The 135,287-nt window shown below is 40.4% G+C and overlaps 1 protein-coding gene across 1 annotated transcript; it reads left to right on the forward strand.

Moving 5' to 3' along the window:
- Positions 1-74,715: 74,715 nt before the first annotated feature.
- brinp3a.1 (bone morphogenetic protein/retinoic acid inducible neural-specific 3a, tandem duplicate 1) lies at positions 74,716-118,859 on the forward strand. Its single transcript, XM_076088691.1, has 8 exons — positions 74,716-75,230; positions 75,551-75,858; positions 91,356-91,546; positions 93,155-93,339; positions 107,624-107,729; positions 108,166-108,402; positions 111,721-111,943; positions 116,898-118,859. Exons 2-8 carry the CDS (start codon positions 75,605-75,607, stop codon positions 118,012-118,014), a joined length of 2,313 nt encoding a protein of 770 aa, XP_075944806.1. The 5' UTR covers positions 74,716-75,230; positions 75,551-75,604; the 3' UTR covers positions 118,015-118,859.
- Positions 118,860-135,287: the final 16,428 nt, after the last annotated feature.

A 135,287-nucleotide genomic window follows, 5' to 3' on the forward strand; every position in this document is an offset into this window, starting at 1 on the left:
GACAGCAACCTGTCAATCACAAGGTAGCCACGCACTAAAACACACTCTGCTTTATGGACTATTTTTCTCTTAAGAGGACCATAATTTACTAAATGAACATTATATTGTATTGAACTTGAAACTAGTGATTTAGACCATAATCTCATGTTTAAAATATTTGTACTGGGGTAATAAATCAAGAGAGGTCCAGGGTCGATTTCTTAGAGACTTCTATACAATCAGACTTATTTTTGCAACCAGAGGAGTCGGCCCATGCTTGCCAGTAGGGAGATTTCAACTTTAAGACACTTTGGCATTAGCTTCACTTTTCGGAACCGGAGGTTGACTTGATGCCTGATGACAACACAGCGGAGCTTAATGGTTGCCTGCCCTACAGCTGCACTTTTTGAGAAACCAATACCACTGGTCAACAGAATTGTAAAATCCTACCATTTCCCTGGAGTCACCGGTTTGGCAACATTTTGCCGTCCCTGTGAGTTAGGTAAAAAACGCATGTGTTTGTAGGCTGCAGAAGATTTAGAGACTGCAGCAACCAGTCTCTAATTCTTATCTAATATTGTTATTACATATTAAATTAATCATTTAAATTTGACCATGTGGAAGCGTCATAGTCTGAAAATTACATAGCTGTCAGTGCTGAAAAGAAATAAGTTGAAATCTAAAATCGAATGGATTGGTGACCTTAAAATCGAGACTCACGATTGAGTACAAACAGTATAAACTGTATAGAAACAAACACTTTAACGTAGTTGAAAGCAGGTGCACAGTGCATTATAAGTGCTTGTCAATGTACAGTGTTTGTCATACTTGATGAATTTATTGCAGTTTCAAGAATCTGACCTTCTTAAAATAAATGTAATTGTCCTGGAATTACAATACAACATGCTCAAGAGTAGAAAGTTGCAGCTTATTCTCTTACACATTCACTGTATGATTGAGTCTCATCACTCTCATCAACCTCATTTCTCTAACGACCCCTGCAAACTCATAGTATTTTTCTATATCGGTTCTGTTTTCAAGCAATATCACCAACTCTCCTGTTGTTTCATATCATCTCGCCTTGAAATCATCTCATTCCCTTCACCTGAGCTTCCCTACCCATCTCCACACCTGCACCTCATTCCCTTATCAGCCCCTCTGTATATAGCAGTCTGGATCCATTGTTCCTCTTCAGGATTGTCTACTGTGCATTGCTTAATTTTTCAGTGTTATTGATCCTTGTTTTGCGTGATTCTTGGATTTAGGATTGCCCTGCTTGCCTGCCCCTTGAAGGATTTTGTTTGGGCGATTTTTACCCTTTCCTTGAACTAAGTAAAGCTGAACATTGAGATTACTCCTGTGACTTCTGTGTCGTGCTTTTGGGTTCTAGTCTGCCACTCATCTGGAGTCATTGCAATTTCAAGTTGCGGGTTCCGGGTAGAGGCAGATATTTTTAGCAAACAAGCTCTCAAAAATCGACAAGCTCTGAAAAATTCACATGCTACCTGCCTGGAACCAAACGACAGACAAAGTTAGCGACTACTATGTGAATACAGTGAAGCATTTAGCAGCCAAGGAGTCAGATATTTCCCTCAATAGTATGTGGAGGGTTAAGTTACATTTGCCACATCACATCTCTAAATCAATGCTAATGTTTTTTAGTTTCTGCTGAATGCGCTAGTAGGCTATTCTTTGCTAACAAGCTTAGCATATCAATTGGTGCTGATTTGCTTGCCTCTTGCCCATAAAATTATTCGTGGCTTTAAGGCTACGAATAAAATGACATAGCTAATATATTTTCTAAAGACTATTTTATCAACACTTGCTTTTAGCCAAGTTTATAGTAGATTTGTGTACCGTCAAACTGTAAAATTTCCTTTGATATATTCCATGTGATCAAAGCTCTTCAAAGCCAGTAAGAGCTGCACTTTTGATTCATCTTAAGAACGGAAGTGATGATAGCTTTTATATGTAGTTTAAATGTGGGGATTGATCATAACTCTACCAAACAGCATTTGAGAACTTGCTGACAGTTGTTAAAGTCATTGCCTGCGGGTGCTGGGAAAAAAAGGAATATATTACTCCAAATTAATTCATGCTTTGTTCACGCGTCAGTGATGGATTATAGCTCTAGATTCATTAGGATGTCTGACAATGGAATAATCAATAAAGTTTTACACTGAAATGGATCATGTTATACTTTTTAATCCTGGACTTTTTTTTAGACTACAAAGAAATGGCATTACTTGTAGTACAGAGAGAAAACAAAGACGAACAATTAAAGATAATCTCTTCTAAAACTAAAGTATAAGCAAACTATGGATTTAAAAAGGACAGTTTTAAATAATCTTGCATTCACTGATTTAATGTCAATTGACATTTTAGCTGCAATGCATTGTCTGGAGATGGTTTCACGTTGCCTTACTCGAGTACATTTGCAGTTAGTTGCAACAATACATCAAAAAAACAAAACTAATCTCTCAACAAAGGTCAATCGTTATGGGCTATTTCATAGTTTCCTTTAACAAGCATTAATTATCCCACTCTTTAAATCACGGTTTAAAAAGTAATATTCTCACTGCTGCTGACATTCAGGTCAACTCAGGTCTAATTTTAATTTGGAAAAGAAAATTGAGTCACACATTCAAATTAAGTCTCTCAGTGTTGGTGATAGTTCAGAGTGGTTGCTGGAGGGCTTATTTTTTTTATTTCTTTGACCAGACAGGAGCGTGTTAGCAGCAGACTCTGTGTGACCACTAAACTCTGAACAGCTCACACGACTCCCCTACACCTGATTAAACGGTGCAGGTGACCAGTTCCTGTGGCTCACAAAAAAGATAAATCCTCTGGCTCTTCAGCTATGCACGGTTCTATTGTAGATCTGTTAAGGCGGCGCTTGGCAGGCTAATTGTTTTGGCGTTTGAAAACAGGGGTTCACATCAGCGGCTATCTTTGAACTAAGAGGAGGGAGTTTGCTATGAACGCTTTCAAATGGGAAAACTGCCATCACAATTTTTCATATCATGCCCATTAAAATACCAAAATGTTAAAGCCATCTGTGGTGTCAACATTGCTGGCACCCAGCAGGGGGAAGCTAACTAAAACTGATTAGCAATTCCAATGAGCACTCCCTTTGGCCAGAACATTTTTTAATTCGATCTAGAATGACAGAAATAAAAGTCCACAGGCACGTTATGCATCTACCATATCCTGAAATGTCTTAGAAATGATCAAAAACAGAATGTTTATTAAAATACCTCTCAGTACAGAGACAATGTTTGGGCTGACACAGTACCAACTGCTTTTAAATAAGTATAGGAATTATTTTCCCTGGGTTTTCAGATCTGCTTTGTTTAATTTCAACCAGTAAGTCAAACCATTCACAATCCTGTTTATTAAATTAATCATCCAAGATATGAATAATCATCCTTTTAAGTTGAAGACTGTCTACAGAAACAGAACAAACGCAGGGGAACAATACACACCGCCCGTGCACACCGCACAAACAGAAGCATTTGTGTTATCCTTCACAGAGAAGGCTGTGGCAATGGGAGTTATGTGTTGAGTGAAGAGAGACGTGCAAGGCTCTACTGTCTCTTCTTTCCAAAAAAGAAAGGGGTGGATTGACTGGCAGCTGAACAGAGTCTGAAGGAGGGGTTTCAATGGACTGGTAGAGCCTTGGATATCAATGGTGCGTTTCGATCCAAGCTCACCTGGAGGTCAGGCAATCAGTGCACTACATAAAGGGGAGAGGCAGAAAGAGATTCATTTTCACAGATGGAGACTGGGTTCAATTCAGTGTTCATGGTATCTAGACATTTTTACTCACCCAAAGCCTGCTGGGAAAGGCAAATGCTGGAGCACATTCTTTGGAGAACTGACTCTGGGTCCCGCTTTCGCATAGACAATTGTCAGGACATTTGTGGGTCTAAGGGGCATGTGGGAAATGGGCAGGAGAGGCCGAGAGCATGCTGACTTTACCTAAAATAGTACCTCCATTCAACCGTGTTAAAACACATCCATGTTTACACATTGTGTGCAAATAAATATGAATAATGACCTAATAATATTGCGGCTGAGCCATAGGGGATGAAGTCAGAATTAAATTGAGGGTGGAAATGAAAGTCATCTCTCCTCTCATGATGAATTGCATCTAGTGTAGATAATAATAATATACATTTTCTAACGGAGTAGAATGATTGACTGATAGCTCAAAGGGAAAGAACAGGAGTTGGAAAAAGAGAACCATGCAAAATAGAAATTGCCAGATAAAGCAAAAGGGGCTTGCAAGGAGTTGCATTAGGGGGTCACTGATCGGTCAAGCAACAAATTCACAGAATTAGATGGGATTACAAGAAGACAATGAACAGAGAAATGTCTTTGCAACTAAGCAGCTAACCATTGCAGGCATCTTTTTTCTTTTAGAATGCTTAAAAAAAAAAAAGAGAACAAACATCTCCATAGATTTACCCCAAATGTCAATCTTTCCTTCACTTATTCAAATTATTCTAGGTGAAACACTTATATCCAGCATATCTGGCAGTAGAATATATAAATGCTTGTCATAAAGCCAGGCATGGTATCACGTTGGACGTTTTTTTTCTGTCTTCTTTGGAGAGCAAATTGACATCAGCTGAAATTCAAGTTTATGCTGACTTCGGTGGTATAACTGCAGTGTTCTCGAGGGTGTGTCAGTACACCGTGATGTTACACACACACACACACACAGCAGTGTGGATTGAGGGGTAATAGATTATGTTCAATGGCACTACTAGTCTATGCTATGTTTATGTGCTGATTATACTCTGGCAAAATTTCATCAATGACAAATGTCATATAAATATGATTGTCACACTGCCGCTACGTATGTGTGCATCAGGCGCTGTGGGTAGGGCAGCAACAGCTGGAGGGGTACGAACAAAGCGGGGCCATAACACTGCTGTGACAATTTCAGAAAGAATGACTCCAAAAATGCAGCAGGAGTTAGGGACAGATGAGAGAAAAGAGATGGAACTTTTGGATGACTCTTGTACATCGAATGCAGGTATGTTTAAAAGGTTAGATTCTTTTAGGCATATACTGGCCGTTGGGCAAACCGGGTAAAATCGTAGTCACCACGGATGAGGCAGTGGGTTGCCTCATCCGTGGGTCCGTCGATTCGAGGCCTATATATAAATTTAGATTAATTTTGATCAAGCTAATCCCCGTATATCTTACGGTGACAGGCAAAGCTCTTTGTTGCAGTTGATAACTTCTCCAAAACCTCTAAAATAACCTATGGGGTTCCCCAAGGATCGACTTTAGGTCCACTTCTTTTTAATCTACGTTCCACCTTGGTGATGTCTACATGAAACATTGTATCTCTTTCCATAGATTCATAGCAGATGACACACCACTGTATGTGGCCTTGTTTTCTGGTGACACAGGACACATTACATTACAGTCATTTAGTAGACGCTTTTATCCAAAGCGACTTACAATTCAGAGTCTATCACATTTCTACACCGTAGGCACAGCTACGGGAGCAATTTTTGGGGTTAAGTGTCTTGCTCAAGGACACATCGACATGCGACTAGCGGAGCCGGAGCTCGAACCGCCGACCCTCTGATTGAAAGACGGCCCTGCTATCCACAATCGCCCACATTGATTTCCTTGTTAGAACTCAATGTCTGGATGTTGCTTTACAGATCAGTCAGGATACAATTGAAATTGTAGTCACTAATCGTTAAGCTCAGAGAAAGCTAAATACCCCACGCCAACAAGTCAGAAGCCTTACTGTGCTCTTGACTTAGACTGCATTGTCTTATGCGTTTTGGTTCTGTAATTGTCAAATTGCTGAATTGTTTGATTTTCTTTTGTTTTAACAGTCCACACTTATTTTCTGCTCATCAGTCGTCTGTGAAGCACTTTGAACTGCACTAAGCTTTATGGAAAGTGCTTTACAAATAAAGTTTGATTGATTTATCGCTTGATTGATAAGACTGTCTAGTGGAGAAATATTTGGAAAGTACATTTGTTTTATAGCCGACTGTAAATAGAAATATACTTCAAGCTTTATTGTAATGGATACTTACCTAGTAACACAGTAGCACTTTTCAAACACTCATTTTTCTGCATCATTTGAGTGAGAATAAATAACTGATTTGGAAGTGTCAAGTCTCTCATGAAAACTCAGTCAAAACTGCCTCCCACCAGCTACTGTCAGTCACATCCCTCTCCGACTTTGTCAAACTCTCTGTCAGCTGTCATTGCTGCTTTAAGTGCTGTTGATAATTTCTCACAAGTTAAGACTATTAGTTGCATACTTCCTCACAGACTTACTTCAACTCTCGTGAGTATAAGATGCATCGTTTCTCTCCGACAACGTTTTTCTGCTGAAAAATGAATCCTTTCAGACACGAAATGGGAGCAAATAATAAAATCTGACTGATAAAATTCAAGCAAACAGTGAAGAATATCAATTAGGCCTGTTTGGGAGAGCTGTCTTTTATTATATCACAATTCTGGCTGAGATTCCCAAAGCTACTCTTTACAGTTATACAAATACTGGCTTAGTTAAGATTTGTTTTCAAATAAAACATGGAGATATTTTGCGGCTTGCAATCTATCACCAAGCTGGATAATGTATATCCATTGAATAATACGTTTTTTAAAAACTTAGCAGGAAACAGAAAGGACATCGCTACAGATGTTTTGAAAGGGTGTAAATAATGGGGGCAAGGCAAAAAAACTCAGGTGTTTGGGCTTTTTAGAAGCCAGGACATGTTAATCACAGGATGTTAAATAGAAATACATGGTATTTAGGAACAGCATCTATCATTACCCTGGTGCAGTTGTCTATCGGGAGTTGATTTATTTATTTTTTTTTTTCAGATTACCACTGGTAATTGGATTATATATTCTTGCATGCATTTAGACTTTTCTTTTCACTTTTTTGAGATCGAAAAGCTATCCGCCCAAGAAACATGAAATGAGTGTAAATGGTGTGACACTTTGTTCCTTACCCAGATAATGATCTCACGTTAATTCTAGGTGTACATGGTGGATTGGAGTCCTTTGAAGTATCCAGCCTCTAATTTGGCTGTGTTAACAATACTAGCTTTGCTGAGGGTGCTCTCTTGCAGCAATGCCCTGATTACAAAAATAATCAAATAATAAATAAACTTAACATGACTGAATATCAGGCAGAACAAAAATTGCCAGGCCACTGAACACCCAGATAACTTCAAATCACAGTTTATAGATACAGTATGAAACAAGGGTAAATACTTTCTATCTTTTTATTTGATATGGATCAGTGGATCTGAAGGTTGTGTCTAGGGATGCAGGGTCCCTGGAGAAGTTCACATGGGAATAATGTGCTGTAATCACACTACAGATAATCATTATGAAACTGTAACTGTGGTTTTAAAACAGTTTTACGTGATCTTTTTAGGGGGGGGAATATTTATACTCAAAGTAAAAGAGGAGAAGCCTTAAATTATTCATGCACAAATACAATTTTTGTCAAAACAAGCTTCTAAACAAAGGTTCCCCATGAGGTTCAATTCCATATTATTTCTAACTTCATACTAAATCGTAATTATCTTTGGGTTGTCTTACACTACCAGTATATCCTATAGTCTACTTATTGTGCTTTGCAGATTGCTAATCATAAAATGGAATCTCCAAAGCTCTAAATTGACAGATTGTGGGTAATGTATGTGGGCCGTGACATGAAAATAGGAGAGAAGACTTGGTAAAGTCTATTGTTTAGATTTTCAACCTAGAAAAAAAAAACAGCCTCCTACCACCTTGTAAATAAAGCCCCTATGTTGTGTGTTCAATATGCACCTCATTTCCTCACATATATTTTGAATTATAGTGCCAGGACACACTGTACCATAACAATTTAATGAAGGTTAAGTAGAAGGAAACCGAGGATGAAACCTCAACAATAAAACATTGCCTCATGCTGCATTTAATGAGGTCTAACAGTGTGAGATCAACAACTTACTGAGAGCCATTTGCTTCTTGTGGCATTTTGACCTCTTTCTTTTTGTTTACGTTGTTGTTTTGAACGGTGGATTAAAGGAAAAAAATAGCTGAGGATATGACGTTTGCACCACCTACATTAAATGATTTCTGAAAAAAAACTGTTGAGAGAACAGACATTTATGTTGTTTGCTTCTACACAACTATGGTCCATCCACACAGCTGTTTTCACTTTGCTGCTGCTGATGAGAAATTATCTTGGGCTCAACAAAAGAGCGGAGTGTCATGCTCCTCTCTCTATGCCCACAGTGGCTGATAAAAATGCTACAAAGTACACATGAGTCATAGGACACATTTCTCATATAATATCCGAGGTGGGAATCATCAGTGACATGATGCAATACAGTTACTGCTGTTCTATTAATAATCTAGTCGCATCCTCTTGAATATATCCACAAAACAGCTACATGTTTAATTTGACTGACTTTCAGTTAAAACCTGCTCAACATTTTAATGGAATCATAATTGCTGATGCTAGGGTGAACTTTTCTTCAGCAACCTGAGCAGAGCTCTAATCATATGCAATTTTTGGAAACACCTGTGTGGGGACGCAAGACCCATTGACATTGGGAGTTGCCTTGGCAGCTCAAGTTCCGGTTGGCTTTGTAAGAAGCGTGCCACCATCGATTGATAACCTGTATCAGTATTGTTGCTTAGAGATTATGCATGCCAAAAAACCTGTTCTTTCTAAAAGTCAAAATTGCAGATGAAACCAAAGTACATAAAGTTATTTGAAACAGGTTTTCAGGATTAAACACAAATTAGGGAAAAGGGTTTTGTATCAGTTCAAATGCCATATGTGAAGAAGATCTGGCATTAAAGGGCAAGTAGCAGAATCTACTACATATGCTGCATTATTTTGATGATTTAAATTGTTGGGAACGAAAAGGAGCGTGTTTGAGTTCGAGCAACAATCACATATCCAGCTATTATCACAATACACATACACAAAGTAATCAGACAGCTGCTCTCTAAAGTATAACAGTTTATTAAGTTAAAATAATAATGATCTTGTCAAATATCTAAAACTAACGAATACTATACATTCATGAGCACGCCATCTAAAATCAACAAACTGTGGTAAGAGGGAGAGTGTGTGTGCATGCATGTAGTGTGTGTGGAGGGGAGGGAGAACAGCTCAGACAACGTATGATGTAATCTAAAACGTGGCTACGTCACGTGGGGCTACACGTTGAAGATAGGCCGAACTATCAAAATGGAGTTTGCACGTGACCACGCCTCGCGAGACTAAAATAGCGACAGACAATAGAGAGATCGCGTTATCTACATGTGTCTGAAGCAGTTAGCTCACGCCGTAGCTACATTATCTTAACGCTGTGTGTGGGTTAGTAAAAGAAGAGAGAAAGCAAACAAAACAAAATCAGATCCTCCCCGCCGCGGTGGAGTACGGAAGATTGCTCTCTCATCTACAGAAACCCGACTGACAATCTTTGATCCGCCATGGGGAGTGTACTCGGCTGTTTACCTAGGGTTTCTTCTAAAAACAGCAACGTTGTGTTTGCCTCCTTATTTGCGAACTGAATCGCATGGACTGGCGATGCGTTTAGGGGGTCTCTCAACCAAACTACCTCAGAATTTCACAGGTAGTTGTGTAATTGTTTTATTGGGGGTTTGGCCCTTAACCCCAAATCAGGCTCCAGATTGCTCTGCAAAATAGGAAGGCCAAATCTCTTTGTCTCAGAGCATATGGTCCCAACAAAATGATGGCAGCTATGACTTTTAAATAGTAAACCTGATCTTATAGATTTCAGTATGACCTTTTGTGTAAAACAAAGCATATTAAGATCGTTGCAACTGTGTGTTTCAGCCATTAAGGGCCTTTTCATTGTCACAAGTTCCATATCCGATTATGTCTGATAAGTTTAGTCAAGAAGTACAAAAACAGTAATTTACTGCTTTTGCCCCACACCCTTTTATTCTCCTTCATTCATACTTCCCTATAGAGACTTATACAGCAGGCGTCTTCAGAAATATGCATGTGCATGTTGTCAGCTCAAGTGGCGTTTTGCCCCAGCCATCCAGACGATTTAGTAAGCTTTAAACATTGAATTAAAAACTGTCACCACCATTCAAAATGTGCAGTTGTTGCATGTTTGGTTGTCAGAAGCGGTATTCCAACAGAAGACTAAGAGAATTCCAACAGGATCGTGACCATTTCAGAGCAGCGGGTGTCTTAGTTTTTACATGTAGCACCCATTTAAAAACTCATTCAACTCAAACCTCTGTCTATTTCATGGTATTTTAGATCCTCTACATGACCACAGAAAACGTTTTATATATATATATATATATATATTTATAAGCTTATGCACATAATTTCTCACTGGTGCAATGTTACACCAAATACATGTATATCTGGCCACTTAATATTGAGGCACTTGCTGATCTATTCTACCCACTTACGACTAGAACACATGTCTTGAAAGTAAATTTGTTTAGGTTGCATTACTGATTGTTGGTGGTCAATACCCTTGCATAGTTAAACAATCTATTACACTCCACCGTGCATCCGTTCCAAAATATATGTGCGTCGTCCAAACTGTGAAAAGGTCTGTAGTGTAAATGTCACTTCTAACTCACACAGTAGCCGGGAGCCACTAATTAGTGCAGTCTGTATTGCACCTGTAGCATCAGGTGCAGCTCATTACTCCAATGCCAACATGCTTGTATGAAGCTGATGTGTGCTTTCCATTCCTGTCCCGACATGTGGCGTGTTGCTGTCAATTGCTGGACAACTATTAGAGCTCTGTCATTTTGAAAATAACTTTAGATTCTATTCCTCTTGAAACCGCAGCATTGCACTCGCTGCTGCTTTTCACCCACTTCAAGACATGTATTTGTTATATGTGGTCAGATTAGAAGGGGAAATTTAGCTCGAGGTAGCTTCTGGTCAAGGTTTTTTTTAAACTAATATACTAATACTTATATGTGCTGGCTTTGGATATCTAAACTATGACTAAGCGAGTCATGAGCATGGGTACTTTTTACACAATACAACTCATCCTCATTCTCAACATCCTTTACAACAGCATTTTCCACATTACATGCTGCAGTTTGATCATGATATAGATTAAGCAACATAACTACAGCATCACATGTCTGCAGCATTTACTTTAACACTGCTAACACATCAGCGACTGTTGGTTTTCACTGATTAACTTGCAGCGTCTTCAAAGAACAAAGGCTGCAAACAATCAGTTAAATCACCTGGTGTCTTGATTGTTTGGAAGGAAACTCTCTCAGCCCTCAGTACATGCTTGGAATCCACTGTGCTGTAACAAACGCCAATGGAGAGCACCAAAACAGTCATTCATTTAAGTACTGCATATTGGTACCTTTCAAAGACTTATAGATACGGTCGGATGTTATTTTGTCAACAAAGTACTTATGTTACCTGAATTTGGTTAAGAAGTAGCATATTTTGCTCTTAATGTGTGTCATCAGTCAAACAAAAGCTTGAATAATTTACTTTTTAATTTACATAAATTGGAAATCATTTTGCCGTCTACTGTTGTGCACAACAACTAGGGACATTTGATGACAAGCATCTCCTCAACAGTCATTTTCCTGAAGTGCAAATGGGCCTATTGAGCACCTGTTGGGCATCTTTTTCTGGGTGGATAAGCAGGCATAAACACTTTCATTCATTGTGCCCTGAAACGATTGTATCCCATGTATTCTACCAGAGTATCTGCTAACATTCACATTTTGTATACATACTGTGTAACTTATTGCACTGCAGCTTTGAGAGGATTTCATCCTTGTTCATCATGTTTTAGCACTTTAGAACACAAAATGCCACTGACGCAACTTGCATTTATACAGTACAAATTATATATTTGTATTTGAAAAACAGTATCTCAAACACAGTCCTTATCCATGATACTAAATGCAACAGATATCAGAGCAAGACTGCCATAAGGTGTCCACCTCCACTATTTAATAATTCAGAAATGCCATGGCAAATAAATAATACAATTTTTAAAAAAGCAAGTAGAGCAGACCTTCTTGCAACACTCTTCATTTAAATGGAGAAATAATTGTGTTTTCCCTCTTTCCGTGTGGGATGTGTGATGTCACTGGCACTTAGAGTCAGTATAATTAGATGCCAGAGATATATGCCTCACCTGGGGCGTCTTCCTCCTCTCCTTCGACGTCGGCCTGCTGCACACAGGCGTTGGGAGTAGAAGGCTCGGCTGGGTGATTTATGCCGTTCCTCAGTCCATTAATGTCTCCTTTTTATGTGTCCATTTGGCATAGTGGCCACTCCGCTCACCTCGTTTAGACCGGATGCTGTTATGAAAGTGCGAGAGTCGTGTGCTGATTCATGTAGACCAATGAAAAGGGAGTGTGGAGGCTGGTTTTTGTTATGTTAGGCAAAATGCGTTCTCTCACAGCATTCCTTTAGCATACATCAGCAGCATAAGATGCTGTAGTTAACCCTGCTAGTCCTCCTTTCTGCGTGCTATTGAATAACACATGCAGGAGGTTATGTGTTTTTCTATGCATATTGTATATATCTTTGAGCATGCATAAGAGTGCGGATGCAGGCAACTGTGCAAACAGCCATGTATTTTGGACTAATGCTATACAAGCTAATTTCACACATTGGCAGTGACAGGAGATGTTCTCATTTTGTGGACTTTAATAATAATCAGAAATCCTGTAATATGCCGTCAATATTATGCAAAAGCAGTTCAGCTTTCCAATGTTTTCCTGTCATGTCCCCTTTCTAAAGCAGGCAAAACTTACTGCCCCCACTCTCTGTAAATTCAATTTTTATCAAGCGTTATCAATTTTTTTTATGGCAACAAAATGAGCCAAATGAAGGCTATTTTATTTAAAACATGCTACCAAAAACACAAACTGCATGAATGATTTTTAGACACTATAGACGCAAGGCTCTTCTGCTACATTGACAGTGAAGTCCAAACTGGGATTGGCTTTGTCATAATGTCCTTACTTGAAGCTAAAACTAACTTTTTAAACATTGTCCAGATTTCTATTAATCAGTCCATCTGTGTCCATGTTTTATACTCTGACGATCTCAAACTAACCTCGTTGTTTTGCTGGCTGAATGTATCTTGCCAACCTGAATCTTGATTTCTCCACCACTGCACCAATAAATGGACTGCACTTTACAAAGCACTTTCTTACCGAAGCAGGACAAAGCACTTCACAATGATTCTCAGTCACGCACACACCGAAAGTGGAAGTTGGGAGCAATTTGAGTTTCAGTGTTTTGCTGAAGGACACTTGGATGTGTAACCAGTAGAAGCCAGAATCGAATCGCCAATGGACGAGCCACTCTACTTCCTGAGCCACAGCTGCACCACAGTGATGCCTCTATGCCACGTTAACGGGGGGGGGGGCTGCTCCACAGTTTCTAGTATCGATGTTGCAAAGGATACAAGAGAAGAACAAGCAAAAAGTGTTGCCTTCATGAGTTCAGCTTTCTGTCCTGTTGATTATTTGGTCAAAAGTTTCACTTTTGCTTACAGGTCCCCTAATGGCAATTTCAAATAGGAAAGGTTTAAAATAGGAACTGTTCAGAAGGGTGGATTTTGACGTGCAAATCCTGCCTTCAGCTTTTTCTCAGGTTTTTGACTCTCTGCTTTTCCTTCGTTTTATGGGGGATGTCATGATGTGACATGATGCTTCTGTGCAGTTCAGCAGGCTCCCTTCCCCCCACTAACTCATCAAACACTCTTGTCAAGTCAACACGCCTCCTACCCCACCTCCAGATGGGACGATCTACTACCGGCTTCACTCTGAAGACGGAGTACAAGCAGTTATTTTTATAGACTGCTCTCTTTCTTTACTTTGTTTCTTCGTAATAGTCCGATGCCATTTCAAAAGAATTGTCAACATTGCTTGTTCTGTAATTGTCATCATTGTACATATTGTTGCAGCCATGCAGTAAAATGCCATGATGAATCCCATAGGCAGAGCTATAATCAATGTAGGTATTCTTTTAAAATGCACATTTTACCTTTCCAACCTGTCATTTGCACTGCAATGTTGACGGCGATGCATTTTTATATTTACCTCGGCAAGGAGGGTGTGACAAACTGTCATTATTTTGTGTAAGTGGGGTCCTTTGGCAGCAAACACATCAGCGAGCAGAAAAGGTGCAGCACAAACAAGCGAGAAGTGTCACTGAATGGCTAATGGGTGAAGCACCCAAGCTCAAAAACAACTCACAGAGCAGGAACAGCTCCAAGTAAAAAGGCGGAACTGCCATCTGTGGTAAAAATACAATATCTCTGTATTCTAAAAGAGCCCTGGCACATGGACAGTTTCATAAGAGGAAAATGATAGACATCCTTAGCATAATTGCTTTTCAGGAGGGCAGTTGGCAGTAGTAGTTTTGGAAGGAAGGAAGGAGAAGTACAATAATGATGAAATATCAATGAGATGATGAAAAAGTAATCATTTTGCCGCAGTAGCACAGAGCTCAAAAGATCCGAGTGCCAACACTCAGAAATCAATAAGTCTGATCCAATGTGGGACAATTTACACACGACACATCACTCATCACTCCTTATTGGAAAGCCCACTGCCAGATTGCCATTTGGGGGGAGCTCGGCGCTGTTTGACAAGAGAAATGTAGCACGATGTAGAGCAGCCAAACTAAATGAAAGATATATATATATATATATTATAAAACTCCAACTTTTATTATGAACTTTGATAATTCACAGTGCCAGGAGTGAGGTAGCCTGGACATGAGTAGGTGTTTCATGTATTGATTCTGCAACCTCCATTAATTTAAACAATCCTGTATTTAATCCAAGTTTATTTCACCTCTACACAGCCCATTCCCCATCATCTGGTGCGCAATAAGCACAGCATTATTGCTTTTTGCATCATTCTTTGCTATGTAGCCTGTAATGTAAACACATACGCATAAATATGCTATGCTCAGAGCAAGCCGCATAGTAAAGGAAGTGAAAAAGATAATATTATTATGTTTGTGACATTTGTTCTGTACTTGTTAGGTTGTTTGCATTTAACCTAGTTTGAGGGACTTATTTAAAGTCAGACTAATATGTTTTTCCCAAACTTAACTAAGTGATATTGTTTCCTAAACTTAACTGCAGGCGTTGCACAGTAACATCGTGGCATACAATGACGCGTGTAAAGCCAAAAATGTGTAATCGGGAGACAAGGAATGTCCTTTAAAGATCGTGCTACTTGAGACCACTTCCCATGAGACCAGGTTGATTATTCCATCCGAAGGAGAAAAATACAAAGAGAAGCATTATTATTCCTTATAGCAAATCATTCAAAAATGCCTTTTACAAACCTTACACTTTAAAATGCATCTGCTTAACAGGTAATTTGGATGTTCTGTCATGGGAAATTGAGCACAGCCCAAGTTTACGGCTCTCAGAAGCTGAATACTAAAGGACTTAAAACCTCAACATCATGTTTGTGGTGGTGCCAGACTTCTTGCAATCAAGACATCTGTATTGAAACTGAACCAAATGAGTGAAGCAGGGATCAATTATCTTGGAAAAAGTACTGAGGCCTTTTAAGCTTTGGAAATGTGTACTACATAAGCACATTTGGGGGGGAAAGTACCTTTTTTTTTTTTTAATTTCTTTTGCCAGAGCTTTTAACCCCATCTCACAGTCTTCATCAACACGCTTTAAGTTGTTTATTTTTTCTTTAGTGAGATAATAGTAAGGGTGGGTGTTATCACTGGCAGCTGTTTATTTCTGCTTTCTAGATAATTCCAGCATTGCACATTAAATTAATACGTCATAGAAGGCACTACCCAGCATAATATTTTTTTAAGGAAGTATCCTGGAGGGCATGCATAATCTCCATAGTCCACCCAACAAGTGGGGGAGAAAAACACAAAAAGCCCAAAAAGTAACCCATTGATTGCCTTTGAAAATGTGCCATCTTAGTCTTTTGTTCCACGCAGAACTGCATTAAAGTACTCTGTGCACATATCTGCAGTGTCAAAGTATTCCATTGTGAATACTCAACAGAGCACTTAAAGAGTCTAAAAAGCATAGTGGCAAAGACGGGCTGTTCTCATGAGTGAGAAATCAACACTGTGGCTTGCCTGCAAACTCAAGTCGTGGGGGTGTAGAAGACATGTGATATGCTTTTTTTCCTCAGAGTAGAAGCCAATTCATGTATATAATTTGCGACACAAATCTAAACAGCAGAAGCTCTGAGACGGTGGTCCTCCCCTAGTGACTACGTTTATCCTGTTTCATCGTCTGTAGCACTCAGATGTGCATCTCGCACAAATGCACACTTACACATAAGTACAGACTCTTCTTCTGCTGAGCTCCCAACTACAGTGAGAGTGTCGGGGCTAGATAGCAATGCCGGTAACCAGGCCTGACAGTTATTCCGCTGTGGCCAGTACAGAGAGTGGGCAACGAGCCCGAAGCACCTGCTAGCAGGCTGCTACGTCACAGCAGTTGTCAACGGCAATCACATTTCTTGGCTGAAACAAAATGTATGTGTGAAGGTGTGTGCTTACGTTCGCCTTCTTAGCAAACTATATCGAACAAAATTGGCTAAATAGCACCTTCCCATGGAGCCCCGGCAATTGTATCGCAGATCTCCCTGCAACCCCAGCTGCTAAAATAGCAGACGTCATTTAGAGAATTAGCTGCACAAATAATGGTTGACTGTGATACTCTTTGTCTCGCTGGAGTATAGGAGACATCTGGAAAACATGGTGTAATGTATATGCATATGGTATTGCACTGCTACAAACTTAAAGGGTCAGTTCACCAAAATCACAAAAAAATATAATGTATCCATAGTAAGCCATGTAGATAAATACGGTTTTATAGGGTGAAGACGCTCTCAGTTAAGATTCCAAATTCATAAACAACCTTGGAAACAGCCATTTAGATGCAATCAATTCTCACAATGTCACAAGTAACAATCGCAGGAGCACATATATATACCCATCTTGTCGGGCTTTAAGTTATGCGTTTATATCTGGTAAGCCAGAGCGTGAGTTTCAATATTTTTTTGAAAGTGCCTGCCCTTTTTCAAACAGTTTCCAATGACAACCTCTCGGATGGCTCTGCGGGTCAGGTTAGCTCAGTGGCGCATAAAGCCCAAAAGAGCTCGACTACTGAGTGAAGAAATTTAGTTGAATTGGCAGCAAAAATCTCAACAGTTAGTTTCTCAAACTTAACAAAGCTGATAAACACTCAATTTATATCCAGATTTAGGTTACATAAATCATTTGACCACTAATTGCAGGTTGAGCAGAGTCATTTATCCTGAAATCAGGTGTTTGGCTTTTTAGCTAGCTGACTAAGCAGCCAGTATCAGCGGTTGATGGTAACTAGGTTAGATGAACTGACAGTTTCACTGTACCGTATTTTCCGCACTATAAGGCGCACTTAAAAGCCTTTAATTTTCTCAAAAAACGACAGTGCGCCTTGTAATCCGGAGCGCCTTATATATGGATCAATTGGTTAATTGGTTGATCCATACTGGTTGTACACGGCGCTCTGTCAAAATGTTTCAGTACGACTGGTAAACTACAAAGCCGCACCGCGGTAAACACCGGTACTGTGCTTACTCCTAGTCCAACACCACTTGTGTGTATAAAGACCCCAAAATGGCACCTTTCAAGAGACACGCTTACGACGCTATTCTATTCTATGCGCCTTATAATCCGGTGCGCCCTATATATAAAAACAGTTCTAAAATAGGCCATTCATTGAAGGTGCGCCTTATAATCCGGTGCGCTTTATAGTGCGGAAAATACGGTAGTTCAGAGAATTACCTATTTTTGTAAGGTTTCATGTTTTCGTTTCATGTTTTCGTTTTATTCATTTAAAGGGTTTGATCAACTAACGCACAGTATTTAATGCAACAAACAATAGTGATGCCATGTGGTTCTCCCTAAAGGAGACAGATTGGAGTGGGGTAGCGAGAGGAAAGAAATCCAAACTTCATACTGCTGAGCCAACTTGGAGAGAACTTTTAAATGAAATGAAGAATGAAAGGAATTGAGGCCCCGGCACACATTACCCCCACACGCCACCTCATCACACTGGCCGGATGATTGCTAATGGAGCCGCTCTAGAGTGATGCGGAGGACCCTCCGCAGTCCATACCCGAGATTCTATATGATTTCAATGTCACTCAACTTTTACCACACTGCTTAAAGTTTTGACTTGGTTATTTTGACTGAAAGGGACGGTGTGCACAGTAGCACTCTGCTTCCACAAATAACATCCATTTTGGGCCACTGGAGAGTCAATTACATTAGATTCAAAGAGCAGGGGGCTGTACAACTCAACCACACAACTAGCCTTATTTCAACTTGTAATTTTGGACACATGTTGGTATAAATTAATTAATTTTGAAGAGAAAGATGAAGATTGAAATGGAATTTGCATACTGACTTTGCGTTTTAACATTTTAATAACTGTGTTCATGGTAGGAAACAAACCAGTGAATAAATAGCTTTTGCCTCCTCCTTTACAACTTTAGAGGAGAGGTGGAATGGTCAAACGAAAACTAGTCTTTCACCCGGGAGACCATTGTTTGTGCCCCGTCTGAAGGGAGAAGTCAACACTGATTTATTTGTCACGTAACTGCAATACTTAAGCAAAGCCACTTCTATACTTATTTTAACCCAAACCACAATCATTTCCTAAAGTAGGTTTGTTGCCTAAACCTGACTAAGTTGTTTCCCGTGAAGACGGAGAAGACTGTTTGCAAGTAACTAGCTGAAATGGTGATGTGTTGCTGGCTTTTGTAGGAAAGCATCATACGAACCGTTGTGTGAGGAAGGATACATTGTTAGGGTTACTCACTGAATCATTGAGGTCAAACACACCTGTTGAATGTATTCAATTCCTTATAAAACATTTCCATTTGTGGCAAGTCCAAACACATGAATCCTGCAATGTTTACTTGCTAGCAGTCTTCTTCACTGCTGTTATTGGTGTATTTGTGTCTCTTAGCACATTATATTTCAGTGGAATAGTGTGAAACCATTAGGTGCACGCACAAATGCATTTGTGTCCTCGTGTGTGTGTGTGTGTGCACGAGACATACTTACTCACTCCAAAAAGAAACTGACACATAGTGCTACTAGAGGTGAAAGACTCCACAGAGTCCCTTTTTTAATTACTATTATTTCAGGTCAGTTTCCATTATTTGGCAACTGAAAGTGGCTTTCTATCACATAAAGTGATACTATCTCACAAAGCAAACATCTTAATAGTATAAAACACTAAGCCCCAAGAGGCAGCAGTATCAACTTGAAATCATATCGGTTGGAATGAATTCCAAAGGGGACAAGTTTTCACAGAAAAGGGCAAAAAGAAATGTGTCAAAACTTCTCAAATAACTCCCGCTGCAAAAATCTGCTGCGGGAGTAGTTTGGAATCAAATTTTAAAGGAAGGCTGGATTGCTTTGAAAGAAAACAAGAATAAAAACACTGTCGGGTAACCAGGCATACCAGGGACCACTTAAAAACTCCTGTTCCATGCATCCAAACAGATGTGTCTACTTTTGCTTGCCTTGAGAACAGGGCCCCCACTTCCACAGCAACTGTAAAGGAGGGAGACAATTATGGAGATTCATCACTGCAGTTTGTCTTCAGGGCACAATTCATCACTGGAGGGAGAGAGAGATATAACTCTGCAATGTGTCAGATGACTTGCAGATGTTATGTTTCACACAGCGCAGAGAAACTGCTTTTCAATAGACCCACTCACTGCAGTCTCGGCACTGTTGTAAAGGTGTGCTATGTGTGTATTCTAGGAAGTTTGCAAGCTCCAGATGTTCAGTTTAGCACAATGAGGTGATCTGATCATAGCTACTGGAAACCTGTACATTTGCGCGCTGGTTCAGTGATTCAGGAAGACATGGATAAGATCTTTGCATTTCACGGGTCAAGTTCTGTGATGTCAAGTATGACTTCCAGTCATCGAGGCTAAAAGGAACATCTTGTATATCTCTCTCTTTAAAATAAAAATAATTTGCAGCGTCGGATCCAGTTGTAGAGAAGGCTGTTTTGAAATGTTTTATGTAGAAATCTGTGCGAAGAAAAGGCTCAAACCCGGACATGTAGCCATTTACAGTACTTGTTGTTGTTGTTGTCAGTGTGTTCATGTTTAACCAAGCAAAAATGCTTCAGTGGAAGACACAAATTTAAATGAGCAAGTCAACAAATTATTTAGATTGCTGAAAGCAAAAGAAAGAGAAAAGTTGGAGACAGGCACCACTAATGCACCGACGCTGCAGAATTTGGCCAGACAGAAGTGCAGCGTCATAGCCAGGCGCCTGCCTAAACTCAAACGTGTTGTTGGAATCCCACACTCACTGGCCAGTTCAGAGACGGGGCAAGCAGTTTCTGAATCAACAGAGTAGCAGATATGGAAATTCTCTCTGGCAAAGATTAGGGTTTTTCAATTTGAAAAAAAAAAATCCCTGCTGTACTGCTTTAGAAGCTTTGTGGAATATTGAGCTGATGAGATCATTCAATGATAAAAGACAACCAACTGGACTCAGTGATGTGTTAAAACCTCAGCCAGAAAAGACAAGTACATTATAAGCCTGTGAACTAATTAGAATTGCACAGGCTGCTCTATTGTTGGGATATAGCTTCCCTTAGTGGATGCACTGCTCGTAAGGAATTATTAACACATTATATGCGTGTTACAATCAGAACACGATAATGATGTGGCATGCTATAACATTTGCAATCTGCTAAACCTCTGAGAGTTGATCTTTTGTACTAGTAATGTCATATTTAAACAGCATTTCCATGAACAGTCACAACAGATTCTGATATTTTTTGACAAGAATACGATACCAATTAAGTTGGCTTACTGCATGTGCAAGATTCTTATTTCGGTTAAAGTGTAAAATGCAGTAAAATCATGTGACCTGCGTTGACCAAGGTCCAATTTTGAGCTATTAAAATCAACTTCAAATGGCACACCTCTTAAGACATGCTGGATCCCACATATCTCACCAGTCTGAACTCCTTAAGGTCCACTTTGATTCTACTATCAAAACACAGATTAATTCAACACCAATACTTGATGAAATAACTCCAGCAGTCGATAACGCGCCTGAAGCGCCATTTCGATCAAATATAATCCTCAACAAGAGGCAGTGTGAGAGATTCCAGTGCAGTCACTCCTTCCAATAAACCCCCACATATGACAGAATAGGATATATGAGATCAGTAAATAAGACAGAAGCTCCAATATATTGGACTAATGTTTCAGCTGCACAAAACTAAGCCAATGGTGCAATTGGGAATTGCCCCTCTAGTCATAAAGCCTCATTGCTCAGTCTGTGCGTTTACTTATATATATATATTTTTTTTTTAAGACAAAAGTTCCTAACTAGGCACATTATATTTGGGAATTATAATTAACTTTGAAACACTTAGATGTGCAATTAATTAATTTGAATGTAATTTAGGCACATTTGAACCATTGAGATGAGGATAATGTTGACTCCTAATAGTTGGTGAGTGAAGTTGCAAGATCCTACATTTTTCTTTACTGAAAGCAAACTTTTCCCAGACAGGAAAAAAAAGCCAATATGTGGAGCAGTCTGCAGTAGGTCGCTCTGACATATAACAGTACATTATAGTAATCATTTCCTCAGCTTTGAAACATTTTCTGTGGGCAGCACACCTTGGCCCACTTTCAATATGGTACTCATGAAATGTACTCATTTTTGATTGAATAACTTCACGATGGGCTGGGTCAGCTTTGAGTTCCGCTGCGCTCAGTCTTGCAGCACATCCTGTCCACTTTTATAAATACCCACTGTGCACGAGCCTGTGCAGGCAGGCTCGGGTATGAATCATCTTGCCGCTTTTATCGACTGGAAAAAAATATTTAATCTTCATTTAAATCTATTCATTAACCTCCTTCCAATGCTGTATGCAGTGCGCTGACATATGTCATCACCTTGGTTGCTTTGCTGGCTGGAATTGCAGATGTAAAGAAAATATTTCATGTACCATCTCTTTACCACAGCAGGAGGGGCAAAATGACTCAAGGAGCATCAACGAGGATGGGGTGATAACAGCTGTGCTGCTGCTCCTCTCCCACCTCTTTTCTTACCTCCCTGGCCCAACAGCATCCATTATTCCCTATGTAAATGTCACTATGTTGCCTTATAGACCCCACAACATCCATCTCCTTGTGGAAATGCCACAGCCTCAGCACCGCTGTGAATCGATCCAACGCCGAGAAACTCCCAAAAAAAAGGGGGGGGGGGTCAAGAGGCAAGGCGGTATTTTCTCTGTTGCGCTGCTTAAAAGAGCTGTACACAAAAAACATGTCAAATTGAAATGGGAGCAGCAAGACAAGGCTGTTGATGAGAATAAGGTGCACGGAGAGACGGACGGAGACAATGGGATATCTATTTTTCATTCTCTGTGTGAGGGTGCCTGTCGCTCTGCGCGATAAGGAGTGGTCCTGGTTTAGATTAATGGCATGCTTACAGTGCTGCACAAAATCAGCGCAGAAAAGATGACTTTGCTGACAAGCAGTGTGTCCTTTCTGTCAACAGGAGAGAATCCCAGCCCCTACCATTACCCCGACACCCCCACTGAGCTGTATCATGCTGATGAAAATCTCACACCTCCTGAATTTAATCAAGGTATTTCCAGTTATTTCTCGCTCAAACTAGCTGTCCTCTCCTCTGTTGGATTGTCCCCTCGTCCCCCCACAGAGCTGCACAAGATGATTTCATCAGCCATCTCAAAGGGATACCGTGACATTTTGAGCGATAGTCTTGTTATTAGTTAGCATTAGTTCTTTTCACACTGTTTGTGTGTGTGGGGGGGGGGGGAGGAGGAGTGGTGTAAGAGTATTGGCAGCTCAATCACCCAAATGACAGGATGTTTGAATCTGGGCAGTAGGCAGAGCCAGATGCAAGCCAGTTTTGGATATAATGAAGGACAAATGTTGAAACTTCCCACATAATGTAACAAGTGCCTGCTGTGTACATAGAGTGCTGTTGGAAGAGTTTTTTCTGTTGTGTGCATCTTCAACTGAGCTCTGCTTTAGATCTTATCACTATGGTATAATTCTGAAATCTGTCACATCCCCCATGTCTCTTTGTCTTATGAAGATTCAGTTTTTCACAAATTATAATAAGAATCAGCTATTTTAACATCTTTGATGGAAGGCGTGGTGGGATATCTATATAAAGCTAATTGGTATTTGCATTATATGAGGATTCAAATTGCATCTGGCACTGGTGCGGTTTCAGTGTTGGGTTTGATTAAAACGCTGGACCTCCTGTTAGACACAGTTGGGCTGTCTCTGCTTACTGGCGCCTCTCCTGCGCAGCTCGTCCCTCTCCCATCTGGCACCACCATCACTGCCAGTAAGCTTCTCGCACCGTTTCGCTCGTCTGTCGACCCCCCCACTATGAACTTTCTTACTAAGGACTGCCTTTATACATTGTTTCACCCTGTGACGGAGAGTGTGACGCATGGCGGCACAGTGTTGCTTCCGTTAACTGTATTTTTAAAGCATTTTTCCTATGCGTTCTATACGTTTGAGTCATTTCTTTGCGTAGATGCTCAGGCAGTTTCTAGTCCTCCTGGAGCGCTGGAGGTGTCTTTTCTGTACTTTTCTCTGTTCCCCGAGAAGATGAGGGTCACTCATGCTGAGACTTGAAGGTATTTCCCACAGTCAGAAATTCAAAGAGACATCCGGATGCTCGTGGGAAAGGACACCTATTGTCACTGGTAAGAGTCACAACGACAGTGGGTGTGGGTGCACTGAGGTGAGAAACGAGAAAGGACTGCATGCACAAAAAGGAAAAAAATGGAAGAACATGAATAAAAGCAACCGTGGTCCAGCTGTGTATCTCATTTGTTTCGCTTGTAAATGAAGCGAGATGTATAGCTTATGGAGTTATTCATGTTCCTCCAGCAGCACTGTTGGCAGCTATATTATTACTTCATGTTCTCTCAGCCTAAATGGTTTTACTGAGACTGGAGAAATAGACCTGCTTTCTGGATATGCTGCTGGATATGACTGTTTCCGGCTCTTTATTCATTACCAATAGTATGCAATTATCTGGGCTGATTCAAAGGGTCAGTTCAATCAAATTGCATTTTTCCGCCTGTGTCCTTAGTTGTAGCTATCCGTGCAGAAAGCTTTCCATAGAAATACATTTCTGGGCATGATGCATAACCATAAATTATGTTGGAAACCACTCATGAATAATGTTAAAAGAAAATGCACAAACATGTCTCAGTTGTATGTACGTGTGGTTTTGAATGTGCATATATATATTCAGTTTTATAGAATCTATATGAAGATCCCAAGTAAGAAAACATTGGTGAATGTCAGAATCCTCGAACTGCTTAACAGCATTTTAGGAAGATATTTGTTCGCACGGTTGGTGAATGAGGTTTTTAAATGTAAATTGACTGCCTTTTTAGCAGCACAAACTAAATTCCTTTTATTTCCGTTGAAGCGGGGTGGAAGCAGAAGTTAAAGAGGCAAATATCCTAGAACCCAAAGCATGTAACATGGAAACTATTTGCATGGCAAGACACCACCAAGATTGGGTGATGAAATGTAGTTCTTGTAATTTGGATAAATTGAGTGTTATGCTGGCCACGCAGCAGCTGGACTTTAGAAGCAGGAGGACTGACACAGAGATTATGTGCAAACCAACCAGGTGTTTATTTCACCGACAAAAAAGAACAAAGACATGGCACAGCTCTTTACATGTTGGACCACGGGCAGCATGTGGTCCTGGCAGCAACAGAATAGATTGAATATGGCAGCCTTATATAGCCTGCCACTAACGAGGCCCTCAACCCCACTACAAGATGGGTAACTATGCCCGTTACCTGACGACACAATTACCTAAACTATCACAATTACATTAAATGGATCCCTAACATCCCAATGTCAATCATTCATATGATCTCTATTGTGGTTACACATCACAATAGAGATCATATACGGCCCGAACAGGCCATTCAATTTCGCTACCACCCCTCTACGAATTACCACATGGTACCTCCCGGAACTATAAAATGGGGCTCATGTACCCTGGGGTCTCTTTTAGGATGAACACCCTGGAGAGGAGACACAGCAGAGGTAAGTGCTTTGAATATGCATGTTATTTGACAGCAATATTAAATCGTTTATGTTCAAACATTTTAGTAAAGATAACCAAACCAATAATATGTTTATCTCCAGGCCCGACCTTCGACCACTATACCTGAGAACATATCAGAACCACAACAGTACAATAACACATTCAACCCTCAGTGTGTGTGTGTGTGTCTCTTATTGTCTTGAAACAGTCCGCAATGCTTGTAATGGAGAGGGTCTTCATTACAAAGAGCATTGCTGACAGACTTTGCTGGTTTTATTCAGTACAATTAGCCGTCCAAGACAAGTTTGTGATATTAGGTATTAATATCTTGTTTTCTATGTCATTGCACACATCATGTCATCAAAACGTATTAATTCAGAGAAGACCAGAGAGGCAGTCTGACCAGACATCTGGAGGTTTGTAGATGAATCTAATTTTGCCAGCACACACGTGTTCTCGCCTTATGTTGTGAAATACTAAAGATAAGTTTTGAGAATGATTAATGATTTGTTCTACCCATGCTGTCGAAGATCTCTTCAAACTTCTCCAACTTCAATGTAAGTCAGCTGCTGCACAAATGAGTGCACACACAATAAGTGCTGCAAGCTGCTCTTCCCTCTCAAGTTCCACTTTGGCACAATAATGGTGGGAAACAAAGTATGTTTCCCTTTCTGTGCCACGAGATCCCTCATGGCTGACTCCAAAGAGAATTGCTCCCTTTATTTTATGTGTGGTGACTCTGTGCCACATCATTTGGTGTTGCCACCACTACGTTTGCTGGACAAGAACCCACTGGAGAGAAGGTAGTTTTGCTTTGAGAGCGACAGACAAAATGACAGTTGTGACATTTGCCTATAGCTTTAGCTGCCGAGAATGACTAAAAAGTGACTGGCGGCATTTTGCAACAAAGTAACCTATTTGATTGCTTGCTACAGAACCAGGAAGCTATTCAAGCAGTCTGAAGAGACAGATGACAGAACACTGGGTGCTACAAAGAGACGAGTCTAAATGTTGAACTGTAGCAGGTGTAAAGAGGGCGACATGTTTTAAAAATATAAATAATAGCAGGGTTGCAAAAAATGCTGCATGGTTTTGTACAAAAAATACAGTACAAGCTACCTAACATTCAAATGGGGCTGTTACAACTTTTCTAATTGTGCAGAAGTTTCAAGAGTGTAATGTTTATCACAAACTAGTACTAAACAACGCAGTTCACAAATTATCTTGAAATGAACTTTGCATGGAACTTATGGAATTAGAGTTGGATTGACATTGTACATTAGACAGCAATAATGAAGTAATTCTGTTTGGGTACAAATTTAAATGGATGTTAGCCATCAGGAACAAGTAATGGGATAGCTCTGAAGTCTTTGCAGCACTGCAATAATGAAGAAAGAGATGTTCCTTGAATTGTAAAGCGTATGCAGTAATGGTTGAAATTTCAAGTTGTGCAATTACTCATGGCCACCTTTTGGCCTGGGTTCAAATGTTCCCTTGGCCACTCATTACGTGAATTTCCTACGCAAATTAAGTCAGCCGGAATCTATTCAATTAGAATAGATGTTCTGTTTTCCTTGCATTCCTAGAGCAACAGAGTCCTTTGCTGATATTTTCTTTGAGTTCAGATGTGGCAGCACTGAACCATTTCCCATTATGACTCGGTAATACAAGACTACTCCCAGGAGGAGACGTTCTGGAGACAAAAGACTGCCTGTATTTACCGATAAAGTTGCGTCGAATGCTTGCCGCACATTTGTCGTTTTGGCTGTCAGCAGCACTTTGCCTCCATCAAAAACTGAGAAGTGACTCTGCACACAGCACAACAATCAGAACTTAAGATGAGTGCCAATCATGTCAGCTTTCACGTGTGCAAGGGGGATAAAAAAAATAAATACTCTGATAAAAAAAAAAACTCTGCTCCAGCCTATCAGAACAGAGAAAGCTGACAGGCAGACATAATCTCCCCTGGAGTCTGAGCCCTTTGCTGCGTATGAAGGATAAGGGGAAATGGAGGGGGGGGGGGGGGGGGGGATGATGGAGTGCTTGTGGTGGATGGCTGGAAAGATGGATGGATAGAAGGGAGGGCTGACAGGGGGAGGGGAGGAGTAGTGGAGGGAACTCTAATGCCCTCATGCTTTTGATTTTAGATAACTAGTGTCTGTGTAGCTATTCAGAGAGATGAACACAAACCCCCAATACACACGGAAAAAAAATACACTAACGTATACACTCTCACACACTTGTCAGATAAGACAGCTTTGCATCAGGGATCACTGCTCACAAGCCTGAGACCAGTGAAATCCCGTTTGAAAATCCTGCTGCTATTGATGCCAGCGGGGGAGCCCTGTGAAAGGCACAGCGTGCTCCTACAGTATGTGTGTGATAGAACAAGCGACAACTGTCATGACCGATAAGGAAAGGAAGTTCATCTGTGGATCAAGCTTTATCCTGATTAAAACCAGACATCTACGAGGGCACACTGGTATTTTATAGGCAGTGGCTCTACTGCACACCGTGGGACATACGCCATTTCATTTTTGACATTCTTTCTGATGACAGCAAATGATCCCTGGAGAGCTGTTTGATATGCACATTTCAAACTTTTTTTTTTTTTTTTGTTATCTTCTACTCAAGGAAATGTACTTGTTTGAATCCAGCTCAAAACCGTAACACTGTGACAACAACTTCTACTTCTGACCCTTGTTGTACTGGACAGTGCATGTCATGCCCCCTAATATAAAGTAGAAATGTCAAGGAAGGAAATTAAAGGTTACTCAGCTTTAGGTTCATTTCATTACATAACGCCACTGCATACATATTATGTGGCCTTTCTGTATCATACCCCAAGTATTTGCAATACTAAGCATGACACCAGTGTGAGACAGTTAATCAACACATCTATTTTACTAATTCCAGTATTTCAACTGCCTCTTTGTCACAAGCTGGTAGGGGAATTCTATATATTTCTGTTCAACGATTTCCGTGGTGTATTGTACAACAGCATGTAAGAATTCTGCTTGTAAGTGTACACCTATTCCTAACTCAAAGACTTCAATTTAAAGACTGAAAGTGTGTTGTGGGATCCGAGAGGTGGATATTGATAGACCATTGAGTGGACAAAGGGTGAGCCTCGGGCACCTCGGCTTCAGCCGATCATAAAGTGACAATAGGGATACGTGTTTCAATGATAAAAGCTGCCATAAGTCCTTCATGGGGTGGTTGTTTATTATTTAGATGAAACTTTTGATTCATATTTGTAAGAAGCTTTTACTAAGGGGTTTTAGGTGGAGCACTAATGTAAAGTATGGGGATTAAAAGAAAGCAAGAGGATGAGCTTCCATTGGTTACAAATGGAAGCATATTTGGGATGTCAGATATACACTGAACGGACAACTGAAAAAATGTCTGAAACACATCCAGCATAGTCCCTGTCGGTGGCTTCTCTTGTGTGTCGTCACACCACCAACAACAATGGAACGGAAAACAAAAAAGCAGCAGCGCTTTACACAAGGGCTTTTAGACGTTGGGTCTGTTAATTCCAACACCTCTGGATCAATTTCAAGGCTCATCAATATGAGTGACAAGTGGTGAGACAGTAATTTGATTGACTGAGGGAATGAGGTATGCACAGGCAAAAACTGTACTCCTGAGAGTTGTAGAATTGTATCTGTAACCACATTGCAAGACTGTAGCTTAGACACAGTCATTTTGAGCGGAACTTGCAGATATAATCTAGTGCTTTTTTTTTGTTAGAGGTTCAATTTATTTCCAAATCCACACAGGGGTGTGGAAATCCACACCCAGGAGTCAGGTTTGCAGAGAGGAATGCTCTCGACCCGTCGCCTTCAGACCCTCGACCCAGCACCAAGCACAGCTGTGGCAGTCAGGAGAGTTTAAAAATGTAATTCATGGAAATAATGAACCAATTAAAATGAAATGCCACCCATAAACACAGACTAATCTTCTCCTTATTTGCATTTTGTAATTTATTATTTGAAAGCATTCATCTTAGCATGACTGAGTGATTCCTGCAATTACTAATAAAGAGCACCACATGCACCATCCAACCTTCTCACCCACTACTCCACCTTTACAAACAGGGTCACCAACTATCAGATATGGATTAATTGTACTCTTGACAATTTTGGCTACACCATCCAAGCAACCTCATACAATCTGTTTTAAAAAAACAAGACGTTGCTCTCTAGTAATGGCACGCTGGTAGTCCTTTGCTTTGACGGGAACTGTATTCCAAAGTGCACCATAGTGGCATCACTCAAAAACCTCACCATCAGGAAAACCACGAAGAATAAAGAAACCGTTCAATGAACATGAGATCTAAAAGTTAATTTCCTCTCTTCTGTTGTCCTTGAATGGGCAAATTACTGTTTTTATGTGAATGTGTTATGATGACAAGGCCACAGTAGACCATCAATCCATTGCACAGACCATAAATCTGTTAAATGGCTGAGGTGCACTTAAATGTAATGGCATTCACTCCGTTAATCCAGTCTGTCAAACAGACTAAATAAACAGAAAATGGGATAAATATTAAATAAATTATGCTTAATCAATGTGCATGGCATTTCACATTTGACATCCTTTTAGTCTCAATCAAATAAAAACGGCTTAATTTAAGCTAATTGACTGTTCTCGCCCCCCTTGGTTACCGTTGCTAGGTCAGACATCCATCCATTCATTCTCTATCATTTATCTGGGGCCGGGTCGCGAGGACAGCAGGGTGATGTAGATTTCCTTCTCCCCAGCAACTATTTCAGCTCTTCCTGGGGGACCCACGAAGTGTTACCAGGCCAGATAAGATATATGATCTCTCCAGCGCTTTCTGGGTCTTCCCAGAAAACGTTCCGGATGACTGAGCTCCTCACCATATCTCTAAGTCTTAGCCCAGCCCCCCCCTTAGAAGGAAGCTTGTATCTGCAATCGAACTGGTCACTACCCAAAGCTCATGATTGTAGGTGAGGGTCGGAACATAGATAGACTGGTTGTCACGACCCGGCTCATGAGCCATGACAAAACGGAAGACACACGGGTGGTTAGACGGAAAAGTTTGCATTTATTCTCAACAAAACAAAGACATGGTGCTGCAGGAACAGAGAGCTCCCGACTGCGGCAGATATACGTTACACATTGGAGACTCAACACTGCCTTCATCCTGGACTATGACATCTACACGGTCCATGCACTTTTGTTTCCATATACTTTGCCACACTGCAGTTGTAAATCATGGCCACTGTAGCCATTACCTTCGGTCATCATCCAGTGTTCTTCGATACTGAGATGAAAGCCAAGATTGCTTTTTAGGGGATTTAAATTATTAAGTAGCAACATGAAATCTAATTCAGAGTGATAAATGAAATTACATTAAATTACTGTCCGAGTCAATGCAACCCAGTCGTTGCTTGGAGGGTATAGAAGTAATGGTGTGTGGGAGTAAGTGAATGTGTGTGGGGGAGTGTTTTGATGAATGTGTGCCTCTCTCCAGCTGTTACTGTAGGCCTGAATGTGCTCCAGAACATCGCAAACTCCCCATCATTGACTCTCCCCGGGCAACAAAGGCCAGCACTTTGTCCTTTTAAGGGATGATAACAAATAGGTTTCTTGACGGATGTTTATACCACAAAGGCACAAAGGTGGGCTCTGTTAAAATTGGGCTTGCAGGTGTTCAGTGATATCTATTAATTGCAGAAATTCTGAATTTAAACCTGTGTAGAACTGTCAGATCTCTAATCTGTAAACTAGTAATGTTCTAATTTAGCTACCACATTTGAGAAATAACAGGGCCATCTGTCAAGTGTGAAACATACTCTGTAATTTTAGCTGTACATTGTATTTATCCTTTACTTCCTCTTAGATGTGCTGTTATACTTTCCTCCTGTTAAAGGAAATGACGAGAGTTGGGGGTGGATTTGCCAATTTTAGAGAAGCAGGAGTTTTCTCTGTGCGACGGTTAACATGTGAGATTAGCAACAGCGAAGAGATTTAAAAAAATACATACCACACTGTTTGATTCGCGGTTAGGCAGACTGGTTGCCTCCATACAGGTGTGGTCAAATGAATCATCTCCGAGGTGTCGGACTGTGTTCCTCCACCCACTGTATTCGGTACGTTCTGTCTTTTGCACACTGAGCTGACAATGACTGTGCTGTGCATATAGTGTGACTGAGCCAAAGTAACAGACTAGCATTATGCTGCATTTAGGTGAAAAATACTTTGGCAGCAATTACTTTGCAGAAGAGTCTTGACTTTATTCAACCAAAACATTTTGATAAAGGATTCATCAGAGCGTTTATTTGAAAGAACATGGCTACAAGCTGAACACACAAACTATATGAGAGAGGAAACCAGACCTAATCAGAGTCCAACAGGCCTCGATAGGCCTGACAAATCTTTATTTTGATAATCATTTTCTGGGTTCAGGGTAGGTTATGGTTAGTATGAATAGTAAATTTGTATTTCCATGCATACAGTTCGTCAGTTTGTTCTTGTGTGTGAAATTTAGAAGCACGCCTGTGCATTAGCAGAGAACCCTGGTGGTAGAAAAGGCATACAGCTATTGTCGAGGGAACATGTGTCCAAGAAGCATCGTTGAGGGCACTATAGAATTGCTGAAGGGCCACTGGCTGCGTTTGTCCTTAAGAGCGGGCACTCTGCAATACCGGTCAACAATATCTGGTTGATGTCAGCAGTTGCCTTGATAAATCCGACTTGTTCTCCGTCTCAGTTTCAGAGTATCCATAGCTTGCACTCTGCATATCTCTGATATCCTGGAGGAAATCAAGAGTAAAAAAAACGTCTTCCTTCTGTGAATGTGGAAAAACCACAACAACCCCTCTGTGGTATGTAGATATGACCTGGGGCACCTAGTATCCACCATCAGGTATGATTTCCCTCAGGGATGTATCAAGTTTTAGTGGCAATTTTGTTCATCAACAACCAAAGTTGAAGAGGTGGTTTGCCCTCCGTGTGTGACACTTGTTTTGTTATTTTTGTTGGGCTTTTTTAAATTCCAACACCGTTCTAATTCTCAGCAAAACAGCAGTTGCATGTGACCAAGCCCTTCTTTTTGACAATCTGCCTGTAAACAAGCCAAATAATAACTCTCTTTGTTTGCGGTGCTTCACTCATTAGCACCTCCACCTCTGCAGAGAATTTATTCCACTTTGCCTTTTTTTTTGGCCGCGTTGTCCGAGACAAGTGTGCCACCAGGACCATTTGAAGGGGAGTTGTTTACCATAAGTGCTTGATGATGGGTGTTTTATGTAAATGAAGCTGATCATGATGGCAATTATTTTCATCTGTCAGTATGACCGGCAGGCTCACAGTGGAAATATCGCTATCACGTTAAAGTAATCTACGAGGAATGTGTGGTTGCACATATTTAATTGGCCAATGCAGTGCCTTGCTACATGCTGTTGCCTTTTGTTGCTGATTGCTGAAGTTCTTGCAGCGAGCTAACTGCTGCTGTTTTTTTTTTTTTTTTTAACTATTTCAGAAAGAAAAGAAAATGTCAAATAACAACATGTTCACCTGCTTGTGTTTTCTGCAGATTTTGCCATTTGGTGAAGAGGGAGAACATTTGTGAATTTCCTTATTTTCATCTCTTTGCAAACAAAATCTTGTTGAATCCCCATCCGTGCCGTTTTTGTCTTCATATTTACCGTTGATTCACTTGATCCTTGATCAAGATGGCTGGGTGATGAGAGCTAGATGGAGACTAGTCTGTGAGCAGTGTACTGTATGTGTGTTGCGTTATGTTTTTGAAAGAGAAAGAGTTTGGATTTTAAATATTGGCTACATATAGGCTACACACACACACACACACACACACACAGTATATATATTTTATTCAGTTGTCATCGACATATGTGATGTGATGACAACTTGAGTATGGAACTGGAACAGGTGGTCATGTATGGAAAGATGGTTACTCCTGTCTCTGCTCACAAATGGTCTTTGGCAGCTGATGTGAATGGCTCTCTCAACCTTTCTCCGGCGGTCTATTGACTCCTTTTTGATTACTTTGATCTCCTCCCATTGCTGCTGTGACCGATTTTGGTCTTGTGTCCTTAGACTGCAGCTGATGCCGTCTGTTTCCGATGTTCATCGAGTCAGTTGTCCCGAGTCCTTGGTGATCTCTACAGTTCCTGTGATTTGGTATGATTTGTTTGGTCTTAAACTGCACTTCATTGTTGGCGACCAAATAGTTCTACAGCTTTAATCTGGCACCCCTGAATATACTTTCAGTTGGAGCTGGTCTGCGGTGCCATGTGATTGCCTGCATACGGTCTCCTGTGCATGTGTTCTGTCAGCTGTGTTTCCAGTTTTACCATCACAATCCTCTTCCGCTGTGACTCACAAGCTGCTCCATCTGCTGTGGATCCATCAAACTAACAGACGATATTAAACGCATAGATTCAACAGCAATTTGACTTCTCTTGAGAACACGCCACATTTGATTTCCTTTTGGATTACATCACCAGTCAAACACACGCATACTGTTATCTATATTTGGCTTCTAGAGGGCAGGTGATTCAGTCAGCCTGCCACTGTCTGCATGTATGTGTATTTCTTTGTCTGTGTCTATGCCCTTTCTCCTCAACCTTCATATGCCCACCTGAGGGAAGAGGCCTTACAACTGGGTAGGGATCAATGAACTGCTGTGTTGTGCTCAGCCAGCGTAGGATCTTATTTAGAAGCCCTCCAGGTGGGTAGGATCAGTGGCGCACAGAGGGGGAGAGGCAAAGCCAGCATCCATTATTTATTTCCTCATTTAACACTGGCAGCAGGCTCCTCACCCACTTTTATTTGTTCAAAGGAGTAGTGGTGTGCGGGGTTAATTCTCTGCAGGGGTTAATATTGGGAACTTAATTGGATTCCTGCACCGGGACAGATAGGAGTTTGAAAGATAAGGAATGTGTTGTAAACACACTAAGCCCTGTCGCTGATAAAAGATATATTCGTGCCGCCTGGTCTTTTGCTATAATGTCAGTGCTTGCCAGAACAGGGTGGCCTGGTGAAGCTTATTGATCTACCTTTTACTTCTTCAATTAGAGGAATGAAGAATTAGTTCTTGCCAATAAAACATAACTTATTGTCTCCGCCGGTGCCCAACCCACTTGTCCATTCATCGCTCTTCTTCACCGTTTATCTGGCCAAAAACCAGGCGCTGTTCTAATGAGAGTTTAAGAGCACGCTGCTTTGTGCTGTTGGAGATAAAACTCATCAGAAGAAAAATAGGACTTTGTGAAGGTAAAATGTCGGATTTTATTGACAGCGTCATCTGTATGAATGTTCTATGTGCATAACTTTATGCAGCCTGATTGTTTATCGAGAAAGGTATTTGAGGCAAAACTGTTTAAAAAGGAAACTTCCGTTTCCCCATTTAATTTTCTGACATTCAAAGTGAGAGGAAATCATTTTGCTACATTCTCACCTCTCTAGTGACACTGAGTTTCAATGCATCGTTTACACTCTCATTATAACAAATCCATGCAAGATAATGGGTTCATTCAGCAGCTGATCAAAACATAAATGTGGCGTGATTATACCAGCTTCTAGCATCACATTAACTGTGCATTAACCTTGCAAATAGCCTACACTAACTGCAGAGCGGATCGTCAAATGTGCAAGATAGACCTAAACTTAAATAACAAAGTGGAGAGAAACTCCAAACCAAAATGTTTCTGATGTTAAAAAAAGACATCGGGGAAAAGTCAACAGCAAAGTATCAATCATTTGTTTTAGAATCATTTTAGGCATATTTGCTTTTGTATAAAGAGCACAAATGCATTACTTTATATTAAGTTTAGTCATAGGAAGATATGCATGGCTTCCGCATAATTGTATCTATAAATATGAAAGGGAATTGCTCTAAACAGGCACATTGTTATACACTGCCTAAAGGGCCAGTGCTCACCAACTCCCTTTACTGGGATCATCATGCAACTAAAAATGCTAAATGATCTGTTATTAAAATACTTTGCCCACAATAATTACCAGCATTGACCCAAATGGTGGAGCAGTTACTGTTAAACTTTTAAGCTCTAATTAAAAAAATAGAAAAGAAGAATCGGAAGGAATGCGCTCACCCGCTGCGCCCCCAGGGATGAAATCTGTCTTCTATTCTGTTGTAAATTGAGCACACCTAACAGCTCACTGCAGAATAATCAGGAATTAGGGGATAAATGCAACAACTGTGAAGAGTAATGGCCTGCGTTGCTCCTGCACCCTGAGTTTCTAAAGCTCTCTCCCCCCAAGCTTGTGGCTGTGCTACTCTGTATGAATGCAGGATTTAAAAGTCTCTGGAGAAGCACAGTGGGTGAGTAAGAGGTGTTTTCATGTCATGCTATAAGCTTCCACTCAAGATATGTTCTACTTTTTTTCTTCTATCTCTGAATGCATATGAATTGTGCTTTGAAATAGCACAGAGGGAGGGGGAAGTTCTGATTGCTGATATGAGAGAGAGAGAAACACTTGCCACATGCTTTCACAAGTAATTAAGGGCAACTGTGCCACAGCAGACAATGAATGGTGGCAAAATATTACAAATTCAGGCGCAAGACATTCTGAAACATATTTGCAGCAACTGCTGCTTGTTTCTTTCTGTTTATGAATAACAATTCACAGTCTGTTATCAAGAGGGCAAATGATGTACTGTAGACGACAGTATTTCCCTCATTGTATCCATTGTCACTCTTGTCATATTGGATATCAGCACAATTTACAGCCCCTATCTGTAATCTGCAGCATTCCATAGGCGGCATTAGGATCTGGTGTGAAGGTGAGGGACACGGAAGAGGCCATGGCCACCTAATCACCCTCATGTCCTTCAGCAGATGGAGTCAACCCCCTGGTGCTGACTACAGCCGTCATAGCAGCTCTGGACGGCCTTGCTGAAAATTGAGTGTCAGGTATTTACTTCAGCGGATTAAGCAGTGGCCCAAAGATTGCACGGGTTATTTCTTTAATCCTTGCAATTCTGCTACAGTGCTACTGTCCTTCACTGCCATGTAAACATGGCCACGATCTGTCTGGACCACGTACTGTTTGTATTGTGGTTGTGTTTTCTTCATAGGAGCAGACAAACACAGTCTCACAGCAGTTCATGAAATATTGTATCTAGTGATTTGTGTATCAAAAGACTTTTTGTCGGGACAACATTATGCAGCAAAACTAATGTTAGGTAAACAAAACCACTTATTTAGATGTAAGAAAACCGTCTCGAACGCCTCACTTGATAACACTTTGGGACACGGGGTTGACGGTCTGGTTTTTATTTGGAAGTCATGTCATTTTCTATCTTTTTCTTTCACAGTACTATTTGTGTATTTTCGAATGAAACTTAATATCTGTGGGGCTTTTCTCGTGGCAAGCGGTAGCAAGCCAACAGTTTTTGAACACCGTGAAAATGTCGATTTTGAAAGGCAAAACTCTAAGAAATGTGGATTGAAGCCCATTATTTCCTCAGATTAAAACATGTTGTGAATTGTGAAAGTCCTTACTTCATTTTTTCAAACTACAATCTACTGTTGTAGATCTGTGGTTAGTGCTCAGAGGTTATGTAGCATGCAGATTTAGAAATTGAAAATCATAAATAAAGATTAAATATAATTGGAACTGTGGTGCCAAACAAATTAGCCCCAAATAAGACAAATAAAACAAATGCAGAACAACAATTATGTGCAATTATGATATTATCTATATTTTGGAATACTTTACATTCATAATACTTTACATTCATAAACAGATTTTCTATATGATGAAAACATTTGGAGATGCCATTATTGTTGCTTTTATTACCAATATAAAAATTATTAGATCTCTTTTAATTTTAAATCTTTTGGTTTATTTGGTTAGGGACAGAGCACATTAATAAAACATTCCTGTAAATGCACCAGAGTTAGCCAAGAGGCTATTTTTCATCTGTAGTCAATATAACTACTGTGTATGATATTACTTAAATGAACTTGCCATGACATATTGTTTTGATCTTTTTTTTACCCCAGGATTGGAAACATGGTAACAATGCCATAAGCCTGTAAATAAAAGGAATGGAAACCAAGCAACAACACCCCAAAATTCACAAGGTTAATTATTGTTATCCACTTGTTTTAGGGTGCTGTGGACCCCAAAATAATTTCCAGGATTTACCTGAATCCTGTAGTTGTCTTTTTCATCATATTCTGAATATCAGCTATCTGCTCTTTGAGAGAGAGGAATAACATCAGCCTTCCAAATTCTATATACCAATCTATACCTGGTTTGGAAATATGAAGATTCTTTAACTATGTTCAAGTAAAATACACCTTGAAGCACCCAATCTGGCATGCTGTTTTTTTTTGTTTTTTTTTTCTTGCCAAGTTATCATAAGCACAGGGAGGAAAGCAGAGTCATCCATGAGGGTGGTGTTGCGGTGGAGGCTGGCAGAACAGTGATGTGCTTTCATAATATGACAGTCCTGCTGACCAACAGTGTGTGGGTGCAACCTCATTAATCCGTAAAAATGTATTTTTTCTTCACATCATAGTGTTATTTACATCAACAGTTGTACCGTGTATTTGATGGATTTGCCAGTTTAGTCTCTGTAAGAACAAACCTACTTCTACATTCCATCACAGCTAAACAATTTGCAAACTATGCTGGTGTAATTTAGATTTTTGGATGTATTTTACCAAAAGTTCCAGCCAGCCATATTCATTGTGGTACTGTAGTCAAATTGATTACCAGGCTTGAAACTTGCTTGAGGCCTGAAATCCCAGCGAACATAAAGTCTGCATTAATATGAAATGTTAAATAATACAGTGCAGACTTTTCCGATCAGTCAATCAATTCAACAGCATTACACAGTCCTGCATGGAACAGCAGAAAAAAAGTACACCCCATATTCTACTGTGCTTTTCAAGATGGTGCACTTTTACGACTCACTGTCGAACAACAATCATTTGCTTATCAGCCCTTTTAAACGAATGTGGTGATGATGTTTGTGTGTGTGTGTATAGTTACTGTACGTTGCGAACACCACAGACGTCCTCAGCAGGTTCTCAGCTTGTCTTGAAGATGTGGAGCCAGTGAGGCACCGTGTGCATCTCGACCACAGCAGGGGGCCCACAACACAGCACAGCACTTCTCATTTCATAAATCTGGCTGCAGTGACAAACTTCAATTCAACCCCTCGCAACAGGAAATGGCAAGTAAATATCGAGTGACTTCAAACACTGTGACAGCTTGTTCTCTGAGTACCATTCTCATAAACAACACATCCACACTGAAGGTTTAGGAAGGCATGAAGTAAAAATAAAACATTTGGCAGCTCATAAATAAGCTTGGTTTTCTGTGTTGTTACTGCTTTCTGAAATGCATACACATTCTTTGGGGCATGACGAATAACTCAGAACTGTGTAAACTTTCATTCCTGCGTTGCACATTAACAAGAAGGATGGCAGCTGATGCATTTGAAAAGAAACGTAATTGAGACTGGGTCCAGTGGACACTCAGATATTAATTTCTCAGAGGGCAGGGCCTGCTGCGGGGCATCAGATAAAATGTAATTAGGCCCACATTTCATTTGAGAGCTTCCGTACTGCAAACATAGACCTGAGGTGAACTCGGGTCGCTGCTTTCAGGATAAGTAATATTGGATGCCGAACGATGCATCAATCATGCCGCAAGTTTCTTAGTTAGAATTCATAATTCGTATTACCTGCTGTGGACTGTATAGAGCAAGAATAACATGCTTTGACACCTTATAGACATGATGCTTTACTTTCAGCACCATTTAAGCATATACCATCATGACAAGTGAAACACAGAGGATTATTGTCCAATAACTGACGGTCTTTATTCAGCTCTACGAAGTGTCTTAACAGCAGAAGCAGCTATAGTGGTATATATTACCAAATAAGTAGTCTAAAGTTAACCGAGCAATCTCAACATAAAGTTCACTTACATGCTTGTCCTGGAGCTATTGTCTAACATATGACCTTCAACAGTAACTGCACCAGTTTTTTTTTTAACTTTACATTATTCTGAACCAACCTCGGACTCTCTGTCCTTGTCTTAAAACTTGAGCCTGGCGGTTCATTGTTGACCTTGGAAACAGCAGTTGGCGAAAACAATCTAAAGTCCACTCACTCACTCCTATCGAACAAGTCCTTCAAATTAAATGAGAACATGTATATAGCAAAGGTTAGGGAAACATTATGGCGGTAATGTTAGGGGATTTTCATTGTCATGGTTACTATATCCACTCGATTATGGTTTTAGAACAATTGTGCTCACGGTTAAAATAAATTCACGTTGCCTTGTGGTTGGAAACGAGAAATAAACAGCGGCCTGTGTTAAAGTCTGACATTTTGTTGACCCAATCATCCACCCGGTCGCTCCCTATACGCTGACATCGTGCCTCTACAATAACGTCGCTTGACCTGCTTTGCTCCAGAAGGACAAGAGTTATAATTCATACAGCTGCTAGAGGGCTCTGCCACTAAATTGCAATCATGTCCTTTGGGGCATTTGCTGAAACAACTGATTCTGTTTTTTTTTTTTGTGGGAGGTCCGTCTCCTTGTATCACATGATCTTCAACAGCAGATGGAGTTTGCGTAGTTGTTAGGTTCTCAGACAAATAAAGTTTGTTCATTTGTCATGTACAGTAGCTGCAGATTTTCAAACTCCATATTATTTCATATTTGTAGAAGCAGGGCATCACTGCGGCCGGTGGCTAACCATGTTCACCGCAACATCCGCACTTCAGAGTCTCTCCGGACTATTCCTGTCTGCCTCATACTATGAGTGGGGAACTCTGGAAAGAGTGATTTTGAGTTGAGGTTGAGTCTATTTTTTCAATGGCTGTTTTCAAGGTCAAGCATGAATATACTCTGCTACATTTTGTACAATCCCAATAAGTATTTGTTTAAATGACAGTGAAATTAAGGCAGTTTTCACTCTTATTTGCAACCTCATTGTATTCATCTATTTGCAATATATAATTTTTTTTACAGGAAAAACACAAGTCTGGTTAAGTTAATCAAGCATTTGGGAACATTTATTTTGGACTAGCAAGTGCAACCATGGTTCTATATGTCTTTAATTTGATATCCCTTATCATTGGTTCCACATATCGGTTCTGGACATACAGGTATGCAAATATATTCTGTCGAAGATGTCTATTGAAGAAACAACTGCTCTACCGTGCTGCCAGATACTTACCTGCACCTCCTGGTCTGTATGTGTGAAGACCTCTGTGCTTCAGAGACTTCGCAGGCTAACCCAAAGTCAATTACTTTTACCCTCAATGGCTGCTGTAAGTGGTCCAAAATCATTATACTCTGAGGTTTCAGATCATCATGCACAATCCCTGTTCTCCTTCAAAACCAGAGTCTTACCTAAAGCCGAGATCCGGGATAACAATGTTATAAGGTCAAATGTACTGGAGCCGTTAACATTTTGTGAATGTCTTACCAGGGGCATTGCTTGGGTCAACCTGGTCTCATTCCTCCCTTGTCAAATATGGCAGTGCAGTGTCCGTTGGGCGTCTGATACCAGCACACCAAGGCACCCTTTAGCCTGTATTCTGTGTGAGACACACAGGACTTTGAACCACGTCCAACGTCCTGTCGGTATTAGACGGTCAGAGCAACTGCCGTAAAAAGCAAGAACGTCCATTCGGTATGGGAATTGGTTGGATGGGTCAAACAAGGAAAACCTGAACATTGACTTATATTATTATGGTGTTGTTACGTAACTTCCGCACTTCACTAAAGCCAGTTATGTAACTAGCGTCGCCTGGTTATTTAATGTAACAAATGTACTTATTTTAACCCCAACCATGATTTTTTCTTGAGCATAACAGAGTACTTTTTTTGCCGAAACTGAACCAAAAACCTAATAATCCTCTGTTGGAAGTTTTTTTGCAAAAGACACTAAGCATGTAATGAGCAGAAACTGACAGGCCATCCCTGACACGTCCAAAACGGACACTAGAGGGGTACCTAGAGCATCATAGGTTCAAGCGTGGCGCCACTGACCAAGTTCCATATTTGAGTGTGTTGCTTGGATTTGGGTTCACTTCAGGGCAAGAAACTAACTTTCAGGTAGAACAGAAATTAAAACGCCATAGAATAAAATGCAGGACAATACACTGCGATACAATAGCAAAAGTGACAAAGTTGTGTTATTTCGAACCAACTCTAATAGCTCTTGAAGAATAAATGGTAGAAGGCATTGATACATATAAAGCTATAAAGCTCTCTGCATCATATGCATTACAAATCATTAACTGTCTCGTTTGATTCGATTTTTTCTCTGACAAAAAAAGCAATGTAGACAGAATGGCAGATGTTGGTTACATTTGTTGAGTGTCAGTTAGTTGGAGCAGAAAATTCTGAGTTGATTCATTAATATTGATAATTCATATTCAGGGTGTGAAGTATTTTGATTTTAGAGTGATGCGAGTTTTAATTAATTTTACAATGAACCATTTTGCCCTAACTATATTATATTACTCAATGATTATATTCACATTTGTATTATGTATATCATTCATACAACTTTTTTTAAGAACACATTTCCTTTCTTTCTTAATGATGTCAACTTTTATTTATTTACTAAACCTTCCTGCAAATGGCAGTTCTCTCTGTTTCATTGCTGCTGGTTTCCTTACACCAGTGCGCAGGGTAAATGACATTTATCATAAACAGCTGCCTGCATGTGTGTACCACGTCTGAATGAGTCAAATAACTTGCCCCTGTACTCCCTTAATACCATGCGGTAAGTCATTCTTCCACATACTGACAAAATAGGAAAATTGCTGCTTAATCCCAAAGTCACACATTCAGCACTGACTATAATGTATCTCACATTTACGTTATAGCTTACATTGCACTCGCAGATTCAAAGGCATTTTGTAAAGCGGGCAGATGCATTAATCTAAACGCCACAACAAACCTACCCCATCCCCTCTCTGCACACAAAACAATCTACAATCTGTTTCCCCCGTGGTGGCTCCTCCTGACTTATGCAGAACTCAAATCTTGCCAGAGTAATTTACGACTTTCCTCTCCATTCTGCAGTATAAAGAGCCGGCAGAGAGCCTGAGATGCTCGCACATCAGTACGCAGTTCAGAGATACTGTAACCTGGCTGATAAATCCTGCCCGTTGGCTCCACCTATAGAGCTTTATCTGTGTAGCTATGAGTTCATTTTGGGAGGAATCCTACACTCCTAGGTCTACAAGAGTGTGGAGATTATGGCTGTGACCCTTTCATGGGTCACTGTATTCACACATGTTCAGTACTTCCAGAGGACTGGAATGTCATCATCTGCCTTTCATGGTGAAATGCAAGGACACAGTGAATCACAATTAGGTGTGATAGACATACCTGTGCCTGTGGATGCAGGAAAATCGTGCTGTACAGCAAGTCGGGAACTGACATTTATATATGTTCCGGTGAGTCATAGAACAAACCGGAATTTGAATGGGATTATTTGCATATTGTTGAATGTATAGGATAAATCTGGCTGCCTTTTTCCGCCTGTGTGCAGATACTACTTATATGTGATGAGCTATTGTATGGCCTCATCGGGAAAAAAAAGGTTTCTGATGATGCAGCTTTAATTAACGAGGAGGCACTGAGGCGCACCTCCGTTCTCAATTGAGCAATTTTGAGTTGTTGTCTTCATTGTTCAGCTGTGTGTAGATCTGTGATTGGCTTGCAGGACACTAATGGATAACATTTTAATTCGCATCATTTCCTAATTAATTCCTGTGGCCTCTTTGCTCAAGCTTTGGGGATAAAAAATCAATGTAACTGAGGAAATAGAACATGTTTTTCATTTTGTGGATACCTTCCTGTAGATGTCAAACTGGGAGTTCAGGTTAGGACAAAGGGAACAACAGGTGACGCATACAAATGTTGTGGCTGCAGGCCGTCAATAAAATCATTATCTGTCTATAAAGTATATAGTTATCTAAATGGATTGAATCAGAATCCATCCAGAGATGAAACAATAAATACAAACAAACAGTTGATTAGACTGATTCCCACAGGGTTTGTGAGATAATTGGTTGAATTGGCTAGAATTTTTCCTCTGTCATTTATTGCTGTCTATCAAAAAGAAAATATTGCAATTCAGAGAAAGCTCTTGTACACAAATTCAGATAATTTTGTACATACCTTAAGATTCAATGTCTTAAATATCAGGACCCGGGGAAGCTTTGTTTATCTCAGTGGTCAGAGGAACCCAATCCGTCCAAAATGCCTGAGTTTAACTTCTGAAAACTGCCCTACTTTATTATTATTTCATAAAGTTTTAGGACTACATCATGTCGTTTTCTACATTTTTCAAAAAGGAAACCAATACCAGTGTGATTGCGATAGCAGCTGTTGTCTCTTTGATTGATTATCAGACTCAGCGTCAATACCTCACCAGAGGTCTGGAGGTAAAAATGCCCCTGAGGTGTTCTGTAATTTTGAATTCCTTATCCATCATCCATCTTTAGAGTAAAAGGTAAAGTTGGTATTTTCCCCCAACTAAGAACATCCTGCTTTTGAGCTTGTTCCTGCAGCAACATTTTCTGTTCGATCATGTGAAAGAGGTTTGTTGCTGCGAGCCAGTGTCACACTACACATGGAGCCACCTGGATTTAAAGGTCATTCTCTCTCATTGCAATTTCACAATTCACTGCTGAGAGATGTGGATGTTTATCTGCAGGTGTTTCAGACACTAGGAGGGTCAGAAAGCTGAGACAGCCATCTTTCTTGTTGTTATGAGTCCTGGTGATTGATTTTCGAGTCAGAAACGGATAAATACAGAAAGATAAATTACAGTGGCAATTACTGCTTTTTAATAATGGCTACACATAAATATGGATTATCTTGGCTGAATTGTTTCTGCTAATATCAGGCAGAGCGGATCTGGAGAATGAGGCGTAATGATAACAATATGAGGGGGAGGGAAAACGAGCAGACTGCACATTTTTTTTAATAGAGTTTGCTCAAGATACATTTGTTCTTGCACAATAAGCAATTCTTACCCAGTCGATACAAGCCGCTGCAGAATTGTATACTTCCCTTGCAGGTAAATCATTTCAAAATTGGTTTGATATTAAGGCATATCCCTGAGAGCATGTACTCTGTGGATGTGGGTGATTACAAAGCAAACTGCAGCAACCTTTATGGACTTCATACGGACCCCTGTACTCTATCTAATTAGCTCTTTATCCCCTCCAGGACACAAGATAATGGCCAGGTGTGAATGATATTCGTAGGTGGATTTTTGCCCCAGGCACGTGTCCGATGCTGTATGTTTTAGGTGAATGAAACCGGTTTACTGTAAGGTTTAGTGTCGAGTGGGAGTGAGTCATGTCCCTAAAGCGTGAACTTATTTCAGCCCCTGGTAGTGTCCCATTCGCTCCCAAGGGCTCAAAAAAGCATTTATGCCACTATTGTACTTAACGTAGTGAATCTACGTTTGTGCTAGACTTATATGTGTGTGTGTGTGTGTGTGTGTATGTGTGTGTATATATATATACGTATATATATATATGCATACTAAATTAGAGTATCGTTCCTCAATGCAATACACAACTGAGGAGCTTCTCACAGCCAGAAAAAACAGCAACACAAAGTCTAATGGTGACTGTGATGAGACGGCTCGAAGAACATGTGAGAAAACAAAATGTTAAATATGAAATCTTTGGAAAAACATTTAGTCTAGGTTAAGTCCTCATCCGTTCAGTGATTAAATTACCCATGCTGCAATCCAAACTGATTTTTACTAACACGTCATTGTCTTGCGTTTTCTGAGAAGCTGCTGAAATAATTCCATCATGTGGAGTTGGTGTCATGATGACCTTGCATTCCTACTCCATGGACACAAACGTACTCAGACAGCCTCAGGCTGTCTATACATGATCACCACCGGCAGAATCACTTCGCAACAGCATGCACCACTGCTTTCCTACAGAGAGAGGGATAATGCTAAACCTCATTGCAGTGCTACCTCGAGTGTTGAATACTGCTCGGATGTTACATTCCTTAAATGTTACCCTGTTTAGATTAGAGAACAGCTGAAGAAGAGACTTTAAAATGAAGGACGTATTTGACTCCACAGAGATCTGATATTGAGTATGATTTGATAAGTATCCATCTTCAACAATTCTTGTTTGTAAGTCTGACCCAACATTCACACGTTTGTGTCTGGAATGCATCGAATGTCAACCTTTTATTCATCCAGGTTATTCAATTCTCTTTTCCAAGGGAGTCCTGGCGTAAATGTCGGCATAATATTTCACACACGACAGACTTTCACATAAAAGCTTATATAATAGACCTAAAAACAAAACAGCAAGAACTCAAAAGCAGCGTGAAAAGATGTACATAAAAGAGACGAGTAACAGATTAAAAAAAACAGCAGCAAATTGCATCAACCAATGAATTAGCAGTATCGTTCAGTAACGATGTTCATTTAGTGTTATGGTCCTGTTTATAAAATCTTGTTGATAAATGTAATTAAAATGTCTCATCATAAAATGAGGGTGCAAAAATCTATAAAAGCACATTCATCAAAATGGTGCGTATATTAGCAATGACATAGGTAATTTGTCAGCATGATTGTTGCAACTACAACACAGTCTCTCGGCAGTTCGTGCAATAGTCAAGAAATACAATTTTGGGTAGAGGGACACAAATTGTCCGTTTCTTTAATATCGCTCGTAACGACTTATTTTTTGGTACGACTATATGTTACAAAACGACAACAACGCATTTAGACTTGGGACAAACATCATGGTTGGGCTTAATATAAGTATGTACAGTTAGGTGTAGGCAACAAAACTACTTAGGTTTAGGAATACCGTCAACAAACCACAACAACACTTTAGGACGCACTGTTAGGGTTAGGTCCTGTGTTTGTTGGACCCATCCACCTAACCTCCTTTTTTATTATGTTGGAAACAATTAGACTTTCAGATCCATCATTAAAGAGTCTTTCATACCACCTGCCTTATGTCTGCTTCAGGGTCCACAGCTTGTTTACCAGACGTGGGACAGTTGTATTTGGTGAGACTTTTCATCCAAACAGCCTGCAGAGCTGTTGTACCAACACCGAGAGGATGTCTCCAAAGAATTATCTATCTGAAGCGTCATGGTGTTGTTCGGAAGGAAAACGTCTGAAAGAAAATCTCAGTTCCATTTTGTGCTCTGCAATAAGCAAACATGCACAACTCTGTTCTATGGCAGTCGCACACGGTTGCTGCTCTTCTTTTCACTGAAGGGTATTTCTCAGTCTCCCTAACACTAGTGCTTCTGTTCTGAAGCCTTTCGGAGATTATTCTTACTAAGGGATTGATGTTGCTAAAGGATGTTTTTCACAATAAGGTGTGGTGCATTACCATAGCCAACCTCGATTTACAGCCTGCAAAATAAATATGTCCCAGTGTCAATAAACTACCAGGTGAATATGCGATGTTGGTAAGATTTAGAGAGCGAGGAAGTATGTGGGGAAGTCTCACTTATTGAGTCATATGTTTTCACCCTCACTATGCATTTGTTTTGTTAGCTGTTCATTAATAACAAACAGGGCTGAGTTTGTCAGCCCTATCTCGCTGGTCTTTTTTCATTCGCCATCATTCCAAACCCTTACTACAGAACCTGCCCTCCACGGTGACCCATAACTCCCAACTAAATCAACCTCGTGCAGAAAGCACAAAGGGAACATGAATCACAGCAACACATCAGCAGGATTTATCCTCACACAGAGGGGAATACCGTAAACAGACACCACCACAATATATTCATTTTGTGAATTATTAATTTCCAAGCGCAAACATGCAACCACATACAAAAAAAGCCTGCAATATCTATTATGACTTCTCCGGACTCTGATGGATAAAGCACAGGCTCTGCCAGAATTATTGCTTCAGTGTGTTCAACACTGCAGGGACCTCTAAAGATAAATGAGCTAGCAGACTGTAGGAAGTGTCGTAGGATGGATATTTAATCAGCATGCTTATATTATATTACTGTAGGCTTCACAGTTAGTCAGTGTCTCTGTCATTCTTATATACACGAGATTGGCCTTTTAATGTCTGATAAGGTAAACAGGCACTCGGATAGCTGCTGGCATTCATTACTTGCTATCGTCACTTCCAATTGTTTGGATACGTATGGAGATATGGAAATTAACTCATATTCAAACTACTGCTGTTTAATCATTACCTTTTAGGATTTGCACGACAATACAGAAAAAATAATGCATTGCCGGTTTTTCCACAATTGGTATACCTGCTAAAGCAAAAAGATGCATACATAATATTAGTCGATAGTGATGGGAAATAGGAAAAGGGCGAGAGGAAGTATAAGGAAAGGAGAGAAAGCAAAAAGGAAGACAGAGGAGGAGAAGGCGAGGGGAAAAAGCAGGAGAGGAAACAATTAGGGATGGAAATTGTAAACTGAATGGGAAGGGAGAGGAAACAAGGGAAAGGCATGGAAAAATATAGTGAAAAAGAGACAAAGGAGAGAAAAGAAAATTAAGGACAAGATAAAGATGAGAAGAAAGGAGGCAATTGAGGTGTTTTTTCTATAAAAAGATGTCAGTTTGGCTCTGATGGCAGTTTCAACCAACATGGCTTTAAGATCCTACTTTCAACAATTTTTTTGGGGGAGAAAATGGACTTATATTTTGAAGTCAATACCTCTTAAACATCTGTACCAGGTGTGGAGCCTTTAAAGATTAAATCAGAGGTCAAATAACAAATTATACTAGCTTTAAATATAAGAGAGAAAATAAATGAAATAGTATCTCTACTGCTACCACTACTACTTACCAACGATGATATCTTGGACCCCATCAATATATGTATAGGATGCCGCCGAGGCTTCCCTCTATGTCAATTATGGCAATTGAGCCTTTTGCAATAGCTGTACGCTCACATGTATAGGCATATATGGTGTTCTCGTTGAGCAAGCGGAGCACCGGAATGCTCTGTATGTTGATGATGTGACCTTATTTTAAGTCACTTGGGAAACTCTATTGTTGCATTGCTCAACCTGATTGAAACCAATAGGAAAATTTCAGGATATAAATTAAACTATTCAAAATCTTCAATTACTAAATGGAGAGGAGAGAAGCAATCCCGGTCAGAATGTCATACATTGTAATGTCACAGACTGCTTTACACATTTAGATATTCAAATAATACTGAATATTGATGACAAAGTTAAATCAAATTATGATCCTAATGTAAAGTCGATCACTAATTAGTCAGATTAATGGAGCTCTCTGCCAACTCTTATTGGCAGAATATTCTCCACAATTATCTCATGTATTTCAGAACAATCCCCTACTACCACCTCCACATCTATTTCCAAAATTGAAAAAGCTGTCACCAACTTGATATGGAATAAGAGACATCGCAGACTAAGTCTATCGCTCTTGTACCTAGCATGCAATAGAAGGGGGCTACATTGCCCTAATCTCCTGTGGTATTACTGGGCGGCACAGCTGAGTTCCACTGTGTTTTACTGAAAATCCTTCATCTTCGCTGGAGATTGAAGCACAGTCATTTAGTCTACCGCTCCGCTTGTATATCTACTCTATATGTATATGTGCTCGCTTGTAGGTATAAAGAAACTTAGAAAACAAACAGGCAACCTCATTGTTTTGAGTATGTCTTTCTGAGGATCGTTCTTGCTTTAGTTTTAGATGTGCTAGTGAGCATTTAAATCACCAAGTGAAAACCAATAAAGATATTGCTGGGAAGAAAGGAGGAGATGAAGGAAACAAATATAGGACGAGAATTCAAATTGACACTGATGAGCAGAAGGAGATAAAGTAGTGATAAAGATAAAGAAGAAGGAAGTCAAAGTAAAGCAGAAGAGAAAAGGAAAGATAATGACAACTGAAGGGAAAGAAAGAAGAAATGGAAAAGAGAGGTAAGGAGGAGGAGAAAGGGAAGAAGCAAAATAAAGAAAACAAAAAGGAGACAGAAATTGGAGGAGAGGAGAAAGGAGGAACCGACAAGGAAGACAAGAAGGGAGAGAGGGAAAAGGGGACAAAAGAGAAGACAGAAAGAAAATGACAAGATAAGCAAACAGGGTCGAGATGGACTGTACAACCATGGAAAGAATAAGATGGAAGAGATAGAAAGAGGTAGAAGTAAAAACTGGAGGAGGAGAAGGAAATGAAGGAAGGAGATGGAAAAAAATATCAGCTGAAGAAAGAGAAGGTAACAAATCATAAAAATATATAGAAGCAGGAGAAGAAGTAAAAGGGAGAAAAAATGTGGGGACATTTATCTGATAAAAGCGTAACAATGTGGGGACTTACCTTCCTTATGGGGACAAAATGCACATCCCCATGATGTGAATGAGACTTGGTTTTAGGTTAGGTTAGAGTTAGAGTTAGGATTAGGCTGGTACAGGTTATGGTTAGAGTAATTCCCCAGGAAGTCAAGAAGTCAAGTTATTGTCCCCAAAAGTCATGAAAACACGTCTATGTATGTGTGTGTGTGTGACTTCATGAATTTGCATTTCTCTGCATATCGTGGCATTATTAGCCCTTTCAAAATCTCTTGTTCCGAATCCTTTCATCTCCAGTAATCCCTTTCTCTTTGGAAGTGCGGATTAAGTCCATGTATGCTGGCCTAAAGTATTCATCCATACTGAAACTTGATAACCTTTCACTTTCACCTTCAGTCTCACCCAGCAACAATAACTCTGGGTGCCACGCAGACGTGTTCGCATGGGCCTGCGAAGAAGCGACTGTTTATCTTGTTCTGTCAGTACGAGACAGACGGTGTCATTACATATGCTGCTGCCAGCAGCTCGCCAGCACAGCCGAGCACCGCTGGTTTCCATGGAGGTAATCTGCAGCGGCAGAGGCAGCCTAGATTATGGCTAGGAGATGAGACTGTGGGCTGGCCACGGGCGTCCCCCCAAGCTTTTGTCTGTCACGCTGTTTCAGCGAGGCACAGGACACCTCTTTGGGGGATGAAAGGATCTATCTGTCTGTAACTGAGCTCACAGAGAGGATGAAATGGATTTGGCTGGAAACGGGCTGGGCGCGGCTGGTGAAACATTGAAACACCTCTGCCGGACGCGGAGAGTCGGAAAGCAGATACACAGAGCAAGACCGCTCGTAACAGGTGTCCAAAGCAATCATGTAACACTGAATGAAAACAATAGGCAACTTGCATCCGACACAAAAACCTTTGTAAAAGGTGGCAACGTATACTTTGCACACACAAGTGGATTAATGTTGTACAGCAATTTGGCATTTAATTTCCTCATATTTGCAGAATTTAAATGGAGGATAATCAGTGTTTACCGTGAAACATTAAATCTTTCTCAGCAAAAGTAACATAATTGACCTTATAAACTGCTTCATTAAACATCATCTGTCTACTCTAAGTCTTTTTCACCTCTGTGTCAAGGCCCCTTGTCCCCTTTTGACAGATTTTCGGCAGACATGCCTGAGCATGAAATTCTACAATATTCACTGCGGTCTGTGTATTCTGTGACGCATGGTTTGAATTTTGACTTCAAAGGGTCTTCTTGTCTGCAAGTGAAATTTAAGTTTCTTGAGTTATTCTCATTGAATTCATGCACCTTCCATTGTTGAAACAACCACTTATAAACAAAATGGAAAATGCAGCATGTGGTCGAGAAATGGCATTCAATTTTGCACAGGGGCAGGAATCCAAGACAGCTGCTTGTGAAAATGAAAAAGTAAAAAGAAAATACAACGGGTATAAATGCTGCTAAAAGATCATTTTATTTACTTTGGAAGTCCAAATGTTTACAAAGTAATGACTGCGGCAAACGACATGACATTTTGATTTCATTTAATATGAAGAGAAACGACAGCGAAGGGAAGCACTCGAGGAAGCCATATAAAATGTATTGTTTGACGACGGAGAACAGTGCAATAAAAAAGGTACAAAAAAAACCTACCTTGCGCCATCTACAGCAGCATATAATTTCATTGAATGTTCAGTAAAGGAGATTACTGTTTCATCAAGCTGCATTTCATGAGGTGTCTGTAATAGAAAACACTATCTGTATTTCATAAAAGCAAGGTATCACGCAGGGCTTGGAGTCTGTGCGTGCCGAGACGGAGGACAAAGTTTGCCGACCCATCTTCTTCTGCAGTTTTATATACTGTAGGTCTAGTGTGAAAGAAGTTAAGCCCCTGTAGGGATACTGTGTCAGAGGTGGTATGCATTAGGCAGGATCTTGCCTGTGGCGTCGAAGCATACAAGGTCAGGAAAAGCATTTCTGTTGGAGCAACTCCTGCTGATAGTGGTGATAAAGTTGCCAACAAAACTGCACTGCAATGCATTAAGTCTTTGGATTTTCTTAGTTTACTCTACCTCTTACAGTCAGTCTTAATGCACTTTTTGGTCTTGTTCCTTACCCGAAAGAGACATGAGTAGGCTGGGGTCATCAGTGGCAGAAGAGGGAATAATGTGCCATTGTTGCACCGCTCAAAAATTAAGAGCTCGGTCACACTGGCACTGACATTATTGGTCTTACGCTTGTATTTAGTTTATATATTTTTTACGGTGGAAATTGTGGTGTTGAATCAGGCTTGGGCCAAAAACTGCTGCCTTGGTTTGGCTCGGGTCAGACCCGGGCAGAAACTACGCAGGTTCATGTCATTCCGGTGTGACCAGGCAGTCATGATATATTCACGCCATGTTAACATAGTGGGAACCGTAAAGAAACCTACTTTAAAATGTATGAATATTTATTTCAGTTGGGAGAATTCACCATGAATGTATTAAGATGTTGTAAGATGGAGCCTTTCCATTCCAATGGCAGTTGTTAACGCGGTGCATGTGCAAATATATATTTTTATGTGCTTCCTCAGACTTAGACGTTTTTGGCCCCATTGTGTCTGCTGACTTCCTGGCTCCTCACATCCATGAATAGCATATATATATATATATATAGTGTATATATATCTTACGTTTTATTGGACCTGCAATACATTTTATACTATAAAGAAACATTCTGCAGTGTTTACGAGGCTAAAATTAATCATTGTTTCACAGCCGTGTCTTTTGTTAGGAAAGTATTTTAGGTGGCAGTGCGCATCACATGCATTGTTAAAATGTTTGCTTTTATCCATTCTCACTATATGCCCTTTTCCCAAACATTAACGCTGCCTGGGAAGGCGGGGTGAATCGGCTGACCAATCAAGGATATTGAAAAGGTAAAAAGTTTGGCAGCAAATGGCATTTTATTAAATTTGGTGCACTCCCGTTATGTTTGTGTGCACATAAATGCATTATGACGACAGAAGAAAAATCGTACATCTTTTGTTTGTTTGATTTTGATGCTTGATCTCTGTTTATCTCGCCCTACACCTGCGTAGGTGGTAGGTTCCAGTTAGGTAAGGCTGAGAAAGTAAAATGGTAATTTAGCCAGACCTGAACGATAAAGGTGTCGGGTCAGAGAAGGCTCATAATTCAATTCAATTCAATTCAATTTATTTTTGTATAGCCCAAAATCACAAATTACAAATTTGCCTCAGAGGGCTTTACAATATGTACACATTTGACATCCTCTTGTCCCAGGACCCTCACATCGGAACAGGAAAAACTCCCCCAAAAAACCCCTTTAACGGGGAGAAAAGAGGAAGAAACCTGTGGGAGAGCAATAGAGGAGGGATCCCTCTCCCAGGATGGACAGAAGTGCAATAGATGTCATGTGTAGAACAGGATAGTGAATTACAACACATTCAATGTATGACAGAACCACGGCAGGAGGCAAGACCTGTTCCAGGTATAACCCGGATACACAGGAACCTGTGAGGCGAGAAAGCACAGAGACTCTGGTGAAGAAGCAGGTCAATAATGTGCATTAATGGTATCGGTAATATGAAATAGTAATGCGAGTAATAATAAAAGTGATATTAGCAGTTGGAGTCAGCAGGGCCATGGTAGGAGGAAGGACCAGGGTCCAGATGAAACCATGCTCCATGGAAACCTGTGAGGAGAGAAAGCACAAGGACTCCGGGGAAGAGACAAAGTCAGTACTGCGCATTAATGGTAATAGGGTAATCATAACAGTTTTTTTCAGAGGTAATGTGGGTTGTTTTGCAAGAAACGAACGCATTGTATAATTATAAAGGAGCCTATGTTGCTTGATAATTTGGTCTTGGGTTTTTAATCTAAAAAAGTTTTGTGATTAACAGAACTAATATTTGCTTATACTTGTGGCTGTTTTGCCCTGTGATGATCATAAGTTGCCCGTAATTATTTCCCACTACACCACCGGTATCAAGTGATAAGAGCCTAGAATGAATTAATAACTGAATAAATAATGAAAACAAACACGGCTCATTTTCCTCGGGGGATTGTGGAGTACTTATTTGATTATTTGTAGAAAAAGCAAGCCATAAGGAAGAACCACTTTACAATGCAACAAATATGAAACTTGGAGGAAAAAGCTATTACGTAGGACGTTGAAAAGTAAGTAAGACAAAGAGCTCATTAAGTGCCTTCCCTCGGTGGTTGTTCTTCCAATGCACTGTCAAAACTTACGACAGAAATACCTGAGCAAGGTGACAAGAACAGGAATCCATTTATTTATTGTCACAGAAAAGGTTCTTTTTCTATATCTGTCTCTCTCTTATGTGCCTTACTTTTACCTCTAACCGAGGTGAAGCATTGGCATGGAGTTGGAAGTGGCAGATGGAACTCAGCTTAAGTCTCCATTCATCAACCGATCATTGATTCTGGTGGGGGGTTGTCATGAGAAGTAGCTGTGGTGTATACAATAAGAATACTAATATTACAGGTCTAACAACAACCAAGCTACAAAAAGAAATGAACCAATCAAGAGATACATATTCTCATCACACCCATCTTGTAAAAGATCGAGTGGTGCACAGTGCTCCGATCTTCACACCAGGCAGCTGTGATTTTTTTTTTTTTTACGGCATATGCTGTGAAATTGACTTGAACATTATGCCGAGACTTTAACTCCGTCCATCACAATGAGAGCTGCACAGTTTCTGCTCCTTCTGTTGCTCTCCAAGAGCCTTCGAAGGCCACAGAAGTGTTGGCACGCAGCTTTCTGGCCAGGCGGGGAGGCATCTTTTGATGGGAATGGTGATAGAAACATTGTGGTTGTGCTCAGCTGGAAAGTAATTTTCTTACCAATTTGACATGCGTGGCATTTTGTTATCGAGCAAGGACGTCCTGTTTGGAGAGTCGATTATTCACTGAATGTCAAGGAGGGATATTGTCTCCCATCCTTCCTAAAGGGATCAAGAAAGCTCGGTGACAACGATTCATTCTCTCCCTCCAAGGTTGATTTTTTTTTTTTTTTTTTTTTTTTTTTTTTTTAATGACATCTCAGTGAGATGCAAATATCTCCATGTAATCAAAGCTGGATTTCAAATGACAATATGAGCGCACAGAGAAGGTAAAGTGAGGGATTTAAAAGATTGCCTATTTTTTGTAAAACAGTACACAATACATCAAACAAACAATCCAATGCTCCTCCAGCAAATAGGTGTTGTATAACAATTTTAATATAGTTCAATATTGTAAAACTACATTTACATTTTTTTTAATTTGCACATTTCTGCAAAAGACACGGCTACACTTCCCAAAGCACCTCCTACAAGAAAGCCAATATGGGCTACGAAACTAACGTGGACTGTTTCTGCAAATTTGAACTGAAAGCATTTCACAACTGTCATTTTTCCACTGAAGATAATGTCAGTTAGTCCTCTATATAATAAGTACTACAAATGGGTGTTATTTTGGTTTAAAAAGTAGGTGATTGTTTATTCCAGCCACTAAAACTGGGGAGCCTACAAGGACATTGGAGGTAGATGCAAATATGGGGAAAAAACACTTACCCTGTGCAAAATGTTGCTCACTCTATCAGTCCTGCACGGCAGGACTCCCACATGGGTCCCAACCTGCAGGTTGGAAACCTTTTGGCTTTATATGTTAGCACTGACAACTTTGGAACAGATCCAGGGAAGCAGAAACCCTTACAGGCGCTGAGCTGCTGTGGCCTAACAAACGGTACTGTAATGGCACCAGTCAGTGCTCAGACATTCAGCACTGAAGGCACTGACATTTCAGAGACCTTCTGGAAACTGAAGCAACAGCTTGAGCCTGGAAGTAAAACAGAATGAACCTAAATATCAGAGTATCTAAAGAGTGTGTCAGAGTATCAATGTCACACACTAGTCAACACGAGAGACTGCAGTTATTTATGATGTCAAACACGATGGCCTTATTTGATATCCGGAAACTGGAGAAGTATATAGTATATTATTGCTTATATTAATTATTATTGCGATATTGCTTCTGTCATTCCTAGGTAGTACTGCAACATAACAAGTTACTTTGTAATTGCAGTAACATTGTAATGTAATTACATTATTATTACATACAATTTACTCAACACTGGTCATGTGTCACCTTTGACTTTTTAGTATTTTATCAAGTTGACTACCTAACCTGATACGAATGCTGTGAGTGACCAAAAAGGAACCAAAACAAAGTTACTAAGCTCAAGGTGCCACAAGGGTACATTTTTGGGAGATGAATGAAATCTGTATGGTGAGTGTTTTGCAGATATAGAATCAATATGAATATTTTGCAACTTTTCAGATACAGATAAAATGTTCCCTCATGATGTTTTAAAAAAAAAGTGATCCAGGCAACATTAGAGTTCTTTCAAAACACATCTGCAATTGTAAATGGGTAATACATTAATCTAAATAGTTGCAATTTTAAGAAGACAATGTATGGTATGGGGCCGGGCATTCAAATAGCATTGCTCAATTCAGCTGATATTAAACCACCAGACTATTGCTCTACTGTTTTTTTTCTTTCTGTTATGTGTTTTGCTTTTTTACTAATCTGATTAGATTGTCTAAAACTGTGAGGGGATTTTCTCATTTCTGGCTTCCTAACTGGACAACATGTTTATCCACCATATTGGAAAGCTTTAAACAGACTGGTGTGTGTGTGTGTGTGTGTAATCCACAAAATATCTGTCTCCTGGCCAGCCACCTAGCTTGCTAACTTTGCAGTCTGCGCACACCCGCACAGCCCTCCTTTGGACAAACACAGCAGTCTCCTCTGTGATGGATGTGGAGTCTAAGTGCCACCACTGTTTTTAGCCTTCTAAATATTTCTCCTCTTGCACAAACGCCTCCATGCGCTTGACACTGGCTTCTCTGTTTGGCCTCTCTGTGTGCAATATTTGCACCTGTTCTATCCGTCGCTCTGCCCAGCACATTTCTTTTCGTTTACAGAATTTTTGCCACAGCATTTTGTTTTTTCTCTGTGTGTGTCTCAGATAAAAATCCACTGGAACTTACAGTGGGAGCTATGCTAATTTCCCTCACAATAGTGTGGGAGAAGAAAACATATTGCCTGGAGAAAATGTGCCTGCATACACAAAACCATGCATACAGTTTTTGTGGGCATCCATATGTTATGGTGTGTTCCTCCTCTTCCCCGTCTGTATGTAAATGTGTTCCGCATGCTCCGTCCAGATCAGTCGAGTTTGAGTTTATTATGGCTCATATGATGCAGCATTACAGGAATCCGCTGCTATTACCTGCGGTGCCAGACATGGTGCTCTTGGCGGCCCTTTTTCTGAGATTTGTTAGAATATAGATTGGGATCTACTGCAGAAGGTAAGCTGGCCGACACACTTGCAGACCGGGAGGGAGGCAGGTTAAAGAAATATAACAGTTATATGATGCAAAAGAAAATGTAAATTGTAAGACTAAAATAAATCTGATATGATCTGATATATGCAACTGAATGTAGAGGTAAGTGACAAATATAAAATTCATACAAAACAGATTTAGTGGGACTATTTTTGCTGCGTTCACGAAAAGTGAAGTTTAGAGAAAACTGTATATTGTCAGACGTCACTGTGTAGAGAAAGGATGTGTAGGTGCATGTATGTCTGTGACTCGAGAAGTTTCCTCAGTAAAGTGCTGATCTCTGCCAGGTGTGTCTTCAACGACCACTGCTGTATTGTGTGATTGGATAAAAACGGCCCACAATTGTCTAATACCCCGTCTAGAGTCTACATTATCAGATGTGCTTTTCACTCCCACGTCTCACACAACAGATACACTGGTATTGTAATCTATGCAGATGTCTGCGACGGCTCTGTGCCACGAGCGTAACCACGACGTGAACTAAGGCTTCGGGTCTATTTTTATGACAATTTGCAAGTAAAGTGAGGTTGATGTAAAATGTGTTCTCTCTCTCTCTCTCTCTCTCTCTCTCTCTCTCTCTCTCTCTCTCTCTCTCTCTCTCTCTCTCTCTTTCTCTTTTTGTGGTAACATTGTACATTTACTGCCTCTAGCCTATGTCATTGTAACTTTTCCGTCTACCCCCAGCACCGACACCTGCCCTGAGTGCAGCAACTAGCCTATTCAAAGCGGGACTGTTGCGCCTTTATTGTGCCTTGCTGTTCTGTATGAAATGTCTAGAGTCAGAATGGGGGGGGGGACATAATTGTTCTGTTTATGTGCCGGCAGCTGAGGTAGTCACAGAGTCATTCAAACTCAAAAAAAAGTGCAACGTACGAATGCAATTGTCTCGAATTCATCGAAATATACACTTCTTGCCAAAAACAAAATGAAACTCAGCAACCTAGCTTAACTTAATTTAGCAGCTGCATAAGTGGTCGCAAGGTACAACAGTGTGTGTGTGTGCTTTTTGTTCTGTTAGCTGTTAGCCAAACACACTGTCCAAAACTGAATCTATATTGGTAATGTAGAGGCATAATTATTAAATTGAGACTGTTTCATTACAATTTTAGTTCCTCACAGTTATTTTAAAGCAAGATAGAACTTTTTTTTTTGATTGAAACCCACTGTAATCTGGCTATATTATCCGTAAGGGACATGCTCAAACCAGCATCAGCACTGAGTTAAAAAAACAACAACAGCATCGTCATTAACTTCAGCGATCACTATAATGACACAGCTGGGGTACTAACAAATGCAGCTCTGGCAAAAATGGAGGGTCGACCGGCCTAAACCTGGCTCAACTTCTGTTGCAATAATCCATCGTCATCCAGCAATTCACCTACTGAATGTTCAGTTTCTGGTTGAATACCATGACCAGTGTTATCATACTAAAACTGCATTGAGAATACTTTTTTTTTCAAATCAAGCTGGGACGTTGCTGATGTTGCACACATACAGTCCTCCAAATGCTTGGTCTCTTCCTTAGGGAGTCCTGATTCAAAACAGAAGCACAGAGAGTCGGCTTCAGACTGCAGCAGCCACAAACGGACCATGAAGGGAAGACATCCATGCTGAGCTGTTTCCTGCCTCTTTAGGGAGGAGAGAGTAATGCTGAGAGACAGGCCGAGAGTCAGAGATGCACTGAAGGGTGTCAATATAGTACAAAATTGAATTAAAGTGTAATTAGGGAAATCATTACCTGACACTTCTGCTGTTGGGGATTTGGTTAATTTACTGAACAATCCTTAAGCGAATGGACTGAGCCTTGGAAGATTTTTATGTCAAGTGTGACTGACTGAGTGGTAGAGGATGAATTCATAATGCACTCCTTAATAATGAAACACAGATTCAATAAAAATCTGCTTAAAAAGTTGAAGCTGACTGATGAATATCTCATCCTTCGTCGACGCATAAACAATAACTCTGAGGGGCAATGACGCGCTCTCTGTATGCTTTGAAACCGTAGTCTAAGCCTCTCAACTTATACTTGATCATAGTCAAACTTACTAAATTTCAGAAGGCTCTGAATGACACAATCTATGGTACATTTACTTTTGTTCCTTCATTTTTTTTATATTGACTTATATATATTTAACAGGTAAAGGTCTCTGTGTGATTAAATTGTCCAACTTGTCACATACTGATGCTTGGATCAGGAGGACCCTTGCCGTCACTTTCTAACCCACTGGGAAGCCCAGTGCACAACTGTGACACTCAACGACAACGCTCAAATACGGTCGCCGAAATCAAGTGGTTGGCATTGTGAATTATAACGAAAACACTTCAGTTTAGGCTACAAACCGAATTAGCTAGGTTTAGGAAAAAAATATAATGGTCAGGCTTATAATAAGTCAGAAACTAAGGAAAACATAAACAACTGGTGCTGAAAAGACATCACTAACATAACTTGGTATGTGAACACCAGTCTCAATCACCAGCCTCCTGGTTTAAAGTACTGTGTTTGTTTGACCCGTCCACCATTACCTCCACCCACCCTGTATGGGTATTTTTATTCATTATACTATGTCATCACACCTCCTGGAGCATTTTGTCCATCCAATATTGGCGCAGGTTTGCGTTGTAGCTACTGGAGAGCGTGTGTGAAAGTGTGTCTCATACAGCTGCTAAAGGGTGCCTTGTGTGTCGGTATTTGGTGCCCTGGAAATGAGAATGGGCTGAAAAGTAATTTTCAAGAGAAATCTGGAAAAGAGGATGGCATTAAAACATTGTTAAAACAATAGATGCCGAAAACATAAACCAACTAAAACATCAGACAACTTTGAGAGAACACAGGCAAGGAGGAAACGGCCTAAGGGGAGATGTCTGTATAAAAGTTAACCAGTGGGAACATCTGCACACACACAGTAATGGTCCCACGACAGTAGCGTACGAGGTGGTTTGCAAGAAGAAATATAAGCCGACATCAATACGTCCATGCAGATACTCAGCAAGTGTATTCATAAAGAGCAGCTCATCCAACAAAGATACAAAAGTTGGTGATACCAGTTGTTTCATTACCCTGAAGGAGAAACTGGATAAAATAACTATCCATTTTCAATGTGAATAATAATCATCCATAAATACTTATTTCGAGACCATTTAAATCTCAACTGCTTGAGCAGTTGAGATTTAAATGGTTAAAGGGTAGCTGATAACTAAAAGGGTAGCTGATAAATAGCTGTGAATGGTTTCCGCATAAACCAACTTCATTTTGGTCAGAGGAAACTGAACCTATTGGACATTGTTTGCAGATTGCAGGAATCCAAAGCTTTGTAAAAAGCAACAGATATCATCAGCATGAAAATGGTACAATGTGGTACAATGTAACAATATGTTACAACAAAGATCATTTGGAAAATAATACTGGTCCGAGTATCGAACCCTGAGACATGTCACAGGTTACAGCTTGCCCGTTTAAGCCAATACTGCAGAGTCTTTTAACCCAGGTGACATTTTTAAATGTATATCAAAATCGTTGGACCTTAAACTAGCTCATAGGTTTTAAAGTAGTTGATGCCTTTGGATATGAATCTAGAGGCAATGACGGCGACATTGTTGCACTCTATGTAGTGATTATTTTCAGGCTAAACAACGTAGCTTCACACAAGTTACATGACCGCAATTAGCTACAGTGGGTCCCTCTGGGGGAGAGATTTATGAGCAGGTCCATGCTTTTGTGTGTATATTAGTGTGTGTGTGATCTTGAAAGTGCTACACAGGGGCGAAGCGGTATGATGTGTGTGATATTATTTTCACACAGGAGCTTCATTTGTTGCTCCTTCTCAAGTAATTAATTTATTCATGCCAGTTAAAAATAAAACCAGGAGAGGACCTTTGAGAATATTAAGGCAGGAGAAGAAGCTGGAAGGGTGTCAAAACATCTGCTGGTCGCACTGCAGCGCTGCATCCACTAACGATCAAGAAACACAGGAAAAGGTTGCTTCATTGGGCTCTTAGTGGTGGTGATTCATTTTATGATACTTTTATCAGTTTTTGGCAGCACTATGGACCAACAATTTGTCCCTCCCCCTGGGGAAAATAAAGGAGATCTTAAATCTTGAATATTGATGCTTGCCTCATTTCCTCTTTTGGACTATTACTGTGGATGAAAGCATGCAAGATTCAGCTTTTGAGACATTCCCATGAAAGCCAAAGGGGAAAAAAAACGTGTTAAAAAATAGTAACCAACGAGAGATATTGGCACTTAGTAAATATAGCCTATTGCAGGGAAGGTGAGTGTGGTTAAAAGCAAAATGTTCACAAGTGCACATTATTATGCATTTTTAAACAGATCTAATCATCCAGTGTGAGGATATTGTTTGCCCTGTGTAATGATGCTGGATTAATATCACCTTCAGTCAGTTCCTATCATGAGGTAAACAACCACCTTAGTAAGGAGAAAAATCTATTTTACTTGAAGAAAAGCATTTGCTTTTCCTCTTAAAATACCCTTTGCACCTGTATACATCAAGATTAGACCCTTTGCAATGATGAATACTTTAAATTAACCGTAGAATTACGTTTTAATACACAAAATGACTTGGTGCAATCGCATTCTACTACATCACGGTGTGTGGAACTGCAAATACTTAAAACATTTGGCCTCATGCAAGAACATTTTCCTATCTTTTTCCTTAACTTTCTCTTACTACTTTCCGTACAGTGGGCTGGTACGAGTGTGCCATGTCAGATTCAGAAAACGCTCCTGACTTCAGATAACTGTGTAAATGATCAGCGTACACACGATGAATGTCTCATGTGCAGAAATTAGCATATACATGAGTATTAGCATAATTAACGCCCCAATTATACCAAATAAGGCTACGTGTCTGGCCCCATATGTCCAGAAGTGTTGATTCATGAACATGGCACCATAGGATAAAAAGATAACTTTACTTACTTTTTTCTACTAAGACACTGAACCCCAGGTTGCTCGCGATGAGGCAGGCCAGCATCTAATATGGCAGCCATCAGTGTGTGAATGAGAGGCAAATTGGTAAAGGGCTTTGTCCACTAAAGTAGAGAAGCGCAATGTAAATACAGCGCATTTATCTTTTCACACTTCTTATGATTTTCTGTCTTTTTCCACGTCCCCTCCCTTGGCCTAAATTGTGACAGCTTACGTCCCTGTAGCCTCCCCCGGTGTCAGTCATTTTCCAGCAACACCCTTAACTCACAACATTCCATTTATTCGTTAAGTGTTTGTGATCACATGTAATTTGGTTTTCTCTGCACTGTCCCAGTGTTGATGGCAGCTGATGAGGTCTTAGAGAGCCAAGCCTTTTATTCTCCTGAGAGCTTGTCCCAAAACAGCATCTGGCCGTGCCTCACAGTCAAACACACAGGCTGTCACACGAACTGCCACACACACACACACTGAATATACTATATTTAACCAGTTCAGTCTGTCTCACTGCTGCATTAGCTCTAACCATTCGTCCATCTGCAGTCATTCCATTAAATCTCTCTGCAGTCTGTTGTCTGCTGTTTAAAATCTCACTGCTGTGTAATTGCAGCATTGCGGGGACATATGGTCTCTGATAAAATGATGGTATTATGTTGTTCCATATGAGAAGCACTATCAAAATCAATTCATAGATATAACTCGGGGAGGAATTTCTCTTTTATAAAGATGCACACAGCATGAAAACAGCAAAGACATAGACATCTATGAATGATGAACATTGTACGAGACATATTTGAGCGGGACACAATGGATATGATGATGTGTCTTTGGGATGTAGTACCGTAAGAAAAAACTCAATAAATCCATGTCTCCTCTCTATTAAGATTCTAATACATTCCTCAGCCACTGAATTATCTCAAATATGGCCTGCAGCAAATGACTGAGCTATACCCACAATGTGTTAAGATAATAGTCTAAAATTATTATTTCATTCATCTGCTATGACCACAGTACAAAATCAATGTGAGAAGAGAAAGTTATTCGTTTACCCAACTATGAAAATCTTCATCTCGCCACTGATTAGGTTTGCGTGTTATTATGAATTAAAGAGTTAGCTGATGCGACTCCTCAGTTGACCCATAACAGGATCATATGAGATCGAATGTGAGCAAACACTGAGCATAAAATCACTGCAAAGTCCAATATTTACCTCATTATCTCCTAGATTCCCCCCTCTCACAGAGCTCAGGTGAGCCTGCTGCATCATGCCCTTCTGGTGAGCACAATCTTCCAAATTTTAAAACTATGAACATGACATGCACTTATTAGTCAGATGTAATAAAATCCTGTGACAGAAGTCGCTCCTTTGGTATTTATTTTGGTGACTGCCAAGCTCACGAGTAAAAGATGAACATACACATTCTAGATTTGCATTCCTCAATTATATTAGTTATTCTGCTGGCCCCACGCTCCAAACAATGAGTAAGTACAGCATTGGGCTATTATCACCATATTAAGTTGTCACGGCATCTTTATTTACACACCTAGCCGATACGGAGCAACATTAGCATTCATTCTGAGTTGTGTTTATTCTTCACTGTTCAATGTCCAATATTCACTCTCCTCTGTCTTGGTCTCCTCCAACCCCGAAGAAAAAGAATATCTGGCTCTTTTGCTGCTATATTCCACTTTCTTCACGATAGCTCTCTGCCTGTTCTCATTCCCAGACCGTCCATTACCGACCCATGCTGCTCTGCGTCTGATACCGATGCACAAGGCACCCTTTAGCATCTCTATTAGAGTCTAAGGGCTTTTGAGTAAGTGCACGAAATGTAAACCCATCCGTATCATTATTAGACACTCGGAGAAAGCTTTGTGATGATTTTGTAGACTGAAAAAAAAAAAACACAGTACGGATGGGTCAAACAAACACAGGACTTGCAACCAGGAGACCGGTGTCCTTGTCCCAAAGGGTTGTTAAATTATTATGAAGTAACATGTTTTCCCTCTATATGTTAAGTTTGTTTTACTCAGTTTACATACTTCTTTTGTGCCCTGCCGTAAAGTTTGTCCGAAACCTTTCTAATTGGTTTTGTTGCCTAAATCCAAAGCAAGTCTTTTTGATTGAATTCACAATGTTACCCACTTGTTTATTGTAACCATTGTGGAGTATCACAGTTTGATGTGCTGGGCTTCCCAGTTAATAAGAAAGTGACGCAAAGGGTACTGACTAAGTGTCGGTATGTGATGACATTGGGATGGCTTTTTCTGTTTGCAATTCAGTGCTGGGCAGATTTTCACTTACAACAACCGCCTGCTGCAGCTCTAAATGAGGATAATGAGAGATGTGGGAACATTTACACGTTAAAGTTGTGGGCTGTTAAAACCAAAACCAAAAATGAAGCTGAAAAAGGCTACAATGCTTTGCAGAGCTGAAGGGAACTATAGAGTTGGTGATCATTTTCTGTGATCATTTGATCCATTTTTAATCCCAAAATATCTATAAGTGCTGCTTTAACCATTTGAATGTAGGCTGAAACAATTAGTTGATTGACAGATAATTCATCGACAACAATTTGGATAACTGATCATTATTCAAGCCATTTAACAGCACAAACACACTTGCTTTCCCACAATACTCTTCTCAAATGTGAAAAGAAGCTGTTTTTATGAGTTGTAATTAAATCTGTTTTGCGCTGACTAAACAAGCACCTTGGGAAATTGTGATTTCTGTTCATAATATTAGCCTAAGTTCAGCGGCTAAAAGGTGTTCTAAAATATGGATCATGCAGCTAAAAACATTTAAGAAAAATAATGAACTAGATATTGAACTTTTAACCCCCAACGCCCCATTGCTATGCTAACAGCAAATAGTTTAAGAGTATCTGAGTAATTAAATGGCAATTTGTATCCTGTGTGGAACCTTCTTATATAGAAATAATACCATATTCACGGCTCAGACTGACTTGAATCTGGTAATAAAATAGATTTTGGAGTGTTTTAGTCCTTTGAGTGTGTCTTACATGCAGTGTTGACTGTCACAGGAGTGCAAAACGGACTGATTGTACTGAGCCAGTTGGGCCATTTGCATAGTCTGATCACAGCTACACTCACAATGAGTGAGCAATAGCGAATCCAATCAGTCTTGTATACAGTATGTTCGCTGCGCAGAGAGGATTGGAGCAGACCTCTGGGGTCTTTCAGCTGGACACTGCACAAGACTGGAGGCTGTTGGCTGAGGTCATTTATCAGCAGCCAGTCGCCACAGGCAGAGGCTGGGCAAATTCTATCCCTGACCTATGTTCTCTATAAACCGAGACAATGTCCTACTAAGACTGTATTTTTTCTGGGAAAAGTCTCTCTATCACTGCTGAATTGTTTGCTTTTCTTTCCCCAGAGGGAATGAATCGTCCTTGCCCCCCCCCCCCCCCCCCCTGCAAATGCAGACCAGCATCAAGGGGGAATAACTCTAAAAAAGGTAAAAACAGAGGAAAACATAACGCTAACAAGGTTTATACAATGGGCAATGCCAGCCAAGCATTCTGCTAGGTCTGATAAGCATTCTTACCATGTTTTATGAGACCCTTAACAACATTCAGCCCAGTTGGACAAAAATTAAACTGGTTGCTAAGCTAAAAAAAAGGAGCTATTGGGGGGCATTAGACAGGCAGATAAGACACCGTTTCTGTGTTCATTTATGTATATGCATTACATTAAAGGGATATTTCAGCCAATAACCAAATGTTGAACAACTGCAAATGAACATTTATTCAGGTGATCATTAATAAAAAAATTGGTTAAATCACATTAGTGTTCTTAAACTGATTTTTGAACTTTTCAGGACCGACTGTGGTTGCATAGGCTTTATATATATATATATATTTTTTTTTTTTTTCTTTCTTTTCTTTTTGAATGATAATAATTTGAATAACAATTTCTGTAAAAATAAGTACATGATCACTGTGTTGTGGTAAAATCCAAAGCTCCATCATGAGCTAATGTTGTTAGAGGCAAAGCTGCACCACACACTTTAAAAATCAATCATAATACGGAGGAATGAACAGCCACTAATGCTGCAGTCCATGAGAGGATAAAGACTGTGTAAAGGAGGGATGTCAGACTTCTACACTCCTACAAAGCAGACATAGGTCCTGATCAAATAGAGCGTGTTTTACAGGTGGGAAACATTTTTTTTTATTGTTTCGAGGCAACCACACAATGACAAACCACACACTACCTATTAGTCGATAGTAACACGTTACCCACAATTTCCAGTATCGCACTAATTTGACTCCAGGCCTGCTCTTTTGTGTTCAGGTCATGGTACCTAGGGTTTGTAAATATAGCTTCAGGTAACTGCCTGATGACATAAGGCACCTTTCCCATCGGAGTTGAATATTTTTCGAATCAAGGTCTTCAGGGCGGTCCTGCAAAAACACGAGGTTCCTATAGCGGAAAAACGCGAGGTGCTCTGCGGCGCAAAAGAAGCATACAAAATGCTTCACTCTTATTAAAAACAACTTCATGAAGCTGCCCCAAGCTGGTAAAACTCTGCTCTGTATTCTCAGCTTTTTGTGCCGTGCACATTGGTAGTGGTTGAATGAACATCTGATCAACAATTTGACTAATTGTGTCAATACCTGCTTCACTTTTATGCCCAGAATCCCTGACAAGAGAGCAAGAATATAGTGTAATTGCTATAAGCACATCTTGAAAGCCAGACATGCTGGAGTTTGCCGTCTGCTTGTTAGTCCACAGTTTTCTCATTCAATAAAAATGCAATAATGTTTACCCTTTACTGTGCAACACAGTATATATTTCAATCTCTGAAGTTAATGGTTTTTCAACTGGAGTGGTCACATTTGCAAATAACAATTTTGCTCCTGCAAATGAACTCCACTCCCTGATGAGGTGAGACGTCTGCAAGCATTAACGGCGGGAAATGATTCCACACAGACTCCTTATCATATCATATACACACACGCGTGCAAGCACACATGCACGAACGCACACAAAGTCACCGGCATTCTTGACTGAATATCTGAATGTCAGATTCATTCAATGAGAGAGGCAACCACAGGGAGAGGGTGAACATCTGGGGAGGCTGTAAGAGGGGTATGAACCTGTCTCTCTGTGGACAGAGTTACATACAATAATATTTTTCTCTCTCTCGCTCTCTCCTGCTGCCAATATACTCTATTTGCACGAATGGGCAATGGAAATTGTAAAACAAGAATAAAACAAAAGACAACATATAAATGAAAATGAATAACAATGAAACATATGAACAACCTATGAAGAACATACATGATAACAGAATTACCCAGTTGAAAATGTATCATTTATAAAAATTGCAAAATGCTAAATGTATGTATAGAACAAACATTGCTGGCAGGTTTGAAACAAATTGGACAATGTGAAACAAGAACATGAATAATACAAATGTTCAGTAATATAATTATGATGATGCACAATAATAGAAATTGGATCTTATTGTGGCATATTGGATGGTTGCACATAAATGCATGCAGATACACATATTGCCAATACAGTCACGTTCACATGTTTTGAAGATAATTATGTATAATGGGTTTACAGGGTGTCATCAAACATCTGTTTTCTGTTTTAGCTGATGGCAGGTGAGGACTCTGCGGATATTTGTGTTGTTTATGTATTTTCACACAACAGAATGCAGACTTTCTCCTCACAAAATTCATAGAATGTTGACACATGTCCAAATGTAGGAATAATTAAGTACTAGAGAAAAAGTAAAGGCATACAGTAATTACTGTGTACAGACTGATGGTTTTTTATATTCCAGAAGATGTTTCATTCTCCTCTCTGAGGATGTGGTTTTAACATGCCAATCTAATAAAATATGTAAACATGCACAGTGAGAAAAAGAGCATGTATGACAATGAAAGAATATGTATATACATAAGTCACAGAAGCCATGGCCAAGATCTAAAATCAAGCACTGAAACAGACATGCAGCATTGATCTATTGACTATCTGTGTGCAATGCAATGACGTGTCTGAAATATAGACCTAATGTAAGAAGTGGACGTCTTCACTGCTACAACACCCATTGGTTTGTGGACTACGTTTTGAAGTCTGGCTTTTGGCATTTTCAACGTCACCATCTTTGTTTTAGGCCATTGCCAACATTGACTAACAGTGTGTCAAATACCAACACTTTGGCAGTGGCCCTCAGCGTTTTGGTACCGATGCACAAGGCACACTTTGTCTGTATGAGATGAACTGACCTTTAGCATTGCCCGACTTCACTGTCTATTTTACTCTAAATGGGACCATCATTTACCAAATGAACATCATGCTGTATTGAAGAAGAGTCTATAAACTCATGTTTATAAATTCCTACTTAGGTTACAAATCAAGTGAGAAGTAGGGTCATTTTCTCATGAACTTCTATGCCAACCTGTTCTCATCCTAACTCGCCACATACTGACACTTTCTAATGCAGTAGGTAGCCCACCATGTCAAACTATGACACTCCACTATAGTCAAAGTAAACACGTGGTTATAATTGTGAATTCAAACAAAAACACTAAATAATTAGGTTCATGAAGAAAGATCCTGCTTTGGATAAAAAAATACTACGTTCGTAAAGTGAAAGTAAAACTTAACTTCGTAAACACAAAGTCAAACAAAACGAGGAATGGTTTCCCACGTGAAACCATTCCTCACACCCACCCTGTATATGTGTTTGCAGTCTTCATGGTACTTCATCCCACTCCTTAAGCATAATGACACGGATGGGTTTACATTACAGTTAATTGAAAGCCTGGTGCATCTCATATAGATGTCGAAGGGTCAGTATTTGACGCCCTTGGAATGAGAAAGGGCTGTCTGCACGTTCAGAATTATTTTTTGCAACCAGAGGGAGTCGCCCCCTGATGGCCATTAGAGAGAATGCAAGTGTAAGACTCTTCCGCATTTTGTTCACTTTTCAGAAGACCTCACCGTGAACCAGACAGTTGATTAGAAAAACTGTATTAATTGTAAACCCTCCAAAATCTTGAATAGGCTACTTGTGCAATCCTGCTTGAGTATTAAATAAGCTCAGCATTTTCTTAAGATGATTAATGGTGAGTTTGGTGACCCAGATGAGCAATCAGTAATAGTCCTGATTAATTAAAGCATTGTCAGGGTATTGGCTCTTCTGATCATCACATTATATACGCCTCTGACCGCACTGAGATATGTACTGTGGTCAATATTAAGTGAGGATGATTGTCTTGTCTTTTTTCACAATTCACTGGAAGCAGTTTATCATTTATAGAGACATAGAAGCAGTTAATGGGCATCCTGCACCACTTAGTGCTACGTATCCAAACAAAGAAGATGCAGTGTCTTATCCATCAAAGCTCATAGGCGGAGATACCTTTGAAGATTTATTTTTGTGCACAAACACACCTGCTTGGGAGTACAGTGAGGCGTGTATTTCATCTAGCGTTATAAAAGTGTCAAATAAACGCATGACTTTTTCCCGTCCTACCGCTCACCAGGAAAAAAACAAGTAAAGCAACACTGCTGTGACAAAGCACTGACAAAGGCTGTCAGGTTTTCAGGCTAATTAAAACCTCAGCTTCACTCTGTTCCCTGATCACTCCTCACAAAGACCCTTGAGTGGCATCAATGAGCACGCTCAGGCTTAAGTGAATGTTTACCTCCCCTAATGACTATCTGTCTCAGTGCTGAGTAAATGCAACTGCCTCGGTCCTCTTCGCCACTCGTTAAGGTTACACACACACACACTGGCTCAGAGTCGAGACCTCAGTCGGAGGTCTGTGTACCAGCTGTTTGTCGACACAAGACCATTTGCAGGTTGTTATTATTTAGCTGTGCGTAATGATTGCTGGACCGCACGGTGGCTCAGTGGCGCACAATGTTGCTTCACAATAGGAAGAATGCAAGTGAATGGGAGAGAATGCTGCATGCCAGTTCATTCTGCTACCTTAAAAAAGATGCAAGTCATGTTGATGGAAGAATCCGAACTGTCGGCATGTGTGAATCTGAACGGGAATTTCTCTTTGTCTGTGTTCATCTTGATCCAATGCCTGCTGAGAAATTTCGAATGTCTTTGATGATGAGGTGAGAGGAAGTGGATGATAAATGTTTTATTTTATTTTATGGGAAGTTGTTCGTGGTGGACGAGTAGCAGTACCAAAGTCCAAAAAATACCTGATTACAATTGAAAATCCTACGTACAAAATGACAGTTATGCAGGGCATAAAGATCATTTAGTCATGTAGCTGTTCATGGTGAAGCTAATATATATTTTATATAAACCTTTTGATAGTTGAATGTATTACGATGCATCGTATTTTGCTGTTCGTGTTTAATATTTTAAACTATAGTTTGCAAAGTGATAGTAACTATACATGAACCTGACAAAAAAAATGTGGTGAATTAAAAGGTATTTCCCTCCGAAAATATATGTAAAGTAGCTCAACATGAAAATACTCCAATACTGCAAAATTGTACTTAAAGCTGCATTTTCTTTTTTGGCCACTTGGGGGCGGTGCAAGAAGCAGTAAACACGACATTGACACATTATTACTTATATATTAGTAATATGTTGAATGTCTCAAATGGTTGTCCATCTACATATCCAGCTGACAGTGACACACATACGGATATTAGCATTCACTAATGTAGTTTCTGGTCACCTGGCAGACACATGTCCAATGTTCACCCTCCTTTTAGCTCTGATCTGGTCTATCCCCAACTCCTGAGGGAACTATCTTGCTCTTTAGCTGCTAAATGGTCCACTGTGTTCACCAGCTGGTCGCTAACTTTGTCTGTCTGCCAAATGCTGGCAGTAAAATAATAATGAAAATAATGAGCTGGTAGACGCTAAAAAGCTCAGAGATTTGAAAATGACTTGTAGGTTTGTTAGTATGAATGACCACTTTCACATGACATTTGATGGAATGGAAAAAATATCCATTAGTGTAGCTTTAAGCATAGAGCACGGAAGCGGGGGGGACAAGGGGGCTGCAGCCCAGGTAGCTTTTGGAGTCTGATAAACGAGCCAAACAGGGCACGCAAGGCATTGCACAGCCCGCCCGTCTCTGTGTGTATAAGATGTTTATCTCCTGAGTGTTGACTCGTAATAATGAATTTGATGTTGTTTTAGACTTGCGGCAGTGTTTTGGTTGTGTACAGCAGTGATTTTCAACCACTGAGAGATTGGTAGGTGTGCCGTGGGAAAATGTCCAATTTCACTTAATCAGTCCAAAAAAACATTATTTAGTTGCTGCAAAAAAAATGTGCCATTGTGACAAGACTCTGAACTGGGCCCTGGACAACAAAACTAAAAACAGAAAGAGACTGAGAGCTGTTGAGGAAGAGCCTTTTCTCAGTTTCTGCGAGGATATCAGTTTTGTGTTCATCTAAACAGGCCCAGGTTTCACACTGAGTAAGGATCAACACATTGAGAGACTTGTCATTAAATTGTCAGCATATAAACTGTATTATGCTACAATGTGTCATTTTGTAACTTTTTTTGATCTTTTTAATGTAAGAATGTACCGCGGGTCAGAAAAAGTTGAAAAACACTAGTGTACAGGATGTTTGTTTTTTTGGCTATTATTTCATCTGTACATTTCAAAGTAAACAGGTTTTGCCTTTCTGTTGGATTAGATGGGTTAATCTGAAACAACTAAATGGCCATGTGCCTTTTTGCTTAAGGCACATGCTCATTTAGCTGTTGCTTCAGAACCACGGACAACGCCGTTTCTATTTTGTAGGGGCTGGCGGTGCACGTGTAGGTGCGGTGCTTTCCGTAGAACTTAAATTGAGTTGAGGTTATCCATAGACGGACAGACAGAACTGGTCACTTAGTTTAGTTTCCGTTTGCTTTTTGTGGTTGTAAAAAGACAGAGTGAGAGAGAAAGAGCTGCAAGCTGCAAATAGCTTTCTACGGCCTCCCCCAGCTTATTTTGAGAATCGTTAAATAAATGAATTCGGAACATATTTAGTGCTCTGCTAGTGCTACTTTCTCAGGTGAGTGCTCTGATTAATGAATGTATTCTTCGATTTTGAGACGATAGTCTTATGTTCTTGTTGTTATCCAGCCTTTCTAAGACTATTGCATGGTTGAATCAAATAATTTAATTTGTATGAGCAGCCCCCTCGGTCACGTTATCCTGGCGCCTGGCCTGGGTGTTGGACAAAAAAGGTGTTGTGTAACGATACTTATACATAGATCTATGTAAATTCTGATGCGTAAACCCCTCTCATACTGTGTGTAATTTATGGCTTAAAAGGCTGTGATAACAGTGTGAAAGTGGCTCCTCGTTGCGTTGAACCTAACGACAATTATCAGCTCCCCTCAGGCTTGCAGAGCTTTCTAGCAAGTTTTGTCATTTGGCTATGCCCTGGCCCCCAGCACCTTCAGCAGCAGTGTGGACACTGCACTTCAGCTGCTGCGCAATCAGGACATGGGGGTCTTATTTTATCTTAAAGACCTCATTGCCATGGCTAAGTCTAGAACACAGATCATTTTCAGGATCTGTGCTTGCTTTAAAGAAACAAGAATGGTGAAAAGGGTTAGTGTGTAGGTTGTGTTGTCCCAGTGCTCCTTGATGACCTGGGACTGTGGTCTGAAGGGTGTCTACAGCTTCTCTTTTTCACCTCAGGGTTAGGCCATGACTTTACCCAGTTCAGTTATGTACTAGCTGGGACGGTGGGGCCCTCTACATCTCCTAGGTTGCCGAGGTCATAAAGGAGTAGGTGGTCTGCGGCGACCAACCATTAGTCGGCCAGGATCAGTGTGGTTAGGTTGATGTTATAAAGCAGCAGGGCATGCGTTCATCGGGCATCACCCACTGTACCCATATAATCCAGTAGAGGGCGGAGCCTGGGTGAGTTATGACAAAGGTTAAGATATTGTAACCCCAGTTCTATAAGCACTGGTGTTTGCATGTATTCAGGTAGGCACATCCTGATTGGCTGGGTAATTATGCAAATGTTCATAGGGCGAACCATTGCTCATGATTGGAAGGAAAATAAAGTCCAGAAGAGGGCATCGCCTGTGCTTATAGAAGTGTTATCAAAACCTTGTGATACTGCGGCCTGAAAGAGCGTAAGGATGACTCCTTGTTATTGTTCACTGCTCAGCAGCTGAGACTTGTATCCTTCCTGCATCTATCTGGTACCATAATGAGCACTTTGCTGTGGCATTCCCTTTGTTTTTTATCTTGTGCTATGTTGGTTGGTTCACATCTAGCCTTCATGGACATCCCTATGTTCCATCAATTGGCTATCAATTATTTGCCTTGTCTGTCTCTGTTTTACAGGAAATAAACAAGCACAGATTATTGTGAGCACATCATAATACACATGTAAACGTAGCTCCTTGCACACACAAACACACACACATTGATAAATGATGTATTTGAAACCTAAATTGCGTTGTTTCCACTCTGCTCATATGAGTTTTAGGGCTCTGAAACCTGGAAACAGTGTTCTAAAAACTGCCTAAAATGCACTGTGAATCCATGCAAGTAATGAGCTGTGACACTTTCTCCATCTTTTATTCAAAACTTTAAAAAAAAAAGAAACTTTAACCTCTGCCTGCAGACAAACTTGAAATGGCCAGCTACAATGCAGCTTAAAACAAAAGTTGAAAAGCCTCATCAAACAAACGACGCTATAGAATGTTCCTAGCTGTCCTTCTCAAGTCGTCGTGGCTTCAAGGCATGCAGGGTCAGAAGAAAAGCCACCCAATCCCAAGACATGATGATGAAACCGTGCCAAATCAACTCATTCTTCCACTCCAGAATCTGAAAGTCGCTATGCCACGGGATTCCAGTTTCTCTTTGAGTTTGGGAGCCAGTGAATCTCGCGACTCAATGGTGTTCATTTCTCTAATCCAATCCCTGTATAAAACCTCCCTTTGAACGTCTGCAGAAAAGCTGAAAGGCAGCACATATCCCTCCCTTCGTTCGCCCGCTCTCTGCCTCTCTGATCCACGCTCAGTGTCCGACGCACAGGCGCTCGAAAGGAGCAGGGATAGAGCAGATCTAATTAAGCTTGCTGATGGTGAAAGTGATGATTATTCTGCAGGAAGAAAGGAGGAAGGAGGGAGAGGGCAAATAAGATAACGAGAATAACTGCAGGGGGCTGGATACACCCTCTCCTCGTCGTGATCATCATCAGCACAGCACAAACATTAAAGCCATTATTAAAATGATTAAAACTTTTAAAGATTCATTTACACTAAGATAATATCTGTTTTAACAATTTACAATTAGCAGACTCTACATCTAGTAGATTACTTGAATATTCATTTATAAGATTCAATTACATTGTAAGGACCATTTCTCAATTTTTTTGAAAAACTCAACTTTTCACAAATACATTTTGAAGTTTCATCTTTAAATATTTTATTTTAATTTTTATTTGAACACATTTTTTCTCGTGAATTAAATAACCATGATTGTAAATGTGAAGGCACTATTGGTAAAATTGATTTGTGATTTGCATTCTCATTTTCTCTCCATCCTGCTTTTAATATATTATATATATTAAAGTATATTATTAATCTCAACAGCAGGTAACTTCTGTCGGGTTTCTAAAATGAGACGTCTGACTCGAGCACATCGGCATCCTCTGACCATCGGCTCATCTAACCCCCCCCCCCCCCGCCCCCTACTCTGAACACCTCATACTCTCACTTCCTCCATTTACGTCTCAGCCAACCGGGAGTGTGCTCGGTGCTGGAATAAATTATATTGGGCGGAATGGTACAGGGCGAGAGAGAGAGAGAGAGAGAGGGAGAGAGCGCAGCGAATGTCATTCACACGTTCAGTGCGCTGGGAGCCCAGGCACCGTCAGCAGCTATGTCAGCGGCATTTCGTGCGCCCTGCACGCGTCCCGAGATTTTCCAAAAAAGAGCAGAAATGAGTTAGAGGGCAGCAACTAGAGTCGCTCCTCGCATGCGGGTGGTCATTGGTCACTGCACATTCACCGATTCCAAAATCTACTGTTGTGTTTAAATAATTGGTTCTACCTGGAATGCTTGAGACTGTGCGCTCTAGACGCATCGTGTGCGCTGCGACTCATTCCGTTGGATTGGACCTACACTACCTATTGCGCAGCGTTTGAAGCTCTCCGCCGGAAATATGCCACTGTGATAAAGAGGACACGAGCGCGCTCTGAGGAGGTTGGACGTCATATTCTGTTTCGCTCAAGTTGCGCTGCACATAATTGTGCGTCTGTTTGCATTTATGGCGACAATAATCCCCGAGAAAACAAAAAGAAAGTCCTTTGCCAATGTCGCCGCGTCCCTGCGCTGAACCTAACTTCACGGTCCTATCAGGGGATTTTGCGGGGACTACTTCTGAACAGTCACGGGCTTACAAAATAAGGTAAAAAAATTCATCATATTAAAACAATAACAGCATTTGACACATTGCACTTTTTCTAACAACCAATTTACGTTTCGAGCAAATCATTTTAATATATGATTTACTTTATTATCTACATTAAAAGCAATGTAGACACTCTAACCTCTAAAACGAATGACCCTTTGTCATATTTTTTTGACCCAGTAACACTGGAGAATTGCAGCGTTCTCAGTTTATCTATATCCCACTCACGCCCAAACCCACAATTACAACCTTATTGTTCTCTGTGTCTGCCCTGCTTCAACTCCTCTCCCTCTTCCTCCCCTTTCTCCTCCCGGCAGGACTCATCCAGAGTGCAGGGAGAATGAGGAGTCACCGGGGCCGGGGGAAGCAGCATGAGTGGCCCGTGCATCTCCATTAGACTGACGGCCCTCATGTTTCTATGGAAGTGGTTAACACTAAGCCTGCTCCAGAGCTGGGTGTCAGTAGGGGCCAGGGCGGCGGACCCTGTCGGGGCTGGCTTCAGCGGCGCCACAGGCCCACTGGGCTGGCTCCTTTCGGACAAGGGTCCTTTTCACCACTCCCAGGAGTTTGTTGATTTCACAGAGCGCTACCAACAAGGATTCACCACCAAGTACAAGATATACAGGTGAGAGATCGTAAGCGGCTGTGTTGCCTGAGAGGAAGGTCGATAGTGAAATGAACCAAATGCAGAGATGTTGTGTAATTACTTAAAGCTCTATTGTGGCCTTGCCTGGAGGAAAATAGGCATTTGTTACAGCATAGGAAATATATTACATCATACTTTTTTTTGGACTATAAAAGATGCACATTCAGTGGGTGGAAAACTGTGGGATAAAGCGATTACTTAGTGGAGTTTAGCATACAAATGAAAGCTCTGCATGTGACCGTTTCGTTGGGTGCGACTGGCTGCTTCCTCTTTTTTTGTGGGCTGCAGAGACATATGGTTTGAGTTTGATACAAACCCTCAGAATGCTGCATATCAGTGGAAACTCAAAGTGGAGATACCGCAGGAGGGGTTTGGGCAAAGCAGCGGGACGTAACAGATATCTGACTGAGCTAGTTGATGTGTGACAGTGGGTAGACAGGATGGCTTCAGATGTGTGTGGAGTGAAGCATAGTGGGTGTGCGCTGGAAAGCAGCAGGGTATTGTTTGAAAGCTTGCGACGGAAAACATTTTTCTTCCGTAGTTTGAGACAAGAGAGCGAAATTACAGGATTCCATGGCAGTATTTCAAGATGCAAACAAACCCCGCTGTATGAGTTCACAGGATATGAGGCAGTTGCCCATTTTGTTGTCAATCAGATATATGTTATGAAATAGTACACACGCCATGTACGCTGTTTCAAAGTAGACGTCGTTCTAAGTCTTGCATCTCACAGTCCACCAAAAGTTCACTGGCCATACAAATACCAACACACATCCATACATGCATACACACAGAGTTTTCTCTGCAGGATAGAAACGATATGTGTGTGTGTGTGTACATGTTTATTTTACAAATTGCCCTAATAAGTGGATTTTGAATACTTTCTTCTTTTGACTTGAGAGTGACGTGGTTCTCTAGAGGGTAAGACATTTCTCTGATCTAGTAAAACCTTTTCAAATTGCTTTTTTAATGTAAATTAGCCGGAAACAATGTTGGTTTTCTAATTTTCTGAAACGTTGATGCAGCCTACACTGTTTTCGGCCAACAACAACAATGAGCTAAACCGTGACTGGGCGTGCATTACTTGCAGTGTCTGTATTTGTGGCGGTGTGTTGTGCCAGGTAAGTGTTGTGATACCCGTTGATGAGAACGATGCCGACGGAGCATACGCAGCCGTGAAGTGGAGGGTCTGATGCCAGCCGAACAGAGGTTTGACTGACACTGGCATTTAGCTGCTGACAGGAGTGACAATGCCAGGCAAAGATAGAGACTGTAGCGCTGTTGGCTTCCTCACATCCATCACTTCCTCCCTCGCTGCCTCTCTGCTGGCCTCTTCTTGCTGTCTCTCAGGATGTCTCTATACCTCCCTCTCTCCCCTTTTGTCTTCCTACAACACCCTTGGCATGAGAATCTAACAGATATTTGCATACACACGATTCACAGTTTTACATTACTAAAACTCACACGGACATTGCTTGACCAATTTCATTTCCAAAACTCGAGCACTAGACCTTTTTCTTTTTTAAATCATTCTGTAACCTTGAGTATGACTACTACCTACTATTGACCCTTGTCAGCAAATATCCAAAAATGAAAGCTTGACGAGTCTAAAACCCTCCTTTCCCCTCAAGCTACAGTGGCCTTTTCGGTTTCCTCTGAAGAAAAGCAAGCTGACCAATTAGAGCAAAAACCAAACAGAAACTCAAGTGAAGGGGCAGAATATTACCATGTCGAAAAGTGGAATAATGCTCCTGCGTTGCCATTGGCTTTCCCTGCCTTGAATAACAAGTCTTTGCAGGCTTTAAACATCTTGCACCCGAAGCACCGTCATTCATCGCTGAGCAGTTGAGGATGCCAGTTGAGAACTGAAGAGATGCCTTTCTACTGCCTCCACAATGCAACGGGCTGCGCAGTTTTTTTTGTTCTAAAACAGACTCATGAATTCTGAAAGCCAGAGAAATCTGGGTCAAAAAAAAAAAAAGACTTTGGGTCATTCGTATTGATCCTCAACACTTTTCTGCTTCTTGCAAGACACGTTACGACCCTTTATGGAACTGTAAAAGTCTTATTATTGGCTCTTGAACTGACACCGCTACGTGTTGCAATCAGAGTCCAAAACCCAAACTGGTCCCTTGTAGAACTGAGGAGAAGCCAAAATATCCTTGGGTTGAATTGTTTTCCTCTATGCTTGTGCAAATGTCTGGTCCTTGCAGCTGTAGAAAGAGTCATCCTATATGTATGCAAGCACATACGCATACTGAGATAGAGACAGTGGCATAAGTAATTCATTTTAATTAACCACCAGGTTAAAAGGAGTTTTAATAAAAACATAAAAATTCAACCTCTGCCTTTATCGCCACGTCTATCTCTATTTTCCTTTTTGCTTTGTCTCAGTCTCACCACCCCCCTCTTCTTTCTCTCCCTCCCTCCCTTGTCGAATGATCTCAAACCAATTGCTCTCCCTCACTCATAAATATTCTCCAGAGCTCAGTTGGCCTTTCCCGTCAGGGGGCAGAAGAGAGGGAGTCGGGGATGAAGCGGGGGGGGGGGGACTGGAGGAGTTTTAGTACAGAGGAGGTGACGTGAGAGGAACCAGAGCTTTATCCCCCCCTGCTGGCTGGTCACTGCACCGGAACAGCTTGTAGCCATTTCTAATCATAATTTAAAAAAAATGGAAATTTGAATGGAGTATTAATCAGAGTAGGAGTTTTAAAGTGTTTGCTTTTTACACTAACAACCTTTCATCTTCTGTCTGGACTGCGTTTAAAAAGGACAGGTTTAAAAGCTTAGAGAATTACAGCTTGCTGTCACAGCGGTGTTCTGTGAATCATTGTAAAAGATGTCATTTTCAAACTGCAAGTCCTCCAAGACACAAAGAATGAAAGAGAAAGAGATGAAGCAATTAATTAATGGATTCAGCAGATTCCAAAGCAGTGAAGAACAGGAAAAGGAGGCACTTAGCAATATTACTTTGGCTGGAATTGCACCTGTTGTGTCAGTCATCATGGAGGTTTTTCAAAGAAAGACAGGAAAAGCACGAATAAAATCACTTCCTCAGCAATTTATTTATTTCATTCTTTCATTCTTTGTCTTCTCCTGGCAAGGATGGAAAATCTCCTAAAAGCTTTGTGTCTTTTTTTATTTTATACCGAGAGCAGTCAGCTGGTTGCATGTTTCCTCGTCCACCATATACACCTGGGTATATCTGAAAGAGACACAACTTTATCAGTTAACAGCATTTCTTTATTGAATGCTCTTCTTGTTCACGGCGATAGCACAAGTTCAAATTAGAAATATGTTTCTGCAGTTGCAGCTCCTACAGGGGTGGAAGCGGATGTAAAATGAACAAAAGCATGTTTCATTTCATAATTTAGGAGCTTGTGGGGTTGTGAAATCGTTCTTGGGAACTCGAGAAGCTTTTGCTCCGTGAGTTCTGTCGTCGAGCAATTTCCACAGACGGCAACATATTCGTCAAAATGTCAGCTCCTCTTTTCTTCTTCTTCATGGGCCATAACTTTTATATCACGCCTCATCTCCCATGTTTTCTTCTCTCTTTTCTCCTGTCCGCCCACTGGCTATTACATTGTTGTGGTGTGATGTACGCAGTAGTCTATTGTAATTATGGAGTGATTAGTGTTTCAATTACATGCAAACATATTTGTGAGAATAGACTGCAGAGGTGTGATCTCACAATTAGGGCTGGATCCGAATATTTGACTCTTCGGATATGTGTTCCTTGGGCATGTATTTAGTTTTCAACATTGGGATTTGGATATTCGTGTTTTTCACAGACGGGTCCATTGTCAATGCTTTTGAGAGAAAGAGAGAACAGTGTGTGTGTGTGTGTGTGTGTGTGATGTGTCACTAGAAGCCTGTCAGTCCAAGGGGGGTTGAGCGGTGTGCCGCAGTCCGTCGGCCATACCGGGATCCAGTCCCGACTCCCGGGTGAGCGAATTGCAGCATCACGTTGGCTGCCGCACGCCACCGTGGTCCCGCTGTGGGTCCAGCCCTAACAGCTGAAGCAGCGAGACCCGAGGCTGCATTAGCAAAGCCGAGCTCTCCATCCTATACCCGGCGGCATCCTGCTGTTACTAGTAGTCCACTGGCTAATCGATGGCGTTTTTCTCTCAGAAGGATAAAAATAATACAAATTATAAAATGCTGAAATCGGTCACCAAATGTATAGGAAGTCTGACACTGCCTGCTCACCAGCGCATCCCATGTGTTGTCAAATCAAAGGGACAGATCAATGTTTTCATGAAAAATTTCTAGAGGGGAGTGACTTCATGGGTATACTTTTAGATCTCTCCATGCAGAATGATGGTATGCTAATTGGTGGCGGTAATGCACAGACCAAAAGCATCCTTGATAATGTTGCTCTTGGATGCGAGGTGTGATATAGCACATCACAACCTCATATCAAAAAGGTCAGGGAGGACAGTTGGGTTTGACTTTTACATGCAAGACAAAAAGTCAACATTGTCTTCTTTAAACCATCACTCTCACATTTCCCTAAACTTAACCAAGTAGTGTTTGTGCCTAAACAAAGCAAACTTTCACATCGGCCACTTTGTAATGGTTTTGTAAGGTAGTGACAAACAGGTCGGGATGCCAGATCAATATATCCCTTTTGAAAGGCAAAAGTTCATAAGTTGATAAACCAAGTTCATTGTTTACTTTGGAGGACTTGCTGGAAAGTTTGCATTCATTTTTTGTGTCACGAGAGAACGGGTCATGGACTGTGGACTCTGGTTTCCACTAGGGATGTTCGTAATTAACCGTTTAATAGTTAATCGTCAACAAGAATGTTGACGATCAGTTACAGTAACAGTAACAAAAGAATATCAAAACAGAGCAAAACTACTGGATTTGAGCCCAAGATTTTGCTAACTTCGTGGGCTAACACCATTCACTTTAATCCGCAGGTGGCAAGCAAGACACCAGAACTTGGCTTGTAGCATTCATCCACCGACAAATAATGTTTACCGACACTGCACTGCTACGTTCACGGCAAAACATTACCGATAACCTCATACTTGTCACGCACGTGCTCTCTCTCTCTCGCCCGGACACTCGCTAATGTCAAGCCGGGCTTGGAAGCCCTGACAAAGTATGCCAGGCAGACACACAGCTGAGAACCTAGCAGCGAAACTAATTGATGCGGTGGAAACTTCCTGGGAAAGTGGCGCATGTGTCCCCAGCAATGCACGCAACATTGTGGCTGCTACAGTAACTCTTCCTGACAGGTGAACTGGCGACTCAGTTGCTTGTTTTGCACTTATTTCAAGCAATTTGGGGATAATTCGATTTCTGGGCAAGTACAAAAAGGTAAATAAAATCAAACTCTTTGACTATTCTGCCTTGGTATAATTACCATAAACAATTAGCCGATGCAGGTTCATTTCACACTTCATTTATTGTTGGCGCCGTGTTTTTTAAAATGCACATCACATTCCAGCACTTTCCCTCTGCCGCGCCACTTTCCTGGCACGGGTATCCAAATCCAATCTGACCTTGTTGTGCACAATGTGGAATGCTGTTGAAGGTAGAAGGTAGTTGATCCTCAGTGCGATGGTTTTGTTAGTTTAGAATCAATATATTAGTGTCTGGAAATTATTAGGGTGAAGATTGATTGCAAACACACGGCAAAACAGACCCAGAGAGAGCAGAAGTGCATCCCGAGAGCCAGTTTTTCATCGAACTGCAGTTTTCTCTCATGCATGAATGCCTTGTTCAATGACAGAGCTGTGGTGGAGACAAGTCCATCGTCCTCCACTCAGAGGTTGAATGTGTCTCCAGGACAGAAGCAGAGCAGCCTCCTATTCACCAGCAGCGATGGCAGTGACGAGGACTTCACCAAGCACGGAGCTTATGGCTTCTGACAAGTGTGTGATGGGGGAGTTATCAGGGCCAGAGGTCCGCGGAAGCAGCTTCTATGAAAAAGAGTTTGGCTTTATTTTTATACAGATGGCGTGAGCTATCATCATTGGTGTCGGGTAGGTTGTTTTGTCCCCTGAAGAACTACTTATCGTTCAGCAAGATTTTGTACATCAAAAAAGTAGAATTTGGCCTTAAATAAAGACTCTTCATAGCACAGTTTATTGTGTTTCACAAAGATTTAAAGACATCTAGAGACATTTCATGACGCCTTCGCAACAAAGTCTTATAAACCCTCAAGCTCCAAACACCATCTCCATGCTTTTGATCATCACTTCGTGTGGGTTATGATATTTCATTTGAATCAGAAAGCAAATGTTAAAAGTACTATCCAAACTATTTAAAATGTCAATTATATTATGCAAAGCAACATTGTGGTCCAAGCATGTGCCGTGATTGTCACGCGCATGCAGCTTAACAAAGAAATGATAACATTGCAAAATGGGATCATAACTGTCTTTATAAGACCAGATTAAAAAAAAAAAAAAAAAAACATGTCAAAGCATATCAACTGTTAAAGTGTTACACAACTAAGTGTGTCATAGAAAAAATAGAGCTTATGCACATAAGTGGTGACACTTTGTTTGCAGCTACAGTGATTATCATTTTAAAAAGCCCATGCAGGCATGTCATTGACAGAAAGCAACAGCAGGATTTAGCGTAGCTGGTGGCTCTTCTAGCCTCTGGTCTGTTTGTTTGTGAGGATGAGTGTGTATGCACAGCATGCCTCATTATGTACACAATGTGATTCCAGGCATTCCTTGTTTTCGGTGTGAAGAGTAGTCTCTTGTCAACAGTGTTATGACAAATAGCAGTACAAAAGGGATCAGCAGTCCTCATGTCAGCAAACCCTCCTGTAAATCAAGCTCTCTCTCTCTGTTTCTCTCGCTCTGACTTGCCCTTGCTTTCGGTTATCAGAGCTGCTGTGATACTCATAGCAGCTACAAATCAATAAAGCAATTGCCTTTTTAACTAAACTCACCCTCCTACAACATTTTAGCTGCATTTTTTTTCGCGCTGCACACTATTTCACGGTTTCACAAAACCGGCTTGAGTTTGAATTGCCTCTGTATGCTAAAATATGGTAAAATTGCACTCAGTTGTTTTCCTTTTCTTTCAAGAAAAACACAATTGTTAAAGCTCTGCTAAAATGCAAAAGGAAAAAGAAGAGAGAGCCACCATTGTATGTCAAGTATTTCAAAATGGTTTTGGTTTGGAAATAAAAAACAGTAATCAGTTCAGTCGAACACACACCACAAGTCAACAATACCAACATCATAATGTGTACGGAGCTTGAGGCGGTGGAGAGGGCTGAAGCAGCGAGCAGCGTATCAACAGAGCAATTAGTGAGAAGTGTGAGGTTATTAATAAGCCCACTGTGTACCCCTCTGCACATGTGATTGTTGCTCATCTGGTAGCCAAGCAGCTGATCAATGATGGTAAAGCATGAATGGCGTACATTTGTTACATTACCTAAGTTGCGTACATAAAAAAAATAGATAAATCAACATGTTGAGTTATGGTTTCGCACAGGACATGAAAGTTGGTCTCCTGGGAGAAAGTCCTGTGTTTGTTTGACGCATCCATCTGCCCAATCTCCTCGCTTTGTCACCTGACTTCCTCCTATACTCGCCTCACAATTACTGCGACCACTGGAGGTGGGCGTCGTCTTCTTGTATTCATATTGGTGATCAACCCTGTAACCAACATCTATTAATGAGCTGATAGTCGCTGATAACGCCTGTTAATGCTCCCCATCTCCTACAGTCAAGCCTATCCTTTAAATAAATACTTGGGCTTTTTGGGAAATATGTTTATTTACTTTCTTGCTGAGAAATATATAGCTTTGGCTTTTTTTTTAATAGTTTTTTAATTCAAACAATCAATCGACTTAACATAAAGATTGGAAGCAGGGCTTAACGACAAATAACTCTGTCCAAAGCTAAAGAAAATCATTATAGCAGCACTCAGCAACCAGGGGAGTTTCATCCTGATCCTCTAGTGGCGTTTTATAATGTCCGTGGCGATGGTCACATGCAGTCTTAGGGAGTTAAAGATTATTTGAAATGCGTAGTTGGGTAACACTAAGAAGCATCAAAGGCAGGAAAAAACAAAATGAGCATGAAACAGTTTGCTGTCTTGTTTAGAGGACCTCTCGGCTGGTTTAATAGGGTTTTCTCAAATGAATGGTCTGATGTTTGTTTGATGTTGTTGGAAAAACTGTTGGTGGCAATTTTGTGAAGCGTTCACAAACAGCAGCTATTAAGTACATCATTACACTCTCTTCCCTCGTCTTGATCTCGCTTTCGTTCCCTGTTGGTCTCCTCCGTGGGTGGATTACTAAAAGACACAAGTCTCTCCATCTTTTCTCCCCCCCCCCCCCCCCCCCATCTTACTTCCATTTTCATTTGGGTCTCCAGCTCTCCTCTTTATCATCAGAAGCTCAATTAACAAGGTTCATGTATTCCACTATGAAGGTGACTTTCAGGCAAATGCAGGAATTTATTTTGATGTTATTCTTAATTTCTAAAATAATTGATACGTTGCTAATGGCACATGCATATTTAGAAAGATCAATGTCACATCTGATTAAAGCAAGAAAAGAAAAAAGGTTTGCTTGCAAGGTCTTCCAAAATAAATATAATTTGCTGTATTTTCCTAAATGAAGCATGAAGGACTTTTCCCTCATTTTGCACAATTCTCTTTGGGGAGGTCCTTGAAATAACATTGAGTCTACATCAACCAACTGTTTTGCACAACGGGTTATTTTGGTATCTGGGGTAACCCAACTACACACACACACACACACATGTTCTTGCTGAGGTCTTTTTGATGGTAAGCAAATGTTTGTCTATCATGGTAAGGTAGGCTAGATTATTATTTTCTTATTTTTTTGTGGGGGGGGGGGGGGGGGGGGGTTCACCATTATTTGTGCATCCACACAAAAACTATGCGATCCATTTACGATACACATGATTCTCTTTCATCAGATGCCATTCTTTTGCCTCTTTCCCTGTTTTCTCTTGAATAAGTGAATGTCGTCAATCCAGACCTTTAATTATTTTTGAAACATGCATTTGTCGAAATGATAAAAACAAAAGTGTTTTGTAGCAGCTGATTATAGATGTTCCAGGGTATCTCCTGGAAATCATGTTTAAGTACTACTTCTTTAAAAAAATATAATGCTGCCCGGATATGCATCTTGTGAATATTGTCTATTAACATATCTGGCAAGTTACAAAATGTTGATTCTTAACATATCTGTTACTAGTTTGTCTATAGCATTTTTATATGTATCGTATTGTTTTGGTACTCACAGCACTAGGTTAGAATTAGAGAAACACTGAGGTCCTTAAATATTGAAAAAGTTAACAGTGAGGTAATACATACATAAATACAGTTTGTTTTGGTCCCTGTGGACAAATGTGGTAATAGCCAATAGCACCAGATTCTGTTTTGAAAACATCCCAATGTCCCCCCTAAAGCCTCAAACCCTGAATCCTCAAGGACTCACTGATGTCACCTGGTAAGTGGTTGAGTGTGAGAGACTGTGAGGGCTTGAGATGGTGTGAATATGAATGGGACAGCACTTTGCTGCAACATATCACGTTACCATGAAAACGACAAAAAATATGATGTATAATTGTGGGTATTTATTTTATACTTTGTACTCCCTGATTTGAACGTCTTCAGGCTCTTTCCTCTCAAGATGAGCGGTAACTTAATATAATCTATTTACTTGTTTTTGTCAAAACGGCTTCAATGACAAAATCAAATATTTGATGATTTGATGATTTGATTTCTGTGTAAATTGAATAAGACAGGCTGAACGTGAGCCGTCCTCTTTGTTTACCTTTTTTTTTACGTCTCCATGCGTCCACTGGTTACCCCGTGTTTAACGTCACATTGCAATGATTTGTGGGTAATTCCCTGAGGCAAAGTCAGCATCCTATGCTGACTTACGGAAAGGGTTCATAAAGGGCTCAAAATGTCTGCCAGAGAGCCCTCAAACACTCGATGATTTGACAGTGGGACATCCCTAAACCCTCACGGACTTCGCGGGAGCGCGCCTCAAAATCCGTGAGTCCGTAAGGGGGGACATTGGGATTGGGCCAACCTCTCATTTTACTGCAGCAGGGGTCTGACTATCTGCCACTGTGCAGTCCTGGTTCTCCCATGCCTCCCTTCCCTCAAGCGGGCCCAGCAATGCGGCCTGGGTCTCCAGCAGCGCGGTGTCGGTGTTGGCTCCCTGCCGAACCGGCGGAGCAGCGTACCAAAGCTCTGCTGCCGGGTGCAGATATCTCCTCTCCAGCCATGAGCTATGCAGGGAAGCCGGCCCTGGGTCTGTCCACGGTGGGCTGATCACTGCTGGAGGCCCCACTGGAGTTTAGGTTGAAGGACTTTCTGCTGAACCTGCATTCTTTCTTCTTATTTTGCGCAGTGCCAACAATGACAAGCATTACGAATAACTATATAGAAAGCCAATCTCTTCCTTTATGGCCTTGTTTACTTTTGTAGATCATATAGAGGCATTGTTATTATATTGAGACTGTTTCGTAACCACTTAAAAGTTCCTCACAGTAACATTAAGTGCTTTGGTTGCTATAATGTCATGTGGGACTCAAGATGAGAAACCAGTTTTAAATTCCTCTGATTTCTAAAAACACTTGACATTTTCTTCTGTGGGAAAAATGTTGCCAGTGGGCATAATCTGACCAGCAATTATGTTACCTGTCTAAAACTAACTGCAGCGAAACAAACTAGCAGTGCCTAAACAGTGTCTGTTTTTAGAAATCTTATGGGCAATGAAATTCAAAGATGTTATTTAAATAAAAGCTCAATACTGCATGAAGTCAGAGATGAAATTTGAGTCACTCAAGTAATTTAATTAACTTCCCCCCCTTAAACAACTGATATGGCTCAACAGAAATGTGAAGTAATTTCATCAGAATATAAGTAAAACAATGCCGCAGTTCTTCCATTATGTAAATATTGTGCATTTGCTTTGTAAATCACGGTTTGAATCCAGAGTTTTGGTATTTAAAGCAATGGTCTGGACCTAACTGCTGTAAAGTCAACATACAATACCTCAGTAAAGCAGCGAGGAAATGAGAGATGGAAGTAAAATGCCCTCAGAGGTAATCAGCTTGCTGCTCGAAACAGTGTATACATGCAAATACTCTGAACACCTGCAAAGACAATTACGAGTATCTGTTTTTTTTCCCCTCATTTTCTTTCTCTGAGACATTCCAATGTTCTTATGAGGTGTTCAAATGCCTGCTATATTAACGCTCTGAATGTTAAATACAGCTCCCGTAACACCAGCCTGACTGAGACACCAGCAACAGAGAAGTCATTGAGGTCATTCATGCTAGACTAATTAGCGTGCGGCCAAAGAAGTATTTTAACCCTAAATGATACGTACATATCTTTATATAAAAAATAATCTAGTTGCAGGTTAGCAAAAATGTGTGCACATATGCAACCCGTAGAGGAGAAACTGTTACATTTTTACCTCACACAATTTCATTTGAGACAGTGGCAGTTTCAGTAGGTGTCAGTATTCTGTGCGATCTCATTTTCCGTGTTACAGAGGTTCGGGTTATGCATCAATTACTTGAGTTCCTCACATGATGCCAGTTACATGTGACATAAGTTTGTAGTGTGTGTGCTGCTGTTGGTTTTCTTGGTAAGATAGTTTAGCATAGCGTGCCTCTCCCAGAACACAAGTGCCTCACCAGAGTAGAATGTTTTTCTTCCGTGGTGGGAGTGTCAGACAGCACGTTGTCTGTTACGTCGGGTGGTTTGCCATGTTGAGCACATTATATTTCCCATAATTTAAGCTTCTGCATTTTCCAAATGCAATGATATTCAAACATATTGTTGGGTTCATAATGCGTACCGAACCTTAAGCCTCGTACCGAACGTTTCAATACAAATACGTGTATTGTTACACCCCTAGACATAACCTAATTAAGCTTGTTTTTTTTGCCTGAAGTTTAAAGGCTGTGGTGTGGCCATGTGTGTTGTCAGTCATTTAACAGAATTATGAAGCGGTCTTAACATAGTTTACGGGCTTTTTATTAACCAAAAGGGTCAGGATTTCATCTGGCAGAAGTCCTTTATATAGACACACCCTTGGGTATTTTTCACGAAGAATAATGACATTGAGGCTGAGCTAACCAATAGTGTATGTGGGCCAGTGCCACTCTGATTGTTCCTTCGGTATACAATATCACATTCAATACTGTTCCAGTATAAAATTCTGATTTGACTTTACTTGGTGCTTGAAAGAAAATGCAACAAAATAAATAAATGAAAGTAATAACCGTGCTGCTTGTATTCTATAGTCGTGATCTTTTAACTGCACTGCAGAAAGCTCCTTTGAGCTTAATGGCAGTTTTACATTTTTAGATTGAAAATTGATTTAGCGTGTGCCCTCTTGTTATTAAGCTACACCCTGATGTGCCATGTGTGTAGCATTTCATTTTCTTACGATAATGTTCCTGTTAACATGCCTCAAGAGATAACATCAGCAATAGTAGACACTCACTGAGCCCTGCTCAGTCAAACACTGTTCTGAACTGACACAATCTGCGTTGCTATGCTCGGCAGCGTGTTTCGACTGCATCAGCAGGTTATTCACCGCCTTGATTCCTTGATTTGTTATGTTGGGCACCAAGCGGCACCCTCAGGCTTGCCTGTACGCTGTGATGGATGTGAGACACCTGGGCTGTGACAGACAGGTAGCAGGATATGACTCCCCCGCTCTGATCCCGGCCCCTGTAGCTCCTCACCTCCTGCTGCAGCGCTCCAGCCTGCTCGTGGGGGGTGGGGGGGGGGAGCTGCAGCGCGAAACAAACCTGTGTGTGTGTGTGTGTGTGTGTGTGTGCATCTAAGAGGAGTTAAAGATATAAAAGATTAAATAAACCTGCAGTCTTTCATGAAACACACAATCTGTTTTTTTGTGTGTATGTGCGTGGCGTGCAGATTTTGAGGTTGAATTGAAGTCTTCGACGGTGTATCCTTCAGTTTAGCGGTGGCACCGGTCATAGATGTCCATCAGCGAGCACCATAGCGAGGCTTTGTGTCGATCACAGTTAAATTCTGCCTCTTTCTGTTTCCGCTACGCCGTTCTTCAGCCGGCCCCAGCGGACGCATAGAAACACTAATGGACGCTTGTTATAGGGAAACACAGACATGAAACGGGCTTTAATGAGCTGTTTTCAGTTTTGTATTTGTCTCAGGGGGTCATTGTTACTGGTGAGAAATTGATTGGCAGCTGGCCCGCACCCATGGGGGCTCTGGGATATATTCTGGGCGATAGCAGAGTTGTTGCAGCAAGGGCAGCTTTGTTTAGATGTTTGCAGCTGCAGGGTGTGTGAATGCATGTGTGTGGCCAAGTATCTTTTTATCTTTGCATGAGGGAGTTGGTGTGTGTCGGTACGTTGTTGGGGTTTTATGTATGTAACAGAGGGACAGACGTCAGGGAACCCATGAGTTCCCATTTGCACCTTTGCAAAAGAGAAGGTGCAAGCAGTGCTTGAAGACATTTTTGATGGTTTGAGGACTTTTATTCCTCAGAAACCATATAAGGCATTTCAAGCATGCAGTAGTTGTCAGTATTATGCTGTAAAACTGTGTTGAAGCTATAATATCACTTGTGTTCTTGAGAGCCATCTTGCATTCACATTAGATGGTGATTTGTATGCATAGGATGCTGCAAGGGGTTGGTGATTTAGATAACGTAATGCTGATGAAATTGAAAATAGTCACTGGCATATTGCACATTTTCTGAAAAATCAATTGAGAATCCATATAGAAATAATAACGTGATGGGAATGTCTTTTTTGGGGGGCTAATCCAGTGAATGAAATACCTGACAAGGAAATACAATTGAATGTCCCTGATGTAAGAGATACCATGCCTATCTAACCTTAACTAATCAATCAACCTACGGATAATTATTACCCAACTGCAACTCACACTTCAACACCTTTAGCTCATTGTTATGTTGCGTCACATTTACTGTATGGTTCGGTCGTAGTACCCTCATCAGTCGTGTTTACAGCAAACAAGCTCTGATAAACTCAGTGTACACTGCCTGCCCATCACCAAACGGCAGAGATAGCAACTAGCTGGTGAAGAAAGTGGAGCAAATAGCAACTAATAAGCCAGATATTTTCTCAGGAGTTGGTAGAGACCAAACACGAGTTTAAAAGGCAAGTTAATACTTTGACTTTCACTCATTCAGTTGACAGAAACACAACTCCAAATCAATGTTAATGTTGCTCCAAGTCTGCATACATCTTAGTATTGTTTGCCCTTTTATCTTAGGAATTTCTTTGTTTCAGTTTACAGGAAACTGTCGAATTGACCAATTAACTGTAAAATTGGTATCCAAAATTGCAGAAAATTAAGATGGGTGGTGGCTGCCAGTCTGCCTTGTTTCAACATCTTCCAGACTGCATCTTTGTATAATCACATCGAGATAATAAAAACATCGATTGAATGGTTGAGTGTTGACTGAATTTATTCTAACTTGATTACAGTTGTTACAAATACAATCAACAAAGTATTTGATCGTTTCTTCTGAGAAGGGGTATGCTTTTGCATGCTAACCTCACCTATTGCAGCCTTACAAAGCACAGTCCAACTCAAAATTCCTGTCAGATGTGAGGTCCTTTTCCCAAAAGACAAGTAACCACCAAGCAAACAATAATTGAAAGGCCTTCAATTTCTCCCCTGCTAGGTAGAGGTAGAACCATGTTTTTCACCAGCTGCATTTCAATGGCGCTAATCTATGCATCAAGCAGCAGCATTCAGTCTGCAATTGGTAGATAAAGGCAGCTGGCATGCTCCAAGGCCAGGCTGAATATCAAACGACTTCAGATGAAGCCTGTTCACTCCAAAAGAGGCCCTGAAAGCAGCAAGACTCCATCCATGATTATAGCTTGTCCAACCGCGGAGTCTCCGATAGTGACTCGAGATGAGAAAAGATTGCGCTATTATTTAAAATCGGTGGAGAATTACAATGTCTTTCACTATGGTGCAAAGCAATCCTGCGAGCTAGAGGTAGATATAGCATGAGACTTCATCAGCAACACTTTTAAGTCCCTTTATATAGCTTTCATAAGCAGAAAACAAATTACCATGAAAAGATGTTTTAACACACTATGATGAAGTTGTTTGAATCTATAAGGATATTTGTATGTTTTTTTTTGTATCTATAGTATTTGTCTACAATTTAACTTCTCGTGTGAATTGCTTTGCACCACGGATAAAAAGATTGTTATCCATTTACATTCTAAAAAGTGGTACACAGGATTCCCTTTGAGGTCTCGCAGACAACATCCTTCACGGCCTCCTTGTGAGGGACACAAGCTGTGCCTTGTCCACTTTAAATCACAACAATGTGCCCCATGTGCCCCATTTAGTCTTTGCATTGTCCATATAATGTGTGATTTCTATTGGACCCGCATGCAGCATTCACATGTGTCCTTTGCTTACTCTTAGCATGTGTTTCTGTGACATTGCAGGGAGTTTGGCCGCTGGAAGGTGAACAGCTTGGCCCTGGAGAGACAAGAGAACAATGGCTTTTCCTTGCCGCTGGACCCCGAGTTCCACCAGACCATTAGGCAGCTGGGCAGGAGGCCCAGTCTCAGCGCCATCACTGACAACATTATCAGGAAATACGGAACCCACTTTCTGCTCTCCGCTACACTAGGAGGTAAATAAATTATGCTTGCTTTTATTAACCTGCCTTAACACGAGGGAAAAGGAAGTGTTTAATGGTGAGATTTAGGGCACCCATGTGGCCCAAACCCAAAACAAACATGTTGAGGAACTTAACCAGTGTTGCAATTTGGGGAACAGAGGTCCATAGTGAGTGAAAGAAAATGCAACTAAACTGTATTTATTAATTGTTTAACTCTCGAGATCTTTACTTTGGTGACCTCTGAACTTCTCCAGTCCAACACCCATTGAAAGATCACAGTAAGGCAGCAATAACATTTTAAGAACTATGAAATGAATATACATCAAAAAAGTAGAAAGGGCTCAAGGGACTTTTATTTCCCGAGTGTAATAGCAGCTCATATTCCTGACCACCGTGTTCTAAATTGGTACCTTTCTCTACTTGTCCATCCTTATGGCTGTAGACTGTCAGCTGTCAAATGAAGGGGAATTGTCATGAGAGTAATCTTTGAAAAGAGATATTTGTTGTGTACTCAAACAGCTAAATATTTGATTAAATGTTGTCTCAGCTGTGACTATGGGGTTGTTTTTGCTTGTTTAAGCACATATTCCCCGATTCAACATGGCAAATCTATGTTTGGAGTTGTGAAACAGAAATGTCAGTGGATCCTCCACAACAATAGATGTAAGTTAGCCAGACAACTGTGATGTGCAGCAAAGCTCCTGTGGCTATCTGCTGCACAATCTTCTCTCAGCACCTCTGCCGGCTCTTTTCATCCCTTGTCTCTTGTGCACAAACCCTCAAAGCAGAGATGAATACCAACAGTATTTAAAATAGATTGGAAAGGCAATCGAGTGCATCATGAGTTGCAATTAAAAAAGTGCATCAGTTAAAGCATGGCCTAATATAACCTTGCCTTAGGCCAGTATTAAGGCATATATATAGGTCGTTTTTCTATCTGCAAGTGTTTTAAGGTGCTTTATCTACAATTTATTTCAAATCAGTACATATTGAGAAACTGTGATTACTTGTTATAAAATATTTATAAAAAAACAAGAACACATATTGCTAGTATTGCAAGTTAATCTGTGTTTCCAAAGGAATAACCCTATTGTTTTGCTTGTTACAATATTATTAAGATAATTATACTGCCGTATACCTGTTATTTTATTAGTATTGGATACGCACGGTTGTTGACAGATTTCAGGAGTCAATAATAGACAAAGTGAGTTATTAAAATGGGTAATTTTCTCTTCACACTGTGGTGGAGGCAAGTGCTAACCTTTATCTTTGCCCAATGTACTGTATGTTTGTTCTAATGCCTCCAAATTAAAAGCACATTCCCCATAAAACCTAATGCTGTTAAAAAGGATTTTTCTATCGATCTTTCACTCTCTCCACCGCTCGTCAATACATCGTCCTCTTAAGGCTTTGGCTCTGTTTGGATTGAAAGACTTGTTCCGTGGAGCATCTCGATTTTGCGGCTCAATTTATCTGCTTACGTGACTGTATAACGAGCGCTGGCAGGTGTTAACGGGTTAATATTTACCACTACATCACTGAGAACATTTTGTGTGTCTATGTTCGCAGGGGATGAGTCATTAATGAAGTGTGCGTATGTGTCTGTGTGCGTATTCATAGGGGAAGAGTCATTAATGATCTTTGTGGACAAGCGGAAGTTGAGTCGGACGTCTGAAGTGAGCGAATCCAATGGCACAGCTGTGACTCTGGAAGCTCTGCACCAGCTGGCTGCCTCCTACTTTATCGACAGGGAGAGCACCCTGCACAAGCTGCACCACATCCAGATCGCCTCAACTGCCATCAAGGTAAGAAGCTCCGCTGCTCAGTCAAAAAGAACAATTGCCACCATTGTTGGATTTTCTTTTTTTCTTTCATGTAGGCCTACAGCCATTTCATGGCGACATCGTTTAAATTAGCTTCTGTTTCAGTGGATAAACGTAATTATTGTATTTTTCAAAACATGGGAAGTGGTCTTGATTAGCTCACTCACTAAAGAATTAGTGAAATCATGGCCAGTATGTAGCATTTGAATAGAAACCCTACAATCAGCAGGTTTAGCTCATTTTAATGAGAGAAGCTATTATTGACTCCTAATCAGGGTCCAGTTTTATTTATTTTTTTGGCCTCTGTGGATTTAGTCTCCTCCTTTAGTCTTTAGGATTCAGCTTACACCCCTTTAACCATTATATTTTTACTGGCAATCATTATAGACATAGAGTTATTAAGTTACTGACCTACATGACACTGCAGTTTATATAAAACAATATAATGACAACAGCATTTTATGGGATCTTTACTATGAAATATTGACTCATATTGTTTGACGGTGCATGCAGACCTGCTGCGCTAATGAATGCTTTAACATCCACATTGGTTTGTTGTTTTACAGCTTTGTTAATTATTCTGATAGAAGCCTTTGATGCTGCTTGGACTAGACACAAAGACAAAACAAAACTAAATATTGTTTACAGTCAACAAAACATATGTTTTTGCTGTTTATGAGCTCATGTTTTTGAGACAACAATGTTGCTTGTGCTTTCCTCTGGGAAAAAGTATTGGGACAAATTACGAAGATCCGTCTACAGTGGAAAGTACTTGCCAAGTACTTCCCACTTACTACCAATTACTGTATGCAGTTGGCAACCCATCAACAGGCCCTCCATGGGCTACCCTGTCCTGCTTCATAATGCAGAATGTCATCATGCTGCAGACCAATAAAATATAATCTTAAGGACATAAAGCAGACTGAAACCTCTATAGGGAATGATGAACTTCCATTTTTAATTAATGAACCCTTCAAAGTGAATGCATTTTAAGACCTCACGTAATGTTCCAGCCAAACGCCCAGCGACAGTAGTGATAGTTTCACAGGTTACCGCAGGTCACTGAAGGAGCAAAAACCAACTCCAAATAAATATTTGGTGCTAAAAGGGGAAATTATTGAGAGAAAACCTCTCATAAGAAAATCTCTGCTACTTCTAGATCTGAAAACCATTGGGCAAAATGTGTCCGCAGTGGTTTTACAGTTTTTTTTTTCTTTTTTATTAAAACCAGGAAACTGCCTTCCCCTTGTTTCCACTTTTAATGCTACGCTAACAGGGTGCTTCATATTTATGATACATTAAATTAAGCATATTGGTCCTAATTGGCTAACAAGTATTAATAATTTCTGTTCAAGCGTAAGAGCTCATGACAACATGTATTAATTCTGTTTTTCATTTACCTCTGCTTACTTGAAGCACTAAATATCTTCGTTGGCTACATTGGGATTTTTCTTAAGATGTCTTATGAACTTACTCGGTACCAATGCCAAATTCGGCAGTTTTTGCCATGCTAACAAGTCGTCAGAATTAAACAAATAGAGCTTGCTGCTTTTCTACGCCCTCTGGAAAGAATCTGCTCACTATCAACAGGACAGCATTGCTGGTCACTGCCTCCCAAAACTGAGCGAAAACTCACTTGGTTTGGGATATATTGAGATTTAATTTAAAACTACTTCAATAAGGTTAGGGTACAGCTTCATCATCATTGTTCAGTAATAACAAATTGATAAAGTCAAAGGAATGATTGTCATTATGATCAAAATAAACCAGTGTTGACTTTCTATAGAAAACGGGAAACAAACGGTGGTCTTTCGTGTTGAAGTCCAATGTTTTTGTCCTTCCATCATCCCTCTGTCCAGAACAAACAAAGGGCGATGTATTCCACAGACAAGAGTGCAACTAACCATGTAGCTTCCAGTTTAGTTGCTTTGCTCAGCTCAGGTCTACTTGTCTGAGACTGTGTGAGATGTATCAGCATTTCTTAGAGCTATATTTCCAGTGACAAGTGCTTCCATTGCTTGCTCTGAATTTTTGCTGTTTTAGTTTCTGTGCAACTAGAATTATTGTGTGCTGTAAAACGTGTTTTTTTACGATGAAAATCAGAAACCGTGAGTGAGCTGCAGCATAAGGGTAATGTAATATATAAATAATATAAACCTATAGAAAATGCACTGTCCTTTTTGATGGGGTGAAGCATTGTTTAAAAGAAAGAAATAGAAGTGAATCTTGCAGCACCGTTGGCTTTTCCTTAGGGCACCCATGGGTGCCACTTCACGTACTTTGGAAACCAGTGTCCCACAGCATATAAGGTATTCCTTGCAATCTATGCACTTTATAGCGCTTTGATAGGACATGGGGGTAAAAATGTACACATGCAAAGTCAATGAGCAAAGGAGTCCCAGCAAGAGAAGAGATGAAGCGAGCAGTACTGTTTGCGTCCCTCTTCGCTCTTTCATCCGTGTACATGCTCTTATATAGAACGGCATGCTATGCATATCAAGATATGCTTATGATGTAAATATCACCATGCATCTTTTACCGCTTGCTACCTTCAGGGTGTGTTCATTCATCTCTGTCAGTTGTTATCAAGCTGAATTAATGGAATTGGCTGAGTTTGCCCTTCGCACTGGAGACTGAATTCCCTTTGCTTTCTGAGGAATCCTTTTCCTCAAATGGCTTTTATGTGTTCACACCTGCTTGTGGTAAACAACAGATTAACGTCACGGAATAATATCAACAACGTGCAAAAACACACATCTGAGACACTGTCAGCTTCTTCAGTCTGTTTGTTTTGTATGCTGTGATTGCACTGCCTCTGGGGGTGGTACATCCAATAATACAAAAAAAAAGAAACTACCACCGCAAACACACCTGACTAATAGACCCCATTCATTGTTTTTAAGTTGAACTGTATTTACATAAAAGTTCTACTCTGACGTTTATGTGTATGATATACTAACTTTTTTGGGGTGCTTTTTAGTTTAAGTCTTCATGAGCGATCTGACTCGGGCGTCATCCCCGGGTTTAAAGTTACAGATTTAAATTTACAGTAGCATTATTTGTCGCAATCTGCCATCCGCCAGTGAAAACTGTGAATCTACAAAAATACTTTGTTTCATTGTCAGTGACAAAATATTGTTACGGATTATGTGGGACTAAAGCTTTAAACATTTTTCTTTTCTTTTTTTTTATACCAACCATTTAGTCTAAATGTCAGAAACCAGTGAAAACATCCATTACGTCTTGAAGGTGATGTTTTCTCTGACCAACCGGCCACATACAATAATATAAATACAGAACTAAACAGGACAGCCTCACATTAGAAAATCTAGAACTAGTTATAGAGCTAGTATTCTTTTCTTCGTGACTTAAATCACTTTCAGATTCAGAGCATATCTTTCGTCTCCACTCGACTCAATATATAACGACGGCTGACCCAGCAGCTTGTAGCTAATGGTGCTCACATAGTTAACACTGTTAACCTGAAGCGGAACCTAACGGTGGAGGCTCATTTACCGCGGACGACACTATCAGTCGGGAGAGCGTTATCAGCTGAATCTGCCGTTTGGTGCAGGGACGAGCGGCGGCACTTTGCTATAGCCAGTGGGGCACGCTCACATGCACTAACATGCAAACATGGTGGACCCGCCTATGTAAACAAAGCACATAGAAACTTGGATTGAAGACACTAAGAAAAAAAACGGCCACCCTTCCACGCTCCTAATATTCTGAGAGACAAGCTCACGGTGTTCTACTAATTTACATGCCAAGATTGTACACGGTACATTAAGCAGTCGTTAGCGAGTACCGAGCTCTAACACAGTACTCCATTGGAAAAGCAGGAAAAGCCGGGTCTATATCCTTCTTTCTGACTGTGTAGCTAAGTTGCTTGCCGTTTTCTGAGCTTCAGCCCATTTTTCATCGACTCCTCCTTACCGATGCCCCTCTATACAGTCCGTCAGAGATAAAACTGTACACTCTCTAAAGTGAATTGGCAAGAGGACGTTGAGCTGATTTGGCAGCCTCCACTGAACCAAAGTGCTGCTAAAAACCCCTCTGATTGAGATGAATAGAGAAAGAGCCCTCTGGGGTATATTTGTTTGTGAGGCACTTTCAGGTGACTGATGTAAAATATTCACAACCCTCAGCTGCCTTTAATTTCCAAACATGGGTTTTTACCTCACCCAATGAAGACGGATGCCAAAACAAAGCTGCCTTTAAGAAGAGCACTGGTCCCCTGGTTTCAAGAGGTAATATAGTCTAAATAGTAGAAATGCCTGGCCTGAAGGCCTGGAGGACTCGGTGCAGCAGCACTGGAAAAGAATCAAAGACGGGGGAAAAAGGAGATAGGAGTGGGAAAAAAAATGTCTCTGCTGGTACATAGTGTGATGAATCAGCCCCTCCATTTCAGTAATTTCCTCTGAGACCCTCAATCATTCGTCAAACATTTTGCGGTATGAATTAAGGTGTCATGTGCGACTGCACAGAAGAGATGAGACGAGGACAGACGGGCCTTATTTAGCAGGCCTTTAAGCCCAGGATCGGGGTGCTGCAGTTACGCAGGAAATGCTGCATCAATCAACGAGCTTAGCTTTTGATTTGCAGCCCAGGCTCCTCTGTGTTGAAGATTCATTAAACTAAAGTTGGGTGGAGAATATCGTTGACGGGGAGGAGAAGTGGTGAGGGACATTTGACACAATTTGCTGCGCGAGCCTCGAGTGTTCAGCCAGCCGTGCGGCGATACACTTCATTTGTTGGCGTGGAAGAGAACACAAGTACGAGTCGAGCTTCAGAAATCAGATAATGGCTGCTGAGGAACGGTTTCAGAGAACACGGCTCCCTGAGTACGGGGCAGTTTTGACGGCAGGATAAAGAAAACAAAACATAGCGCTCCGTTATCACAAGCGTGGATGAATAATTCATTACTGGCAGATTTTATTTTTTTTTTGCTTCTTCATTATTCAGAAAGGAACATAAATGTCCTTCTTTTACCGTGTCTTCGACCCATTTAACCTTTAACGGGATCTCTGGGTTTCCTTCCTGGATATGTGTAGAGTGAAGAAGCCACAGATAATTGTGTGGTATAAGTAGATGGATGACAGCTCCTGGTTTAGTCTCATATCTGACCTCCAATGTCAAGAATTTCACTTCTTTCGGCTATTTCTCTTCGACCTGCAGCTGGTTCAATGAAGTGAAGCCAAATGCAGAATTAGCTCATTTGGCCTCTTTTCAGGCGACTGGTACTTCCTGTAAAATCACATTGCTTACTGTAGCTCCCCTTGGAGAGTCTCAGTGAACAAAACACCACATACTGTATTAAATTCCACTTTCTTCCGCCAAAGGTTCCCCTCTGCTCCCCTGTGACTTTGAGTGTTTGTTTTTTTTCCTTCCTCACACGCACACAATAATCTTATTCTGATGTTTTTTTTCTTCCTCTTCTGCTTTTTCTTGCTTATAGTTTATACGCTTATCCCTCACTGGTTGACATTTTAGTGTAAGCCACTGCAACAAAGTGGTCTTAAAACAGGCATGGAAATCCTAAAAGACTGAATATACAGCAGGAAAAACGTATCTCAGATGCAAATGTGGATTTGCATATCTACTGTGCCGTGGTGATTAAGCCAACGACAATTCTTGAAGGTGCAGCGATTGAGGCGATTCTGAAATGAACCATGATTTTCATGAAACATTAATGCCGTCTTGTGCTTTTTTTTTTTCCAGCAAGCAAAAAAAAAGTGCCGCAATTTAAAAGCTCATTGTTGCTCAATCTGACAACACAAGCTCACTAAGTGACATTTTATGCAGTTTTTGTGGAATTATTCATATGAGGGATTTGTTGAAGTGATGAATCTCCATCAGTAAAATGCTTTCACCTAACTGGTCTTATAATAATATTAAAGCCTTACATGTTATAAATAATAGATGTGCCTCAGAGCTATGTGAATCACTGAACCATGTTAACAGGCTAAGTGCTGTGCTGCCCTTCCAAGGCTCCACACCAATAGTACAGAGCCTCTCATCCATCTATACATTATGCAAGACGAGGCATAATCTGGTTTAGATAATACCGGTATTTTAATTGCCAACTTGTAGCATAATTTCGTTGTATCGTGTTCATTTTATTCAATTTATGAACTATAAATATTCAGTTCTAGCTTCTTAATGAAATCAGACATTATATCATGGTGACATCTTACTTAGTCTGGGAGAAAATGATAATAAATTAGTTTTATTGATTCATTTCTTATTAATTATTGAACATGTGTTTTCTTTGTGTGTGTTCTTTTTTTTTTTTTATCATCCTGCTTTCTATATTTGCTGTAGTCGTTTCCCACATCAAGCATGGGAACACTGTATCCGACAATATCTCTCTCTCCGCTGCAGAAACTCAGTAAAACTAGCAGCTGAGCAGAGTTGAATCCAGTTTAAGATGCCAAATACTGGCTCTGGCTCTCATCTGCTCCAATAGTTAAAATGACACTTCTTGAGACACCGCACTTGTGAGCTGGGCCGCTGTGTTGTCTGAGAGTGGAACTATGTCAATGTTCCAAGCAGCGGTGTTTCCCTGAGTGTCTGGCAGCAGGCAGAGCTACATTTTCACCGGCACAGTGTAATATGAACCTAAAAAAAAAGGGCTGACTTGGGAATGTTTGCCTGCTGCTTGAATATACAGACTGGTGGGCAATTACAATGGAAAACCTGAATATATGAGTTATAAAATGTATAATGCCTCTATTCATGAGGGCTCAGGGAATAGTTTGATGAAAATGATAAATCTCATATGCTATGGCATTAACAGTCATCAGATCTCACCTCAGTTGAGCAGTTATGAGATTTAAGACGCATTTTAGATGGATGGTTGGATGTCTATGGGCTATAAACTTACCTGTATACCCACATTTTCTACAGTATTTTAATGTACGTTTTTGTATTGCCTTTGTATGGCATTGCGCCGCGGGAAAAGTTTGCTTTGCGTTTGGTGTAAACACACCATAAGACCGTGCTCGCCACTAAAACACTAAATAAGAAAGTATCTTTGGGAAGAATAGCATTCATTCCTCTGATAGAGTTCCAGAGACTCCAAGAACCTATACCAAAGAGCAATGTAGCTGTTACAACAGTCCGTGCTGATCAACCTCCTCAGATACTTTACGTTGATTTTTTCCCATTTGTCACCCGTCTGTAGTTGACTTGCTGAGGAGCAGTATTGTATATGCCCATATGAAGATTGGAAAGCTTAGCACTAATCTGATAGGAGTTTTATTTATTTATTTAGATTACCGGCTTAAAAGCTTGCTTCTTCAAGGATTCTGGGAACAATGGTGATTTGCAGAAGACAGACAGCACAGGAGGAATATGGCTTTCCCCTAATGCAAAACTGAAATGAGCATTAGGATTTGTGAATTCACTAAAATTGATCATTTGCTTTTTTGGAAACAACTTTCTGTTTTAATATGATTCACGGTTGCTCCAGTGCTGAACATCATTATGATCAGTCATGATTTTTATTTGTCATATTGTGATTAAAAAAAACACACACACTCCTTTTACCGTGGTAAAATTAATTTGCATCCATATAAGTCAGCCCGAAAGACATTTGAATAAGCTAAAGATTTTAGGACTCTAGAGGTTACACAAGATCTATTTCAGGATTAATTAATTCTGAAAGGAGCATTTAGACAGTGAGAAGACATCAAAAGGCAAACCTAGAGGGCATAGTGAAAAAATTCATAGTGATAAGATAAACAAGTCACGTCCACAGCATGTGTAAGCATCGCAAACTGCTTATTCTAGGGAAGCCTTTAAGTGCAATTAAATGCAGCTGTTAGTTATTCCAACACAGTCAGCACAATTATCTTGTACTCAATTATGGCACATTAATAATTCCCCCACCAACTGATCCATGTCATTTGCATATCACATTGTTGGAATCGCTTGTATGTTTTCTTGCTTTTAGCACACAAAAAAAGCCCCCCAGAAAAAGCCCTGTGGGGTCTTGAAAGTAGTGAAATATACAAAAAGGATTTTTTCTTTTTGGGGTCGATTTCTAATAGAGAAGGCTGACTGTGCACACATGCTCTGCTCCACTGGGTTCTTTTTGCAGATGGTCTCATTGCTATGCATAGAAAAGCCATCTTTAGATTTGCAATTGGTCAATTTTCCTCTTTAAGTTTGGACATCTGTCTGTGTTAGAAATTAATCTGTGGATCCCTACGGAGGCTGCTCGGATTTTAATTAATTGTGTTTAATTAAACGCGTCAATAATAAAAAAGAAGAATTGAAGTCACTTACTCTCCCTCTCCCACATTGCTCCCTCTGCCCTTCCTGCCTGAAATGATGATATTGTTGTATTCAGAAGACAGCATTCAAGTAATTGTAAATTACAAAGCAGTAGCTCTGTTAAGTATTTTCAAGCTTCTGCAGAGATGACAGTCGTGGCCGGAGGCGTTCAATTTTCAAGTTGTCCGTCCGTCCGTCCGTCCGTCCGTTTTCAGGAATGCCTGGATGAGAATTTTGGCAAACTTTGCACAAATGCCCACCAAAGTTAACGATGAACTGACTTAAGTCAAAGGTGAAGGTCACTTTAACCTCAAGTCCATCCCATGAGCAAATTTCATCAAACTGCCACTTGGACTGAAGAATGAACTTATTTGAATTTGATGATCAAAGTGCACTATTCTCCCTTCTAGACAACAATGCGCTGTAATGCGTCGTAAAAACAATCTTTTCAAAACATTAAAACTCTGAAAAAGAACAAGCGGCGATGAATGCAGACAATTAGCTCAGAGTTGTCACATAAGACACGTCATACAATTGTGCCAAGGACCAAATTAAACTCAACAAGCTGTCTAATAGCAGCGGCTATATCCGTTAGCGGGTAGTTCCATTCGCTGTTAAAAGGTCAGCCAAACACAATGTCCAAAACAAAAGTCAGTCTGGACAGCAGTGTGTGTATTTGTAGTTCTGTTAGCAGTTAATCAAATACACCGCAAACAGAGTAGCAGACGGAGAGCGGAGATGCACTCAGCTGTGTTATCACTTGCAGCCCCTTCCAACCGGGTATGAATAGTGAGTCTGTAGTAAGAAGCAAACAATGACAGTGTAAAACAGGCCATAAAACGTGTTTTGAGAAAGCGTGAGTCGCCACAACCACGGGAGGTCTTTGAGCATGCATGTATAATTGGCAACCCTAAACCTAATGCAGTTTGCTGGAGCAAAATGCGAGATTAGTTGTGGACAGACACAGAGATGCACACTCACGGTTGCACACACAGGCATAATCTCGTGATTTTTTTCTGTGGTTTAAAGTATGACAATTTCTCACAATTATCTAATAGGATAAAGGTAATGCAATTTTCGACAGACATTGACGTAAACTGTAAAATAACTGAGCGCCCCCGGCTTTTATTCATCCTCACGTGTCTCTGAATTTAGTTTCCTTATTGACCTTGTAGATGTCAAGAGCAAGACAACTTTTTTGCCCACTGCAGTAAAAGTCTTCCTTCTCCTCCTGGCTAAATACCACAGTTGCTGTCCTTAATCTGGCAAGGAGATGTTGTTACTTGTGTTGGACCTTTGGGAAAATATTAAAAGAAGACACCGTCATGGTGTTTGGCAATAATTCGCAAGTGACAGCGAAGGAGATGGATTTCCCTTCCGGTTTGGCAGTTTATCTTTGCTGCTCGTGGAGCCTGAATATACGCACGCTCCAAATCAGTCTTTTGTCGAGGATGATTGAGCTGCGATTGTGAACAATCTAACCATTAGCTGAGAAGGAGAGGATAGATTCTGCTGTGATTTGTTTTTGTGTGTCTGTGTTTTCAGCACAAACATGGTGTTATGTCTTTGAGCCTTTATATAGGTGCATCTTTCAAGACGTGGGGCAAAAGTGAACTTGTAAGATATTGTAGTGCCTATCCCAGAGGGTGTTGTGTTTCACACCTACATGTTTTTGCCAATTACTTTCTGTTGTATTCATGCTGTATGTCTCTTCGACCTTTGTGTTAAGACAGCTTATTTACGGCTTCATTTAGCTTACTATCCAAACTTGGGGCAATTGTCAGGGTCTGCACCTGACTTTTTTTTTTTACTGAGGTAAGCTTGCCTTGCGTTTGTGCATGTTGGCCTTTGCTCTTAGTGTTAATATTTTTGCATTTTTTGACATGAATGATCTCAGATATTTGCTGCTTTTCCATCAGTTTTTTTAGCAATTTGTGTCACAGTTGTTCAAAGAAAAGAGCTCGCCTGGTTACACCTGGGTGAAATAAAACCTATAGCAGCAGCTCTAAAACAAAAGTGTACCTCATAAGAGAGTCTCTTCTTCGAATGTTTTCATGTTCTTATATGAAGTTGAATGATTTAGGTGCACTCATGCTCTATAGTGAGCAGGCTAGCCTGCATGAAAACCATGACACACACAAGTACTTAGTACAGTTAGAAAGAAGCCCCTGAAGTATGGATTGAAGGTGCTGTTAGATCAGTGGGTGAGTTTGAATAACATGAACCCCATGAACTCATTTAAAACACAACTTAGACCATTTTAAAACCACTATCTCATCACAGGGACCTTTAAATTAACCTGGTGTTAAAAATACTGCCTTATTATCCAGTACAACTTGTAGTGACTACACAGACTGAATAGGCTGACCACGTAGCCAAACGCAATGTTCAAGAGGAATACCATTAGTATAATATGTCTGCTATGCTTGCACCCACTTACTGTGTTAAAAGCCCTTTTTCAACCATGTATCTTAATGCATTAGTCTCTGATTCATTTTGACAGCAGAGTGTAGCCTAATGGCTGTAGAAAATTGAAGCGGTCTCCATAAAAATAGTTGTATTTTTGTTATGCTTTCTTTGCGGGTTTTTTTAGCCAGCAAAGAATGAGCCATGAGCTTTAATAGATCACCCAACTGGTGATATAAATAAACACATTCAGCTCGAGTGGAGCAGTTATCTGCCTCAACAGCTTCAAAAGGGTAATTTCTTCCAGAGAATCATTTCCTCTTGGCACACATAAGGTACTTTAAATAAAAAGAAGAAGAAGACAGGTTCATTCTGCTTGTTTAATAAGTAAATACAAGCAAACAATGCTATACAAGAAACGTGGTCTTCTACACTGTTGCTGTCATTTAGTTCTTGTTCACCAAAATATTACATTAGCATTTGACAATCAATGCTGAACTTTTTGCTCGTATTTTGTTTTTAACACTGGTGGTAAACGTAATGGGGATTTTGGCTTCTTTTGCAGACCAGGTGAAAAGCTCAGAGTACAAACCACAGGTGCTGATTTCATGAATTTATTACCAAGCAAATTGCAACATTTTTGAAACTCAACTCCGCAGCACAGACAAGAGGACACAGTGATGTTTACTGGCAATTCAGACAAACACTGGCTTCTTCACAATCCAGACAATCCCTGCACACAGACAACTCGTTGCAACTGTCCACAGGCCTCTGCATGGACACATCTTTCTTCAAATGAACAGGCGGGTGGACAGAGTTGTCTGCATGTGTGTCAATTGATGTCTTTTTTATTTTTTCTTCAACTACTCCTACATGGTTGCACCTGTTCTGAGTTAATTAACCTGACTCAGAATAGGTGTGTAAAATGAGGTCCCCTCTCTGCCTCAAGCTGGTGCTTCAAACACTCGCGACAGAACAGCACTCACGACCAGACCTTCTTTCCAGTGCTGTTTTATAGAAGCTGTCTGATGTGGTATGAATCCTTAAAACCAGCAGGAAATGTTTTCATTGCCAAATATGTACACATAGCTGTTGTGTGACAGATTGTCAGATGTACGAAAATACCATAATGATGCATGGAGTGTGGATAAATAGGGCGGCCATATCCTCTATGTAGGCTGGCTGGTAGATAACTCTCTCAGTGCCAAACCAGCAACTTCTGCCAACTTGTTTGGTGCTTCACTTAATGTGACTGAACCGTTTCCTAGATTTATACAAGAGTGCTCCTTGGACACGAGTAACTCATGTTAACCAAATGCGTTCAGTTATTTAATATCCTCAAACCCTCAATAGCTGAAGCTGGGTGTCGTATATTCTCACATGGAGACTTCACACGTCCCACACAGTCGCATCAATTTGTATGGTGAAACCAGCTCAACACTGTTCTCTCCCTCACGACATTGGCAGGTTTCCATTGTCCAAACTGCACTCTTCAAACGAGAATAAAAAAGGGCGACTTTGACATGATTGAAGTAGTCCCACCTACTGACAATAATAACCCTTTAAATTGTAGTTCTGTTTTCAGCTCCACCACAGGCACACTAAAATGGCCAAAAATCATTTGTTTCACCATGTGAGCTCCCATCATACATGCTTGACAGAGGTTTGTGTTGTGTGCTGCTGATATAGAAAATAAAAAGCTTTAAAAAGAGAGTCTCTATAATTATACTCTGGCAGTCTTTATACCGCCAGTAACACTTGCGGAGAGTCGAAAGGATATTAAAACACAATACCCACCCCAGCCACGTCCTGCTCACCCTGCTGCCATCTGGCAAGCGATACGGAAGTATCGGCTACCGTACCACCAGACATCACAGCAGCTTCTTTCCTCAGGCTGTGAGACTCCTAATCTCATCCTCCATCCTCCACCATGGAATATAGTTTAGCAGGAGTGTTTTTCTTATGTTGCAACATCGGACTACAAACTGCATTTGTTATGCAACTCTGTGTTCGGTTGGTCCACCACTTTAGTCCAGACAACAATATATATTATATATATATAGTATATTTATTATTAATACTATTGAATGCATTGCCATGAATTATTGCACACACATCTATGGTCCCAAGAGGATGAAATCAACTGACTTTGATGATCCCTTGACCTTTCATCTAGTGCTACCATGAGGTTCACATTTTGAGTGAAATTTCTCCAAAACTATAGGACCATGTCACAGGATGAATTGTAATCATTTTAGTGATCCACTGACTTTTCATAAAGCCACCATCAGGTCAAATTCTTAATTGATCAAGTGTTTCAACATATCCTCATACAACGGTTGTATGATATATTCTTTTTCCTAATTGTTTGTCCATTCTCCGAAAAAATCTCCAGCAACGCGTGTTGATCCGCAACACGGACATTTGGGTTAGATTTAGGAAAATATTGTTATTTGGGTTAAGTGGCATTACTATGTAGAGAAGAACATAAGTTAAAACGAGTTAAATGATTACATTGAGCCCCAAAATACCTTTTTCCTATAGACGTACATTGGGAAAGGGACCTCTGTAAAAGACTTGTTTTCCTTCCTCTGTTCACGTGAATGAGCCTGAGGTTGAGCGGCTTTGAGGCAGGGTGAAAGGAAACGCTAGTGTGCTTGCTCTATGCAGCCCCTTGATGCGGAGGATCATGATGATTATATACTCCGAAGTCAAAGTTTTTGTGCTTCACGTGTGGAACTTGGCCAATTTTTGTATATCAGAGTTTCTTTAAAGGTCTTGAGGGGTACGATATGAAATGAAAGCCTTTCTGTGTAAAGCAGTTTGTTGCTCCAGAGGGAGCCTTGTACAATCTGGTAAATTGCCTAAAGTGATGTTACTTGCATTGTGGGTAATGTAGGCGCCATGCTTTGGCATGAAGATGAAACGTATAATAAATATAAAAGAAAACATATCAGGTTGTGCTTCATTGATTTTAATACTTTTTGTACATTGTGTGTTTGACAATGTAACACAAGAGCAATGCAATTGGTGGAGTACTCCACCAATTCAATAATGGTTCCCAAATTGACGATTTTTTTTTTGTTGCCAATCCTCTCATCACATTTCAGCCTGTGTGTAGTGCTGTAACAGTATTGCATACCTCATGTAAAAGTTTGCACCGAGCAATTACATGAATCCTCAGGTGTGTATGTAATTGAATAGGACATGCTTACTCTAGCATCACAATAGATTTTAGCATGTTATGGGTGTCAGGGGGGCATTGTAATGGGGAAACACAACGTAGAGATGAATTTGACAGATGACACCACACCTTAATCATTATGCTTTACTCCAGGGATCCTGCTCTCAACTCAATTTCCAGCCCACAAGTTCACAAAGTTTTCAGGTCAGGTCTAAGTAATGGAGTTGAAGACGAGATAGTGAAGGGAAAGGGTGTTGGTAATTGTATTATGCATGACAGTTAGTCATGTGCTTTCTTTAATTGTCCTTTATCTCTCACTCTCTCTATATTTAATGCCATCAGTGTGTTTTTTTTTTTCTCAGTATGTGTTATGTGCCTCTGTTTTCCTCCCTGCAGGTGACCGAAACAAGGACGGGCCCTCTTGGATGCAGTAACTATGACAACCTCGACTCTGTCAGCTCCGTTTTGGTTCAGAGCCCTGAAAATAAGATTCATTTGCAAGGTTGGGCATTCATAATTGAACTCGCCCAATTTCTGATGGAATTGTCGCTGTGTCTGTTCTCTGGCAAGCTTATAACTGCAGCATGAGAGTGTCGGAACGAATTTAGCTTCAATCACTCTTTCGCTTTTTTTTTTTTTGCCGTGCATCCTTGCCGGATTCTCAAATGAATCCCGGGCAGTAATGATTCAGAACAAAAGCAGCAGAACTGTGCAGTGAAAATAAAACTTTAAGTGAATCTCAGCATATTGCATGTGACGCCAAGCATATGTCAAGTGTGGCAAAAAAAACCAAAAAGAAAATGAGTGCCGGGCCTTTTGTGATTTACAGATGTAGCGCACAACAGCCATCTTTACACATTTTCTGCAATACCTAAAGTACTTACACCTCCATATTCATTCATCTATGTGACATTTCCATGTTGTTGTCCTTGCCATAGGCCTCCAGGCCATACTGCCAGAGTACATAAGGGCCAGGTTCGTGCAGGCAGCTCTCAGCTACATCGGTTGTAATGAGGAGGGCCAGTTTGTGTGCCGGGACAGTGACTGCTGGTGCCGCTGCAAAGTGGACTACCCGCAGTGTAATTGCCCCGAGGTGGATCTGAGGGCTATGCAAGCCAGTGTGCTGAAAATCCGAGATTCCTGGAACTTGGCCAACCAAGACTTTGAGGAGTCAGGTCAGTGTTCTCCTTTTTGCACTCATTCATTGGCTGTGACCCTCACACTGACGGCAAATTAGACTCTATTGTTAGAGGAGCCGATGGGCAAAAAAAACAAAAGGCGAAACAAGTGGCAATTACATCCAATCAACGTGATGGGAATTCAATGGTACACAGAGGTGCAATTTTTAAACCAGCATCTTGCAAAAAAAATTATAAGAAAACAACAGAGAAGGGCATTTCATGCCCATTAGCTGAAATGACTGAGATTTGATGAATTAGTAAAATCCCACTGTTAGCTGTGGTCATAGCTTATACATTCTTACATAAAATATTGGTCTGTCTCATAAATGTAAGGCCGTTTAACATATTTCTAATTGTTTTTTGGTAAGTTTTGATGTAAATACCATTCCAAAACAATTGTTGAACTAAATATTATGTAATTTTACAATATCGTTATATTTTGATATTGATAAATGTCTGTAAAATAATTTGAGTCGCTCATTATAGATACATTTTTGTTGGACAATCTGCTAAATTCAATGATGATGATGTACAAATTAAGGTGACTTCATCAAATTGAAGAAAGAATCCTGTGAATCCAATACTGCCATAAAGCAGTCCAGCCTATTGGTTGGCAACATTTCCCTCAGTTTCCCTGATACAGCCAGAAATAATGAAGGCAAACATTTCTTAACAGCTGATGAATCTGTCGTCTCCCAGTGCTCTTCAGCATTCAAACAACTACCTTTTGCTGCCATTTGAGCCAGTCTGTGTGCAGAAATCGCATTGTGCAAATGAAAGAGTAGCATTGACAGTAATGTGACTACAGGGGAAGCTGTCCCGCGCTATAAACAAACTACAGTAGCTGTAATCTGTTGGCCTATGACGTAACCTGTGATGTAATACTTTGCAGCTGAGTTATATCCATTTTATCAGTTAACCTCATTTAATACAGTTTGCCGTTTTGCTCGAGGTGTTCACTTGGGATGATTGTGAGAAAACAATTTGGACAAGCTTTTTGCAAAGTGATTTTATTAGGCACACTGAAATGTTGCACGCTCACAGTGTATCACACATTTTACTGAATGTTCCAACAAAGCTCTGTTTCTGTGTTCTTATCATTATTTAAACTGTGAGCTGCATCCACACACCCTGAGGGCATCTAGTCTCTCCCAGCCCTGTCTTAAGCTGCTCTTTTTGCACCTCGCTGGCTAAAAATGTTATTACAGGTGACATGCTTCTGTACTGAGGGCGACTTGATTAGCTCACAGCTGGCAATAACTTAAGCAGCAACGTGCCCTGAAAACTGCAGTTGCAGTGCTGAATTAAATGAAAAACAATAAGTAAGTTCCCTTAAAACCCCTGGGGATCCACTTGTGTATTTGATCTAATAGAGAACAACTAACATCAGCGATTCATAATCATGACTCATGACATGATTGTTAAATGAGGTTTCTATAGTTGGCTGATAGCGGACGTGATTGGCTTGGACCTTCCACTGAATGATGCTTTAATTAGAATCAGTATCTTAATTTCCTAAAAGATGTACGTTTTTTTCATTGCTTTATACACTTGCTTGGTGATCTTCAATTTTCGGTGAGTAAGTAAAAAAGTCATATTCATAATGGTAAACTGAAACGGACAACAGTCTAATATCCATTGACTGGAGGGTGCAATATGTAACAAGTCAGGGGATACAATACGGACAAATGAGATCTTGGTTAAACATAATATTTTGCATTTGTTGTAAAATTGATTAGAATGAGTAAAATTAACAACTAAGACGGATCATTTTTTAATTGTAACCTCATAATTAAGCGATTTATGAAGAATCTGCCAAATAAGCCTCTACACATCATTACCCTCCAACACCAATTGAGTTTTAACAATGCCCAGAATGTGTCTGTTCTTCTGCCCCTTCAAATCTGACAGTCGTCTATTTTTTAAATCATACCAAAAGGGGGAGTGCTGTTACCTTAGTGGGTTCAGTGGCTGACAAGATAATGATGGTTGGACAGAGAGTGGGTCTCCAACAATGAGCTATCGTTGTCTTGGTGATAAAATAATGGTCGAGCTCAGCAGCAGCTTGCAGTTTCAACCTTCCGCAGGAAACTCAACACTGAACAGGTTCAGCCACTATTTTGTGTCCTGTACCATATCAATCGATCTCTTTTCCAGAGGATAAAGTACTGGACATGGAAATACACACGGTGATCACCTAATACTTTTAACAATGGTTAAATAACATGGAGGAACCCATAGCTTTGTCTTTTTAAGAAAGATACCACCCTGATGAGGTACTATGTAAAAGACTGTCATTTTTTGAATGCCACAGTTTTTCAATGCCAGGCAATATCCTTCTAGCAAGTTGTCCTAATCCTTTCTTTGGGTTTTAATTGTAATTTCCCTTCTCTACTTTTCATTGGAGCTGTTTGTTTTGTCTCATCAGACTTTGTGTTTACTCTTGATTTAACTTTTTTTTCTGTTGTACAAACAAATAAAGATAGACATCTGTGGAGCTATTCATGCAATGTGGCATGAACAGGCACTGCATTACGATACAAATGAATATGTGGAATCCGATGAACAAATATGTAAGCCGCACCGTGTAGTTGCTTTACTCCTCAGGAGAATGTCTCTCATTTTGGTATGTAGGACATGAAAAGCCCCCCGACCCCAAATACCCCTGTAATATATTTTATTACAAGCTGTTTAATCAGCTTATTAATTTCATAGGAACCTGTTATACACCTTGCATAATCACCAAGGAAGCCATTGGCACTTAATTGGTTTTCTAATCAGATGCTATATCAAGATATTGTTAACTAATTACAAACAGTAAAGTCATTTTCTCATCCGTGTTGAGCTTTGCATTGATGTCCCATATAACAAATGATTACGATGATGATGTTATTGAATGCCTCAGAAATGTAATCTGTTTGCTGCGCATTGTGTTTTCAGCAGACAGCAGCTCTGAAGGGTTGACATACAGGATATTATCTTCTGTGCTACTTGTCCGTAATATTATATCACAGACTAACCAGCAGGAGTAGCCCTGGAAAAGCTGTTGGCTATTCAATAATGGAAGAAAAGAATATCTTACCCCAACCTTGTATTTAGTTTTGTATTTGCCTTTTTCCCATTAGCATAGGCATCAAACAATATCACTTCCAGTTTGACCAGCGGCTCTTGAGCACCTGTGACCCCTGCAAAGTTCTCTCATTTAGTTTGACAAGATTAGCAAAGTAGAGTGGGAAGGAAGTGAGAGCGTGAGTTTGGCCGGTGCTGGAGAAAGTGTTCAACTCTCATCTTGCGTCTCCTTTTGCCTTCCAGATGAGTTTCAGAACTTCGTCCGAAGGCTTCCCACTTTCTACGCCCTGAACACGTCCGCCATCCAATACTTCTGGAAGATGGAGCCGGCCATTCACCAACGCTACAAACAGCTTGAGCTCAGCACCCAGCAGCTCCTGAGCAAAGCGCGACGCATCATCAACAAGCTCTTCACCCTCAGCAAGAGGTGTCGAACTCAGCCCAAAATTATTATGCTGAGGGAGAGGTGAGAAGCTGATAAGTATTCCTGCTGACTTTTCTGTTAATACGGATGTGTAAGTGTGTGTGTGTGTGTGTGTGTACGTGTGTGCAAGCCAGCGTGTGGTTGTGCATGTGTGAAAATGAGAAAAAAAATCCAATGCCTGCAGCCACATCACAAGTTCTTTCAAGCAAGCTGTGAACGGCAGTGCTCATTTATTTTCTTCAGCCCACTCTGTGCGCAGCGCTTTGTTATCCCCTCAACTATGCATTATGCTAATAATACATACAATACGTTAGAGCTTTGATATTCAACTGAGGTCCTACAGAAATGAGCTATAGTGTCACGCCTGATGACTTGGCTGCACTCCCAACCCAAGTCTCCTTTACATCCAGGAAATCAAAACCATCGTCCTGTGAAATTAAAGTGTGCAGTGTTTTAAAAGGAATATGCTAAGTTTGGAAGTTCTTCCTGTTAACTAGTCAAGACAAAAAAGTTGTCTCCTCAGATCATTCGATCTTTTTTTGTGTTTTTTCTAAAAAGTCACATAGTTTGCCAACTCCAAGCTGATTTAGTCAGTACAGCTATTTCAGCCAAGTTTATTTTAGGAGCCGTTTGAGGTGAGAACCACATACACATTCTCTGCAATGTGATTTTTTAGCTGCAGCTACATCTCTCACATGCCCACCACTGAAGAGGATATAATCCCTGTTCATTCATTTTACCAATCACCTACGAAATCCTATCAGACCATACATACAGGAGGCATTGTTAACCTTAGAGCTGCTACAATTTCAAAATTTTCCGCTTTTGTATTGCCTGTTCAACAAAGCCGATTCTAATGTTTCAGCAGCAAAATGGCCAGTGATCTACAGCGTCGAAGCACAAGATCATAAATATTTACACCCCACTAAACAGCCAAATTGCATTAGTCCTTACTTACTAATATGCACCAAGATTTGACCTGCTATTCAATGAAAGGAAAGCAGCACCTCTCAAAATTAAGAGTAATAATACGCATTTTACAGCATTGCTAGTAGGGGAAACGTATGATAGGAGAAAAAGGTCCCATAGGTAATAGCCATTGCACCTGATTTATCACTGTAGACTGACATCATACGGAGGAAACTGCGTCTCAGAAATTGAATGTGTGAGGAAAGCAGGTGTGAACTGTTTTATCAGACACACTCGGTGTGAGACTAAAAGCCACATACAGAAAGAGACTTGCTAATTAAAAAATGCATTACAGAATTAGTTTCGAAGAGCTCTCCTCTCAGCACAGCAACACAAAAAAAAACTTTACCCTTTTTGTTTCCCGCAAGTCCCCCCTGCCTATTTTTCCTGACTTTGATTGGCTCACAGTTCTCCAGTTCAGTCCAAAATGATTTGATGAGCCAGTAATGGTGATTAAATAGGCTGTCATATTATCCGTTTACAGAAATAATCTAGTCAAAGTTTAAACAGTTTTGCTAATCTCCCACATTTCCATAATTTAACTTAATTATGGATCTCTTTGTTGAGCTAACATCAGGATATTCAACACGTATTTTCATCAGTTTCCTGTGGTCCAGCATGTTTAAATACACTGCTGTTCTTTATGTGTATTCATTTCAAGTATTTCCTTGAGTATGTGTTACTTGTTGTCCTGTTGGATGTATTAAAAAGACTGGTACTTTTATTTTGAAGGGGCAATGCTGTTCGGAGGCAAAATGACTCTGTAGAATGGCAATAGTGTCCTATTCTTATCAACAACACTAACTACTGACAATGAGATGAGATGATGAGGTAATACATGGCATGTAGGTTGTGGTGATGAATCCATACAGGTAAATAACACCATCTGCACTGAATGTAATATTCAATATTTTGCAACACTTCAGCGGGGACAGTATCTGGGGCAAATTTAGGGAGAGCAGCAAAGGCAGTAATAAGATATAGTGGGAGTGATTAAAATAAATACTTAAACTGGATATTTTGGATCCTGCTGTGTAATAACCTGGTGCTCTCAAAAGATCTAAGGAGCGTCTGTATTTTTCATTTTATTTTCATAATAACGCGGTTAAAAGCCAAGCAGTTGGAAAAAATTAAATATTGCATTTTCCTGCAGGATCAAAATCCTTTTCACTTTGGAATATAATTTACAAACTTTACACAAAATACAAGCTTCATAAAAATGCACAAAGTTCTATGATTTCCTCTATTCAACAGATTCTTTCCGTATTGTATTGTGTCTAATGACCTAGTTCATGGAGGTTTTTCTATATTTTTCCCCTCTTGTTTGCTTTGCAACAGTATGCCACATATCCATCTGAGTTTCTATTGTAATTCTCTCGTAAAGTCTTAAAATATAAAGAGAGCAGGCTTTTTCGGTTTCGAGCTGCACTATCAGAGAACACAAGGTGTCCGAATATCAGTGATAGAGCCGCACAAAACAACATGTGATGTTTTTTTGCTGTTAATAAATGGGGAAAAAAAAGGGAGTGCCTCTTCAGTGGAGAAAAAGGTTTTGCTGACGTAATGCATTGATCTGTGTGAAATGAGCTGACAGACAGTGAACAGATTGCAGAGTGAACACCCAGCTTCTCTTTGGCCCGCACTGCACACTACGTCTCCATGACAGTTTACATGTCCTGCTGACACAATGCGCTTTGTGATGGCGGGACAGCTTCCCCTCTCTTGCTGTGCACAGCCTCCTCTGTGGAGGTGAGATATGCACAACTGACTCCAACTGATGAGTTTCAGAGTAGCCGGGTACTGTTAGGACTGTGAACACATTTTATTGTCTTTTGACGTCGGAATATTGTATTAAAGTAGCTTGTTAGTTCGAAGCTCTTGTGTTTCTACAGACTCCATAAGAAAAAGAAAATATATATATATATATTGGTTGCAGTTTTCACTCTATTCTTTTCTTCATATTTAGAAGGTGTAATTAGCCTTGGTTAGTTTTATTTTCATGTTTGTTAACTTATTATTTAGAAGCAGAATGAAACCTACAGTATGTGTACCATATTCCTCCTTTTAATACTTAATAATCTACATTTTTTTGTAAGAGATGTGTGACAATGTAAACATAATACATGATGTAGTACAACATGCAACTGCCTTAAATGTCACCTGCATGTATACAATTTCACCATTATCCATCACCGAGCATATAGTAGTATATTATCACATTAACGTTGCCATTTCTATGCAATTCCTACATAAAGATGAAATCCAGTAGCCCCAGTTAGAGTCTAATAATGTGTCAATTTATATTGTGTTATTAAAGCTAATTGAATTTCAATATGTTGAATCAAATCCAACAAAAATGAACAGAGTTCTAATAGATGTCTATTCTGTACTGAATAATTGTAGACGTTTTCAAATCAGAGCTTCATATCCAAAGAATCAAGTCTTCAGTCGTCAGTTTAGTTGTAAAGAGGGTTTTGTTTTAAATGTTTTGCAAAATCTGTTGTACTTTGGCGACGGTCCTGTGTGTGCGCACATACAATCAACATTTGTCACCATCGTGTCTCAAACGTTTGGAAAGGGAAAGTCGGCACCAAATACTACCGTATAGTATTTGTTCCTGTGCAGAAATGCGACATGATGTAGAACTTTATTTTGAAATGCTGAAACATGCCTCGTATATATTTGCTCTACACTGAGAAGACTGTGAAGTTGTGGAAAGAAACTTTGCTGACTTTTAATGGCTTTGATCTAATATTCATCATTCAAGTTAAAATTCTCAGTGCCGCACACACTAAGCTGCCCGGCTTGTAGTCAGTCAAACAAATGTATTACTCCTTCGAAAATACATTTATTTTAACGTAAATGACTTATTCATGCACCATTGTTTGCCCTAAATTAATTGAGCAGCTGCACACGAGAACAATAACAAAACTGCTAACACTGCTAGAGCACAGGAGAGGATTCAGAAAAGTGACAGATGTGGAACAAGACGGTGAAAGACTGATTTATGGCATTATATTTTTGTCATGCGGCCCATCTGCTTCTTTTTTCATAAACAGTCTCAGGAATTTTGATTTAGAGTTTGTGTCTCAGAATAAATTAAACTATTAGACATGAGTTTTTGTCTGAGCTCTTCTATTGGTATAAAGTGGACGAGACTGTTTGGAAAAAGAAGATGTTAGGTATCTCCAGCACCAATCAAAATGTAACGACATAGCAATCAGAATCTGATTAAAGTTGTTCTGCTCTCAGCCAATTGGCCAGCTTTGAGTGCTAAACTTAAATATATAACTATGGATTTTTTTCTCGAACATTCTATATTCTGTAAAGTGAAGTATTATAGAAAAAAATAATTTCCAGAAGGATTTGATCAAAATTTGTGTAAATGTGCGCTTTGCTGAGTGGGCGTGAGTCTCAGGAGAACATGAAGCGATGGAGGACTGTTGACCTTCTCCCATACTGCCCTCGCCTACATTGTTTTATCGGGAAGCTGACAAGATAATATTAAACCTTCGACAAGGATTATTTTATATGTTCTTGCCATAACATAGAAACACACATCGCAAACCCATGATACTGCAAGCTAACAATTTAGTATGGTTTTATATAATGGGTGGATTTATTTGGTCGCCAACACTTTACGTGTCATAAGATAGTTTCATGTTATACAAGAAGATAACAGATAAATCTTTATAATAATCAAAAATATATTCTTTTATATTATTATATTCATACTTGACAGATTAAAACAAACTGAGTGAACACTTTTTTTCATTCCTTTAATTTTTTTTAACTGCATATTTGACGAGATGTACTATACATCTTATTTAGTCCAATACAAAGCCTTTTATTCTTGGTTTTACTTGGGTACCTTTAAAATGTCAAGAAAAAAAATTGCTTTCCGACATTATACACTTATTCCCTTAATTTATTTCTGGACAAGCCTTTTTCTTTGTGAACACTTTATTTTATTACATAGATGTATTTATATCTACAACTCTTATATACTGCACTTTTTCTCTTACAGGCCCTTCAGCTACTGGCTGAACTACATCCTCTCCATCATGTACTGCAGTAAGAACAACCACATCGGCTACTACCTGGAGGAAACCAGGAGCTGCTCCTGCCCCTACGAGCACCCCCCCTGCCTGGGGGTGATCCCCTGCATGGTGGGGGAGGGCACCTCATGCGCCTCGTGCTCCTACGAGAACCGATCCCGCTGCGCCACCTGTAACCAGGGTTACATGCTAAGCCAGGGCGTGTGCCGCAACGAAGTGCCCGACTCCACTGATCACTACATCGGCTTTGAGACGGACCTGCAGGACATGGAGCTACGCTACCTTCTGCAGAAACGAGACAACCGCATCAGCATCCACGGGATCTTTGTCAGCAACGATGTCAGGCTTAATAACTGGTTTGACCCGTCATGGAGAAAGAGGATGCTGCTGACGCTGAAAAGTAATAAATACAAGTCAAACCATGTCCACATGCTCCTGGGGATGTCTCTACAGATCTGCCTTACCAAGAACAGCACTCTGGACCCCATGCTGTCTGTCTATATCAACCCGTTTGGGGGGAGCCACTCTGAGAGTTGGATCATGCCCATTGACCAGAGCAACTACCCAGACTGGGAGAGGACTAAATTAGACCTTCCCTATGACTGTTACAACTGGACTTTGACTTTGGGCAACAAGTGGAAAACATTTTTTGAGACGGTCCACTTTTACCTCCGGAGTCGGATCAGGGCGCCCTCAAGCACCGGGAATGGAAGTGTATATTATGAGCCCTTGGAGTACCTGGAACCGGGGCAAAATCTAGGCTACATGAAGATTAACAGCATCCAGGTGTATGGCTATAGTATGCACTTTGACCCAGAAGCAATCCAGGACTTGATTTTACAGCTTGACTACCCATATACTCAGGGATCGCAGGACTCTGCCTTGCTGCAGCTGCTGGAGATCCGGGATCGGGTCAACAGGCTCTCCCCACCTGGAGCTCAGCCTCTGGACCTCTTCTCCTGTCTGCTGCGGCACCGGCTCAAACTGTCCACCACGGACGTTGCCAGGATCCAGGCAGCGCTGCAGACTTTCAGTGCCAAGCAGCCCAACTCGATCGAATACGAAACAACCAAATTATGTAGCTAATAAGTGGGCAGGCAGCCAGCTGCACAGATGGCAGAGCAGTTATCACACAGGCCTGATGATGGTTAAGAGCAATTCTGGAGCCCAGCAAGGGACATTTGGGGGACATTTTCACTGTCGTCATGGATCTCAAGAGTGCATTTGAGATCCTCATGTCAGCTTTTCCTATAAATTTGTACAACATTGTAGAATTAAGGAGGATTTCACCAAACTTGCCTCATAGCTTTTTTTTTTTCTCTCTCCTGATTGAAATATTAACTTTGACAGTTAATACTATGAATTTAAAGCTCTCCCACCACTGATATGTTGCCAGTGTGCTGACGTTTGTAGGTTGCATACATTTGAAATTGCTGTCATGCGTAAACAAAAGCTTTTGCTGATGAAGTATTACCCGAGCAATGTTATCATCTTACAGATATAAACATTTCAACACCAGCATGTTTTTTTTGTTTGTACTTTTCCATCACATTTATTTCCCAGGCTCAAAAATAAACACACATTTCTGTTTTACTATCACGGCCCTGTCTTTTAACCTGGCACATTATGGGCACCTCATTGTTTTAAGCGTTCCATTCAACAATAAACTCACTCCTTTTTTTACGCTGTACTACACATTTTTGTAAGACAAAAACAAAATACGCATAAATACACAAAATGAATAAATAGATGCTGTATTACTACAGATTTGCAGATAAGAAACCAACACCGTGATACACAATATATGTTACATGTGCTTTTATTTTTATAATGCTGTCGTTTGTGAATGAAAAGAAGAAAAAAAAACTGTCTATAAAATGTATAATACAATTTGTTAATACACTAAATAAAAAAACTTTTTATGTGTGGTCTATAAATGGTTTACTTTTCATGGAAGAGATACTTGACACGCACACACACACACAGTATTTTTACCTTATGACTAATACCATCAATGACAAGATTATATATTGGTGAGACAGTATGCAGAAGACAGAGGACCTTCATTACGGTTGTTAATAGCGCCTGTGCTTTCCCTGATATGGTGTGTCAAACGTCTGCTGTGAAACATCTCTGGGCCTTGTTTGTGGATTGTCATGGATTTGACACACAACTGACTTTTTCAGTTATCCGTAGGCTATGTTAACATTACAAGCTATTTTGTTTTCACTATCATGATAACCCATCACTTTTTTAAAGTGGTGTCGGGGAGATCTTTTTAAATTTTTTTTGTCAGTCATATCTGGGCCATTTTCATACATACATAGATCCGATACATATCCGATCACTGACCATGCGACCACTGTGAGAAGTGTTTTTCTGCGCTGCAGGCACTCATACAGTTTCAGTCATAGAAAAACCTCTCTCTCTCCACAGAACTATGGCAGTGCATCATTGGTTATCAGACCTGACAAAAATAAAACTTTTTTCCGTATTACTGTTACTCTGTTTTAGTTATTTTTATAGATTTGGTGTCATGTTTCACTTGGTAAAACTCAAATTAAGTAAATTAGCACTTGAGAAAATGTGTCAACTGCAAAGGCAAACCAGCCTTGTCTGGGAAACATTACGTTCCAGCTCAAACAGGCTCCGCCCTCTACTGGACTCTAAGAAGGATAAAACTCTCCTTCAATCACAAGCATTGATTCACAGATAAGAGAACCAGAGGGTCTGTAAGTACAGGTTGTAAACTTTAAATAGGCTTGGGGTTCAGAGACGCATACCTTCACAACAAACTGACTGCAGGACGATCCACCCCTGGGGGTGGACTCGTTAGCACACATGCAACTACCAAGTAATCTGTTTTGATGATGAGGCCCTGGACCACGGGTTCTGGGGGGCTCTGTTTTAGGAGACGAGTGCAGTAGGCAAGTAGCCCACTCTGGGCTGTCCCTTTACACTTGGCTCCTGAGAGTGACAGGCTTAGGAGGGCTGCACTGTCTGTACAAGTTGTGCAGACCATCCAGGCGGCAAGAGCGGGATCCATCATTGCCAAAAAAATCTGAATTGAGCATGAAAATATGATTTTAGATAGGCCATTGAGAAGCCATTATCTGATGGTGTGATTTTTACAAATAAGCTATCTAATGGAGACTTAAATACCTTTACCTAAAGATTTAAACACACAAAACTGTCTGAGTGTTAAAACAATGGAACCAGCAAATAGGGCATTCAAATATTACATACATTTTGTCATAGTCATTTGGGAATAAAACACAGCCATAACTAATATTGATCATAACACTTGTTCTCTTTTTTTCAACAACCAACTCCATACAAAGAAAGATCACACCCTTAAATGACAAAGTGACAAAGTTGTGCAAATTCATTAACTTAAGTATCACATTGACGTAAGTATTAAGGCCCTTTGCTTTGACGCTTGACATTTAACTCAGGTGCCTCCCATTTCTCTTGATCACTTTTGATTGGAGTCCACCTGTGGAAAATTCACTTGATTGGACATTGGAAAGGCACACGCCTGCATACATCAGGTCTAACAGCTGACAATGCATATCAGATCTAAAACCAAGCCACGAGTTTGCAGGACCTGACTGCAGAGCTCAGAGCTCAGGCAATAAGTCTCCAAATCCAGATCTTCAAAGCTTGTCACATAATACCCAAGAAGACTTAGAGGCTGTAAATGCTGCCAAAGGTGCTTCAACAAAGTACCGATGGGTCTGAATACTTATGGCGATGTGATATTTTGGTTTAATTACAACAAATTGCAAAAACCTTATGGAAACCTCTTTCTGTCATTTTGGGGTATCGAATATAGAATGATGAGGGGGAAATGAATGAACAACAAACAAAATCTGACAAAAAGTGTTTAATGCACTGTATATTTACACCCAGTCCACTCGCAATTTACATTCTGACATAGTAGGAAAATAACAGGTGTATTTAATAATCCTAATGAGCTGCATTCCGCTTAGTTTTTAACGAAAATCATTGGTAATGTCGTCAACTTCACCTGTGCCCTTCAGAATTTCTGCTGGTAAAGGTCTATGGAGCGGTGGCTTTCCAAAGAGCAGTTTTTTTCCCCTCACACATTTCCTTTGTCTGAGTACAGAAGCTGGCTTTCAGAGAGCACTTTAACCAAGCAAGTTTATTTTTGGCCTGTTAAGTTACTCACAGATTTAGACCCATAACCAGTGACATTTGCGACTTAATCTGGCTGCTACATTATTGCTCTTTGCTGTTGATGCCAACCGAATCGTGCAGTTTAACAGCCTCAGAACCTAGTCACTCACTGGTGCGCCCAAATACTTTGTCACATTCACACACAAATTTGTATCCGCAAGTGCAGGGAGGTGCTCGCACCGTAGAAGCCAGCTGTTGTGTACAAGATCATCACTGCAACACTGGCAGACTGAGGTGGACAAAACAGTAGAGAGGATTTTTTTTTGTTTTATCTGCTTTTTTTTTTTTTTTTACACAGATGGCTGTTTAACTAATCCAGCCAATGAGTGTTGCACCACGACCTGTTTATACAGTTAAATGCTGAATATATATTTTATAATTTTAATATATAAAGCAAGTAGAGAGAAAAGGGGCAAATCAGAGAGATTAAGTGCAAATGCAAAAATGTTGACGGCTGCATCCAAGACTCATTTCCTTTTTTTTAATACAAAATGTAACATTTAGTGGTTGGTGAATATTATTAGGAGCTATTTAACTCATTTGGAAAATTGCATCTCTGAATCACATTTTTATCATTCCTTTGTGAAAGCACTTTCCACAGAAAACAAATCATGAATTATTGAGTGGAACACTCACGTCATTTGATAGCTTGTTAGGAGTCAGGTAATCTAACCAAAGCATAATTGAAGAGCCGGCAGCTGGTGTTTTAACATCTTTACCTGGATCATTAAATACTAGTTTATTCCTGTGGACATCAATCCAATATATGAGACCTCTTGTGGACAAAACATGTTGTCTCTTTTGATATAGTTCTCTACAGAACATTTGATACATGCATTTTTGTGTATGTGTGATTAAAACTACCACTGACCAAATTTTGTAGACATGAACCGCATATTGATGCTCTAATAAAAAGAAGAGAAAAGATTATTCTTTAGAACCCTTTTGGATTTGTGATGATTGATGTCTGCTGGAGGCAGTGGGGGAGACACAGCATCAAAGCCCATTATCTCAGGTGGTTCTATCACTGGTTTGTAGTCTGTTGTAATTTGCGGGGGTTTATGTCTTACTCCAAGCCGTGAAATAAAAGCACCACACTCCGTGTCCCCCAAGCGCTTTGTGCTGTAGACGTATAGTATGTAGCCTGAATGCAGCCATTCTCCTACTCCTCTCTGATCTTTAACCATTTCATATGATGAAAGCAGTCGGTGTGAAAATGCAGGTTCAGAGACTGAAATCGCCCGAAGTAATCCCCATCACACGTTAAAAAAAGGCCAATGATTCCTTCTGCCGAAAATGTCAGAAAAATGCAAATTGCTCCTTCCTGCTAGCACAGTGGAACGAAACAATAGATCATGTGGAAATGATAGGTAGAATTTGAAAGATTGACATTACATCAGAATAAAAAAAGAATGAAATGAAACTGACTTCAGTTAATTTTTAACATGTTTGTCATCTTAAAAGTATTTCCTGTAAAATCAAACCAACATCTGAGTGATCAATTACTGAACATAAACATTTGGAATATAAAGTTACATTTTAATTTAGTAATCTGGGCCAAGTGGATGCTGGGAAATGCTACAGCACCCTGCGAACCTAAACAAGAGAGTATGGAGAATGATTTGATAGAGGGATGAACAGAGTTTGGCTTGCACTAACATATTGGAACAATAGCGGCTGCATGACGAACATGCATATATTTCTGCATCGATGTTTCATTCATATATTGTCTAACATCTGAAAAACAAATCCCTGTGGCAAGCTCATACTGTAATTACACCCTCCAAGATGTAATGGAACTGAGCGTTAGCCCCATTATGCGGCTGTGTCGGGTGTTTTGCTTTTGTCATTATTTTTCTGCATAGTGATTTGGTTTGGAATGATCCGTGCATTACAACAATCAAAAGAAAAGTCTGTGCAGAATGTTTTGCTCTATGACTCCATGTAACTCAGAGCAAGCCAGCATATTGATATGGATTCACACCAAAAATGTGATACTTTCATTAAAGCTCAGGTCCAAGTGGGAACAATGAGGAAGATTAAATTGAATTTATTCGTGCTCAGGCAGCTATCATAATCCAACCATCAATCACCAATTACCGCCTCGCGGCTGTGTGCCTCCGCCAACCAGTCAAGTTACAGTTTACATCCACTTCTTGCCAAACTGTCATAGCTTCATCATTTAATACTATTGGGCATTTGCGTGACATAATTGGCATGTACATATATGCCGTTATGGCCAAAAATGAATTTTGCGATGTCACAGTGACCTTGATCTTTGACTTCAAAATTCAAATTACTTCATCATTGAGTCCAAGTGGACATTTGTGCCAAATTTTGAAAAAGATCCCTCCAGTCGTTCTTGAGATATCGCATTCACACAAATGGGACAGATAGACTGACTGACGACCCATAAACGTAATGCCTCTGGCCACAACTGTCACTGGCATAAAGAGGCATACAAATGGGACATTTAGGTATTTCTGAAAGTGTTAATGGGACATTAAACTCAGAGCAGGTGGTAACTAAATCAAAGGAATATCCATTAAAGTGTATTTATAGTCATAAAGGCAAACGCGTTGTGTACCTCAAAGATCTTTGACTCATCGCTGCTTTGGACCTTCTCTAAACTCTCATACCGATCACTCAGGAGCTCGCTGATGGCTCAGTGATTATTTGGGACATGGCTAAATGATGTGGTGTTTCTGTCTTAGGGGAGTCAAATCTTGACCTTGACTTGAAATCAGAATCTTTTAGCTTTGCAGCCACATATTATTCTCTTTTATTGAAATGAACAGCAGTGTCATTCAATTCAAATTCTGATGAAGACGGCTCTAATATGTTTATTGATTTTTCTTGAAATGACCATTGTTAGTTTTATTACCCTAGGGTGCAAGGTTGAAATAACTTCTTTTGTTTGGTTATTCAAGTGATTATTTTCTCAAAGATATAACCATTGGACAGACAAGGCATGCTCATGACATAATGTCACAACGCAACAACAGCATAACATACATTTATTGAATTAAAATAGATTAAAATCACTAATATGAAAAATCAAAAAAGTGAAAAAGGAAAGTATGCCTTTCCAATTAAAACTAATCCCCAAATCACTTCATAATCCCATGGGACAAATTCCCATGTGCAGCTCCACTACAGACCAGGGAGCAATCAAAGCTGGCACCCCAATACAGCTCAACTTTGAGAGGCTAGCAGAGTGGTGGCATTTGATGAGAAAAGTTCAAGTCTTTCAGGCTGTGGAAGAAAAATGCGTCATGTTCCAAGGTTTTGGTCTTCAGAATTTCTCAGATTCAACCAACTCGCCATAAAAGCACTGAAAGCTACTGGAAAACATATGATAAATAACTTTCAATTCATCCAATGTGTTGAATGAATAGAACCAGATGAGCTGAATGCTGAAAACAAATGAACAGGCCCTGTGAGACTAAAAGCTCAGTGTGGAGTCCTTTACCTCTAGTTGCAACGTGACGCTGCTTTTCAATGAGTGGATCCTGAGGATGCACATGCATGTGTTACACCGTACTGCCAATGGTTTCACACTATTCTATTAATCTACAGGTGTCTCTTATGTGCCAAGCAAAGCAGCAATGCAAGCAAAAACAAAGAAGAGGTGGAGTGCAAGCTAGTAAATGTGGTTTTAAACCATCTTCTTGCATATATCTTTTATTCAATTAATTTAAAGCAACAGCCTGCTTAAACAAACTGGTGCTTCAGGCTCTATCCAAGATGATTTGGGGTAAACGCATAGGAAAACCACAAAATAATAAAGTAGCACATACTATCCTTGAACACAAGGTGAATAAAAGTGAAACAAAAGGTCCATGCCTTTCTGAATATAAATGTGTCTCGTGAATTTTCCATATGTTTAATTTTTACATTAGATCTCTTTATTTCTCACAACAAAAAAATCCACTTTTTTCATATTTGCAGATACGAGGATCTTCCAGTAACAATCCTACAGCTGTTGGGTCAAAGTCCTGCCGAACATTAGCTTTCACACTCTAATGTGATATGTTATATTTGATATCACACTCAAAGTATTTACCTCAGCGCATACAATGAAGTAACTGTTGCAAGTAACACTGAGCAAAAAGTTCATGTAAACAGATTGATGCATAAAAACCAGAAATGTGATGATAGTTTGATTTTAATGCCGAATAAAGTGTTGGCATGCAGTGATAAAAATAAAATGATCTTTTGGCCTTAAAGTACAATTTACGCTTAGTTATTAGTTAAATATTAGTTAATTCAGAGAATCTAACTATCTTTTTGTTTTACAATGTCAAATTTGTATTTACTTTGTCATACAAGAAAATGTTTTTCTCCATCTTAGTACAACTCCAACAGTGGGTCTAGTTTTTATAATGATGTGCTAACAACTCTCAAGTAGCAGCATTTACCTCCTCAAGGGGCAGCTGTTCTGTGACACATATTTCCGCAATCAGCATGTGCTGCTTTGCTTTTATTGTTCAACATCAAGTTGGTTCTCTTCAGCGTAGTCCTATAGCTGCAGTTCCCCACAGAGCAATCTGTGGGGCTCTTTGAAAATGTACTTCATAGTTCACCACACAAGCTGCAATCAAAGACAATTCCCAAAGTGACCCAGAGAGTCACAGCCATTTCTCCAACAGAAAAAACAAAAACCACTCACGCAAACTCATAATGCCTTAATAGTGGCACTAAAACACAATGTTAAAGGACGTGCCGTCTGGACAGAATGTGGTGGGTGAAGGTGATAATATTATCGTGATCTTAATGCCAGATCCTCAGAGAAAACGTTCCCTTAGAAACTGAAAGTAGGCGGCGAGACGCGGTGTCCTAACCTGGCAGCGGCAGCCTGTGACTTTTAGAAGAACTGAAATGAGAAGACGAGAGAGTAATTCAGTTCATATCACAATAGACGCCTAAAACATAAAGGAGTTTTGAAAGTTATTGACATTCATGTGGCCTACCTACAGTGTACTTGAGCTGAATATTTTGGAAGCAAATGTTTAGGGGTATAAGTTATTTTTATGATCATTATGCTTCCTTGCCAGAGGGGGTAAGTGAATCTAATTTAGCGGCAATAAAACTAAATTAATGTACTACAAGCATCGGAGCACATAAAGAACTAATTCCATCTGAAAGTAACATTAACACAGAGAATATGTAATTGCGAAACAGGTCTATAAAAATGGTGATTTGGTCGGCCAAATGCAAATTTCTCCCTCAATCAACTGCCAAGTTCCTTTTAAGCGTGGCGTACAATCTGGATCCAAGGCAAGCACATTTTCTTCAAATCATCAGATTTAAGGAAAGCCCCAAAAGGAATGGAATAATATTAGAAACCCTGTGAACTTTGGAAACGGCTCTGAGGATTGGGGACTGCCCATTGTTTTGATGGCCCAATAATCCGAAAATGTCCCATTCTGTCGAAAGCCCATTTTTCCAGTCGTCTGTTATTCCGCAAACAGGAGGCCATTGTTCTGAAGGCCCATTGCTCTGAAAAGTATCTTTCAGCATATTGTTTAGGTTTTAGAGCCTGACACTTTACTGTTTTGTTTCAGTTGGTGGAGACCAAAACAGGGCTTAAGGCTGAGTGAATCATGCGTATTGACTTGCATTTGCCTAGTGGGAACAAACACAGCAACATAAATGTAATCTAATCAAAAGAGATACCGACCAGGGAACTCCTTCCGCTTAGCCAGTAGCTGTAGTTGCTCATGAAGAACTTTCATGGCTTGGAATTGTTCCCAGTGCAGGCGAGCCAGGTGTCGTTCTCTTGAGACTCCCCGCCCACAATAACAACCACTTTTGATCAATCAATTTAAATCTCCGAACAATTTGATCAAATCCCACCTTAAATTACATTCACATCTTATGTCTGTGACATGTGTCATATAAGGCAAGTTAAAGAATAAATTGCAATTTCACTTAATCTTTAAATATTGTATGCAACTGACAAACAATGCCCACCTTTATGTTATCAATGCTTTGGATTAAAGAAACCTGATAGCACACTTGTCTAGTTACATCTATCAAACTTTAAAAAGAGGTTTAGAACCTCTGATGTGAAAATTGAGCTATTTCTGCTCTGGGCTTTCAAAGCTCCGTCAGTAGGAGCAGGACACACAGCAGCCCTTACTGTTTTATTAGGACTCAAAGCCCATTTCTCTGATCTCTTTTCATTGTTTAGAGAACAGGAAAAGGAAATGCGAGGCCTAACAGAAAAACTACAGAAACAAAAATATACTAATCTCATTTCATAGGAAATAAAACACGTCTCTTTCAGTTCCTGCACTCCTATCAGCCACGCTTTGAACATCACAGCTTGCTCTCTTGCCCAACCTACTTATGCATGCCAGCAAAAAAAGAGTATTTCGTGTCCATTTCTATTCCAATTGCTTATGATAGCAGGAGTGCCGTGGTTTCCTTTGGGGCTGAGAAATGCTCATTTGAAAAATCGCCCAGACGTGCATGGAGGTTGCCAACCTCAATTTTTGATGCAGTAGTTCATTTTGTGTGTCTTCCTCAGGAGTTACAGCCCAGCCCCACCGGAGGCCCAGCCACACTACTAGCCAGCCAATTATCAGGGCCTTTTCTTGCACCTGCCCACTGCTGCCCTGTGTGGGTCTGCAGCTCCACTCCAGGCCCAGGGAGCAATCAAAGCTGATTCCCCATTACAGCTCAGCTCTGAGAGGCTAACGTGGCTGTGGTGGCATTTAATGGGAAAAGTTCAAGTGTTTTAGACTATGGTGAAAGCATGCATCGTTTTCTGAGGTTTTGGTCTTCGGGATTTGTCGGTTTCAATCAACGAACTCAAGAAAAGAATGCAGCTTTTTAAAAATGCTCAAAAAAATTATTTCAGTCAATCCACTGATTGGAGGATGAAAAGGACAATTGGTTGAATGCAATATCCTCTTGGGGTGTTTGAAATGACATGCAGAAAAGAATACCATCCCAATGTTAATTTCAAGTAATTAACAGGCCTCATGTATTAACGTTACATTAATAACAACAGTCCACTTTAACACATGGATGATTTGGGCTCTACCATCCTTATGTAAACTGGTTCAGGGAAAACAGCCAGGTATATATTACCAAAGGTATATTAAAAATCAGGTTTAGATATCTAATGTTTTGGCAATTAAAAAAAAAAAGTTAGATTAAAATTAGTGCTGGGCAACGATTAAAATATTTAATCGCGATGAATCGCATTGTTATGGCAAAGTTCAATAATGAATTCAGCAGTAGTGTATTGCGCACTTTTATTGTAAAAGTACTGCTATATGAACAAAAGGGCAATAACATTTGGTTCACGAGATGCAGGTAGCATGTTTTATAATTAATGTGAATATAATTCATACTTTGTTGGCATCTTATTCTGAAAACCGGATGTTCGTCTGAAGAAACCGGATGTTGTCTCACGTTCATATTTCCGCTAACTTTCAAAGTCCTTCGCTCGCTCCCGATCTGTGCCGTTTATGCGTTTACCATGAATTTCAGCGTATACGGTGCCTGCTGAAGTCGCCTTTTCTCTACGGCAACCCTGAAGGGACATCATATCTCCAATACAAAACGATAAACATGAGACAGTCTGTTACAATAATAATAAATTAATAATACTTACCTGTTTTTTTTTTGTTGTTTTTTAATTATTATTATTCTTTTTTTTTTTCCCATCTCAAAAGGCTCAAGGACGTTCACACACACACACACACACTCTGACTATAGGGTGTTTGCTGGCTTTTATCCCACTGTTCTTGTCATCCTCTTGTTGTTATGTATATGTATTGTCTCTTGTCTTTCAATAAAAAAAATTTAAAAAATTATAATTTTTAAAAATGCGTTAACGCGCAATAAAATAATTGTCGGCGTTAATGAATGAATGCGTTAGTGCTTGCCCAGCACTAATTAAAATATGAAAGGCCCTTTATTTTAGGATTTTACCATCTGCACAGACTGGAACATTAACATAGAGCAGAAGCAATTTCCACTCCCACCTAGCCCTAATCAGTAATTAACCTTCTTCCAAAACCCCTACAGAGGGTTACTGTATGTCCTGTTTCTTGCTTCTTCTGCACCTCCAAACTCACCTTCACCACTGCTGTCATTTATTGTTACAGAACACTTGTATCTTTGTATTCAACATCTTGAAACTTCCATGTGTTTAGTCTGACTGCTAATGGAGTGAGTAATGTGGTGGATGCTGCCTGACTTGCAATTGCATTATGGGGCATCTTTCCATGGGATGCAGCAATCTTGGAGCAAGAGAAAGCACAGGTGAGCACACAGTGACTTTCTAAAAGTATGTTCATTACTCCACATATCACTAAACAAATGCTTATATTCACAAACTCACACAGTGTCAGTGCAACAAATGAGGGCATCAGTAAATATTCGTGAATATCAGCAATTCTAAAATGTGTCTACAGCCAAATAACTCGTGTTTCACTGTTACTGGAAACCACTCTCAGGGAAGCATTTCCTCTGCAAATCAGAAAGAAAACAGCACGGTGATCAAAAACAAGCCAACTGATTGAGCGCTGTCCTGAATGTAAATTAGTCTTTTTGCTCCAACCACATGAGACACAGAAGATGAGTGTCGTGGAGATAAAAGTGACAAGTTGTCAGTGTGAAAAGATACACTGATTGTGAATGCCAGTAACTACTTATGCAGAACATTGTTACATCCAATCTCCAATCAGTTGGACTGCATAAACAGAAACCCAAACATAGATTGTTTGTGCACATTTCAGTCTTCTTATCATGGTATTTGCAGTACCCTGGATAGATGGCCTTTCAGATGACATCCACCTCTGACAGATGTAATGGAGGACCACTGGTGTTGGTGAGTAAAGCATACATGATGGCATAACCATTATTTTGGTGCAGCTGCTGGTGGGGAAACCATGGCAGCTCCCATGGCGCAGAGATGCACTGTCACAGCTGGGCGCCGCAATCCTCCACCCTACTAATTTGTCACTATTTGGAGATAGGCCAACGGCTATGGGCCTCGTGCTGAACGTGAGCACTTGGAAGGGTTAGGGCTACCCCCTGCAGTGGTGTGCACTATCCAGGGTACTAGCCCCTTCTACTACAGCATATTACACAGGTAGATGGTCATTTCTCTTATGGGGTTCTTTCCCACACGTAATCAAAAACAATCTTTTGTTTGTCTCAGTGTGTTGTACACACCGTCGACATGAGGCAGACGCGGCAGTTGTTTGTTGACTACAAAGGACACTTGCAAGGCGTGGCTCAAAACAGCATTCGTATCACTGGCTGTGTGATGCCATCATACCGCCGACAGTGACAGACATCTGTGCTGTGGAATCCTGGGTTTCTCCTTGCCCTTTCATCCATTTCTATCTGTGATATTTATGCGAGTCTTCCCTGACTCATTCAATGTTAAACGGCACCTCTTCTGCACTGGCAGTGCTGTGTGATGAGAGTTTAACATCACTCGTCCCTTTTTCTTCTCCAAACAAGGCTGACTTGGTGTCACAGTAGGGCATAGACTACATCAGCTTCGCCCTTAACCTAATAGCGACAGCTACCAGATGGCGAAGCCCAAACAATATCTGGCTAGTTAGTTATGTATTGCAACTCCAGATTCTATGGGTATAAGCGTTGTCCTCTAAAGCAGACTATCATATAGGTCTTGAACATTTTAGGATTATCACATTTTAGGGAAACACCTGAAAGGCGAATCACATTCCCAGGGTCTGGATGTAAATCAACATCTTCAGTAATTTGTTCGCCCAGTCAGAACAACACTGACATTTAACATATGCTCAGCTTTGATTTGAAGTCCTCCTCACGTGAGCTTGGCTTCACACAACACAGGCACACGCTAGAGCTTTCAACAAAGTCCGGCCTTTGTCTTTAGTGTCCAGAGGGCTGGGTAGTGTAGCTGTCAAAGAAAATGCCTCACACATGTTAAAGCCACATGCGAGCCAAGCTGTCAAAGGACCATAACCTCATACTAGTGTGTTAGCTCTGGAAAATCCTACCCCTGCAAATGGCAACCAAAATTACATAATTTTTTGCCACAAAGCTATATCACAAAGGTGCCATTTTAATGGATAAGGGTCAAAGTCATTAAGAAAGCGCACATGTGCATTTCAGATACAAAGTTACCTACATTCCAATTGTGTTCCTTGTTATAAACTGAATTTGTTTTACTATGACTTATTTATGACTTTATTCGACATGCTATACTATGACTTGTATGACTTTTTCGACATGCTATACTATGACTTTTACGACACGTACTATACTTTGAATTTTTCTGAATGCTAATAATGAAATACGCCAAAGGCCCTCCTCTCACCACACCATCAGTGTGCCTCCACTTACAACGTACAGTATGAGAGAAATGGATGCCACAGTGAAGGCATTTAGTGTGAATGTGAACATGTGTCTGCAAAAAGCTTGTAAACCAGGTCTATTTCATTAAAAATGATCAGCCCCCCCCCGCTCTCTCACCCCCCGTCCCCATCTCCAGTGCTTTTCTGTTCAGTGGTCTCTCCCCAGTGTTGGACCGCTGGGACTTGCCTGTTTCAGTGTTTCCCTTCAACATCATCATTGTCCTCTACGTCCTTTGTACCGGCCCAGACAACCCTTACTTCCCATACCACCCCGTTACGCCACCGGGGCTGCCGGAGCACAATGGCACCGAACTCATTGCAGTAGAGGTGAGGCGTTCCAACGTTTAGTTAAATGTTTGTGGATAGGTTGAGTTATACTACACGGACGCCAGGAGGTTGCTGTTCAAAAGCAGACTCTTAAATCATGATTGTCTCTCAGATCTTGAAGCTTGGTCAAACTTCCAAAATCAACACAAGGATTATTTTCCTACTTTTTTTCATAACCAGTGTAAGTCTAGAAAACACACATAAAAGATTTTACTCAACTATAATTTCGAGACCAACCTTCTTATGATTGCAAATTAGTTTGAAATAAAATAACATACAAAACAAATATGAGAACTGAAACAAACGGGAGATAATTGACACACTTATACAGGTAGGCAAAGGTTGTTCAATCAGGAGAAACTTAATTTACAGTGAACAAATACATTTATTAAATTGTGCAAAATAAAGATTTTGGAGAGTCGACACTGGTGGGGGTGGGTGTTGAAGACAGTAGGGGCAGGTTGAAGATCTCGATGATGGCATGTGGCGTGGGACTGAGTTCAATGAGCTCAGTAGGAGAAACCTTGAGCACCGGATGTGATGATGAATGGGGAGGAGGGTCACATCGATTCTGAAATAACAACTCACTGCAGAGAAGAGAACAGGTCTTTAAAGTTTGACGGAAAATATATGATTGGCTGAGGGAGGCCGTGGCGAAATCGCCCACTGTCAACTGATCAGGTCACAAGAGCACAAAAATAACTTTATGCATGCTTGGGGGGATGAACTCAGTGGCCTCAGCTCTAAGAAGACTATGCCTATAATCTTGAGTTACAATACGTAACAAAGGTTTCCATACTGTGCTGGGCCCTGAAACCTGAATGTAATTTCTCAAACACAGAGTTGTCGCAGACGAAGTCATTCAGCCGTTTGAAAACTTACTCAGAAAAATCTATGTTGTCTTTTTTTCCAGTGGTTTAAATAAAGTTGTTTTAAAAGATGTAGGAAAGGTGCCTGTGATTGCAAGTAATTCATTTTTGTTCCTATTTTAAAAAAGTGGTGGGAATGGGATCAAGACAAAACCTCATATGTCACAGCGGCATTTCATTTAATTCTTTATTTGATTTCCTAAACATAAAAGTCATGAAGAAGGCCCATAGTTCAGCTACATGTGACTTCATAGCCAGAGGGAAGAATAATATATAACTCTGCTTTATTGATTCAGGGGAAACTTTCATTGAAGTCTACTTGGTCAAACTAATAAATAATAATACATTTTATTTATATAGCGCTTTAAAAGGCACTCAAAGACACTTTACATGTTAAAAACAGAAACAATAGAAGCATTTATAATAAGAACAAAATATACGACATAACAGTAAGAAAAAATAAATAAAATAAAATAAACATGAAAAGAAAGAAAGAAAACATACATGACTGACTTTAGAGGTTAAAAGCAGATTTGAATAGGTGAGTTTTAAGTGCAGTTTTGAAAGTGGCAAGTGACGAAGAATGTCTGAGGTGTTGGGGCAGGGAGTTCCAGAGGGAGGGGGCAGCAACGGAGAAGGCCCTGTCCCCCCAGGTCCGATGCTTGGACAGAGTAGGGGGGGTAAGGAGGTTGGCGTCAGCAGATCTGAGGTTGCGGTTGGGAATGTGATGGTACAGGAGGTCCGAAAGGTATGAAGGGGCAAGGTTGTGGAGGGCTTTGTAGGTGATGAGGAGGAGCTTGAACTGGATTCTTTGCTGTATGGGGAGCCAGTGGAGGTTTTGAAGGACTGGGGTGATGTGGTCTCTGGTGCGGGAGTGGGTGAGCAGACGGGCAGCTGAGTTCTGGATGTATTGTAGTTTATTGATGATTTTGGTGGGTGAGCCGTACAGGATGCTGTTGCAGTAGTCCAGTCGAGAGGTGATGAAGGCGTGGATGAGTGTTTCAGCGGCTGCGGAGGAGAGGGAGGGACGGAGACGGGCGATGTTTTTGAGATGAAAGAAGGCGGTTTTTGTGATGTGATTGACGTGGCGTTCATATGAGAGAGTTTGATCGAAGATCGAAACTAACATCCAAAGTCCTCTAAAAGGGGACATAGTCTGTTTTAAAATGTGCTGCACAAGGTAGACCTATTCAATATTCAAGTCACAGATGGAACCTGGTCATTTGGTTGCCATATTTCTTCAAATATGGGCAGCATGACACATTATGTTGATGGTGCAGTGCAATGAGTTGCAATATATTGTGATGCTCTGAAGTGGAAAACAATATTTAGTCAATATCTGCCCAGTAAGGGTTTTGCAATACTTCATAATATATATACACACATTTTTGACTTGCATATGATTCAATTTCTCAAAATGCCCTGCGTCTTCAGTGTAGAGCAGGGGTGTCAAACTCATTTTCACCCTGGGCCACATCAGCATTATAGTTGGTCTCCAAGGGCCGGTTGTAACTGTAAGACTGTATAAATGTAACTACTCCCTGACATATTGTTAAATATCTCTGCATTTAATTATTGTTTATTCAGGTGTAAACATATTGTACATGCATTTATAAAATATACGTAAGAACATTTCTCTGTTATTATAACATCTCCATGCTCCGAGCCCAACTCCTTCAAAAACAGCTGGAACTGGCGGTGATTCAGGCCACTTTTTTTACATTTTCTCCTTCACTAGTCCAACCAAGCCTGTTTTTTGTCCACATATTGCAGGCGCGCCATCGGTAGTTAGCCCCACCAACTTTTGCCTTCAGCCCTCTTATACCTACTGATTGATGCGCTGTATCCGTGTTGTATCATCAACAGCTAATGAAAAAGCCAAGTAACTGCTCGTCTCTTCGGGTAGCTGTGTTGTTAGATTGCCTGCTAGTTCCTGAACTCAGTCTGCGATAGTGTTCCTTGACAAACTGACATTTTTAAAAGCCTGTACCTGGTCGGGGCACACCTGCTCACATACCTTCAGCATGCACTGCTTCAAAAAGGCACCCTCTGAAAAACACTTGGAAGCTCGGGCGATTTCTTTAGCCACAATAAAGCTAGCTTTCACAGCGGCATCATTTTTGGCTGTAGCTTTTGTAAATATGTTCTGCTGCGATTGCAGTCTGCCTTTTTAATTCTTGGACAATTTTATGTCTTTCTTGGAGGCTAAATTTTGCATAATTGGCTCCGTGTTTGGTATCAAAATGCCGACGTAAATTATATTCCTTCATCACTGACACTGCCTCATAACGCAGAAGACAGACCGGTTTCTCTCCTTGAAGCACAAACATGTATTCGCTTTCCCATCTTACATTAAGTTGCCTTCCCTCTGCCTCAATTTTTCTCTTCTTGGACATTTTGGGATTATTTGTCGATCATTTTCAACTCAATCATTTGCTGGAAAGCCGCTTTCCATAACGTTAAACGCCGATATGGAAACACTGCTACTAGTGTCCGGATGCCGTCATTTCGCGGGCCACAAACTCGACATGCATTGTGGGAGATGTAGTTTATGGTCACTGTACACTTTACAGCAGAATAGACTTTAATT

The sequence above is a fragment of the Anarhichas minor genome, unplaced genomic scaffold (assembly GCF_050575085.1).
Source record: "Anarhichas minor isolate MPS153535 unplaced genomic scaffold, ASM5057508v1 ptg000010l, whole genome shotgun sequence".
In the NCBI taxonomy this organism is placed as follows: domain Eukaryota; kingdom Metazoa; phylum Chordata; class Actinopteri; order Perciformes; family Anarhichadidae; genus Anarhichas; species Anarhichas minor.

Coding starts and splice junctions, on each gene's coding strand:
- brinp3a.1 (XM_076088691.1), top strand. CDS start 75,605: ATGAGTGGCCCGTGCATCTCCATTAGACTGACGGCCCTCATGTTTCTA. Junction 107,730..108,165: donor AAATAAGATTCATTTGCAAG/GTTGGGCATTCA, acceptor TCCTTGCCATAG/GCCTCCAGGCCATACTGCCA. Junction 111,944..116,897: donor ATTATTATGCTGAGGGAGAG/GTGAGAAGCTGA, acceptor TTTCTCTTACAG/GCCCTTCAGCTACTGGCTGA.